We start from the raw sequence: 140,811 nt of genomic DNA, 5'->3' as shown, positions 1-140,811 counted from the left end.
ATCATAGCAGCATTACTCAATACTAACCAAGAAGTAGAAACACACAAATGTCTGTCAACTGACAAGCGGGTAAATAAAATGTGATATAGCTACACAATGGAATATTACTTAGCCACAAAAAGGAATGAAGCACTGATTCATGCTACATGAATGAATTTTGAACATACTATACTAAGTGAAAGAAATCAGTTCAAAAGACTACATATTGTATGACTCCATTTATGTGAAATCCCCAGAAAAGACAAATCCATAGAGACAGAAAGTAAATTAGTGGTTGCCAGGGTCTGGGGAGAAAGTGAATGGGAGTGACTGCTAATAGGTAAGTTTCTTTTTGGGATGATGAGACGTTCCGAAATTAGACAGTGGTAATGGTTATGTGACTGTGAATATATTAAAACCACTGAACTGTATACTTTAGAAGGGTGAATTTTATGGCATGTAAATTATGTATCAATTTTTTAAAATTATATATCGATTTTTTAACATTTTTTATTGATTTATAATCATTTTACAATGTTGTGTCAAATTCCAGTGTTCAGCACAATTTTTCAGTCATTCATGGACATATACACACTCATTGTCACATTTTTTTCTCTGTGAGTTATCATAACATTTTGTGTACATTTCCCTGTGCTATACATATATTGATTTTTTTTAAAAAAGGACTGCCTTCATATTTTGACTGAGAAAATAAACATCCTTTATCCAATTTTAAAACTTGATATCAGAAACACAGTCCACAACATAATTACCTGAATATTAATTACCTGAATAAGAAAGACAGTATCAACAACCTGGAAGTGTCCAAGGTCATCAACGTAAGTCTCCAGGTAGAAGTCCGACACCACCACCAACTGGACCAGAAACACAGTGCTCACCACGGCCATGGTGGCAGCTGAGGTCGTCAATGTCAGGAGGTAGAGGAGGAAGTACCTGGTGTTCCAGGCCCCGATGCAGTTGTTCACCCACACACAGTGATGGTCAAAGCGGTGCACACACCGGTTACACACACCTGCGCAGAAAAGGGGGAGTCACAACCCCGAGTTGATCCTTGATGGGATACTGACACCATGCACACCACTGAGAGTTCCATGACATGACATGAGCAGGATGAGCTGGGGGAAATGGCAGCTGCTATCACCAAGCTTTTAGAACTGCAGTGTCCAGTACGCTACCACCAGCCACATGTGGGGACTGAGCGCTTGAAATGTAGCTACAAGGAAGGATCCTTTGTTGATACTGATACCTTTACAGTTACTTTTCAATTTATGCAGTGCTCCTGTGAGTTCAACATGAACAACAGGTGACTTAACAGTTAGTGAGCTTACTCAACTTGGACAGATATCATTTTAAAGCTGATGCTTTTGCTTTAAAGTCATATCAATTCTTCTGGTAAAGATGAACCACTATCTCAATGTAGATGTGGATATTAAAGGACAATGATATTTTGGTACTGCTTCAGTCACTGAAAAACTTTTAAGAACGTCTGCAATAGCCTGGGTATGTGAATCAGCTCTTCCGACTGCAAATTTTATGAAATCTAAACACAGATCAAGAATGTCCAATAAAAATCTAGGGTCTATCAGTGGGAGGGTATAGCTATATAGCTAAGAGGTAGAGTGTGTGCTTAGCATGCACGAAGTCCTGGGTTCAATCTTCACTACCTCTACTACAAAATAAATAAATAAAAACCTAATTACCTAGCCCCCTCAAAACATTAGTGTCTATTGATTGAGGTATTTCAAGTAATTAGTATGAAAAGAGAATTTAAGCTATCCCATGAGTGGTATTTTTTTTATTGATTACATGTTAAAATGGTATTTTAGATATATTGTTAAATGAAACATATAATTAAAATTAATTTTGCCTATTTCTTTTTCACCTTTGCAATGTGGCTTCTAGAAAATTAAAAAATCACATATGTGGCCCACATTATATTTTTGTTGAACGGCACTCATCTAGAATCTTGGCCATTCCCCAGAAGTGTAGGCTCTGCCTGGACTGAAGTCTGCAAACACAACATCCCACAGAAATGTCTCTCGGACAGCAAGTCCTGCCACGAGGCAAAGGAAGGGCTGTTTTGCCCAGTGCTGAAGGCTGCCCATCTGCAAGACCTCTCCTCCAGGCATCTCAAAGAAACCACTCTCTGGCCCCTACCAGCAGTGGCCACCTCATGCCTGGGGGTCAAACAGCTCTGTTTCCAGATATGTGCAGCATTCTCTTACAGACGAAGTCCGCTTGTCTGCCGTGCGAGGGGAGAGATGGAGCGGTCGGAGTTAGACTTACTGCAGTGCTTGGACCGTGCTGGTTTCCTTAAATCACAAGTAGAGCATCTCATGTTCTTGGGGAACATCACTTCATCGAATTCATAAACTTGAAGCAGCAGCAATTCGTTTGCTTTTGTTATGGTACCTGAAAAAAAGGAGAGACAAGGGTTAGTTTTGAGCTATACAGTGGACCGGATGTTCACACAACTCAACAAAATACAACTACAACTGCTATAATAATTCATTTTTAACTTAACAGTTTTATTGAGATATAATCCATATCCAATTCACCTGTTTAGAGTGTACAATTCAATGGTCTTTATGTTCATGTACAACCATCACCACAATCAATCTTAGAACATTTTCATCACCCCCAAAAGAAACCCTTTAGCCTTCACTCTCCATTTCTCTCTAATCCCACAGCCCCTGGCAACCACTTCTTTACTTTGTGTCTCTATGGATTTGCCTTGCTTGGATACTTCATATAAATACAATCACACAATATGTGGTCTTTTGTATCTGGCTTCTTTCATTGAGCATAATGTTTTCAAGGTTCACCTATGTTATAAGCACCTATAAGTATTTCATTCCTTCTTATTGCTGAATAATATTCCACTGAATAGTTGTATCACATTTTATTTATCTGTTCATCAATTAATGGACATTTGGTCCTTCAAGGATAGAAAAGTTAAAAAGTAAAAGGATGGAACAAATAATACCAAGCAAGTATCAATCAAAAGAGAGTATAATATTAATTTCAGACAAAGGAGACTTGAGAGCAAAGAGCTACTAGTAACATAATAATAATAAAGACTCATTATATTTTGAAAAAAGATTCCAGAAATAATGCCAATTCTAAACTTGAATACATCTAATACGAATATATCTAACTATTACACACACACACACACACACACACAAGTACATAACAGCTTCAAAACATGTGAAAGACAAATCTGTCAAATCTACCATCAGTATGAGTTCACATACCTCTCTCAGTCATAGATCAAACAAAAACGGGTATGAATATAAAAGGTCTGAACATAATCAACATCTTGACTTAGAGGACTTATATGGTTGTCTGTACCCAAGAACTAGGAAATATACACTCTCTTCCAGCACACATGGATCATTCACAGAAACTGACCACATGCCTGGGCATAATGCAAATATCAATAAAAATTTTAAAAGCAATAGTGTCATGCAGACTGTAAGCTCTATATATAACACAATTAAGTATCAAAAAAACTAAAAAAAAATACATGGAAAATTTTAAGTAGTTCTAAATAATCTGTGAAAGAAGAAACAAATAAAATGAGGAACCACTCAAAACTAAAAGATCATGCAAACTCTACATATCAACTCTTTTGAAAAGGCCTTAGAGGGACCACCACCTGTTTGTAGCGCTACCAGTAAGACTGACAGTTGAGCTGTCACTGGTTTTTGTACTAAGAGCCTCAACTTACCAGGGTTAGTCACACAACTCAGGGTGAAAAAAATCAGGTTTATAATCAGCAGCAGATAAGGCAGAAGGAGGTAATACAGGGAGAACTCGAGCTCTCGACAGTAGCCAAGTATTTCCCAAGTGTATTCAGTATAAATCATCCCTTGCAAGATGAGGTGCAGGATAATGAAGGTGTGGTTTCTGAAAGGAAATAGGTACGTGGCTTGTTGACAAGGGCTGTGCCATGAAGAAATCATACCACACTATGGAAGATTAGCCAAGGGACAAGCACATCCTCTGGGCCTGAGAGAACAGGAAGAATTACATAAGAAATTGTGTGAAACATTTCACAAAGTGCCTAGCACGCAGTAAGTACTCGGTAAGTGGTATCTATTATTCTCACCATCCTTGTTGGGAATTGAAGTCTCAGTATCAGTATATATTTCTTCTTACAGAAAGGCACATCAATACCTTCCCATTCTTTACATATTTTTATTTAAAATTAGGAATGTCAAAACCCCAGAGAGGAAATGCAGATTATCTGTGCATAGAGGTTCTGGACCTGGGGCTCTTGATCCCTCCAGCATCTCTCCCTGCACCATGCTGGAAACAAATAAGGAATTTCTTAAAGCTAGAGGACAGCAACAATCATCAATCAAAACAGAGAAGATAATATTCAAACTCTGAAATATAAATACCGTGTATGGAAGAGGTAATGAAGCAATTTTAGCATGGCTCTCTGAAGGCATTCTGGGATTATATAGGAAAATACCTGAAATGAAAGGAAAGAGAAAGATTCAATTTCACTTCTCACTCCCCCTACTCCCAAACAAATCAGATGCTTCACTTTGAGCTGGCAATACTGGTGATGTTCAGGTGTGTTGCTGCATTATGAGCAAAGAGATTTAAGTGAAAATAAAGAGGAGGGCTTCCCTCAGCCAGCCTGGCTTTGATGCCTACTCCTGTTTCCATCCTGACCCCAAACAAGGCACCAAGTCAGGGTCATCAGGCAAAGGGAGGAGAGCAGAGGTGATGAATCTGGTAATGCTAGTGTGAACTGCACCCCTTTCCCTGCCTTGGGTTCAATCCTACGTTCCAGAGTCCACCTCCAGATCACTGGGCATTAGCCCAGGCCCCTCCCAAACCAACCTCTTCCCAAGGCTGCTTGCTCACCCTAATTTTGCTCACTTTGATCCCTGGAGGAGTGCAGGCAGTCCAATGTTCAGCTTTCTGCTCATACCACCCCCAGTCTCACCCATCAGGCCCCTCCAGGCAGACACTGTTCACATTCATGCCCAATTACAGGCATCACATGCAGAGAAAAATAACCAACCTTGAGAATACTATCTTCTCTGAAAGTATTATCAAAGATTACTTTCAACAGTAACAAAAACAGAGAGAATTTCAAATATACCACAACTGCCAAAAATGAAAGAACAAGTGAACAAGTGAATTAAAATGGCACCTTTTTCATTCTGATAGAAAACCGACGAGACTTTCAGACTGGTGGTATTCAAAATCCAAGCCTCAGTGTTACCTGTGTTCCTCTTCCGACCAGGCCTTTCAAGCAATGCGTTTTTGAGCAGATGCAGATCAGAACAACACCAATCAGCACCGAAGCCAGGTAGAACAAGAAGAGAAAGAGGAAGTCCATCCTGGGGCTACAAAGGAACAGAAAGAGTGTGACTACTATAGAGGGATATATTCCAACGCATATTCTCAGACATCAATTCCCCAAATGGCTCCACAAACAGAATTCACCCACTTTCAAGCCCACTGTGCCTCTCAGTGGGGCTTTCCAGCTAGTTCTCCTTCAAGTTTCCTAATCAAACCACGTGGTCTGCTTTGTGGCATCTCCTGCCTGCAAATTCCAAAATAAGCGGGCAAGAATATGCAAAATGCATCTGTCTTCCCTCTCCCAGCGATAAATAATTCTTTTACTTTCCTAAATAAAAATATTCACAAAGACATTGATACAAAATGTACCCAAAAGAATCTGCTGCCAATGCTACCGGAACAAGCATACACTAGAGGCAGTCAGGGGCCCATGGTCGGGATCAGGCAAGGTGTCCTATGAAACATTCCTCCAGGACAGAGACCACAGCGATTAGGGATCACCCAGAGGATCCAGAGGCAACACACAGGCCTGAATTAAGAAACTGGAAATGGGTACTTTTTACCTTAGCAGCTATGATGCTGGGCGGGACTTCCAACTGAGATAACCAAACTAGAAACTCTTCACGAGATAGGACAGAGGAAACAAAGAGCAGCAATTCTCACGAGGTGATTCAGGGTGCCTACATATTTCTTTTGTTTGGATAGTTTTCAGCCGGCAGCTCTGGTATTCCTCCTCCGAACATTCATGGGGAATTTAACGTTATCTCCTCCTCTGCAGCGGCGCGTGCCTGGCACAACAGCTGGCACCCAGAGGTGCAGAAGACATGGTTCCTCTAGGAGGCTGGATCTGGCTGCAGAGACATCAATTCAACACTCACATAAGATGACAGGCTAGGAGTCAGGGGCCAAATACACTGTGGAAAGAAATTTAGAAGTCGGGGGGTGCTGAGACCCGCAGGGTGAACAGGATTATAAGATTATCTGGAGAAAAAGCTAATTGGGAAGAAATAACCCGAGAGCTTTGGATTTAGGTATTTATCCCTCTGCCTGGGGAGCCCATGCTGGGGATCCGACAGAAAGGCATCCCTGAGGCTATTCTGGCGGAAGATCCCAGCGGGCGGGCCTGGCGGGAGCTTTTCCCCGGAGCCGAAACCGAGGTGGGGATGGGGGAGCAGAACGATAGGAGGGGACACTTGGAGGTGCCTGAGTCCCGAGCGGGGTGGAGGTGGGGCTGTATCCACACACAAGAAAGAAGGGCGGGTCACACTGGGAGACGAAAGCCCCGGGGCCAGCCGAGGCGTCTAACAAACCAGCGGAGGCGGACTTACCGCCGGGATGGGCCAACCTCCAGCTGCACCAGGCCTGCGCCTCTAGGACGCGTCCCCAGACTTCCGGCGGACCCGTGACGTCACCGTGCGTCGCGGACAGCCAGGCCGACTTCCGGCGGAAGTGCATAGGACGGCCGCAGGGAATGGGGTCAGGGGCTAAGTTTTTTCGCGCTCGTAGATGTCTGTTGTTTCCCGGCTTGGCTCCTCCGACCGCAGTCAAGTATGACGGCTGGGAGGTCCAGCTTTATAGAGTAGAGAGATTTTGCCAGAAATCTTACAAAAATACCGTCCTAGGCTTGGTGCTGGCGAGGACGCCAGTGTTGTGAAGCGGACTGAGCCGCCCAGCGGCCTGGGTAGAGCCCAGTCAGGGCCGAGCTTCCGGCCGAGCACGGGGGGCTCACACCTCGGGGCTCGTACACTGTGTCTTCGTGGTGGACAGAGTTTGCTTTGCTTTCTGCCAATCACACCGTTGGGACCTGTCTGAACCGTTTTCAGTATCTTTGCTCCTCCTGTCTTGGAGCAGCTCTGAACATCCCGCCCTGGGAGCATGACAGTTGTTTGACTACAAACCTGGAGATAAGAAGGAGGGCTGTGTAATGATAGTTGAACCTGGGGTCAAAAGAGCTGCTTCCAAACTTAACGTTGAGAAGGAAGTGCCCTGTGGAGTGTTCTTTGCTCTGTAAGCCTATGAATCTGCTGAGACCGGTCTATTTTCGATGCCTCTGAAAACCTGTCTGTAACTGAACCAGGCCTGTGCTCCCTTTGAGGGGAAATTTCTGTGATCTCCAAACACTGGCATTAAAGCTGTTCTCTTTCCCTGTCTTTGCCACCTACCACTGCTTCTTAATTCCTTCCCCCGCGTCCCCCGCCGTTTTAAAAAAACTTACCAAGCTGGGCTTCTGAAACATTGTGCAAAAGGCCTTCATGAACTTGTGGACACAGAATTGAATAACAAAAAACCGAAATCGGAAAATGTGATGCCACCAGGGAAGATGGTGGTTATGGATGGAACCTCATCACATATTCAGAGTGGCCTGGATTTCATCAGTATCTCCAGCTGACTCATCCTGCTGGTTAGTTCTGAGCTGGTGGTTAAGTATTTTGATTAGCTTTGTTTGTTCATAAATGCAGATCTTTATTTTTATCCCCATTCATTTTCTCTGGATGGTATCAGTTGAGACTAAACCTTGGTTTGATCCCCTGTGATATTTTGTGCTGGACTGCCTTTCCTTCAGTTTTTTTAAAATTTATGCAAGTGATACAATATTATGTTCTCCTTGTAAAAGAGTCAAACTATAGAAAACAGAAAAAAAACTCCCTTGACCACCACCTCTCCCAAATCTCAGTCCCATGACAGAATTAATCACTTGTTCAGTGTGTATCTTCCAAATTCTTTTATACACTTACCCATATGCATTTATTCAACAGATATGTATTGAGAACCCAATATATGCCATTATATGATTACTGTAGGCACTGGGAACATAGCAATGAAAGAGAGTAAAATCCCTGAACTTCATAGTTTACATCCTAGTGTTTACATACAGATATATAATTTGTTGTTTACCGAAATAGCATTATCTTATACATACTGGTTCTACTCTTGTTTTCTTTTTTTCATTCAACAATATGTCTTGGTGATCCTTCCACACCATTAGTATGTATCTGCTATGTTCTGTTTACTTCATTATATGCATTGCATTATTTAGCTGATCCATAACTCATCTGCCAGAGTCCCAAACTCTAGTGTCTACAGGGGCCATGCGGATAACAAATCAGTAAAGGGACAAAGTGGAGCAGCTGCGTTTTATTTTAAGCGGAAGTAGCTGTTTACACAGACCAAAAGGTTGTGAACTTGAATTCCAGTGTTGGAAGAGTATTTGGAAATCCAGATTTTGATAACGTAAATCTAATTTTTGAGGTTTTATTTACTTTCCTTTTTTCCCCATTTTTTAAAATTAAAGTATAGTTGATTTACAATGCTGTATTAATTTCTGGTGTATAGTATAGTCAGTTATTATATATATACATATATATATATACACACACATATTCTTTTTCATAACAGGTTACTACAAGCCATTATATATAGTTCCCTATGTTCCCTATTCCCATTGAATACAATTTTTAATGTTGGCTACTAATTCAAGATTATAAAACGCTATTCAGGCGAAGCACAACATAGCCCAAGGGCCACAGTTTGCAACCTCTAATGTAGCAGCTTTATTACTAAACATTTGGGCTAATTTCAGTTTTTGCTATCACAAACAGTGCTGCAGTAGAAATACCTTCATGAGCTTCACTGCAAACAAGTAGGTGTATTTTTCTAGGACAGCTACAGGAAGTAGAATTTCTGGACCAAACAATGTACAGACAATTTTAATTTTGATAAATACTACTAAATTGATCTTTAGCTACAAATGTCTGAAAGAGCCACAGGCCAGTTCCTTTAATATTTCCATGCTGATAGGTGAAATGGCATTTTATTTATTTGCCCAACATGCACTTAGTAGCACTTTCTGTGTTCCAGGTACTGTTCTGAGTACTTTAAAACTTTTTCAATATCATTTCATCTTTATAGTAACTCTATGAGGTAAGTATTGTTATTATACCACTTTTATAGATGAGGAAATGGAGGCATAGAGAAGTTAAATAATTTTCCTAGGCTCATAAGTTTAGAAAGTTTTAGAGCCATTGAGCTCCAGAATCAGTGTTCTTAATTACTGTGATGGGCCATCTTAATTACAACTGGCTGGTTTCTAGTGATGTTGAACATCTTGTGTGTTTATAGGCCAATTATCTTCCCTCTACTGTAAATTGCTTACAGTGATCCTTTGCCATTTTATTTGACTTACCATTTTCTTGTTGCTTTGCAGTGGTACTTATTTACATATTTTATATATTTGTTAGGAAACAGGCTAAGCTGCTTCTCTTGTTTAGGTTCCCCAAGAGCAAACTCCAAGACAAGGATTTGGTATAAGTAGTTTGTTTGGAGAAATATTCCCAAGAAACATGGTGAGGGGTTGAGAAAGTAAGAGAAAAGAGTGAAAGTCAGGGAAGCAGATGCTGATGAGCAGAGGTGGGCATGTGGGGCTCAGGCCCACTGGGGATCTTCTAAGAGTCTCCATAGAACATGCCTGAGAATTGTTACACGGAGGAGCAACTGCTCCTGGGGCAGAAACTCCCTAGTCCTTCTGGCCTGCCCACACATAGGCCAGCCCAGCCCCAAGTACATAGAATTCCCTCAGGCAGACACTCAGGAAGCTATCAGCATGTACCATGTAGTGACCTGTCTGCAGGTGATCTCCACCGGGCTGTGGGGATACAGGCAGGACACCTACATTGTCTGCTATGTTGTTATAACAGAGAAACCCCCCAAACACAATATTTTCAATGGGAAAGCTTATTTCTTTCACATGCAATAGGCCAGTAGAGGTAGTGGACAATCCAGGAGTGGTGGGCTATTTTGCCCCAGGAGATTCACAACATCCCACAAGGACCCACATCCTTCCTATCTTGTTGTTCCACCACTAGGTAAAATTTTCCAAACTTTCTCTGATTATGACACCCTTCAGTGACTTAGAGATTTTTTTCACAGAGCTCCTAGGCCAAAGGAAGTATCTAACAATCTCATCTATTAAGTAATGATCTCTGAACAACTTCATAAGTCTGTCTTAACAACTTAGTGCTCCTTACACACTGTGAAATTTATCAAACTTTAAAAAGATTGAAAACCACCATTCTCCTTCCTGATCCACATAGATATTCCAGCAGCACCTGTTTTCTAAATGCATCTTCACAAAGATGCAACATCAGGAATTTATCAATCTAATGTTGAACATGTGAACTAGCTCAAGATGTTGCTTTGTTTTCTTAAATGTTTAAGATATCCCATAGCATCCCCATGAATTTGCTGTGGCAACCCCAGGGCATTCTGGGCAGTTTGGAGTTACAGCACTAGGGTGTTGTCATTACCCCAAGGTCACCAACAAGAGAAAGAAGGAAATGAAAGGCTGCTTCCTTTCAAGAGTGGAACTTGAAAATTGCACTTAGCCCTTCCTGGTCAGAGCCCATTGGCCAGAACTTAGTCACATGGCCATACCTGGCTGCACGGGGAGCAGGGAAATGTAGTCTCTGGCTGTGCTGCCTTGTGTCCCACTAACACTTGGAAAGTTGTTATTACTAAAAGGAAGAAATAGAGGGAAATTATTCTCTGTCACATTCTGGATATTAATCCTTTGATATAAATTTCACGTATTTCCTCCTACAGGTCACATATCTGTTGACTTTGTTTACAGAGTCTGTAATACAGAGATTTTAAATTCTGAAGTACTCACATTTATCAGCCCCCTTTTTTTTAGGCTTTTGTTTTCGCATTGTATTTAGTACAATATTCATTATGCCAATATGACATACACCAAAAAGAAAATAACCACACATGCACACAAATGTATCCTCCAATGTTTTCTTCTAGTTGATTTATACTTTTATTTTTGATTCATCTGGAGTGTCTTCCTCTGATGGCTGAGATCATTTCAGAAGGGAAAGGAGACATTTGGAGTGTGTAGCCAAGGCATTTTGTATCTACATCTCTTCCTCCACGTATGATGGGGTTACCTTCCTATAAATCCATTGTAAGTTGAAAATATTATAAGGCAAAAATGCATTTAATGCACCTAATTTACCAAACATCATCGCTTAGAGTAACCTACCTTAAAGTTGCTCAGAACACTTAACAGTAGCCTACAGTTGAGCAAAATCATCTCACATAAACCCTATTTTATAATAGTATTGAATATTTCATGTAATTTATTGAATAGTGTACTGAAAGTGAAAAGCAGAATGGTTGAATGAGTCCTGTATGGTTGTAAGTGTGTGTATCATTTAACCCTGGAGATTGCATGGCTGGCTGGGAGCTTCGGCTCACTGCCACTGCCCAGCATCACAAGAGAGTGTGGTACTGCCTGTTGCTAGCCCAGGAAAAGGTCAAAATTCAAAATTAGAAGTATGATTTCTATGGAAGGCATATCAGTTTGCACCATCGTAAGTCGAACTGTTTCAAGTCGGGACTGTCTATTAAATTTTCAACTGCCTTCCAACTCACATTCCTACTTTTCATGACAATCTTCTGTACGTACACAGTGCACATTTCCTACCCAATGTGTAAGGCACACACCTCCCTACATGCTCTTTGGGTAGGACTGAACTACCCCTACTCTAGGAGTGGGTCTTATGGTCTCAGCCAATCAAGATAATCCTATCCTCCTTATCACAATAATTTTTTGAAACAAAAGCCAATCTCTGGAATGCATGGCCAGCCTCTGGGATGCGAGTGAACCAATTAATAGAATGAAGCTAGGATTCCTGTTCAGTGGTGCCTCGTCTCCCTTACATTGAGTAAAGATATTAAGGAAGAAGCCTGTAGCTTCACTTCCCTTAACTTGGAATTATGAGGAAAGCCAGCCTGAGTATGAAGCCTACGCACTGGAGAGGGCAGATCCAAGAGAAGCACAGAAAACTGAAGTCAGGCACCTAATCAAGCTGTGCCGGAAGCTTACCCCACATCTAGACCTCCTAGTTAGATGAGCAAAAAGTTTCTTTTACTTTTTTTAAACTCTATTGAGTTTTTTCTATAACTTGCAGTTGAAGACATCCTAATCCTGACAGAAACAGTCACTCAGCTCATAGGTAACCCCATCATAAGTGGAGGAAGAGATGTAGATACAAAATGCCTCCCCCCACCTCATATTTTTCTTTTTCAACTCATTTAAAATTTTATAGAAATGTATAAATAATAGCAAAGAAAAAGGCTGTATTTTACTATCTTAACTGCTACTTTATTATTGTATATTTCTATAAACATGAAAATGTGAACTTTATATTCATTTAAAAGGTTTACATAGCTGTAATTATAGTGTCTAGACAATTTTTGAATTTTGCTTTTTTTAGTTTATCATAAGTGCCTTTCCTCTAGATAGTTATTACTCAGGGATGCAACATAACGAACTTAATATTATCTTATTGTTGGACACGTGTGTTTTCCTGCTTTTTAGTGTTATAGATAGTTTTGGAAGTATATTCATAGCTTTTATTTTTTTTTCAGTTGAATTATTTTCTCAGGACAAATATCTCAGTGGTCAGTCCATTCCTGAAACTCCTGCGTTTCTCTCATTTTTATCTTTTCCCTGTGTATTTCAAAATCTCTAAGTGTGAACCATGACACTTGTGTTTTATAGATAGTGTGGGAGGAAACATATGCATTTAAGCTCCAAACCAAAAACGTAATTCAAGGGTGATAGGAAGGATTGTCTCACCTGTGAAACATGCAGCAAAGACTCCCTCTTTGGAGCATTCCTAAGCCCTCCTGTCCGCCCCTGAAACTGAACCTGTGGTATCAGTTTTTTACCTGCTACAAGATCGGTTGACAGGATCAACCACCTTTTATACCGCCATCTCTTACCCCCAAGGGAATGACTGAGGCAGTACTTTGGGAATGGGATACAGAACTTCATAGCTACCCTTGCGACAGGCAAATATGGCATAGGATGCTTGTTTACAATCAATGATTTATTGGTCAGGAGGGATTTTACAATGGAGAAAAAAATTTTTAAGGAATGTGACAAAAGTATTTTTGTTGGAGGACAAGCATTGGGTCTGGATTTGTTTCCTATGATATCAATAGCAACTATTTTAGTGCCTTGTTCATAGTAGATGCTCAATAAAAAAATGTGTTGAGTGAATGAAAGAAAAAGGATGCATTATACCCAAAGGGAAATCTGTATCCTGGATATCAACCCAAACAAAAATTCTTCTGGCCAGTAGGTGGGGCCATAGTGTGCCATTAAGCAGCTTGAAGCATAATGTAGGTGTGGCCAACTTGCACTTGGTCTTTGCTACCTTGATTTTTGCCTCTTGAGGCAACTATGTTCAGCTACCAAGTCAAAGAGATTCTCAGGGCAGAATCTCCATTTCCTGATCACTTCTGAACTTGTCTTAACACTGTGCTCTGTTCAGCTCTCCTCACCCCAAATGCTCTGTTGCTCTGCTCACCTATACTACAGTTCACCATCAGCGGTGGTATCTCTCGAACAAAAAATGATCTGTTGTTTATCTGAAATTCAAATTTAACTGGGCATCTTGTATTTCTGTTTGTGTAATCTGGAGATCCTATCTCCAGCTACCTATCTTAATGCCTCCCAATGGAAACTCTAGTTTTCTACCCCTGCCGAGACCAAGAAATAGTCTTGCAGTTGGAATCTGGTCATTCCTTGGCTAGCAGGGCTGAGCAAAAGAGCACCCAGCCCTGGACGTTGAGCTGGGGCTGAGCTGTCTCAGGCTGACATCCGACAGGTTTTCAAAGAAGAGAAGCCACCTGACAGCCTAAGGAAAAGGCAGACAAGCAAGAGATTACAGGCTATGCTGGAGGACGGCCCATCCTGTCATGTCAAGTATGTGATTTGTTTTCCACTTGTTTTATTTGTATGTTACACAGAAGGAGGCTGGAGAAGGACCAGGGACGATACTGTGAATGCTGTCTCAGAGCTGTAGGGAAGAAATGAGTGGCACTTCTTGCTTAGGGTCCCAGAGTCATGACTTTCTGATTAATGCTCTCAACACCTAGCAAATCAGCACCAGCACCGGGCTTTGTGAGTGGCGGACATGAATGTCATTCCAGGAAGAGATTCAGAATGAAAACATTGAACGGGAAGTCACGTAGGGGTTACGAATATGGGCTCAGGTGTCAGGCTTCCTGGAGTCCAGTCCAGCATCCATCTCTTCTAGCTGTGTGGTTTTTACTTAAACTCTCTGAATCTCAGTTTCCTCATCAGTAAATTAAGGAGAAGAGACTCCACCTCAGTGGGTTGTTGTGAGGATTAAATAAGATGATGCATGCAAAGCACATTCAGTCAACATTGACCGTTCATATAGATGCAGTCCTCAAAGTTAATAAATGTGATCAATTTGAGAACAGCGTGTGAAATATTTCTGACTCAAGAGGTCTGGCGTATCAGGGTTCTTTATGTTGCAAATAATAATAAGCCCAACTCAAATTGGATTCAACCATGAAGGAGACTTCTTGGCCTCTGCCACTGGAATATCCTGAGACAGGGCAGGCTTCAGGAATGGTTTGAATCAGCTCAATGGCATCATCGAGGACAGAGGTTCTTTTTATCCCTCACTCTGCCACCTGAGTAACAACTTCATCCTCAGACCAGCTTTCCTCCTGGTGGTGGGAAGGCTGCCAGCCACAGCAAATCACATGAGTGGCTCAGGGAAGAGGAAGAATCCAGACGGAGACCTGGGTAACACTAGAAAGGGGCATGGATGCTGCATAGGCACTCAGTAACTGGGCGCCTAATGAGTTGTTATACCTGGAATGATGGGAGAATATGTCAAAGATGTCCCCCCAATCACGAGTGAGCCCAGAAAGTGCAACAGTGAAAACATGGGATGTGTGGGGCGTGACAAGAGCTTGTGGTGGACACCCTTCATCTCCAGACTCAAAGGCAAATCTATTAATAAAATCCTTCCTGGCAAGCTATCTCCTGGTATAGGTTCTAGAAAATGTGTATTGAAAGGAAGAGAAAGGAAATTCTAGCCACAAAGCTGCAGTCTCAGAGGTCTGCAAGGTCACCCAGAACGGATGCGATCCTTAGGAAGAGCAAGAGGGTGTAAGGAGAGAAGAGGCAGAGGCAGGAAAAGAGATGCTGGCAAAGACAGCCAAGTTAGGATGGTCAACCAAGAGGGCTGTCAGCAAAGACAGGAAGTGTTTGCTAATCTCTCCAGGGAGGCTCCAACAGAGGAGGTGAAAGGGAGGAGCCTGGAATGAGCATCCCACAGACTCCATGAGATGTCCCTGGGGAACTGAGGTGCCCCTATCCTGGCAGCAGGTTCTGACAGCTCCTCTGGTCCCACCAGAGCCACCACAGCAACTCCTCTTACTACGGATGGTGCATCACTGGCTAGGAGCTCCAAAATCAGCAGGATTAGCAGCTCACAAGCTCTGCAGCCTGGAGGAGGGGGGCCCAGAGCCTACCATTTCAGAAGTGGTTCTGAACATTAGCCCGAAGTGAAGGGACCAGAGGGAGGCGACTGGGAGATACAGGGTTTGTTGTTTGTCATGCGCACAAACACAGTGAGATTGTTTGTCACAGCAGCTAGCGTTAATCACCCTAACAGTCTCAGTCTGCTGATGCTCCCAGGAACGGAGTACAGCACCGGGAAGGGACGTGCGTGCAGCTGATAGGAGTTCAAATTGCCCCAAAGTCAAGTGCACCACGTGCAGCCTCCTTTGTTTCCCTGTAACTAAGCGGAGCTTGGCTCCTGTAACCCGGGTTCCAATGGGACAGCGAGTCTCCTCCTCCAAGCCTCCTGTCGAGCCTCCCTCCTGGCCAAATGCTCAAACTCTTACTTATTTTGGGTGTGAAATAGGCTGTTAGTCCCCATGCAAGCAGTCCCACTCTCTGGTTTATGGTACAAACCGTAAGCTTTTGCAGTAATTTTTTTCCCTTCCAAAATCCCCAACTTGACACCAAAAAAAAAAAAGTTTGTATTTCAGAACTTGGTCTTTTCAACAGAAACACTAAAGTCTAGTTAGGACAAAAAGGTGGCTCTTTTGAGACTAAATCCACCCCCCACCTCTTCCCCATTACCCATCTAAAGCTATTTTGACACCTGGGGAAAGAGCAATAGGTACAAGAGACATGAGGGGTAACTTTTCAGAACCTCACACCATTTAAAGAAGTCACATTTATTTAAAGACAAGTGCTGTCTTATTCCAGACAGGACTGGAGGTGGTTTACATAGACATACAAAACAAGATAAAGTAACTTTAAAGTGCATAGAGGGGAAACAAGACTAGGGGGAAATGAACATAAGACAAGGTGCGCCAGTGGGCTGATCTCACTTCTGTCATGGAAGTAGGGATGCTGGGAGAAGCTCCCACCAGCACTTGTCCCACAGACCAGCTCTACACGCAACTTCAGGCCCAAGACTTGTGACGGGCTGAGCAGAGTCAGGCCTGCCTGGACCCGGACGTGACAGCTACTCTGTTCTTCACTGTTACATCGCTAACACTTTCCGTGACATCGTGGTGGGATTTACAGTTCCAAATGCTGCTCATCATCATGCCACACTTCTCTCCATACAGCGCCCACAACAAGCCCCGGGCTTAATTCACACCGGGCCCATGGTCAGGTAAGCCCCCGACTTCTGCTTGTTGACTCTTAGCCAACTCTCCTGCTATCTTGTTAGATTGAAACGATTGTTGCCACCAGCACCCCTGTCTCTAGCGGTTGAGTCCCCACCCACCATCTTCCCTAGCACCCCAATATTTGCAGGCTGGGTAGAAAAATGGGTGTCTTTATCTGTGGTAGAGACAATGCCAGGTACTTACCACATGGCTTCCTCTCCCTGGGCACAAGGGACGATGACATCTCCCAGCTTCCCTTGGAGTTTGTTCTGGGCATTGAACAGTGGGTAGGTAACTTCTAGGCCAGGTCCTTAAACCATTCCTGCATAATCTCCTTTTCTACAGTGACCTCTACAGAAGTGACCGTATGTTTAAGACATTGGCATCACAAAATGGAAGGGTCTAGAGCCCTGTGTCCTTTCCTGGAGGTAGCCCCCACCCCCACCTCCAGCCCAAGAAAGCCACCCAACCCACATGATGTAGGCAATAAATAAAACTTTATTATGTTAAGCCACCGAGACTGCAGGTGGTTTGTTATAGCACCTAGCATGAGTCACCCTGACTAATACACTACCCAAGTTGCTGATGGAAGCCTTAGCAAGACCCTATGCCAGTCATCAGGCCTGCCTTCAAAATGCCATTATGTCGCTGGTCACCTTCAGTTCTCATGTCATGGGGGTGGACAGTCATCTGGACCAACCCCTCCATCCCCCCAGCGGGCTGTCACCTACTCTTCTGCCTTTGTCACCCAAGGTCCTAAGGACACAGTTCAGATATACTTGGAGGCTTTGGGTAGGAGTACATGATGTGACTGCAAGGTATTACTGCCCAGTTTGGACTCCGTCTCCTCAGTCCAGACTGGCTGGATGTGTCAGGGCAGACTTGGCATGGGGAGAGGAAGACACCTGCCAATTTTAAACTGAAGACTGAGTCTTCCCAATCAATTCTTGTCTGCCCTCATTTGCTCTCCGTCGCCAAGAACACTTACCAGCTCTCTACCATCCTGAATGAAGAGCTTTTTAACCATATTCCAATGAGATTTCACTATGGCAGTGCATAAATTTGGTAGGGCTGCCATAAAAAATACCACAAACTGGGTGGATTTAACAATAGAAATTTATTTTCACACAGTTGTGAAGGCTGGGAAGTCTTAGATCGAGGTATTGGCAGGATTGGTTTCTCCTGCAGCCTCTGTCCTTGGCTGGCAGACAGCCACATTCTCACTGTGTCCTCACGTGGTCTCGCCTCTGTGTGCGCATCCCTGCAGTCTGTGTCCCAATGTCTTCTTATAAGGACACCAGTCAGGTTGGATTAGAGCCCACCCTAACAGCCTCTTTTTAATTTAATCACATCTGTAAAGACCTTATCTCCAAATACAGTCACATTTTGAGGTACTAGGGGTTAGGAATTCAACATATGAACTTGAGCGGACAAAATTCAGCCCATAACAAATAGGATCTGTTTTGTGGTGTTCACAGTTATATTTCTGTGGATTATTTAGGGAAAAGAAAGGGGCGTCAGGTCAACTACAACATACTCTTAACAGGGCACCAGGGTTGGGCTGGATGTTTTCCAAAGTTTGCTACAAGAAAATAATTAAGAGAAAATCTACACAATCTTGGATTTAGTGATGAGTTTCTAGATATAGCACCAAAAGCATAATCTCCCACAAAATTTAATAAACTGGAGTTTATTCAAATTTAAAACTTTGCTCTGTGAATAACACTGTTTAAAGAATGAAAATACAAATTACCCACTGGAGAAAATATTTGTAAACCATATGACAGATAAAGGGCTTGTATCAAAATATACACGAAAAAACTCTTAAAACTCAACAAATTACTCCCCCCCCAAATTTAAACAGACAAAATATCTGAACAGACACCTCACCAAGAAGATACATAGATGGCAAATAAGCTTAAGAAAAGATGCTCAACATCATTTGACATTAGGAAAAAGCAAATTAAAATGTCAATGAGGTATCACTATTACACCTATTAGGGCTAAAATCCAAAATAACCTTTACAATGCCAATTGTCTATAAGGATGTGGAGCAACAGGAACTCTCATTCACTGGTGGTGAGAATGCAAAATTTCCAAAAACAGGTGAACAAACAAATAAAAAGCTGTCAAGGTACTCGAAACCAAGGAAACTGCCATGGATTGGAGGGGCCTGAAGACACATGACAACTAAGTGTGGCATCTTGGATGGGATCCTGGGATGGAGAAAGCACTTTAGGTGAAAACTGTGGAAATCTGAATTAGCTATGTTCATTGGTTATGACAAATATGCTGTAGTCATGTGAGATATCAGTAACATGGGATATGGATACAGGGTATATGGACGCTGGACTATCTTTGAAATTTTCCTATGAATCTAAAACTACTCTAAAATACAAAGTTAAATTTTTTAATGGTTTGTAACTTTGGGGAACACAACTGAATTGTCAGAAGAACAAAATATTACTGGATATAATAATGATCACAAAATCATGCTCACCATGTGCCACGCTGGGGGCCATCTTTGAGATTCCTTAAGATTACTACGGGCGGCCTTGGGGAGAGAAAGCACTTCCTTCCATTAGAGGGACGGGGCTTCAGTGTAGGGTTTATTGGTGTAGCCATTCATTTCACAAATATTTACTGAGAACCCACTAGCGCTGTTTTAGGTACTGCAGGTGCAGCAATGAACAAAACAGACAGAAACCCCTACTCTCCTGGGGCTTGCATTTTAGTGGGTGGAGGCAGACAATAAAAATTTTAAGTCAATCAGCCACACTGCACATCAGATGGTGAGAGAACTAGACAGAAATAGATAGCAGGAGATGAGAGGAGCACTAGCGCTCATGGAACTGGAGACATCTGAACAGGGGAGGCAGGAGGAGCACGTGCAGACATCTGAAGGAATACAATCTAGGCAGAAGGAAGAGCTAGTGTGAAGGCTCTGTGGTAGGAACATGCCTGGCCCATGCACTGAGGGAGAGAGCGACGGGTAGAGGAGCAGGGAGCGTCAGGGAGGTGCGATGGGCCTGACTGGGTAGGTCCTGCAGGCCAGTGTGAGGACTTAGTGATGGTCTGAGTTCTGAGCAGAGGAGGGACATAATCTGACTTTTGATTCAACAGGTCATTCTGGCTGCTACGTTGACAACAGACTGCAGGGGGCCAGGGAAGACCAGGGAGTGGTCTGGGGAAGCTGTCCAGGAGAGGGATGAGGGCGGTTCAGACCAGGATGGCAGCAGCGGAAGTGGAGAGAAGCAGGTAGGTTCTGGTTATAATTGTAAAGCTGAGGACAGAGTCCACAGGATGTGCTGCTATTTGGATTTGGGATGTAAAATAAAGAGAGGAGTCCAGGGTGCCAGCCCTTCTCAGCAGCACCTGCCAGCGGTCTCCAGAGGTTCCCTTTTCTACACCTGCAGACCCTCCCCTCCCTGAGTCCCAGGAGACCTCCCTCCTTCTAGCTGCTGGCCTCCCCACAGCTTGGCTTGACCTTCTGAGATCAGGGTTGGAAATGCCCAGGACACATTTGGAGCCTATTGGGACATCCTGGGTGAAGCCTTAAAGAGAGCAAGGAGGATGCAGAAAATTTCCAGGCTTTGGGTGCAGAGATGTGCATAGTTCTTTTTTTTTTTTAATTGAATTACAGTCAGTTACAATGTGTCTGTTTCTGGTGTACAGCATAATGTTCCAGTCATATATATATATATATATATATACATATATTCATTTTCATATTTTCATTAAAGGTTATTACAAGATATTGAATATATTCCCTGTGCTATAAAGAAGAAATTTGTCTTTTTATCTATTTTTAAATATAGTGGTTAACATTTGCAAATCTCAAACTCCCAAATTTATCCCTCCCCACCCCCTTTCCTCTGATAACCATAAGATTGTTTACTATGTCTGCGAGTCTGTTTCTGTTTTGTAGATGAATTCATTACTATTCTCTTTTTTCTTTTATTTCTTTTCTTTTTTTCTTTAAATTCTACATATGAGTGATATCATATAATATTTTTCTTTCTCTTTCTGGCTTACTTCACTTAGAATGACAATCTCCATGTCTATTCATGCTGCTACAAATGGCATTATTTTATTCTTTTTATAGCTGAGTGGTATTCCATTGTGTAAAGATACATAACTTGAGATGTGTGTACTTCTGCTTTCAGTTCTGGAGTCCTGGACCATGAGTCTCCCAGAGATGGTCAAACACAGTCTCAGCCACTCATGAGCTTGTGACCCTGGACAAGTCACTTAACTCTTTGAAGCTCTGTCTTCTCCGCTCTAAACTGGAGCTAACAATTCTGACTTTGTTGGGAAAGATGTGACAACAAATGAGACAACAAATTTATGACAAGTGCTAGTGCATGACGAGGTCTGGCTCAGGGCATTACTTTGCCCATCCCATTTAAGTTACAGGGTTTAGGGGTGTACCCCTCAATTCAAGATTCTAAAAATCAACTTTATTGAGGTATAATTTATACACAATAAACTGCATACATTTGAAGTGTACAATTCAATGAGTTTTGACAGGCATATCCCTGTCAAATTACCACCACAAACAAAATATAGAACATTTCCATCATCTCTGGAAGTCTCACACCCCTTTGCACTTCATCCTTGCCTCTACCTCGGCCCCAGAAACCACAGATCTGATTTCTGATGTTACAGGTCAGTTTGTATGTTATAGATTTTAATATAAATGGACTCATAGAGCCTTTTGCTACCAGCTTCTTTCTCCTACCATATGCTTTTGAGGCTATATAGTTGTGTTATATTTCTTTCTGTTACCAAGTAGCATTCCATTATACAGATAGACCACAATGTTTTTCCATTCACCCGCAGGTGGATATTTAGATTGTTTCCAGTTTGGGGCTATTGTGAAGGGTGCTGCTGTAAACATTCACGTCCAAGTCCTCGGGTGATCCTGGGCTTTCATTTCTCTTGGGCAAACACATACCTAAGAGTGGGACGGGTGGGTCTCTTGGTAAGTGTTTAATATGTACAGCTTTTTAAGAAACTGCCAAACAATATTTCGTAATGGTTGTACCATTTTACATTCCCAGCCGCAGTGTCAGGTGACTACTTTTTACCACGTAGAGAAACACCAGTATGTTAGTCAAGAGGACAGAAGAGCAGCCCAAGTCAAGTCGGCCACGTGACTGCTGTGGTTTATGTCCAGTTTACCACGCAGCACACTAATTATGCAGCCTAATTATTCAGAGCTGTGCTCGTAGATGTGTTCAATTACACCGTCAGTCACTCTGGGACACTCTCGTTCACTTGTGGCTTTTTTTTTTCTTTATTCTTTTTTCTTTTCTTTTCTTTCTCTCTCTCTCTCTCTTTTTTTTTTTTTTGATGTTGTGTATAGTTCAAAGTCATTTTTTGTTGCATTTTAGGGGGAGGTAATTTGGTTGGTTTGTTTGTTTGTTTATTTTTAGAAGCAATACTGGGGATTGAACCCAGGACCCTGTGCATGCTAAGCATGCACTCTACCACTGAGCTATAACCCCCCACACACTATTTTTTTTCCAATGAGGATATACTGTAAGCTCCCTAGCAGAGTTTATAATGTACATGAGGCTAGCAAACACATAGACACACATCTAACACACACACACACACTCACACGCTCACAGTAACCTGGAGCACCTCTGGGTAAAGCAAACTCTGGAAAACATCCAGCTCAATCATGGTGACCTATTAAGAGTATCTTCTAATCTATCTGCTCCTCATCCCCCACATCCTGAGAAGAGGATTTAAAAATAAACTTTTAATTTGAGAATAGTTTTAGGTTTGCAGAAAAGTCTCAGAGATAGTACAGAGGTCCCTTTTACCCCACACCCAATGTCCCCTCTTTCTGTAATCTTATATTAACTGTTGTCCATTTGTCACAACTAGTGAACTAATGTTGATCCATCATTATTAACTCATCCAGGTTTCCTTAGTTTTCACCTCATGTGCTTTCTGTGTCCCAGGGCCCCACATTGCACTGGGTCTCCTTAGCCTCCTCCAATCTGTGACAGTTTTTCAGTCTTCCCTTGTTTTTGATGACCTTAATGGTTTCGAAGAGTCAGGTTATTTTCAGAATGTCCCTCAATGTGGGCTTGCCTGAAGTTTTTCTCATAGTCAGACTGGTCATGGGTTTTGTGGAGGAGTCCCCAGAGGCAAAGTGCCAAACCCATCACATCAAATAAAGGGACCATGCTATCAACCTGATTTGCCCCGATGATGACCTTGATCCCAAATGAGGTCGTGTTCATCAGGTTTCTCCACCATAAAGCACTGTCTCCCTGCACCTGCACCTGCACCTGTCCTCCTTGGAAAGACATCCCTACGTGCAGCCCACACTTAAGGGTGGGAGTTCTCCTTAAGGAGAATTAGCTGTATAAATTATTTGGAATTCTTCTGCACAGATTTGTCTCTTTTCCTCATTTATTTCATCAATTGTTTATATCAGTGTAAACTTGTGGCTATTTGTTTTCTACTTTGGGTTATAACCCAACACTATGTTATTTACTTTGTTGCTCAAATTGTTCCACTTTTGGCCATTGGGAGCCCTTTCCTTTGGCTCCTGTGTCCGCTTGACAAGCCCTACCGTGTGTGTGTGTGTGTGTGTAGCCCTTCCTTGTGCTCTGGCACCAGAAGATGGTCCAGGCTCACTGGTATGCTTTCTGCCCCAGCCCTAGAATCAGTCGTTTCTCCCAGGAGCCCGGGCTCCTTCTACTGGGGAGTGATGTTAGGAATCCAGATCTGACACTGACTGTGCTCACTGCCACTGGGATGTCCTTGCTTCTATGCCCTCTCGACTGACAGGGCAAGCAAACACCGTGAAGCTGGTAACCTGTGTGTGTGCATATCTGTAAATATCTCTACATATTAGCCCTCTGCTACGATGGTAAGCTAAGCATGAGTTCATGCTGCTGTCCTCGACTCAAATCCAGTACCACAGATGGATTATTCTGGCTTTCCCCCTTTGCTTGTTGGTAACCTCCCACTCCAACAGCAAGAAAACCTGGCTCCCACGATCCACTGACTTAATTGTTCAATTCCAGTGGGCATGGATAGTGTGATTTCAGAATTGTTAACCCATACCCCTGTACAGGGTTCTTTTGCCTTTTGTTTTACAGACTCTGCTCGTTTCCAGAATTACTTAAGTCAGCATCTTTTTCTTCCATCCAAACCTCTTTTTTCTGGCCTGGGTCTCCCCCTCTCCTGCCAATAAGCCTGGCCTGTGGGGCTCCAGCAGTGATGTTCTTTGTGGGGACTTGATCCCCATGCCCCATGGAGTCTTATCAGTCCCCTCTGCCATCCCTGAACTGAGTGACACCTGCACCCCAGAACAACCCAACTGAATCCCCTCAATCCACCTGCCAAGCTCTGTGACCCTCAGGGGTGGACCTGGCCCCAGGTCCAGCTCTGGTCAGTCTTCACTCCCGTCTGAGGGCCACTGTGCACCCCCCCAGGACCACACAGCAGGGCCAGCCACTCTGGGCCCTGGCCAAGCTGTCCAGCCATCCTGCTGGTCCACCTGGTAACTGGGGCCTTCTCAGGTTACTCAGAGGATCACTTTGCCTTAGAAACTCCAGCTGTCACCGCGGATGCATCAGTAACCGATGCCAAGGCCCTGAGCAGCAGGGGGCTGACAACAAGCAAGTGTCCCCAGGGGTCCCACAAGCGCTGGGCTCTGTCACTGCAGCCATTGCCATCACCAGGAAAGAAGGTGAGCAAACCTGGGGGGGTGGGCAGGGACGGCACCCAATATTCTGGGACAGGCAGCCCTCAGATGCCTCCCTCTTATACTCAGTCAGCCCTGGATTGGGGCTGGATTCCTGTTTCCAGGTGAAGGTGAGGGAGGAGAGAGTGGCCCAGATGGGGAGCTCCTAGGGGGTGAGAGAGAGTTTAGGTCAGTCTGCAGGGCGGGGGACACACCGGAGGGCTGGACACAGCTCAAAAGCCCAAGGGGGTTCCGAATGCTGCCAGCATCTCCCACCCTGTGGGCTCCACAGGCTGAGTGTAGACCTTAGGAGTCATCTGCTGTGGCCTCTGATAGGCAGCCCTGACACAGGGTGCTGATCCAAATAGGTGTGCACATGGTGGGGGAGCAGATGCCCACACCCCCAGCTCCGAGTTTCCAGTCAGCTCCTCTTTGATTGTGGAGGAGCTGACTGCTTCCCTCACGGTACAACAACTGATCTCAGGCCCCTCCAAGACACAGTGATGCCTCCACCCAACCTGGGTCCAGTGGACCCAGGAGTCCAGTGCTGCCACCATGTGACAGAATGAGTGTCCCCAAGGCTCCACTGTCACCTGGCAGAGGACGATGAGGGCCCCTGGGGTGGGCTTGGGAGTGAACCAGCCAGCCTTAGGTGTGGAAGCCTCCACCCCACCCAGTGTGAGGAGCTCGCACACTGTGCCCTCTGGTGGCCAGGTGACACAGGTTCTCATTGGATGTCACTTAAGGACATTTCCTCCCAGCCCATAATGCTGTTGGAAGCTGGGCCTCCTCCTAGCTCCCAACTCCAAGGGCTCTAAGAAGTGTTCCCCAGATATCCTGGGAGAGGCCAGCCTCCAGGAGGAGTCAATGGGAGGGTGACACCAATAGGATGGGTGAGGATGTCTCCAAACATCTGTGGAGGGCTGAGGGGCACTGAGACCAGGGTCTTCAAAATCCAGCCCTCAGAGGTTTTAAGCCAGGGTCAAGAAGTCCTCAGAACTATGGACTCTTCCCCAGAAAATCAAGCCTTTATATCACATATTACCTACAATTTCAGAGGCTACTCATTGGCTCCTGTAAAGAATCCCTGCTCTAAACAGACATGGGAAAACAGACACATAGACTGTTCCATCCAGGACAGTCACCCTTACCTCCCCATGATGTGTTTGTGTCTCCAGGCCACAGAATCCGTCCACTTTTGGAGGATAGAGGCATTTCCCCTCCTCCTGATCCTGTCCTAGAGCCAGGAGCCCAGAGACCCCAGATCAGCCATACCATGCTTCCCCAAGGAGATCAAGAGAGTCTTACAATTCAAAGGGCAAATAACCGTTAAGTCAGTAGGAATTTGTGAGCTCATATCACATGGAAGTTGGTGAATTTCAGGCACAGCTGGATCCAGGAGGTCAGATGATGGCTTATCCACATGGAGGCAGAGAGAAAGTAGAGACCCAGACTGGTACATGCCTTAGGTCTTTGAGCAGCGCGCAGCCCGGCGGGCAAGGCTGCAAGGAATCCCCTGTGCGGTCTCTCTCCCTGTCCAGCTGCACGACCACTGCTGCCATGCCGGCCACCAACCAGGGCTGGCCCGAGGACTTCGGCTTCCGGCTGGGCGGCTCGGGTCCTTGCTTCGTCCTGGAGGTGGCCGAGGGGAGCAGCGCGCACGCCGGGGGTCTGCGGCCCGGGGATCAGATCCTGGAGGTGGAAGGGCTGGCCGTGGGCGGCCTGAGCCGCGAGCGCCTCGTGCGCCTGGCCCGGCGCTGCCCGCGTGTGCCGCCCAGCCTGGGCGTCCTCCCTGGCCCTGTCGGCGGCCCCGACACGGGATCCGATCCCGCGCCCTTGACCACAGCCTTGCGGCCCCCACGCTCCAGCCGCGGCCTCTCTCTGGGCCGCGAGCTGCTGCGCCTGGCGGGCCGCAAGCACCCCGACGCCGTGCACCGAGAGCGCAGGCGCAGGGCCCAGGAGTTCAGCCGCAAGGTAGGGCGCGTAGGGCGGGGCGGGGCGGGGCGGGGCAGGGCAGCAGCGGGTGGGGCTCTAGGGGCGGAGTTCTAGCGGGGCCGTGGGGCTGGGCACGTCAGGGGCGGGGCAGACCCTTAGGCCGGGAGTGGGCCTGGAGCTGAGAAAAGTTCTAGGCACAGGTTTACTGGAAATGTAATAATGCTCAAGCTTGAAAGCCCTCTACCTTATTTTCTAATTTTTGTTCCCTTGTTGTTTGGGAGTTGCTTTTCTTTCTATGGAGGTAATACAGATGTACAGTAAATACATTAATTAACTGTACAGCTCAATAAAATTTACATAGGTTTACACCGTTATAACTATCATCCTGATCAGAATGTACATTAACAGAACATAGATAATAGTAGAATGCAGAACCCGGACTAATTCCTTCACCCTGGAAGGTTCCCGCGTGCCCCTTTCTGTGTCTGTCTGCCCCATCAGGATGTAGCCACTGTTCTGACCTCCATCGTTGCAGGTGACTTTTGTCTGTTTGTGAACTTCATGTAAATGGAATTACAAAGCATGTACTCTCTGATGCTGGGCTTCTTCACTCATCTTTACAGCTGTGACTTTCACCCACGGTGTGGGTAGCAGTGGACCATTCTTTCATTGCCTGTATTAGTAACATAGGGTCTTGCTCTGCTGCAGCTGCTATAAGGTTCTATCAGAGACTGAGCGGCTTATGAACAGCAGGGATTTTTTTCTTACAGCTCTGGAGGCTGGGAAGTGCAAGAGCACAGTGCCAGCAGATTCAGTGTCTGGTGAGGACCCGCTTCCTGGGTCACAGACAGCTGCCTTCTTGTCATGACCTCATGGAGTGGAAGGGGCTGGGGGATCTCCCTTTTATAAGAGCACTAATCCCATTCATGAGCGCTCTACCCTTATCACCTAAGCATCTCCCAGAGGCCCCATCTTTGGGGGTTAGGATTTCAATATATAAATTTTGGGGGGAACACAAACATTCAGACCATTGTACATAATGTTCTTTTTTAACAGAGCCACACCTATTTCAAGCCCCCACAAAACCGAGATGTGGCCCTGACTTGCACAGCAGTCTGGCTGGCAGGTTGGCTACAGGAAGCCCTGGTTTGGGTCCCCCAAACCTCCAAAGGTGTTTCCTGTCAGACTTTGACACAGATAGGCTCTGAGGGGTCTCATGTGGAAAGTTACTGCTTCCCTGAGGACTGAGAGTAAGGAGCCTGGAATGGCCGAGGCCTCCAGCCACAGGAGGAGCCCAAGGCCCGAGTCACCTGCAGGAAATTAGGAGTGACCACCAGGAGAGGTAGGGACCCGGGGCTGGGAAGGAAAGACTGAGGTTGGAATTGGCCTTGGGCCAGAATCCCAAGAAATCTCTAATTTGCAGGTGCGTAGTCCATTACTGGACAAATCCAGGCAAACCCAGGAAGCCTGGATGGGACACACTTATGGAGGATGAGGCTACCCGGTATGGTCATCTCTCCCTCAGGCCACTGGCCAGGTCTCAGTGCAGCAACTGCCTCAAGCCATCCACCCTCGTACACCTCCTCCAGGGCCTTCAGATGTGGTCTGAAGGCCCTCATTTGGCTGAGATGCCAACAGAACAAGGGAGCCAGGAAATCGTCTGGAGCCCAGACATTCCCCTCTCCCTGCCGAGGGCTCAGGCCTGTTAGATGCCAAGCTCAATATCCTGGAAATTCAGTATCTGCTTGGTAGTTGGACGCTTGAATTCAGACACCCTTCCTTGTCCTCCATGGGGGTGGAACTGCTCAGTCTTCCCTTTGGCATGGCTTGGTCATGGGGTTTGGGGGCCGTCGGGGACCTGGAAGCTCTGCTGGAGTTTGGCTATTGTAGGAATGGCTCCCAGTTCTCTGTCCAGGTATCAGATCCCCACCCACCTGGCCTCCTCCAGCACCTAAACTTAGTCCAGTCTTCACTTCTTCTAAACTGACCCCCCCCCCCCAGGAGCCTCACCTCCACCAGGCACCCTGGCATGACCTCTTATCTGGGAAGGACCCCACTGGAGCCTTTCAGCCCCAGGCCCCCAAGCAGGTCAGCCTCTGTAATAACCAGGTTCCCTCTCACACATACACACAGGACTCAGCTCTTGCCTTCCAAGGTCCAGCTCCTCAAAAGGTGTGACTTTCTTCCCATCCCCAGAATAGGCTCTGTTGTTATAACGTCAAACATCTCAGTGCCTTTGCACCCACCACAGTTCACTTTTCACCCGTACCCTGGACCTCTAAGAGTCCAGGTGACTCTCCAAGGTGGCTGACCTCTACATGAGATGCCAGCATTCCAGACTGCTCCATCTCAACGTGAAGTTCCAAGATTCCCCATAGACGCAGAAGTTTTGTGCCTCAACTCAAGGACTTCAGGGAGGAAGTGAACCACTGCACCTTCAGTCGATGCTCATTGGCCAGAACTAGTCACACTGCTGCTCCCAAAGGGTGCTGGGAAATGTAGTCCTCTATGAGTCCAGGAAGGAAGGGAGACCTAGAAATATTGGTGATCACTAATCTGCCTTAATCTATTCCAGCTGCTGTAACAAACTACCACATATTGGGTAGTTTATAAACAACAGGGATTTATATATTTCTCACAGCTCTGGAGGCTGAACATCTGAGAACAGGGTGCCAGCACGGTTGAAAGTGGGCCCCTTTTAGTTGCAGACTGCCGGTTTTGTCTTCACATGGTGAAAGGGGCGAGGAAGCTCTCTGGGGCTCTTTTATAAGGGCACTAATTCCACGCACGGGCCCTCCACCCACATGACTAATCACCTCCCAAAGGCCCGACCTCCTAATACCATCACCTTGGACATTAGGTTTTCAACACATGAATCTGGGGGGAAATACAAACATTCAGACCACAGCAACTAGTAAAGTCTGCTGTGATCCCAGGTGACCTGCCATAGAACCAAAGGTCTGTCCCAGCCTCCATCCAGTCCCTAGAGAGTCGGAAGGGAGCTGGTCAGGCTCCCCAGAAGGGCAGGGTGGACACACAGACTTGGCCAGGAAGCACGACCAGGGTGGTGACCGCTGAGGGAGGAATCAGACCAGCTGCCCAGGTCAGCCGTGGTGCCGTTTCTGGCAAGAGGGAGTGGGGGGCGGTGGATTCTGGTTAGAGCTCACGAAACACCTTGACAAATCCCCAAAACAGGCTGTCTCAGGAAGATCAAGGGCGTCTTTGGGGCCCCCCCATCGGTTTTCAACAATCAGCTCTCGGGTTCTCACCAGTACTCTCCCTGCCCCAGTTTTTCCTTCTTGAAGAATCTGATATTTAATAGAAAATCCATCGGTGCCCCATGATGGTGCCTCACGCTTAGATGTAGGTTGAGAGCATCTGGGTAATAGCTGACACCAAAACCACGCTGTGGCAGCGGCCCCGGGAGGGAGGAACTATTTTTTCCTCTTCCTTACATAAAACGTCTTTCCGGCTAGCCATGTTCTCCTTTGAATTGAGGCTGTGACTGACTTTGATTTCAAAACCACTCACCTTCTTCTGTCTGGTGGGTTCTCGAGAAGGGGTGCCTGGTACTGCACCGAGAGGGAAAGCAAGGTTGGAGGGAAAATTGCAGGAAAATTGCAGGAAATGTAGCTTGAGAACCGCCAGCCACTTGCAACTTTCGGTTCAATTCCATAACCATCCACTCTGTTCACTGAGCCCTACTGTGCATCATGCGCTGTGCTTAGGGCTGGACAGGAGTTGGACCTCAGATCTGGGTCTCAGGCCATCATGTCTGGTGAAAGAGACCATAACACAGACTTACGATGTGCGTGACTAGGACTCAGGCTTGCCCAGAAAGTGGCCTCTGGCTGGATGCCCTCGGAGCCCCAGCTAATCATCTCTATAGTGTCACTATGTCTGGAAAGCCTTCCTTAATCTCTTGTGTTACCATGTAGGAAGCAGTTGGATATACAGTTCTGAAGTTCAGGAGCAAGTTCTGGGCTGAAGATCAAGTTCTAGGAATCACCATCTGGGGCCCTTGGCCAGAGCAGCGTCATGGAGTGCTTGTGGCAAGTGGGGTGGCGGGGAGGGATTGCAGTGGGTAAGGCCAGCTGTACGCAAATAGCAAGTGTAGGCAGAAGAAAGAAGAGGATGATAGGGTTATAGGGTCAGGGGAGGACTTCACTTGTTCATAGGTTGGGAGAGGTGTGAACTGAAGGGAGGAGGCGATAGAGACACTGAAATCCATGCATGTGGAGTTATTGACGATTGCTCTCTGATGGGAAGGGCTGGGGAAACATCTGCGAGCAGGACCTGTGGGGAGCCTGCTCTCCTGTGTGGACATGCCCATGGGGAATGGGACAATGTGCAGGTGGCCAAATCCACCCCCTTTTCCCCCTGGTAACCATAAGTTTGTTTTGTATATCTGGGAGTCTGTTTATGGTTTGTAAATAAGTTCATTTGTGGTTTTTTTCCTTTAGATTCCACATATGAGTGATATTACATGGTTTTTTTCTTTCTCTTTCGCTTACTTCACTTAGAATGATGATCTCCATGTCCATCTATGTTGCTGCAAATGGTATTACTTTATTCTTTTTATGGCTGAGTAGTATTCCATTGTATAAATATACCACAATTTCTTTAACCAGTCATCTGTTGATGGACATTTAGGCTGTTTCCATGTCTTGGCTATTGTAAATAGTGCTGCTCTGAACATTGGGCTGCATAAGTCTTCGAATTATTTTTCTCCGGATAGATGCTCAGGAGTGGGATTGCTAAATCGTATGGTAAGTTTATTTTTAGTTTTTTAGGGAACCTCCATGTTGTCCTTCATGGTGGCTGCACCAATTTACATTCCCACCAACCCTGTAGAAGGGTTTCTTTCTCTCTCCAGCATTTATTGTTTGTGGACTTTTTAATGATGGCCATTCTGACTAGTGTGAGGTGATACCTCATTGTACTTTTGATGTGCATTTCTCTAACAATTAGCCATATTGAGCATCTTTTCGTGTGCTTGTTGGCCATCTGGATGTCTCCTTTGGAGAGATGTCTATTTAGATCTTCTGCCCATTCTTTGATTGGGTTGTATTTATTATTATAATTTTTAATGGAGGTACTAGGGATTGAACCCAGACCTTGTTCATGCTAAGCACACACTCTACTACTGAGCTATACCCTCCCCCATCATGGTTTTTAAACAAGGACCTACGGCATCAATCTCTCTGGCCAAATAGTACCATATTGCATCAAATCTGAAACACAATCAATCACAAGATGCACTGTTTTATTTACCGCTAAGAAAGAAAAATCCCTGCAACTCATCGAGGATATGTACTTCTTTATCTTCTCATCACTTAATTTGTAGTAAGTGAAAGAGGACTTTTAGACTTACTTGGACTTATTTAGTACCAGTGAAGCACATAACTTGGTGGAAGTAACAACATGAACACCTATGACCAAATTCACACATGCACAGGAATGACAACTAGCCGTAAGACACGACCTGATCTCAGAGATGTTAAAATTTAAAACACACAAAAAAAATGCTCACCCTAGCATCAGTGGTATCTAATATTGCAGAGTATGGAGTGAACCTGGCTATAAAACAACAGAAGTTGACTCCACTAACTTAGAAAAGGAATTTATGGGAGGAACAGTTTGCAGAATCAACACTGGAGATCTAGGCGTAGGACCGAGAAAGGATGGGCAACCCGGAGCACAGCTGTCCTAAACATCATTCAGGATGAGTCTGCTCAGGGGTGCGCTACAGGGCTCTGCCACTGCCCTGACAAGCTTTGTGTCCCCACATCTCTACATCATTCCTTCAGGAGCCAGTGCCCTAGGAAAGGGCCTCTGATTGCCTGAGGCTGCAACATAAGGACCAGGGTCTTGCCTCCCACCTGGTGTGTGGTTTCCTCCCTTCTTGGCTGGATAGCCAAGGAAATTCAAATATCCCCTTAATGGATGTGCTACAAGTATTTAGCCCATGATGCCTCCAACGTCTCAGTATTATAAACCACACATAGGTGAACCTCTTCACCTGTATAGCGTTGTGCACTTGTCTTGTCAAGGATACGTTCCCAGATGCAAGATCATTGGGAAAACGCTGGGTACATTTGAAGGCTTTGGACACTCTTACCAGGCTACTTGTGTCCAGCGGTTGCACGGGCTCCTATGAGTAGATGTGCTTTCAGCAGCTGGTTTGTACACAAAGGAGAAGAAAACAAAAGTCCAGAAGGAGCACTGAGGAAGAATTCGGGCTTTTTTGCGGAGCCAGAATGCTCTCTGTGGGATCTCTCAGGGAACAGTGTGGTGGAAGGGAGTATTTTATTATAATAATAGCAACTAGCAATTACTGAGTGCCTAGTGCATGTTTAAGCTCTTGTATTGATTCCTCCGATCCTTACAATATTCAGTAGAAAGGCTGTCTCTGAGTTTGAATCCTGACCCGATGGCCTTTGGCAAATCACCTCACTTCCAGAAGCCTCTGTGTCCTTAAACATAAAGTGAAGATACTGGCCACGCCCACCTGGTAGAGCTGCTGTAAGGTTGAAATAACGTGATCTGGGTGAGGAGCTCATAACAGGACCCAGGTGGCACTCCCACATCAGCTGTTTTGTAGAAGTGAGCGATTCCCTGGTGTTCTGCCCCGGGACCCTTGCGGCCATTCATCAGACCCTCCCCTGCAGGTGGACGAAATCTTGTGGGACCAGCCATCAGCTAAGGAGCAAGTGTGCGCTGCACTGAAGCAGTTTGCAGCCGAGCAGCGGGTGGACAACCTGGTGCGGGCGCTCACCCTGGTGCTGCCCCTTGAGGCCCGTGGGCCACTCCTGGAGAATCTCAGGTAACTCATTTGGGGGCTGGATGGGCAGGCAGGGTGTGTCTGATCAGGGGTGTCCCCTCTCCCATCACCGCTGCAGATGCTGCTGCTGCTGTGTGGCCCACTCCTCACTAGACCCCAACACCTCTTCAGCCCCAGAGCAAAGGTGGGCCAGTGGCCCTGAAGGCTGACCCCAGGAGGGGCAGCTGTTGGCTCTACTGGATGCCAGGGCATCACTTGGACTTGGAGTGAGAAGGGAAGGCCTGCTGACCGTTGGGCTGGGATAGGCTGCAGAGAGGACCCACCTCCTAACCTGAAGTCACAGTCTGCCGAGCTCTGTCCCAAAACTGGATCACAGAAATCTCCAACGTGACACCAAGATACTCCTAGCTCTTCCATGAGAGGGAGTAATGACAATGTGAAGGCAAGGAAGCCTGGGGCTGTGCTGTGTCAGTCCTCCTGTCCTACAAACAGTGTGTTCTCTTTGCACTTTGATAGACAATGCCAGCTGTGTGCCAAGAACCTCATCAGGGCCCTAGAGGAACACTCTCTCGCTGAATCCCACCAGCACTATTATTATCCCCATTTCACGGAGGGAGACTGAGGCTCAGAGAGGTTAAGGGGCTGGTCCAAAGTCACACAGCAAATGAGTAGCAGCCACAAGAACATGAACCAGCTGTCAGTTCAGTTCTGGACCCTCTAGATTTATCCTTCAAGGGAAAAAAAAATCTGATACGTCCACACCTGGAGTGGCCTGGGAATCTCGAAAACCCTCCCACCCCCACCCCTATCTTGCCAGAGCCATGCCCTGTACTACACAGCTTGGATCAGGCCCCCCTTGGGGGTGGGGATGCATTCCCTGCCAGGATCCTGCCAGGCTGGTTCTCCACCTCCTGCCACCAGGGCCCCCGATTGCTCCCCCACCCAGCCCCTCCCCCTTCCTGGGCTCAGCCCACCCCCTCCCCTCGCTGCCATTCACCCCGCAGCCTGTCCCTCCCTCTGGGCCTGGCCAATGTCAGGGACTGGGCTGGCCACCCCCACGCCCCAAGACCGGGCGGAGCACCAGGCGCAGCATCTCAGCTCTGCAGCGGAGCACCAAAGGCCACCGAAAGAGGCCACCATGAGCTGCCTGGGGTGAGTTAGGGGCCTACCCCTTGCTGGGAGAATCTGGAGAGAGAGGAAAAAAAGTTATTTCTAGCGCCGAATTTGCAGTGGAGATGATGCTGGCGCTGAAGGCTCCCTGGGGAGGTGATGGATGGGCAGCCCCCAACCCCGCCCCTCCCAACCAGAGCTGGGCCAGGGGTCGGGCGGCCAGGCTGCCCCCTGGGAAGTTGGCCTGCGTGTCTCAAGGCTGCTAGCAGCCAGACTCAGCTGGAGGCCCTCTCGGTCCCCCTCATCCCCCTTCTGCGCTGCCCGGACTTCCATCCCTGCCGCCTCTGCCGGGCCAGCCTGCCTCCCGGGACAGCCCCCACGCCTGCCTTTCCCGTCTGCAGCTCATCCCCAGGCGACCAGCAGTGGGTCAGGAAGAGCCAGGGTGGAGGAGGCCCCCCCTCCTTGGGTGTGCTCGACTGAGAGCCCGGGAAGCGGGAACCCTGGACACCCGGGGATGCCCGGTCCCCGCAGCATCCCCAGGGCGCTACTGGGAGAATGAACAGCAGCCTCTGCTGTCAGCGCGTGTCAAGTGTGACAGGAAAATTGGGGAGGCTGCTGGAGGAGGGGGCGGTGCCCAGCTGGGCTGTGCAGGGAGAGGGGTGCCCTGGCAGCGTGGCTTCAGCCACCCATCCCCCACTTCCCCACCCCCACCCCCAAGCTCCAGTGGCCCAAGGACAGAGTTTCAGGGATGCAGTGGTGATCCCCATGCAGCATCTTCCAAAGAGAGCTCAGAGAAGGCATGAAGGAACCTCAGACACAGTGTTCTGTGATTCTGAGGGCTAAGCACCAGCCGAGGGGCAGCTGAGGGCAAACTCAACACTGGGCAATCAGGGCAGGCTCCTCGGAGGAGGCAGCAGGTTCCAGTGCTGTGGCTCAGGCAGTGACCAGTGGGGTTTGGCAGTGTGTCCTGTGGAGGTGGGAAGATACTTCATCAGGGCCAGGCAGCTAGCCACAGAGGTGGACCCCAGAGTGTCAAGGTGAGGGTGATGCCATACAGCTCCCAGCCCCAGGTACCCAAAAGTGGCTAGCTGTGAACCACCCTGCCTTGTGGTTCACAAATCACAATTTGGCCTCTGAGAGGTGCCCTCTGTGGCCAAAGCAGAAGGCTTGGGGAGAAAAGTGAAGGAGTAGTGCGACCGTGAAGCTGGGCCACACAGCTCGGCAGCCACTAGCCACACATCGCTATTTAAAATTAAATATAATGAATATAAAATGCAATTTAGTATTCAGCTTCACAGTCTCACCAGCCACATTTCCAGTTCTCAGTGGCCACATATGGCTAGTGGCTGCCGTATAGGAAGCACACATATAGGACGTGTCCATCATCATCTTGGGCAGCGTGGCCTCATCCTCTCAGCGTGACTGTGAAGGTGAGATTTGGGTCAGGGGCAATAATGCAAGTACAGGGTCTCATCTTTCCTTATAACCGCAGTTAATCCTGTGGCTCAGAGCCTAATTTGGGTCTGTCCCCAAAGGGATCCCAATTTGACGAAGTGATAAAATGACTTTCTAATTAGGACAGGCCAGGCTGTTTGGAAAACGTGACGCGGTTGGGAGGGAACAGGAAAGCAAAGTCAGTTTTGCTCACTGCTAGTGTTTCAGGAAATATACAGAAAGGGGGAGGGACTGCAGAGGAAGCAAATGAGGTGATGGAGGGAGCTGGAATTCTGAATCCTGGAAGACCTAGCTTCACTCACTGGCTGGGCAACCTTGAGCAGGTTAACCAACCTCTACAGTTTATTAACAAAAATGGGGTTAGTCATTACTAGGTGTCCACAGCAGGGTTCTTGGTAGGAACGTGTATAAAGGAACTCCACCAACTGCAAGCAGAAAAGAGATTAGTTGAGGATCTGGGGATAGAGTATGAGTACCTCCTTCACCCTCTTGTGCTTTAATGATAAGTGTCAGAGACACCATCATTCAAAGTTATTGGGAGAATTCTGTGACACTCTGTGGGAGGAAGTGCTGGGCTGCTAGCATGTGCTCAGTTAGCATTGTTTTTCCCTAGGGAAGGTCTCTTTCTCCCTAGAGAGGTTTCTCAACCACGGCACTATTGACGTTTGGGGCCTGATGATTCTCCATTGTTGGGGGCTGTCCTCTACATTGTAGGATATTTAAGAGCATCCCTGGCCTCGACTCAGATGCCAGTAGCACACCGCCTTCCCATTTGTCATTTTGTGACAACCAAAACTGTCTCCAGACAGTGCCAAACGTCCTCTAGAGGGCGAAGTCACCCCTGACTGAGAAACACTGGCCTAACATGATCTGCCTTTGGTACTCTCTTGCTGAGGCAAACATTTCAGCAAAGGCCAGCCTGGCCCACCCCGTGCTGCTTTGGGTCATCTGGTCAGATGCACCAGCTGTTGGCCCCTTGGTGCCTTCACTGTGCTGGGGTAGTGGAGGGGGGAGCCTGGCCCCAAGGCAGCATGTGCACTGCTGGCTGGGTCTGGATTCAAGCAGGAGCATCTACTATGTGCTCATGTCTCCAGTGCCCGCAGTCCACACAGGCTTCGGTCAGGCCTGGTTCTGGATGCTGGGCCATCACATCTGCTATGAAACAACCAGAAATGCTCTACTGTGATGGGATGGCTGTGGGCCTGTGGATGTCAGGGAGCTGTGCTCACTGTGAGGGTTTTTCAGACATTTCTCTTCCCGGCCAGGCTGAGTCCAGGCCTGGGGAGGACACAGAATGAGGACTTGCTCTGGCTTCCTGCTGCTACAGGGGAGAAATGCAGCCCTGAGAGGCCATGCCAGGGTGGTGGCCTTGCTGGGGCCAGGCATGGGGGGCTGGAGTGTGTTGGGTGGCATGGCCTGGACAGGCACAGAGACTGACTGTCAGGTGTGCAGGGGCCTCCCTGTGACAGGCTGCAGGAACCCACAGGCAGGACCCTGTAAGATCTTCCTGCTAAAGACTAAGATGGAGGCAAAGTCCCAGGGGTTTCCTGCCTCTGCCATTCCAGCCTGTCTGGATGGCGGCCGCCTCCTGGTGGGAGAGAGCCTCATGTGGATGTCCTCACTGATGCCCTGTTCTGGCTCCCTGGCATCTGTCCTTTGGTCCTCAGAACTCAGATTCTCACCCTTTCCGACCTGAAGCCAGGACTTGGATCCGTGAAAAATGACAATGCAGTGGTGTCCCTGGGGTCTGCTCCTGCTCTGATTTCCAGGGAGTGGCAGGTCCAGAGTCAGAGGAAGAGTCCAGACTGCCTTTCCTGTTATATCTCCATCTCCTCCTCTAGGTGGTCCTCCCCTCTCCTCTCTGGGTAGGACATACTCATCTCAGGGAGGCCCTTTATTCCCCACCACCCCCCTCACCTGGGACCTGCCCCAGCCTGGCTGTCCACTCCTCACTCACCAGGTCTCATTAACTCTACTGCCTGTGTTTTAGAATCTGGCCACTTGTCCCATCCCAACATCCTTCCCTGTTCCCCTCCCAGCCTCAACCCTCCGCTGGTGCACCAAAACCTTTGGGGTCCCTCCCCGTCCTCTTAAATCCTTAGACCCTCCCGTGGCTCCTCACTGTTCTCAGAGTGCCAGCTGAGTGGCTGATAATGGCATTAAAGGCCTCCCTCTCTAGCCCCTTCTCCACTGGAGCTTCTCCCTGGGTGGGTAGAGAGGGTTTCCTCTCTCTGGCCCACATCTGCTGACTCCTTGAGTCCCAGTGCACAGGCCACCTCCTCCAGAAAGCCTTCCCAGGCTCTACAGCAGGCAGCTGGAGCTTCTATACTGCCGAGTTCAGTCTTGCTGCAGCCGGGTTTAGAGACGCACCTGGGTGCAACGGCCCGAGAGGTGGGAGGCGAGGCCAAGCGTATGGGGAGGGACTGATGGAGGGGGTCCAAGAGGAGGCAGTCTGACGGCCTGGAACAGCCCCAGCTCCAGAGAGCAAGCTAAAAGGTCCCCCGGAGGGGCGGGGCGGGGCGGGGCCAACCGGGAGGGGGCGGGCTCCGGGCCGCAGGCCCAGCCTGCTCGGGAGGGGCCGAGCGCGCTTGCCCCGCAGAGGCGCGTGGAATCGCGGCGCCCTTGCTCTGCTCGCGGGCTTCGCCACCCTCTGCCCATCCGCACCGGCCGCGCCGCCGTCGCCGGCTCCAGATGGGGAAGGACCAGAGCTTCTCTCGGCACTTTCGGTAGTTTTTCCCGACCGCGCTCCGAGCCCCCGGGAACCGTGCACCCTGGTGCGACGAACCTGCCTCTGGCTGACCTGAAAAGGGGTGGGGCAGGGGCACTGAGGGGCTTCACGACCCCGGGTGGGCACCTACCGAGCCTGGCTGGGGGCTTGGGCTTGGGAGGGTGGACATAAACCAGAAGGGTATAAAGGGGCAAATTCCTCCCGTTGGGCATCCAAAACTCAACTGCGGCCCTAGGGGTCGGGATTCGGGTCTGGGACCAAGGGCTGGATTGAAAAGCCCTCTTTCCTTCCTACGACTGGACTGATGGAGGGAAGTGGATAGAGAACGTGGCAGAGAATGTGGTGGAGAGAGAGAACCCTATGGGAGCCCCTGGTAGGAATCTGGAGTTGGATTTAGACTTGACCCCCGAGAGAGAAAAGGACTGACTCTGAGTGCAAGGTCATTGTGTGGCCCCGGAAAGAAGCCTGTGGGCTCAGAGAATCCTATAGACACAGCAGGGACCTGAGAGTCCTGGGGTAGCCATGGCCAGGCTGTCAGGTAAAAGGGGCATTGATTGATGGATCGGCCACAGTGGTCCATGAGGCCCCACTACGCCTGGATATGCTGGGTCAGTCATTTCAGAGCAGACCCAGGGCTGGGGTGCATGGGCCAGACTGAGCCGCCTGGAGGGCCCACATCAACCTGGAAGGGCATCTGGCACACCAGGCAGCCTTGGCCTCCATCTCAGCCCCAAGGACCCCGAGGAGGGAATAGGCCACTCAACCTTCTCCTACCTGTGCAGTTGGTGACTCATCCTGGTTCCCACGGGAGAGGGAGGAGGAGGCCTTTTCTCATTGCTCCTAGAGGGTGGTGGGTTGGACCTAGAGGCTGGAGGTGTTGGGCTGATACCTTCTGGAGCCTGGAGTTGGAGCCCAAAGTGTAAGACAGACAGTTTCCAGCTTGTGATCTCTGCTTTGCCTGGGTGTGAGGCATGTGGGCAATGTGCAGACCAGGCAGCTGGAGATGTCAGGTTCTGGAGACCTTGAGTGACCATCTGGGGAATGGGGCTGAGGCTCTAGACTTTCGGGAATTGCTGGGGGTGGGTAAGGACGAGTGTATCGGGTGATGACTCTCCTGGCAGTCGAACAGGCCATCATTCTAGCCTCCTGGTTTCCTGGAACATCCAGATCTGAAGCAAAGCTCACTGTGGGGTGGGAGGCCGGCCCTGATGCACCCTCCTCCGCAAGGACCCACATCCCTGCCCTCCCACCTGGCAGCTTAGTCTGCCCACTTGGCCTTATTAAACCTACCCACAGAGGTCTAGGGAACTGAGTTGGGGGCCACTGGGTGACATCAGAAGGGTTGTATTCCAGATGGCTTCAAAACCACTGCTCCCCCCTCCCCCCACCATGCCCTTGGCACTGGCTTCTGGTACAAAGAACAGGGCAAGGAGTATTGGGATGCAGCCAGGGAGGCCTTGCTAGCAACCAGACCTTCAGGGGCCCCAGAGAGAGACCTGCCACTGTGCTGAGGCCCAGAGGCTGGCCTTCCATCTCAGTGGTGCCAAGGGTCAGCTGTGTAACCTGGGAAAGCTCCAGATCCTCTCTGAGCCTCAGAATCCCCTACCATGGGCCAGGGAGTCCACCATGATGTTAACTGCTGCCATTACTAAGAGCTGTGGGTGGGCCACTGGTGGACCTCCTGTTTACTGAATCATTGAGCCCCGCCCATGTGCCAAGCCCTGGCTAGTTCCTGTGGCTCACAGCCAAGCTACAGGCCCAGCCCTAAGAAGCTTCCAGCCTTGTAGAGGAGACCTATAGGCACCAAAGAAACATTCCAGGATGTGGACCCTGACAGGGGACTTTGGGATCTCTCCTGTGCCTCTCATCACTTCCAGGGTGAGTGCTTTAAGAGCAGGAACCACAGCACCTTCAGCTTTGAAATCCAGCACCTGGAGCAAGGCCAGTGTTGGAGGTTGAAGGGCGAACCCAGTTCAGCTACCAGAGCGGAGATAGTGTACTGGGCAGGGCTGGCAGCCTGGGCAGCAGCCTATGAAACAGGACTGGACGTGGTGGTCCTGGAGCATTCAGAGGAGGCAGCTGTAGAGAGGGCTGGCGGGAGAAGCAAGCTAGGAGCCTGAGAGTTTGATGAGGGTCTAGGGGAAGCGTGACCCCCACAGCGGATTGTGGCTTCATTTTTCTCCAGTAGTGTTGCCCGGAATGAGGCCGGGAGAAAGCGGATGGTGGGGATCCCTGGCTGGGACTTGGCCTGGGTGGTCCAAGGGCATGAGTTGAGGGAGTCCGGGAAAGTCCAGGGATGAGAAGACAGAGGCAAGAGGAGGAACGGGTCCCGGAATCCATGAACGGGTTTTCGGGGCATTGAAGTCCCTGAGGCCAGAGTAATGGGGACAGTGGGAGCGTGACTTTCCCGAAGTAGAGCGATCAGGGCACTGTGGTCCTCGTGTGGCCCAGGCCCGTTGGGGCGCAAGTCCGGGCCCAGAGGGAGGGCATTGGGGTGCAGACTGCTGATTCCCCCGCCACCCCTGGGTGCAGAGGAGAGGCCAAGGGTGGCGCTCACGAAGAGGCGCCTCTGGGAGGAGGTTTGCCGAGTTAGGGGTGCTGTCCCGGGGCGTGCTCCGACTCTGCGGTCCTCCCCGGCAGGATCTTCATCCCCAAGAAGCACCGGGCGCGCTTCGACGAGGTGGTGTCGCAGGGCCTCCTGGGCAAGCTGTGCCGCGCCCGGCGGGCGCAGGGCGCGCAGCGGTTGCGCCGGAGCCGCAGCGAGGAGCGGCCGGAGCGCCTCCTGGTGTCCACGCGCGCCAGCGCCGCCCCGCGCCGCCCCGACGAACCGCCCCCGCGCAAGGCAGCCTCTCTGCTGGGCGGCCGCGCCGGCCCCGGGGGCGCGCGCAGGTACCCGGGACGCGCGGCACGCGCTGCGGACATCTCGGTCGGTGGGCTCGGGATGGACACCTGGGCAGGGGGTGCGGGGGCGAAACTAGGACACCTGGGGGTCGGGGACCAGGGGAGGTTCAGGGGAGCAGGACACGGGATATCTTCATCCCCTGCACCCTCCGCCTCCTCTCCCCAGGGAAAGGCACGCTGCCCGCCCTCCACCCCTCCCCTTCTTTCTCCCCAGGACCGTCCGAGTCTACAAGGGCAACAAGAGCTTCGGCTTCACGCTGCGCGGCCACGGGCCTGTCTGGATCGAGTCTGTCCTGCCTGGTGAGGGGTGGGTGGGTTGTTCAGGATGGGGTAAAGGACTCTGTGAGGCCGGTGCTCAGCAACCCCTCCTCCGTTCAGGTGCCAACCTCAAGTAGCTGTGTCCTCTGAGTGTCCCAGAGCAGCAGATCCAAATCATCCATCTTCCCAAGTCAGGGCAAACCCCCTCCAAGTTCAGCTCTCCATGGAGACCTTCCTATATCCATAGGGAGGACTAGGGGCGGTGCCTGGGACCTGGGGCAGCAAGGACAGAGCTGATGCCTGCCCAGGCTGCTCCCAAGACAACATTCCCTGTGCCGGCTGCGCACTGGGAACTTGCTGGGCAGACCAGACTCAGAGAGGCAGCAGGGCTTCAGAGCCTCTTCCCACCGTCCAGCCCCCAGTCCCCAGAATCTCGACTCCCCTCCTCCCACCTGGCCTGCCTCTTCTTTCTCCCAGAATGGTGATATCTCGAAGAAGACTGAGGCTTCTCATTGAAGAGATCCCACTTTCCTGCCCCTCCAATGGGAGGGAAGAAACATTTCTTGCCAAGGCAGCCCATTCCATTGTGGAAGGTCTCCATGGGGCAGAAATATCTCCTGGCACTGAACTGAAGTCTCCCTCCCTATAACCACCCCGCAGGCTGAGTTACCTGCTCAGTCCTGCACCCATCCCCTCCCAGCACCTGAACGTGATGCTCCTAGTCGCACAACCCCATCAGTGCCCCTGCTGCTGCTGAGTTCTTCTACCCTTCTGCACCTCACATCTTCAGTGCACAGATTTGTGAGAAGGGCTCTTCTGATCCCCAGGAAAGTGCCTCAGTGCCTTTGTATCACTGTTGCAGCCGTCAGATCATTCTGAGACCCAGTCCTGATGACTGACATGTTCCAGTCCTTCTTGAATCTGTGCATCACTAAGTCATTGACACACTGTTGTAGAGAAAATGCCCAAGGCTGCTCTCTGGGGAGCTTACTCTAGATATGATTAATCTCTCCTCTTTGGATCTGTCTCTTCCAACTGTGCCACCCCCCACTCCCTGCCTCTCCCATATGTGTAGCCAGAGATGCTTGGCCTGGGGCCATGTTAAAATCCAGGTGTGTGTTCTCCCCAACCCAACCTCCAGGCTGATAACCCTTTCTTTGTCATAAGAAACAAAAAGGATAGTTCGGTGGAAGCTTTTATGGATGCAGGAGCTGAGGTCTAGAGAGACTCTGGCAAATCAAGGACTAGAACCTGAGGTCTCCTGACTCCTGATCCAGTGATCTTCAGTCCCCTGCTTCTACCCCTCAGGGCCTCCCACCCCAGCCTGGTCCAAGCTTCCAGGTGGCCACGTTGGCTTCATCACCATCACCCTCTCCCCACTTTCAGTTCCAGGAAGTGGCTTTCCCCCAAGCCCCCCTCTCCCAGGAACTTTTCTCTGATCATTCTGCTTCCACTCCTGACAATCCTTGCAGCCTCAAGAGAGAACCAACTGCTCACAATCTGAAAGTATATTTCATTTAGGCATGTATCCTTTACCCCCTACTTGCTTCCAAATTAAATGTAGAATTACGACTAACAGCAGAGGCAGAAGGGAAAAAAAATCTATGTCCACGGGAGCCAACTCCCCAGCCCCACTTCTCCAGGTGTTAGGTGCTGGGTGAGGTCTGATCTCCGGGGCCATTAAAGCAAAGAGTGAGAATTATCTGTTTGTGTGCTGAAAATGTCGGTTTTATTATAATTCAGGCCTGGTGAGGCCAACAGGAGCCATCAGGGGTGACTGCCATTAGCAAAGATAGTGTGTTACTCACAGTTCCAAGAGGAGCAGGCACGCCACGCCCTGCAGCAAGCCTGCTCTTCTCGCTTCCAGGGAGCCCGGCTGACAATGCTTCCCTCAAGTCTGGTGACCGGATCCTCTTCCTCAACGGGCTGGACATGAGGTCAGAGGCTACAGGGAACAACAGAGCTTGGTGACAAACAGTCCCCAGGACTCCTGATTCTTGGGACACCCAGGCTATAGGCTTCTGACCAGTTGGTCCCCAGAGTCTGTGCCTCTTCCTAGGGGAGGTCCCAAACCCACCCCTCCCCCCGTCTAGGGTGTCTGTTCTTCCAAACAAGAAACACCCCAGCTCCACTCAGGGGACACAGAGTTGAAAGGATCATGTGTGTCTTGCTCTTAAGAGGGAGCCCTGGTGACATGAGCATGACATCTTCTGTACCCAGCAGTGTCCAGTTGGCCCTGGGCCTGGAGCTTCTCCTGCAGAAGACATTAACAAGCAGGAGAGGCAGGGCCCTGGCTTCTGGTCCTGGCCCAGCTGTGGACTTGCCGTGTGGCCTCTACCCGCAGGAGAGGATGGTTTGGCAGGTGGCCGTGGGCAGGGCTCATCCTGGTCAGGCCCTCCTGGGCCATCTCTGCTTGGCAGGAACTGCTCCCACGACAAGGTGGTGTCCATGCTGCAGGGCAGTGGTGCAATGCCCACGCTGGTGGTGGAGGAGGGGCTCGTCCCGTTCACCAGTGGTGAGACCCCCCACTGCCCCTTGGCTGCCTCGGCCCACAGAGACCCTGCTGGGGTTGCTATGTGTGGGATTTGTGAGTCTACAGAAGCCTCTGCTTTCCCCCAAACCTGCAGCTTCCCTCCCCAGGTGGTGCCGTAAAACTCAGTGGGGCAGCCTCAGGGACGCTGCCCAGGGCTCTTCCTCCATCCCCGTCCTCAGCTGCGGGCAGCAGGTGTACCTCCAATGCATGGCACTCACCCCCCACTCCAGAAGTTCCCCTGGCCCCAGCTGCCAGGGAAACCGCACCTGTCCTAGGGACCCTGGGTCATTTTTGCCCCTCCTTCCTGTGGTCCCTGCAGACTCTGATTCTATGGATTCCCCCAACCCGTCCTCGGCGCTCACCTCCCTGCAGTGGGTGGCGGAGATCCTGCCATCCAGCATCCGGGTGCAGGGGAGGACTTTCAGCCAACAGCTGGAGCACCTGCTCACGCCTCCGGAGCGCTATGGGGTCTGCAGAGCCCTTGAGAGCTTCTTCCAGCACAGGTGGCCGGGCCAGAGTGGTGGTGGGGACCTGCCCTGGGTGGACCCTAAATCCTGCTCAGACTCAGCATCCGGATCCCCCTGCCTGAGCTTCCTAAGCCCCCTTCTCCTGAGGGAGGCTCAAGGAAGGCAGCAACAGGGCCCTGGGATGGGGCAGTCAGGCTGCCCCAGAACAAACCAGGCTCTGAAACCTCCCAGCCATGTGACCTGGGCACGTCCCAGCCTCCTGTGGGAAGTGAGGCACTTGTTGTTGGGGGGACCCTCACAACACCCCACAGGGGCGCTCACCACCAGCCGGGCCCTGCTGGGGCTGGGTTTTGCCTTTCTTTTTGCACCTCAGCAGCAACAAGAGTGTTTTATCTCACTCCTCAGCCCAGAGAGTCGTTGTCATGGTCCATGCAAAGTCGACCACATGTCCTATCCCTTCCCTTCCCTTCTCTTTCTTTTTTCCTTTCTTTTTTCCTTCCTTCCTTCCTTCCTTCCTTTCTTTTTTGCTTGCTTTCTTTCTTGTTTAAACAAAAAGATACTTGTTAAAATATATTTCACACACCATACAATTCCCCACTTGAGTGGCAACACACTGGTTTTTAGTACATTCACAAATACATGTAACCATTGTCACACTTCACTTTAGAACATTTCCATCCCCTCAGAAAGAAGCCCGAATCCTTTCACTGTCACCCCCGGACCTTGCTCCCCCCTCACCTTGAACGGCACTAATTTACTTTCTGTTTCTGTAAAGTTCCTGTTCTGGGCATTTCACTTGAATGGAATCACACACTATATGGACTTTCACATCTGGCTTCTTCTATTCAGCATGTTTTTGACGTCCATCCACGTTATAACATCTGTAGTCAGCCCTCTGTATCTGTGGGCTCTGCGTGCACAGATTCAGCCAGCCACAGATGAAATAGGTTTGGAAAAAACCCAGACAGTTCCAAAAAGCAAAACTTGAATTTGCTAGAGTTCCCTCTATCTTTTAGATACTGACTCCTCATTGATTTTAGACACTGTAAACATCTTCTCCCGTCTGTTACTCTGTTATTACTTTTGTTATATCTAATATTAACGGGTCCAAGCTGTACTGCTTTGAACAGGTATTCTTGATTTTGTATAATCAAATTCAATACATTTGGGGCCTTACAGCTTTGGCTTTTGAAATTTTGTTTAAAAGGTCCTTCCCTCCCCCTTGGTCAAAAGATATCTCCTGCCTTATCGTCTCTTAATTTTATAATTGTACCATCCACACTTTGGTCTTTGATCCACTTGAGTTCATCCTTATGTGTGGTGTTATGTGAGGTCAGTTTTATTTTTTCTGTATAATGCAGGGATCAGCAAATTATTTTGGGGGGTGGGGAAGGTAATTAGGCTTATGTATGTATTTTTTTTTTAATGGAGGTACTGGGGATTGAACCCAGGACCTCGTGCGTGCTGAGAACACACGGTACCACTCAGCTACATCCTCCCTCAGCAAACGCTTGTTATAAGGGGCCAGATAGCAAATATTTCAGGCTTTGTAGGCCATACAGTCGAGACCCTTCAGCTTGCTGTTGTACCTTGAAAACAGCCGTAGACAAGATATAAGCCAATAGGCGTGGCCACGTTCCAATAAAACTTTCTTTACTGAAGCAGGTGGCTGGCCAGATTTTGGCCCTTGGGCCACGGTTGGCCAGCCCCTGACAGAGTGAGGCTTTAACCTTCACAGCGGCTCTGTGCAGTAGGTGCTATTTTTATCTCCCATTTTGCAGAGGAGGAAACTGAGACAGCGAAATTAGTAACTTGAGAAAGGTCTCTTGGCTGGTATGAAGCAGAGCTAGGATCTGAATCTGGGCAGCCTGTCTGCAGAGCCTGCCTGCCTGCCTGCTTCTCTGTCTTGGGGAGGAGGGGAAGGGCGTGAGGCTGAGTTCTGTGGCCTGGAAGTGGGCCCCTGGTCCCCCACCCTGTGCCCTCTGGCAGGCCCCTGAGCCATGAACCCCTTGCTCCTGTGCCCCCACCCCCACCAGGAACATCGACACCCTCATCGTTGACGTCTACCCGGTGCTGGACACGCCCGCCAAGCAGGTCCTTTGGCAGTTCATCTACCAGCTGTTGACTTACGAGGAGCAGGAGCTCTGCCAGGAGAAAATCGCCTGCTTCCTGGGCTACACAGCCATGACCGGTAAGCAGGCCCACCCCCTGCCCCGCCCAGCGGGTGAGGAGCCAGATGCCTGTTCTCACCTGCGAGCTGTTACAGCTGAGCTGGGCCCCTTCCACACGCAGACGCACCCATGGCCCTGCCAATACCTGCCGACAGCCCGACAGCCCAGGCTGGGCCCACAGGTGCGCCTGCCCAGCCTGGCCCTTAAAGCAGCATGCGTAGAGGACCCTTAGACTGCAGACCGCCTGCCTCACACTGGGGTCTCAGATTTCTCGTCCACAAAATGGGGGTGACCACAGAGGTTGTGCTTGGCTTCCCGGGAAGTGTGGCACAGATTAAGAAGTCTGTGTAGTCACTGTCTCCTGGATGGTGAGCACACAGTGAGCCTGGTGGGCTCTGGTTACTGAACTCACGTTCGGCTGCTTGCAGCTCAAAAGCCAATAATTCGAAAGAGTTTGTAGAAGGGAAAGTTTCTTCAATCGAAAAAGCCGGCAGTCTGGGGAAATGGTAGACTTATGTCCAGAGACCAACCCCAAAGGCAAGATAGTTTTTAAAGGGGAAAATGGGGGAAGAATTTCAGTGAATCGTGGAGGCAGGAGGTTGGCCTTGGCATCATTCTCCACTGTGAGCAGACCGCCTGACTCACTCTTCAGAGTTACCTTGTCCCAGTGCTCTGCCTGCAGGATCACTAAGGGGACTGTTGTGGGTAGAGAGCTAATCATTCTTCAAGTACTTCATTTTTCATTCTTCCTTCTTTTTATCGAGGAAAAGAATCAACAGGTTAGGCATGGCATGGTGTGCATTCAGGGGAGCAGAATCAGGAGCTGGTTTCAATGGCTTAGTGATTCATTCCTAAAATTAGCTTCTTCTGAGGTTAGAGGGGGACAGAAATGGGCAAACAGGAAAGGGGCAAAGGTGCTGCTTTCCCTCTGCTGTGCGCAGACTCATCCAAGGTCCTGCTGGGCCACGTTCTGCCGCAGCTCCGCGCTGCTGTCCCCTGTTCCAGGGTGTATGTCCCATTTGCCCACAACCACGGGCTTCATCATATAGGATGGGGGCCTTGAAAATGGGCCAGACCCTGGGCACCTGTCCTGGGCACTGCACATGCTCTTCACAGCCTGCAGAGCTCCTACATGCTGGCCCCTGTGCTCCCACTAACCCTAGTCCTGGGGACCCATGGTTTGTTGGGGGAGGGCTGAGGGTTTGGGCTCAGGGTACAGGCTGGGCAGCAGATGTCCCACCACCCATCTCCCTAGACCCGGAATCTTCACCCCACACGCCCCTGTGGTGTCGAGACCTTGGAAGCATGGGTCCTAGGCTCCTGTCATGAGAAGAGGCCCGGCCTTTGTCCTCAGGCTGACCCCTCCCCGTGTTCATCCTCTGCCCGGCGCCCAGCTTCTCACCCCAGGGGTTCCCCTGGACAGCGGTCCTAAAGCCCAGCAGAGCAGGGGCTCACAGATCAGTGCAGACGGCTGCTGCCCTCACCCTCCCAGTGTTTGGAGGCTCCTTGTCTGGCTGAGAAGACAAGGGGCCCATCTCCCCTTTGCGTCTCACAGCAGAGCCCGAGCCCGCCCTGGACCTGGAGCCCGAACTGGAGCCTGAGCCGGAGCCGGTGCCGGAGCCCCAGCCGCGGAGCTCGCTGAGGGCCTCCTCCATGTCCCGCCGCAGCCTCCGGTCCCAGGGCCTGGAGGCCGGCCTTGGGTGTGGTAAGTCCCTGAACCGAAAGGCTGGAGTGGGTGGGAGGGTGCGACCAGGGCTCAGTTTTCCCACCTGCAAAATGGGCTTGGCGAGATGAGAAGTTCCCGGAAATGGGCTGAGTGGCCACCCCTCCTGCCACCCTGGTCTGGAGGGCTCGGCAGTCCTTTTCTGTGGCCCCCTGCTGGGTCTGGCCTGGGGCCTGAGTCCTAGAACTCAGAGGCTGTCACTATACAACCCTCCCACCTGCTGTGGACTTGGCCCTCCTTGTTCCTCGACAGGGCCCAGTGAGTGCCTGGAGATGCCTCTTCCTCTGATCCCAGGCGAGCGCCAGGCGGGCGATGGCACATCCCTCCCCGAGACCCCCAACCCCAAGATGGTGAGACCTTCTCTCTGCCTTGCTTTTGGAGTCAGTGGGGAGCTGGGAATGGGTGGCCCATGGAGCTGGGGCAGACCCTTGCCTCCCAGACCACGTAGGCCTGGCCTCTGAGGCCATATTAGGGCCACATGGGGGAGGTAAGAGCAGGCTGGACTCATCCCCACCTCCTCCCCACAAAGATGTCAGCCGTCTACGCAGAGCTTGAGTCCCGACTGAGCAGCAGCTTCAAAGGGAAGATGGGGACCACCTCCAGATCCCGTGCCTCCCCACCAGTGCCCAGCGCAGCCCGCACAGCAGGTAGGGGCTCTCCAGCCCTGGCTCCTGAGGGCAGCACTGGCCTCTGTCCTCCTGGCTGGCTGTTTAGGTGTGGCCCCCACCTCCAGACATTCTCCTAGACAGCCCTCTTTGCTCCATGGCCGTAGGGTTGAATGTGTGGAACCCCAGCAGCCTCTGAGGCTAGCTGCCATCAAGGTTAGGGTTGTCCCGGCCCCTTCCATGTCCCCTCTGATCCTCACCCCTGCTGTGGATGTAGAAGAGCAAAAGGCTGCCCCCATAGGAGTCCCCAAGTTAGCAGGTAGCTGTTGGGTAAACTATTAAGTGCATGAATGCATTGCTCTATGAATGGCACAGCTGGGAAGATGGTTGCTCACAGACACACATAATGGTTTCTCTGCAGTTTAGAAGGCTGGACCCCTGGGTGATGTTCCTGTGAGCCAAGGGGCTGCTGGGTGTGGGGGGTGCCTCATGACCCTTGGTCTGGGGTTTGGAAACCCCACACCCTTAACTTGTGGTCAGTGGGTCCCGGGTGGGACCCTGGTATCCCTTCCAAGATGAGCTGGGGTCCACCAGTCCTGGGCTAAGCAGTGCTCCCCCTGCCCACTCAGGCCTTTGATCATCCTCAGGGAAGAGCCAAGGGAGGCAGAGTCACACAGGGTCTTCCTGCACTGTGTCCAGAGAGGGAAAGGAAGGTGCCCAGGGACACAGAGCCAATCAGCCCTGGGCCCCTCCCCTCCAGGCTGTACCTGGAACCCCGGTACCCCCACTGAAGAGGGGTCCTTATGCTCCATCCCACACCCCAGGGCCCAGGACCCTGTCCAGCGACTCATGGCCCAGTGAGCGGCTCCTGCCCTCCCCCTGCTACTACCCGCTGTGCTCAGAGGGCCTGGCCTCCCCCAGCAGCTCCGAGTCCCACCCCTACGCCAGCCTGGACAGCAGCAGGGCGCCCTCCCCACAGCCAGGCGCCGGGCCCACCCACTCTGACAGCCCCCCCAGCCCAGACCCCGGCCGCCCGCCCAGCCGCAGGAAGCTCTTCACCTTCTCCCGTCCGGCGCGAAGCCGGGATACTGACCGCTTCCTGGATGCGCTGAGTGAGCAGCTGGGCCCCAGGGTCACCATCGTGGATGACTTCCTGAGCCCTGAGAATGACTATGAAGAGGTGAGCGTGCAGGCAGATGTGGAGGGCACAGGGTCCAGGGTGATCTGGGGGTCTGTAAGGGACAGTGGCCCCAGTCTCCTGCAAGAGGCCTGTTGCCCTGGATACTTGCCCCATGCTCCCCTCCGCCTGCCCCAGTCCATCCTAGGCTGTCCCAGGGTACCCCACCCTGGGCTTAAACTGTAACACTCCTTACCCGAGGGTGCCCCGTTCCTTGTCCCAGGCTATGCCACACACTGTCAGGCCATCCTATCCGCTGCCCCAGGCTATCCCACTCTCCCACTCCTTGCCCCGTCCTCCAGTCTCCCTGGGCCCAGCCTTGCTCTCCCACACCTTGCTCTGTCCCCATTAGATGAGCTTCCATGACGACCAGGGCAGCTTTGTCACCAACGAGAGGAGCAGCGCCAGCGAGTGCATCAGCAGCAGTGAGGAGGGCAGCTCCCTGACCTACTCCTCCATCTCTGACCACATCCCCCCACCCCCGCTCAGCCCTCCACCACCGCCACCCCTGCCCTTCCATGATCCCAAGCCCAGCTCCCGCACCCCTGATGGTCCCCGGGGCCCCACTCAGACGCTGGCCAAGCCTCTCGCCCAACTCAGCCACCCAGTTCCGCCACCACCCCCACCGCCCCTGCCCCCACCTGTCCCCTGTGCACCCCCCATGCTGTCCCGGGGCCTGGGCCACCGCCGCAGTGAGACCAGCCACATGAGTGTCAAGCGCCTGCGGTGGGAGCAGGTGGAGAACTCAGAAGGCACCATCTGGGGACAGGTAGGTGACCTGGAGACCAGGAGAGCTCTATACCAGGGGAGGGGCTTGGGCAGCAGCTGTGAAGGCGAGACTCATTTCTGGGCCTCTTCAACATCAGCTGAACATCCCCTGGTCCTCTTGTCCCTGAGGCATCTGTGTCCCTGAGCCAATGACACACTGGGGACACCCAGAAATGGCACCTTGAAACCTATCACTCTTGAGATTTGAATAGCTCCCTTAGGCTCTTAGAGCCAAGAGAAGGACATCTGGTTAGGGAATCACTGGCCTTCAGACTGTCTGACTTTCTACCATGAGTAGTTTGTTTGCAGGAGCCAAGACTGAAGGATTCTTAGAAGGACAGCTGGTCCAAATCCCTGACAACAGCCTCCACCCTTTCACTTTGATGCTTGAATTTCCTCCCAAACAATACTGCCAGTGTATACATGAATACCTCCAGTGATGGGGAACTCACTACCTGTCAAGGAATCTCTTTCCTCACTGGATAGTTTTCACCATCCATCCTTGTATTGCTCTGAAATTATGTCTCTCCAAAATTCTCAAGCCCTGCTGTCTGTCCTGCCCTTTGAAATCAGGCAGAGCAAGTATATGTCCTCTTCCACAGACAACCAGCCTGTTAGATGAGCAAGTTTCATCCCCTCCCTGTTCTTCAGGTCATCCCCCTAGAAAGTATTTTCTAGCCTCACAGTCTGTCAAAGGGCAGACCCCCAATGGAACCCCCAGTGGGGCTTAACCAGCCCAGAGGAGAAAACAGAGTTTTCATCTCCTGTGACCTGGACATCATACTCCTTTTAATATGGCCTGAGAACCCTCCAGCTTCTGGGGCTGCTCCATCCCAATGCTCATTCCCACCATCATCCTCAACCCTATGCTTTCTCTTCTTGAGACCAATAGTGTGCCCTCACCTGTAGCCACACTCTGTTGGGGTGTGCCTGTCACATTTTCCCACTGCCATCTCCTGAGTCCCCTTTCTGGCTCCTGCTTTCCCAGCCGAGTTGGCATCAGCCCACGTCTCCAGGGAACCTTTCCCTGCTGCTGCTAAGGATTCTCAGGAGGACAAAGTCACAAACAGGGACTTACTGGGCCCCCTAGAGACCTCACTCCTACCAGCCTCAGATGGGCCTTCAAGCCTTGTTCTGCAGAATGGTCCTTCAGCTGGTTACTGAAGGTGGACACAGGGATACAGGTCATGCATCTGACCAAGCCCAAATCTGTACCAGGTGTCCCTGCCCTGCAGCCATGTTGTGACACTTTGTTTTTCTGCCTGTCCTCCCTTCAGGATCTCCTTGTGGCAAGCACCCCATCCTCACCCTCTGTCAAGCTCCATATGGCCCTCTTAGATTGTCACCTCTCATCCAGACCATTCATCACAGCCACCTGCCCAGCTCCTAGCCCCTGGCACTTCCCTGCTTCGGTTTCCCCAGCATTGGGAACCCTCCTCCCACCACTAGGTTTATCCCAGGGCTTGATGGAGGCTCTCCCCCAACCCCACCAGTGCTCGGAGGGCGGCCCTTAGAGGGTGGGGGTGGCAGGGGATGGCAATCCCGTTGCCTGTGTTCTTTCTCACTCTGAAACTCCCACTCCCTTGCAGCTCGGGGAAGACTCTGACTATGATAAGCTGAGCGACATGGTGAAATACCTTGACCTGGAGCTCCACTTTGGCACCCAGAAACCTGCTAGTAAGTGGCCGGAGGGCCCTAGGGGACCCCGGAAACCAGGTGCCCTGTGGCAGCCCACCCACTGCCTTCTGTGACGTCTTGGGGCTTAGAGTCCCTGAGGTCTGCACAGACTGCCCTTTTCTTACGTGTCCCTGAGTTACTTAACTTCTTGGAGCCTCAGTCTTCCCACCTCAAAATGGAGATAATAATAGTTGTCATTCATTGCATGCTTACCAAATGCCAGACACTCTTGTTTCTAAATTAACCCTGTGTCAACTGTATAAGATAGGGACTATAATTGCCCCAACCTCCTGATGAGGAAGCACAGAGAGGCCAGTTAATTTACTTAAAGTCACACAGCCAGAATAAGGTGGACAGATATCCCTCCCAGTCTCTCTCTCTCTCTCTCCCCTTACCCCTTTAGTTGTTGGGTGGGGCTCCAGGCAGTCAGAGATATTGTATGTGAAAGGTGGACCCTGGTTGGAAGAGAAAGGTCATTTTCTATCCAGGAAGTATCTGCAAGGTCGAGAGATGATTGGTTCCCCTTGTAGGGCCAGCTCTGTCCCAAGGGCCCAGGGGAGGGACACACACACACAAGCCACACATTCTGAGTGTGTGACTGGACCCCAGAGTCCATAAGTAGGAGGCTGAGGAATGAGGAAGGTGTGGACACCTGCATCTGACTCAGGCAAGTCCATGGTCAGGAGCATCTGGGCTGTTGGGTGTGGCCACATCCCTCCTCCTGGGCCCTTGCACAGCAGCCTCGGCCTAGCCTCCCCTCATTAAACCATCAGTTTCCCTTCCAGAGCCGGTACCCGGGCCTGAGCCCTTCAGGAAGAAGGAGGTGGTGGAGATCCTGTCCCACAAGAAGGCCTACAACACCTGTGAGGGGCTGGGGACGCCCAAGGGTTGTTGGGGGCAGGACAAGACGCGTCCTGTGGGCCGCGGAGCCTCGGACCCACCCCGGTGAATGATAGAGATTAGGCCGTGAGAGTCCCCACACCTGCTAGGCGAAAGCCCCTCCCAGGACCCACCGGGCGCAGGTACAGGCCTTGGCGCCCCTCATCGGCCCCGCCCTCATTCTGTAATTGGCTCCCCAGTTCTGTCCCTGCCTCCAGCCGCTTCCTCTACCCTCCCTTCTCAGGACCCTCCGTAGTTCTCTGGCCGCCCTACCTCCACAGGCCCCACTCAATTTCTGGTCTCCTCGAGAACCCCACCCTCGTCCTTTAATCAGTCGCAGGAAGGACCTTCTCCATCTCCTAGTCGGCTCCTGCCCCACCCCGTTTCCTTGCCACGCCCCCAGGCTTCACCCAGTAGCCCGGGTGACTCGAAGCCCTGCCCTCTCTCCGCCCCGGCCCCGCCCCGGCTCACGCTCGCGGCCCCGCCCACAGCCATCCTGCTGGCGCACCTGAAGCTGAGCCCGGCGGAGCTGCGGCAGGTGCTCATGAGCATGGAGCCCCGGCGCCTGGAGCCCGCGCACCTGGCGCAACTGCTGCTCTTCGCGCCCGATGCCGACGAGGAGCAGCGCTACCAGGCCTTCCTCGAGGCGCCCGGCCGCCTCAGCGAGCCCGACCAGTTCGTCCTGCAGGTGCTGCGGCCTAGACCCCCACCCAGGGGTAGGGGCTGCTGCCCAGCGGCCTTGGCCTCCGCCTCCTCCCTGGGGTCTCTCGTGCGCGTGGGTCCCTCTCCCCTCCCGCCACTGCGCTCACACCTGAGTCCCGGTTTGACACTTTAACAGCCAGCCAGTTCTCTCTTAGAATCTAAGGTAGATGGGATGAGAGTGCCCCCAGAGGCGTGCTTACTTTTCCTAAGGGGATACCGCGCAGCCCGCTGACCCCCACCGTAGGCTGGCCTGGGGCAGTGGGTCTTCCGTGGGCGGGACAGATGAATCCTGGCCCTGACTCCGCGGCAGATGCTATCAGTTCCTGAATACAAGACCCGCCTGCGCAGCCTCCACTTCCAGGCCACCCTTCAGGAGAAGACAGAAGAGATCCGAGGCAGCCTGGAGTGCTTGCGCCAGGCCTCCCTCGAGCTCAAGAACAGCCGGAAGCTCGCCAAGATCCTGGAGGTCAGGGTCCACCCCCTCTCATATCACTCCACCTGCCCCTCTGCCCCCTGGGGCTTCCAGCCTGAGAGGGGCCAGGGAGCGGGTAGGGCCTGGGCAGGACCTGCCCGCCTTTCTCTCCACAGTTTGTGTTGGCCATGGGCAACTATCTCAACGATGGACAGCCCAAAACCAACAAGACCACAGGCTTCAAAATCAACTTCCTGACGGAGGTGAGGGGGCCAGACGGGCAGTCATCCATGAGTCTGCTCTACCATTGAGGCTCTTCCCCCAGGAGGAAGAGCTGGCTGCCCACAGGCCAGGATGTGACAGAAGCAAAGGGTGGGGGTTGAGGGGGTTGTAAAGTGACTTCTCCAAGCCAAGTCTCAAGAGCTGGAAGAATGGAGTGGTGGGAGAGGGGAGGGTGGGGAGGGAAGTTTCCAGGAGGAAGGGGAGAGTCCCATCCTGTAGGTTCTGTGCCCTTGACACCACCACCCCAGAAAGATCTAGGATCAGAGAAAGGACAGCTCAAATACCCAGCTTTCCCCCGGTGTTTCTGGGAGTTTTCTCCACGACGCCTTTGGTTGTTTAAAAAAAAAAAAAAGAGGAAGAAAAGCTCTGTTTGTAGATACGAATGATTTAGGATGTCTGAGGTTCAGAGGGGCCACAGATGGTTCCAGAAAATCGCAAAAGGGAAGAAGTCTGAGTGATGCTCCCCACTTTCCCTGGGGTTAGAGAATCTTGGGCTCTATCTGCAGACAAGGGCAAACTCACAAGGACTGTAAAACCTGGGGGGCTCCCTTAGCTGGGGGCTGTGGGCCTGGTTCCTGGGGTCTCAAAGGTCTGGGCGAGGGAATAGGACTGTGGCATCCCAGCAGATAAAAGCTTCTGAGTGAGGAATGCCAGCCAGCGGTTTATGAGCTTCGGAGTTGGAGAGAGTCGTGGGCCAGGAATTGATGCCAGTCTGGGAAAAGCAGGGCTGAGAGTACCTGAGCCCACGGGACTGGGAATCTGATGGGGTCCTTGAGGAGGATGTATGTTGGGGGTCACTTGCAGCTAAACTCCACCAAGACGGTGGACGGGAAGTCCACCTTCCTGCACATCCTTGCCAAATCGCTGAGCCAGCACTTCCCTGAACTCCTGGGCTTTGCTCAGGACCTGCCCACCGTGCCCCTGGCTGCCAAAGGTAGGTTGGGTGCATGGATGGGGAGGCAGAGGCACTGCCATTCTGGGTTGGGAGGGTGGCCCATCAGGCCCTGTCCCCTTCCCTACAGTGAACCAACGAGCCCTGACCAGTGACCTGGCTGACCTCCATGGCACCATCAGTGAGATACAGGCTGCCTGCCAGAGCATGTCCCCCTCGAGTGAGGACAAGTTTGCTGTGGTCATGTCAGTATCCTGTAAGCAGCCTGTCCCAGTGCCACAGGGGACCCCAGGGTAGTGCGGCAGAGCTGGCTATAGCTCCAGTGGCCACTGTCGACCTCATATCGTGTCCCAGCAGAGATTCTGGGCAGAGGCTGTTGTGAGTCCGGGGGTTCTGGAAGAGGGTCCCATCTTGGGTTATTTAGAATCCAAGCACTTATGCCAACCTGTGTGTAGCTGAGGAGCTCTTTTGATGGGCTAAAGCCACCACCTTGCCCCAGACTTAAGTCACAAGATACAAGGTGAGGCTTGTGGGGCCTGGCCAAGCCAAAGGCAGTCAGGAGAGAATATTCCCACTGAGTGTGACAAGTGCTATAGAAAAAGAGAGACAGAAAAAGGGAAAGGCCTTCCTCACTCTCTAGTGATGAGGGCGCTATACATGGATGGTTCAGAAGAGAAGGTGGTAGCATCTGAGCAGAGCCGGCAGGGAAGAGAGCTGCCTGGTGAAAGGCCTGAAGCTAGCCTGGATGTGGCAGGTTTCACAATGAGCTTGGAGGGCAGTGGGCGCAGGGACTAGAGCCTCTGAACAGGGCATGGTTCCCACGTGAGCAAAAGGCCTGGGGCAGACCGGAGTTGGGCAGCAAGGCCGCTGGCTTGTGTCGTTGCGGGGGTATCTGGGGCAGTTTCCTTAACAAAGGCCCATCAGTCCTTCCTGGAGACAGCCCAGCCAGTGCTGCGGGCCCTGGACGGGCTGCAGCGCGAGGCCATGGAGGAACTGGGCAAGGCACTGGCCTTCTTTGGTGAGGATTCCAGAGCCACCACTTCTGAGGCTTTTTTCGGCATCTTTTCGGAGTTCATGAGCAAGTTCGAGGTGAGCCAGGGTGGGGGGCCAAAGGGACCCCTGAGAAGGCAGGGCCAGATGTCAAACGAGGGGGGTCCTCTGTGAAGCCCTGGGTGAGAAAGTCCCCGGCCCCCTCCACCCCCGTGAGAGATACGCCCCCCTACCTGGGCAGGTCCCGCTGGTCTCTACCCCCGCGATCTGGGGTGGGGAGACGAGGCGGGGAAGTGGGTGCGGCTTCGGGGACCGCTGACCGAGCCGCTCCCCACGTGCTCCTCCCTCCCCAGCGGGCGCTCAGCGACCTGCAGGCTGGGGAGGGCACGCGCAGCTCGGGGATGGTTTCGCCCCTGGCCTGGTGACGGTGGCGGCCTCGCTTCCTCTTCGGCCCGAGCGCGGAGACGGACGCCGGAGGCTGCGCGGGAGAGGGTGGCCCGGACGCCGCCTGCGTGGCCCGGAGCGGGAGTGGGACCCAGTCACCCGCGCGACTCCAGCTACCTCAGTCGTCGAGCTCCGGCCGCCCGCGAAGGTGCGGGGCTCGGCCGGGGCCCCCTTCTCAGGGCCGAACCCTCGGCTCCGAGCGTTGGGGGCGCGGGGCGGGAGCCAGGGTGCCGACTCCCCGGGAAGTGTGGACCGCCCGCCGCCACGCCCTGCCGGCTTCCTGCTCCTTGCCCCCGCCTCCAAGCCAGGGCTGGCGGTGCGCGCCCTCAGGACATCGGGGTCCCGGGGAGGGGGCGCTGCCACCGGCAGGTGGATTGCGAAGTGGCCGCGGCAGTAGGGCAGCGTCTTGATTGGAGTGTGCCCGGCCCCAAGGAAGGATGTCTGAACCTTTTCTGAACCGAGTGGGCATAGGGGTTGCCCTCGGAGCACGGACCTCACAGACCTCTAACCCTGGAGGAAACAGATGCCCCTGAACACACCACACCAGTGGGCACGATAAGGCCTGGAGGTCCATCACACAGCCAGGGTCTCCTGGGGCTGCTTGGAAGAAGGCAGGCCGGAAGGAAGAAGAGCCCCAAGTACGGGGCCTGGGAGTGTGTGCACCCAGCCTGGGTTTTGGAGGCCGGAAGAAACTTCAGTAGGCTGCAGCCCAGAGCCAAGGCAGGCTGGAGAGAAGCTGGGCAGAGATGTAGGAAAGGATTAGAAGACCCTGTGTGTTAGACTACAGAGTCGAGGTTTTTATCCAGCAGACAACTTTAATCCAGTTTAGAAGGGGTCACTTGGAAGTGGGAGTCTGGGAGGGGCATGGGGGCGTCAAGGTATGGGGCAGAGAACAGGGAGGTATACAGGTGACGAATGGGAAGGATTTGGTGGCTGATTGCCAGGTTTCTCACCTGAGTGGGTGGCAATGATGTTCCCTGGAACATGTCATGTGAACAGAGCAGCCTCAGGGGCAGTAACACAACCTGGGACATATTTGGGATCCCGGAGGCTGTTTTGCATGTGTGTCTGGAGCCCCTGGTGAGGACTGGGTTAGAGGAGGGAGTTACCGGCATACCTACAGGGAGCAGGGGGGTGCTGGGGGCAACTTGCCTTTCTTTGTTTCTTCCTTTCCATTCTCCAGTTGGCAAATTCTGGCATCAGGCAGCATCCTGTTACCTTCCCTTCCCGTTCTATCAGAGAAGCCTGAAACGGGCTTTAGGTTTTGGCTTTTTCTCTCTCACTGTGATTGAATGGCTGGTGTTGCTCCTGGTTGGTTTGGGACCCATGCAGTTCTCCCCAGTCTCCCGCAGGCCCTTCTCTGAGGTCATGTATGTTCTGTGTTCGTTCCCCACTCACAGCTACCATATAAAAGTGTCGAGTCCAAAGTGTGTGATTCAGATGGGAAAACATACCCAGATGTGGCTGGTTGTGGGCATTTTTCTCCAGTAGCTCAAGCTGGATAATTTCCATAAGTTCCCAAAATCTTTGTCTCTGAGAAACATGTCAGAAGGTCAGTTAAAATCCCCATGTGAGATCTGTAGATTCTAGACTCCACCAGCCTAGGAACAGACATGAGCCTCTAGCCCCAGGTGGCCCAAATGGCATTTTCTGCAAATTAGAAGCACACTCCCTCTCCAGGTGGCACCAGCCCTGGGCCAGGGGACGCAGGTTGGCAAGCCAATCACTAGCTGGGATTTCTCCCTATCATGTCTTGTAAACATTACCTATTTGCCACACAATGCTGTGTCACCAACTGTCCCCAAACTCAGTGACTTCAAATGGCAGCCACTACTGCTCTTGAGTCTGTTGGTCACCTGGGCAGTTCTGCTCTGAGCAGGGCTCACTTGTGTGTCTCTAGTCATCTGTGGGTCAGTTGGGCGGCTTTGCTCATAATGCAGGGCTCCCTCCACATCTGGGGCCTTGGCTGGGGCAGTTGGGATGGCTTCCTGTGGTTGCTCATCCTCCAGCCAGGACGGTTCACATGGTGGAGGCAGGAGCCCAAGAGAACAAGCAAGGGCACAGAAGATTCCTCGGAACTCTCACCCGATCCCTTCTGCCACATTCTACTGTCAAAGCAAGCGACAATGCCAGCCCCATGTCTAGGGGAGGGGAAATAGGCTGCCCTCTTGATGAGAGATGCTGGAAAACCACATGGCAGAGGGTGTGGATTCAGGCTTAGCTAGGACCATTTTTGCCATCAGTCCACCACATGCTTCCTTGGCCAGGCACCCTGGTGCACATCCCAGCCTCTTTAAAATCCTCAGTGGCCCCAGTCCTCCCTGGACCCAGCACAGCTCTGGTCACCCATCCTCACGTGTCCTTCAGGTGCCATGTTTTTCATTCTTACCTAGTCACCCACAAGTCACCCGACTCCTCTCCAGATACACTCAGCACAGGGGGCAGCAGTGGTGTGTGTCTGTGCCTATCTAGCAGCCTCTTCTGCTGGAGGAAGCTCCCTGTTCTCCCTCTGGGAAATCATCCCTCCCCTGCTCTGCCTGCTTGGAGTGGTGCTGATTGGATAACTATCGTCTTGTGGCTCTGGCTGGGTAACTCAGAGTCAATTCAAGACTCAAGTTAGAACTGTTCGGAGAAGGAGGCACCTTTCTTCTGGATGAATCGTTGGGTGTATAGAGGGTGGAATCCTGCAGAGAGCTGCCAGGACCACCATGTGGAGGGCACCTGCCTGGGTATAAAACCAATGGAGAAGAAAAGAAGAGAGGACAACGCCATCTCTTTGTCCCTGGATCCAACTGTGCCTGAAGCAGACATCCTGTCTTTTCAGTTTTGAAGCCAACAAAGTCCCCCCACCATTCGTACATTTAAAAAATTTCTTCTTATTTTTTGGCTTAGGCTGCTTTGAATGGGTTTCTGTCACTTGCAGTACTAAGAGGCTTTACTAATACACCCATCAAGTGATGGTTATAGACATTCAGTCTTTTCACATTGTCACTGCATTCTCTTCGTTCATAAATACATTTGCCGATATTTTTTGACTGCCTACTGTGTGCCAGGCACAATGCTGGGTGCAGATATCTTATGGGTCAGTCTCTCTGTGCGTGGTTTCCTAGGGTTGTATTTCATGGTAGTTCTACACCCGAGTGAGTACAAAGCCCTTTATGGGAGCCGATATGTGCACCATCCCTCCGACCCCGACACCTCACCAAATGACGAGGTGTGAATGCAAGCACTTTGCCCCAGGAATGTATTTCTCTCTCAATGACACTAACAGAATAACATAGCCCAATTACATACCGCCTTTCCTAATAACACTAGTGAATGTTTACTAGGTAGTGTGCTCCATGTTTTCACACATTTCATTTCATGTTACTTTCACAGCGACCCCTTGAAGTGGGTTTTTGTTATCTCCTTTTTACAAATAAGTCTGAAATTCAGGAAGGTTATGTGACTTGCTGGATGGAAAATTAAGTCTTTCTAAATCCAAAGCCCATCCTCTGAATGGAATATCTTCTTTGCTTTATTTAGCATGATCTTTTTTGGGGAGGGGGTTAGGTTTATTTGTTTATTATTTGTTTATTTTTTTGTAATGGCGGTACTAGGGATTGAGCCAAGGACCTCGTGCATGCTAAGCACATGCTCTACCACTGAACTCTACCCTCCCCTCTGCTTAGCATGATCTTTTAAAAAATGTATACCAGCATTCCAAGGGCCACAGATACTGGTGACTTCAACATAAAGCCTTTACCTCTTTTCTTACCCCTTCCTGTCCATCCCTGCTAATCTGCTCAGGCTTTCATAACAAAATACTGTAGACTGAGTGACTGAAACAAGAGGAGTCCATTCTCTTATAGCCCTGGAAGCTGGAAGTCCAAGGTCAATGTGTCAGCAAGTTGGGTTACTCGTGAGGCTGCTCTCCTTGGCTTGCAGATGACTCCCTTCCCGCTGTGTCCTCACATGGCCTTCTCTCTGTGCATCTCCGGTGTCTCTCCTTTTGTTGTTGTTGTTGTTGTTGTTAATGGAGATGCTGGATATTGAACCTGGGACCACATACATGCTGAGCATGTATTCTACCACTGAGCATGCGCTCTACCACTGAGCTACATCCCCCTCCTCACCAGGGTCTCTTCTTATAGTGATACCGGCCCTATTGAATTAGAGCACCATCCTTATAATCTCATTTTACCTTAAATACCTCCTTAAAGACCTTGTCTCCAAATGTAGTCACCCTCTGAGGTATTGGGGTCTAGGAATTCCACAGATGAATTTGGGGAGGGGGACACATTTCAGCCCATATCAGATCCAAAGTTGTAACAGTGCTAGTTCCAAGGAGGCCTCAGAGATCTCTGAATTCAGCTGATGCTCCAAAGAGAAAGGAGTCCATCAGGCAGGATTTTCTCACCTCCCCCATCTGCGAACTTCTATGGATCTTCCCTCATCTTCATCCTATGGTGCTCAGGCCTTGCTCTCAACTCTAATTCAGGGCTTATTCTCTGTGCCATATTCCCACCTCCCCAAGCTCCCAGGGGCCCCAATGCATCAGTGACCACAAATCATTCTCCACTGGCTCTTCCTCTCCACCTATAAACATCCCTCCACCTGCAGCCCTGTAAGAACAGTCTAGACCCCAGTGGCTGGTGCCCTTTCATACCCTCCTTCAGATCAAATCTCTCAGAGCTGTTGTCTATACTCGCTGCCTCTGCGTCCTCACCACCCATTCATCTCTTGACACGTGGCAGTCCGGCTTTCTCTCCCATCATTCCCCTGTACCTGCTATCAGCCCTGACAGGAAGCCACGAGAAGAACTAGTTATCCTTATTTTAATTGGCTTTATTTAAGCAGCACAGTGCACTGTTTATCCTCCCTTGGCAAATTCTCACACACCCAAGCTTCAGCTAGCAGGTGTCTGCTCACTGCTAACTGTCATCAGCCTGATTGCCTGTTGGCCCAGCTGCTCCTTGCCTTTGCATACAGCAAGGGCTCAATAATTGCCCATTACATCAAGCCAAAATAACATCAAGGTAGGGGGCTCCCAAGTTGCTCAAGAAAATGAGTGGCTCCTTTCTATAAAACAGTTTGGCCACATGGATCCAAAGCCCGAAGACAAGGGTTGCAAACAAAAGGTCCACAGAGGCCAGTCAAGGAATGCAAACTTATGAAGCAGATGGTGTAAGAAAACAATGATGCAAGGTCAGGGATAAGGCTCAAAATATTGTCATCTCAGATTTTCACACTCAATACCTGGTAGAAATATGTGCAGTTTTAGGGGGAGGGTATAGCTCAGTGGTAGAGTGCATGCTTAGCATACACAAGGTCCTGGGTTCAATCCCCAGTCCCTCCATTAAATAAATAAATAAACCTAATTAACCCCCTCAAAAGAGAAATATTTGCAGTTTTGATAATTTACATATTAGTTACCAAAAACCATCTTTAGAGTCCCAAAAATAAATTAGAAGATTTACACCTGTATCAAGAATATAGAGCCATTTCTCATTTGTTTAAGAAATTCACCCCAAAACCTTGATTAGCCTTTCCTAATACTAAGTACCAAGTGGTATTTCTGAAAAGTGCTGCAGAAATGGACACTAATAAAGCTGATTCTGGAGCTGAATTACTGCATTGTAAGAGATCACTGGCATAGGAGACTCTTTTTTTTTTTTTTTTTTGTCAGTTTCTTTTCATGCTTCGTGGAAAGCTCCACCCTGGGAGACAATCAGGCCCATTGTCCCTGAGGTGCAGAGCTTCTGTCTAACGAAAGGCTGGCAGCTGAGTGCATGTGGCTTCCTGGGGCTCCCGAAGTCTCCACCCGTGCAGACTTCTTATCTTCACTCCTTCTGAATTGTCATTCCTTCTTGTTTCTCATGCCCTCCTTCTGGGATCATTTTCATTTTCCTTGAGTACACTTTTTAAATCGAAGTATAGTTGATTTACAATGTTGTGTTAGTTTCAGGTGTACAGTAGATTCAGTTATATATGTATATTTATATATACACACTGTATATTTTTTTTTCATTATAGATTATTACAAGACATTGAATTTAGTTTCCTGCGCTATACAGTAGGTCCTTGTTGCTTATCTATTTTATTTATAGTAGTTTGTATCTGCTAATCCCAAACTCCTAATTTATCCCTCCCTCTCATCTTTCTCCCTTGCTAATCATAATTTATTTTCTATGTCTGTGAGTCTATTTCTGGTTTGTAAATAAGTTTGTATGACATTTTTTAGATTCCACATATAAGTGATATCATATGATATTTGTCTTTGTCTGACTTATTTCACTTAATATGATAATCTCTAGTTCCATTCATGTTGCTGCAAGTGGCATTGTTTCATTCTTTTTTATGATGGAGTAATATTCCATTGTATAAATATACCACATCTTCTTTATCCAGTCATCTGTTGATGGACATTTGGGTTGCCTCCATGTCTTGGCTATTGTAAACAGTGCTGCTGTGAACACCGGGGTGCGTGCATCTTCTCAAATTAGAGTTTTCTCTGGTTGTATGCCCAGGAGTGGAATTGCTGGATTTTATAGAAACTCTCTTTTTACTTTTTTGAGGAACCTCCATACTGTTCACCACAGTGGCTGCACCAATTAACATTCCCACCAACAGTGTAGGAAGGTTCTGTTTTCTCCACACCCTCTCCAGCATTTGTTAATTGCAAAGTTTTTTTATGATGGCCATTCTGACAGGTGCGAGGTGATACCTCATTGTGGTTTTGATTTGCATTTCCCTGATGATTAGTGACGTTGAGCATCTTTTCACTGCCTGTTGGCCATCTGCATTTCCTCTTTGGGAAATGTCTGTTTAGTTCTTCTGCCCATTTTTTAACTGGGTTTTTTGTTTTTTTAATGTTGAGTTGTATGAGCTGTTTATACGTGCTGGATACTAATCCCTTATTGGTCATATCATTCACAAATACTTTCTCCCACTCTCCAGGGTGTGTTTTCGTTTTGTTGATGGGTTCCTTTGCTCTGCAAAAGCTTTTAAGCTGAATTAGTTCCTATTTGTTTGTTTTTTCCATATATTTGTTTTTGCTTTTATTTCCTTTACTTTCGGAGACAGAGCCAAAAAAATAGTGCTGCAATAGATGTCAAAGAGTGTTCTGCCTATGTTTTCCTCTAGGAGTTTTACAGTATCCAGTCTGACATTTAGGTCTTTAATCCATTTTGAGTTCATTTTTGTATATGGTGTTAGAGAATGTTCTAATGTCATTCTTTTACATGTAGCTGTCCAGTTTCCCCAGCACCACTTATTGAAGACTGTCTTTTCTCCACTGTAGAGTCTTTCCTCCTTTGTCAGAAATTAATTTGCCATAAGTGTGTGGGTTTATTTCTATGCTCTCTGTCCTGTTCCATTGATCTACGTGTCTGTTTTTATTCCAGTACTGTAGTGTTTTGTAGCTTTGTAGGATAGTCTGAAGTCAGGGAGCGTGATTCCTCAAGCTCTGTTCTTTCTCAAGATTGGGGTCATCTGTGTTTCCATACAGATTTTAAAAGTATTTGTTCTAGTTCTGTGATAAATGGCATTAGTATTTTGATAGGGATTGCACTGAGGGTTTTCACTTTCTTTGTCTCACTTGAAATACACTGGGGTTCCTGCATTGGAAAATTGAGATATTTTATCAGTTTTGGAAAATTTGCAGTCATTATCTTCTTGAATATTGCTTCTCTCCCTTTCTCTTCATTTTTCCCTTCCTTCTGAAACTCCAATTAGACATATTTCTTTCTTACTTACTCTATTCTCTATATCTCTTAACCCTCTCTTTCAAACCCTGTCTTTTGGGTTTTCTATCTCTTTCTCATGGTGCCAAATTTATTTAATTTCTCCATATCTAACTTCAAGTCCACTAATTTTCTCTTTAGCTGCATTTAATCTCTGTTCAATTCACCTATTAAATTTCTAGTGTCAGTTATCATGATTTTCATTTACAAAAGTTCTATTTGGTTCTTTTTCAAATATGCCTGATCGTTTTCGAAAGCCCCTTGCTTGGCATTCCTATTTCTTCTCTCTTTTTATCTATTTAAACATGCTACACACATTATTTTATATTCTGTGGCTGACAATTTCAATAAATGAAGTTTTGCAGGTGCAATAGTGCACTTTCTTATTTTTGCTGTTTCTTTTTCACAGTAGCTTTTCCTTTTTTTTTTTTTTTTGTTTTTTTGGTAATGTTTTACTGGGAACTCTTATTCTTGAAACCTTACTTGTGGCAATTCTTTAAAGTCTGGGTTTAAAGTGCATTTCTCTTGACAGGTATTTGGAGGCCACATGGGTACTATGAATTCCAGCCATAAACTCATGTTCATATGAGGATGGGGTTTGCTAAGAATTCTCAGGGGAGATTTTTTCTTTTTGTGCCTTCCACCCAGGTCCAAGGCTAAGACAAGTCCCTCTCTATGTGATTTCCCCCCTAGTTTTCTTACTGAGGGTGTCACCTCTGGAGGGTCCTACTTTATGTGCAAGTCTCCAACACTATACCTCTCCCATCTTGCACAGAGTTTCCCCCTGTGTCCTTTTAAACCACAAGTCATCAACAGAAGCCCCCAGGGTTGACTCTGGATCCAGGGCTCTTTTCCTCTCCAGATACCTGCCCTCTTGTCATTCCTGGCTTTTGAGAATATCCTCCCTTTCTTCCCTATATGTCAGTGCTGTTACATAGGTCTTTCCCCATATGCCTTCCTCCCCAGCAGGGAGCCAGATTCCTCCTGGGATGTTTCAGGCTCTCCAAAGCACATTTCTAAAAAGAAAAGGAGCAGAAACTTTCAATCCTCTTAAAGACCAGGCCCCAAGCCAGCACAGCATCACTTCTGCTTCATTCAGTGGGTTAAAGTGAGTCACAGGCCCAGCCCAGACTCAGAGCAGGGGAGGACTACACCAGCAAGTGCAGAACAGGTGGTGGGGCTCGTGGGGGCGACCTCACATGGACACCCTCCTTGGCAGTCTATTTGAAGGAAAGAGGTGGAGATTTTCTTTCTTCACCCCTTCCCCAGCTTTTGCGCCTTCAAAGCAACCCCAGAGCCAGATGTCTAGAACCCCAATTACAGACTACAGTGGTGCAGCTGTCCCAGGCCCTCAGCCCAGCCCTTCCAGCACAATAACCAGGGACAGGCTGTTCGAGTCCCAGCCACTCCGTCCTCACTCTCCACGTACAGGGGGTCCCCTCATGGGCTCACAGGACTGTCTGGAGCTGGGCTTCCATTGCTTCCCCTCCAGACTCCCCAGACAAGTCTGTATTTGCTGATACCCCAATTCAGACATTGTTCAAATCCTCCTCCATCTTGCCCCGTAATCAGCAAGACCCTGCAACTCCAGATCTCCCCTTGGGGAATCATGGTGGGGAAGCCCCACATCTGCTCTGATTTTCAGCGCTAGAGTTTGGACTCATGGGTGACTTTACCCCCCCTTATTTTTACCTTTTTATATTTTCATATTTCCTACAATGAGCATGGGTTCTTTTTTACTGTAAAAAGGATATTTTTAAAAGTTTAAGAAATACCATGGAAAGGATGGATGATGGTGTTTAGAAAGAATTAGTGATGAGGAAAAATTGTTATAATTTTTTTTAATTTGGAGGGAGGAAGGTGATTAGGTTTTTGTTTGTTTGTTTGTTTATTTATTTATTTATTTAATGGCAGTACTGAGGATTGAACCCAGGACTTTGAGCATGCTAAGCACACAATCTACCACTAAGCTATAATTTTTTAATTATTTAAAAATAAGGTGTAATTTTACATTGTTTTATACTATATATGTGTGTATATATATATATGATACATATATTTAAATGATGGTTCAAAGTACACCCTAGCAGTCTATTTATCATGAAGTGAATGAATCTTAAGCTCCAAGGCCCCTCACTTGCACGAGCTACTTCCAAGGCCCTGATAAGGGCTCCTACAATGCATTCCCAGGGTCATGTGCTATTGCAAATTTTGAACCACGTTGGTTAAGATCACTGACTCCACTCTACTTCTCCCTCATTCTCATTCTAAGTGTTAATGGAGAGGCCATGGGCATTTTTGTGGGCTAGCTAAGAGGCAGTTGCATTGAGGATAGGATTCGATTTAGGTTTAGGTTTAGTGGGATATGTTATTAGGGTTCACAATCTTGTCCACGTACAGTTACGTGAAGGCTCACTGTCCCAATGTACGAATGGCTTCCAGGAAGACCTGTGCCAGCTCATCTGGGGCAGGTGCAAGGCCAGATGTCAGATCATGACACAGACATGTCCTGCAGCAGCCTGTACTGGAGGTGTCAAAGGTTGCTAAGACAGTAGATCTTAAAAGTTCTCATCACAAGAAAAAATAGTGTAACTATGTGTGGTGAGGGGTGTTAACTAGACTTGTTGTGGTGATCATTTTGCAATACACATAAATATTAAATCATTACATTGTACACATGAAACTAATACAATGTTATATGTCAATTATATCTCAATAAAAATAGAAAAAAGATGAGGTTCTGCGTTATTAAAGTTGTTAATCCCAACACACAGACACACAAAAAAATCATTGTCATATGAAGAGGTGACCAAAGAGTGTACAGTGAAAAAAATGTAGGGAAAAGAGTTTTACAGAAGTGTGCGAGGTAGTTCATTAATGAAAACATTTTGTCACTTTCAGAATTTTGTGTGGTTTGTGGTATCTGTCAGCAAGGCTGATGTCACGCATTTTCACAGGGACGGAAGACCACATAATCAAGGTGTAATGCTCTACTGCCGCCTTCTTCAAACTTAATAATTTTTCTTTGAATTTCTGTTTTGCAAGTGAGGTCCAGTGAGACAATGGAGTGTGCAACGGAGACTTCCAGTCTTGGCTCAAGCGTGGTTCCACTCTTACTGCCTCCTTGCTTCCTTAGGAGGGATTCTCTGCTGTCTGCTCCCCTGTGCTCTGGCAGCCTGACTTCCTTCTCTCTGCTCCTGCCCCATGACCACTGCATCCTCTGCTTACATGGGAGTCTGGGTGCAGGTGCAGGTGTTGTGTAGGTCAGAGTGGGTGGAGTTGAACTCGTGTGCTCTGTGGTGTCTCTAAGCAAGACATGGTGATGGTCATCCCACCATATAGTGGTCAACCTGGCAGGGGCATGCCTCTCAGTCACCCCGATCGAGGTACCTTGTGTGTCCTGGCACCAAGGTTCCAATATCCTTGAGGGTTGCCCTCTACTGTGGGTTACTGCTGTGGGAGAGCATGCAGAGGAAAGGTGCCTGGTTTGACTTCCCTACCCTAGCAGGGTCAGCTGGAGAGAGAGGGAATCAGCAGCCACCAGGTCCATGTTGGTACTCCAGCCAAGTCCAGGGTGGATCCTGGCTCACTGGAGCGATATCACTGGTCCATCCGTCATCCCATGCCTAAAGGTGTGCTCCCTTGGCCTGCACTGTTCCTGAAGTACCCCTTCTTCCTCCTTCCTAATTTACTGGATCTGGCCTCTGTTCATCTCTTCTGGCCAACTCCAGGCACCCTCCACGGACAAGCCATGAAATACAAATTACACTTTCAGCAATTTTGCATCCATGTTAAACGCTCTGATATTTGCATTCAACAGTAACATTGCCCAATATAAAGACAAATGGTAAAATTCATAACTTAAAATTTTATTTTTTCTTTACCTAGAAAGACATTATATAGTAAACAGGAAACAAGTTGAGAGAGACTGCCAAGTGAAGAGAAAAGCTTTATATTTCAGTACCTTTAGTAGAACTTTTCCCCCTGTTTTTGAACAAAAGATCTCACACTTTTATTTGGCGCCGGGCCCCGCAAATTATGCCGCATATCCTGTCTGTCAGGTTCATTCCGTTAGTAATTTGTGATTTGTTTTCACATCCTACAGAAATGTTCGTTTTCTAATTTTGCATTCTTTCCCAAAGAGAGTCCCCAGACTGGTAAAATCTTCAGACCCTCGCATAAGCTGCACCCTCCCTTACGCCCCCAATTATCCACCTTATCTTGAGTGATGCAATCACGGATTAAATTTCCCCCCCTCCTACTTTTTCATACAGTAAGACTATACGGCTCATAAGATCAGTGGGAGGGGGAGAATCCCCCACGAGGGAGTGTCATTTTAAAAATTAAAGGAACTCGCTGGCACCCGAGGGGAAGCCGGAAACCGGTAGGGGGAAGTTGGCAAGGAGTCGGGGTCCTGGGGAGGCAGCCCCGGAAACTGCGCTCCCGCCCGGCCTTCGCTCCGGCGCGTCCCCTTTAAGGGGCGGGGCCGGGGCGGGGCCAGGCGAGTGCCCGCTCTCCCAAGCTGCCCCGCGCGCGCGCCGGCAGTTCGGCCACGTCCCTGGCCACGTCGCGCCCGCTCTCGCCATCTTCGCCGCTTCTTCTCAGGGGCCGCCGCAGCTGCCTGAGCCGCCGAGCGTGGGGCCGCCGCGCCGACCGCCGCCGCCATGAACATCTTCCGGCTGACGGGGGACCTGTCCCACCTGGCGGCCATCGTCATCCTGCTGCTGAAGATCTGGAAGACGCGCTCCTGCGCTGGTGAGCGGCGGGCGAGGCCCGGGCGAGGCCCGGGCGCGGGGCCGGGTCGCTGGGAGGACCCGGCGACCTCGGCCGCCCTGCGGCCCGCCGGCCTGCGCCGGCCCGACACACCCCCTCGGCCGGCCTGGCGGGCGGCCGCACTCGTGGGGAGCCTAGGCCGGGGCGAGGTGTCACTGCTCTGGGCCCCGCTCAGCACTTGGTCGGCCCCCGAACTTGAGCGGTCGGGGCGGGGAGGCGCCAACTGGACAGCGCGGGGCCTTGTTCTATCTGAAAAGTTTGCATGGGGGCGGGGGCCCGGCAGGCGCGCCCCCCGCCCTCGGCTTCTGTGGGCGCTTCCCTGCGCGCCTGGGCGGGGGGTCCCGAGGTGCGGGGAGCCCGGGAATCAGTGGGATGCGCCGGAGGATGGGCAGGATCGCGGCGGCTTGGCCTGACGTGGCAGCCTACCCAGCCCGGGAGGTGGGGCGCGGGCGGGGAGAGGTCACCCCGCTCCCCACCCCGCCCCTTCGAGGACTGGCCTCTAGGTTAGGGTGTCGGGGCAGGCCTGTTCCTAGAGTCCTGTGGGCTTCACCGCAGCTCTCGGGACCAGGATCACACCCACCACAGGAGGGGGTATGGGGAGGTCTCTAAGCGAATTTCTTGGGGGCAGTTAATGCTGCTTTGAGGAACAAACTAGTTTGTCAGACTCTGAGTGCCTCCATCTAATAACGGGTTCTCAAACCTGCGGCGCGGCGCCGGGTACCGCCGAGGTCTCATGTGGCCTCCTGTAATTCCTCCCTCCACGTCACCAGTGAGTTGGCGACTCCCTCCTCGGGAGTGCACATTTCATGCACACATTGCTGGGAGGCAGTGAGACAAATCTTTCCCAGACAGTAGTTGTAGAGTTATACATTTCATCAACCCTAAAAGCTTAAGAATGGCGAATTTTGAAATGATTTCTCAAAATACAATGTCTTCCTTACACATGTATTTTTGATAGTGTGGCCTCAGTGTGACAACGTTTGATGAATTAAAGAACTTTAATTTTTGCAGAGACAGTAAAAGGTGGAGTCCCAAAGGACGTACGTGGCAGAGATTCTACTTACCTGATTGATTTCCAAAAAAAATTTCACCTCTAAAAGTCACACCACATCTTTGGCTGCTGTCTTCAGGCCTCACCTATCTCCCTGGAATGTAGCTGAGATCCAGGAAGTAAGCAAAACCAAAAAGACCTTTGAGCAGTCAAAATGGATGTTACAAAGTCCATGTACTGAAACCAGTGTGTTTGGCTTGGAGGTGATCTCTCAATTTATACATAGTTCTGAGAGGTTCAGTTGTATGACTTCCAGTGACAGCAAAGTGATTTCAGCGATTGTGATAGCTGACATTTAAGCGCTTGCTGTGTACCAGGTAGTGAGCTAAGTGCCTTAAATGGCTCATCCCATGTAGTCCTTAAAATAACCCTGGGAGATGAGTGCTCTTGTCCCCATGCTGTGGGTACAGGAACCGAGGCTCGGGGAGGTGAGAACATTATTGGTGGAGCCAGGATTGGAATACAGGCAGTTCTGGAACTCACATTTAAGGATTTGAATAAGTATCTATTTGGCCTAAGTAATTTTGGTTTAAACAGTGGATGCCAGGCCAGTAGTTTAGGTCATTTTTTGTTGCACTCAGAAAAAAAATTTCCCCCTGCTTTATTGAGATATAACTGACATATAACATTGTATTAGTTTTAGGTGTACAATGTAAAAATTTGTTATATGTATGTATTGCAAAATGATTGCCACAATAACTTAAGTTAACACCCAACACCACCCATATTTACATTTTTTTTCCTTACTGTGAGAACTTTTAAAGTCTATTCCCTAGCAACTTTCAAATATCAGTACAGTATTATTAACTACAGCCACCATGCTTTACATTACATCCCCAGGATTTGTCTTCTAACTGGAAGTTTGCACCTTTTGATTACCTTCACCCATTTTGCCCACCCCTCACCAGAAAATGTTACTTTTAATCTTCATTTTTGCTCCAAAAGCTTTATATGAGTCTCTTCATCTTTTTTCATAGGTTTCTCAGAATCCCCTCTGTCAAGTCATTAAACATTGAAGGATGCTAGCTCCTAAACGTGTATCTAAATTAAGATGTTGGGGAGAAGGTAGTGCCGTGCTGGATATAGAATTCTTAAAGGACCCTTGGGTAACAGGAGAAAGTGAGAAGATTTGGTACTGTTTCTTTGTTTTTAAATACTCATTACTTTTATGTGGGAGATTTAGGAAAATACAAAATACTTCAGCCAAAATAATAAGACAAATAGGTGAGTTAAGTTTGTCTGTGTTTGCAGGTATTCCAACAGTTATTAAACTGTTCTGGTTATCAGACTTAGGATCATTTTATGTACGATTTCCTAGCCTTTTCAAAATCAGAATCACCAAGATCATCATTCAGAATTAAATTTAGAATTTGACTAGCTACTTTGTTTTTCCACCCTAAATTATAAAGTTGTCTAGAGACTTTTGAAAGAGTAAGAATTTGATATGAGATTCTCAAATAACTAGATTTGGAGACATGTACATTCAGGTTGTGTTTCTCACTTTGAAAATACTGGTGCTGGGGTTCATTTTAGGGTTTTGGCACTTGTTTTGAACATGCGTGCAGCTGCAGAACCAGGGCTTTCTCATGTTGAGGTGTGGGGTGAGACAGGTTAGTAAAGAAGATTCTGTTTTCTTGACCATCTAATTCAAGAGCAACTGCCTTAAAGGACTTATTTTAAAGTAGGATCAGGGGAGTTGATCTTGGTTTAGTCTGACTTGGTGTTCTCTTCTGTCTGCCATTGTCATTACAGAGGGGTGCCCAAATGAAATGTGAGTTTCTCATCTTCCTGAGCTGTGACTGGCAGCTGGATCCACAGGATGCGCAAGTTATCACTTTATCGCCCTAAACACTGACCTGGGTAGTGTTGGGAGAATAGGCGTTGGTGTATTGATGAAAAATTTCCTGTCTACATTTTCCTGTAGGCTGACAGTTGTTATTAGTACTGTGTATATTGTGCTTAAACTACCAGAGGAGTTTTTCTGAGACCCAAGGCTCCCAGCCGTCCTCCCCTAGTCCTTCCCTTCCCTCCTCCACCTGGTGCTTAGATTGTTGTTAGCTATTGTCATGTAAGTTGCAGATTTTTCATCCTGCCAAACATCCTACCAAACTGCTGTGTCCCTGTAGTTCTCGTAATTGGACAGTTTGATTTTTTTTTTTTGGATAGCTTGTATTTTTGAAGGACTTGGAAAATACCTCATCTTCGGTTGTCATCAGGTACTTCAGGAAGCTTTTGCCTCACATTCTGCGTTCTCTCTGTAGCAGCTGTCGCCTATGCTCTTTTGAGTGCCAGTCTCCTGAGTAATCATTTTTCCCACTTACTGACCACTCACTATGTGCAGGACACTCGGGACACAGCTCAGAGCAGCATCTTGTAGCTGTCAAAGTTTGTGCTCTCAGGAAAGCTGTAATTTAGTTGAAATAATAAGCCATATATAAAAAAGATTAAAATATAGGGTATCAGACCATATAGGCAGTAAATTCAATATGTGATGTGGCAAGAAAGATCTCAGGAAGGCTTTCCTGATTTCCCAACAAGGAGAGTATGAGACCTCAATGAAGAAAATGTGTAATTTTGCTGATGGACATAAAAGATGACCTGAATGTATGTTCAGACCATGGTCCTGGAGAGGACCGGGCAGGCTGGCGAGGAAGCAAGATAGTACATCTCTCCAAATTAACTTAATTATTCAGAGAATCATCAAAGTTAGGAGACAATAAACTGAGAGAAATAATCTGCAGTATATCTAAGTGACAAGAGGTTAATAATCTGTAATAAAATACTCCTACAAATTAAAAAAACTAACCTGATAAAAAATGGGGAAAGTTGGCAGTTCACGGAAGAATGACAGAAGGCCAGTTATGCATGAAAGAATGCCCAGCCTCACTAGTGTTTAGGAACTTGGGTATTAAAACAGCAGTGCATCCCATCATTTGCCTGCTGGGTGGGAAGAAGGCAGAGGTTTACAACAACTAATGTAGGCAAAGGGGTGAAGTAAAGGGTATTTTCTCGTCTGGTGTTAGTGAATATGTAAATTGGCACAGCCTATGTAGGGGAAGTTTGACAATATTTCAAAACTTAAAGTGTTCATATAGTTTACTTCTAGGGGGTTTGAACTACAGAAATTGTCACATATGTGAATAAGTGATATTGAGGTTTAAGGATACTTGTTGTACTTAAATACAAAACACTTTATAGATACAGAGATGTTCATGCAGTATTTATAAGAGCAAATACTGTACACGACTCAAATGTCCATTAAGAGAGATATCGCACAAATGTTGGCACATTCACACTGGAGCACTATGCAGCCATTAAAAAGAAGGAGCTAGAAGTACTAACAGAAGCTACCTCTGAGATATTAAGTTAAAGAAGCAAATTGTAAAGCAGGAGTTATGGCCCCATTAAGTTGCACTTAAAATGGAGTTGGGAGGGGTGTTAACAAGATTCTTCTGATTTTTATTCCGTATATTTTAGCACATTGGTATTTTTAATAAAATAGCATGGATTTCTCTGAAAACAGGAAAAAATAGTAAAGAAATACATAGAGCTATCATTTACCAAGCACCTGCAGTGGGGCAGGTTTAGTAAAAATCATTTTTTTCAACAGTCCCACAATTCGGCATAATTTGTCCCCATTTGACAGATGCAGAAAGTGAGGTATAGGGGGACCAAGTATGTAATGGGCCCTAGTTTGCTTGGTGCCTTCAGGGACTGAGCTTGCATCCAGACCTGCTGACTCCAAAGCCTCTCTTTCCCCGAGGCACAAAGCTGTGTTCTGAGTCAGTTCCTGACTTTTGAGCTGCTGGTTCGAGGGTAAGTTAATGACCTCGAATCATGACCTCTGATAGTCTCCTAAAGGCGAGTACCTGGATCCTTCGAGACAGCAGGTCAGAGCATGGTGTGCAGGAGCCTTGTCGAAGGCTGCCATGCCCTTTACCCTGGCGGTCTGACCTGCAGTGCTTGGTTGTATCCCAGCTGTCGCCAGCACAAAAATAATTTATGGAAGGCTTTTCTGTTTGGTTGAGGGCTCTGTTCTGTAAACCAATGGGAATATGAGAAATGCAACTTTTGACTTGAAGCTTAAATTAACATACACTGGACTATTTAGTTGTAGCTTTTTATTAAACTTGGCCCAGTGGGAAAAGACAGGAATGGGATTCAGTTTAATGATTGGTTTCCATTTAACAAGTTATACTCCATAGTACGGATATTTGGTGCATTTAGAGTTGAGATGGCTGTTTCAGAAACATTGAGCACTTGTTACCTGATGGCCTCCGCCTGCTTTGGTCTCAACCCAGGGAGAAACTGACTGTGAGAGCCCCTCTGGCTTCATGGCAAGTATTCCCACTTGAAGGAGATTCCTGCCCCTACCCCTTCTGTCTTCAGCTGGGACCTCTGCCTTCTTGGGAAGACAGAACAGTTTTTCTGTTTTAAAGGGAAAATGTTGCCACCTGCTAATCGGGATCCCAGGCCAGGAAGCATAGGGCAGAACTGTGTGAGCATCCTCAGATTTCCAGCATGGCAGCTCCTGCACCACGGGACAGGCTGCTGGCCACACGCTGCCTGCCCCTTTCTGCTCTGCCCCACCCTCTGCCTGGCGGTGAATTAGGGCAGAGCCCAGAGCACATTGCCTATTTACAATCGTAGAGACACAGTATGACTTGGAGAGTCTTTGGAAGTGTTATCCCCAAAATACCATAAAATGGGAATATACCCCCATGACATGTAACTAAAATGAATCAGATTTTCTTTTGTCCACTTGCTCATTCATTCAGCACATATTTTCTGGGCCCTGCTGGGTGTCAGGCCCAGTGCTCAGCACAGCGAATACAAAATGGAATAAGGCATGACCCGGGCCTTTGGACATCTCCAGTGTGATGGGGGTTGGGGGAGAGGAAGCCAGGCAACCAGATGACCGCAGTGTGTTTTATAAGTGCTGTAACAGGAGCTAGGGCAGCAGCTGGCGTGAAGTACTTCCCATTGTGCACTTGCTGAATGAATAAACAGCACCAGGGGAGGGTGTCTTCAAAGATGAGGTCCCAGAGGAAGTGAAACGTGAATTGGGTCGCAAAGGGGAGTGGTAAAAGTGACATGATAGTCCCTGCTTTTTGATAATAAAAATGCTGAAAATGAGGACAGACTTCAAATCTGCATGGCTTCCAAAGTTCCATTAGAATAAACTCTTTACAACAAGATTTGCCCATATGTATCCTATAATTTTTTTATTTAAAATATTGGAAAGAACCATATAGGAAATGAACTGGAAATTTCTCTCTCAAGTCTTCAACAAACATCAAATGTGACCCACATGCTCCTTGTCCTTTTTCCCCATTTTGTCTTCTCTCTCCCATGTTCTCTATGTCAATGGCAGCCTCGTGTTTTCTCCTTTGGAATATTGATCTTTCATAAGAAAAAAAGTTCCCCTTTACTGGGGAAAAGACTAAAAGGAGATGGCTTACTGTCTGTATCTCTACCTTTGGTCCTTGAAATTGGTTACTGTTGATGGATCTAGAAGGATAGAGTCGACTTTTTCTTCAGTTTCTATTTAGCTATTTTTGTGACTAGGCTGGAACTGTAAATACTCATACATAGAAAGTAACATTCTTAGGTCCAGGCCTTTCAACAAGCTATAAAATTGTTTTGTAAAACAGTGTAAAAATATCATGTAAAGCAATGTGATTTTCACCTTCTGGGGAAATACTGCTAATGATTTGGGTGCAGTGACATTTCTGCTAAATCCAAGCTTGCTTAAATGTCTAATGGTGTGAAGTTTGCCATGTAGATGAAGGTGGGCGGGTTCTGACATCTAGTAAGTTTCAGTTTCTTTAATGAATTCGCTCTTTCTCCAACATCTGAAACCCATAATTTACGTCTTTTGTCACATAAATATTTGGCCAAATGCAGATGTCAGGTGCACTCTATGTGACCTTCTAGACTTCCCCAGCTGAGGCTCCATGTGCCATGACAGTGCTCAGAAGGTGGGCTGCTGATTGGGGGTAGAAGCAGTTTTAAGATGTTAAAACAGTAAAAGACAGACTGCTGCTTTGGAAGACAAGCAGGTTCCCACCCTCTTGTTGCCATAGCATCCAGGAGCATTTTTATGTGAGTCTGAGGTTGGTTGTGTGATGAATCTAAGAGGTAGAATTGTAAAAAATTTTAACATACCCAAGTAAACGCTTCTCTCACAAAAGAAGTCACCCTGGGAGGCCACACTGCTGTTCCTGGAGGATTACTGTTCAGACTCTCCCCTGAAGCAGTGCTCTCCACTTGGTCCCTCATCTCCTTAATCCAGTTAGATTCCAGCTCCACCCTCAAAAGATTTGTCACCATGAGATACTGTTTTTTAAAATGGGTAGATGCTAAAGGTAACAGACAAGTTACAACACTGAATAACAGCAGGATTTTTATTTAAAAAAATATGTTCTCTATGTCTAGAGGGACATATTTGAGAAATTTAATATTCATTTGAACAATACACATCCTGGCATGTTGGTGCTGACATCGTCATAGTGAGACAGAAAAGCTGTTAGAACCTCCCCAGGCGGTCATGTTCAAGACTGTCGAGGGAAAGAACAACAGAAACTGCTCTCATGCACCCAGAGTCGTCCTGGACATCAGCCTCGGCCCCTGGTCCCACGTCCCTGCACTCCCTGCACCGTGTTGTCCTCAAGAATCACAGAGCTCTCCGAGCATTTCTAATACTTTGCTTTTGTTTCTGTAGGTATTTCTGGGAAAAGCCAGCTTCTGTTTGCACTGGTCTTCACAACTCGTTACCTGGATCTTTTTACTTCATTTATTTCATTATATAACACATCTATGAAGGTATGGTATGGCATCCAATGGAACGTATTTTATCCATAATCCACAGACCTATGGAAACTGTTAAATTTATGTCACCTGTGCACTTAATTAAACATCTTCAAGAATAATGTCTAAATATGCTGTTCTTGACTTAAGCACTTTTAGACCACCTAGTACATGTAACTGAGAATAAATAGTTATCATTAAGCATATTTTTTCTGTTTCAAAGCAGTATCTGTTAAAGTTATTTGCGCCTAGAGATTTCTTAATCTTAAGTTCTTCGACTATGGTAAACTTCTAAAGCTCTTGAAAACCCTATGAGACGGAGGGGTGACTATTATGTTTTCATGCAGTGGGAAATTATAGAGTCTGGGAAACCCAGCGAGTCGGTTCAGAACAAAGAACAGAAGCCAGGGCCCCCCACTGCACCACACATCCTGCTTCTGTCGTGCTTTAGCAGTGTCTGCACAGAATTTACATCATGTGCTCTTTAAACCTTTTAACTTGGTCTAAGCTTTAGTATCCATAATACCTTTGGTGTCATATTTCTCCTAATTGACATGAAAACAAATGTCTGATTGTCAAAATGCAAAATGTCACGTTCCAGCCAGCATCTTGTGTACCACTGGCGGCGCACGCTCCCCGCTTATGGCAACCTCAGTTCTTCCCCGCAATCATTGAACTCAGACTTGGTGAACACCACGGGGCCCGCTGGGGTGGGGTGAGCAGCGAGCAGCACTCGGGGCATGGGGAGGAGCTGCAGTTTGCAATAGGTGCTGTGAAGGGAAAGTACAGGCTCTCGGGGTGTATAAAGGGTGTCTGACTTGATTCGTTCCTCAGATGCTTAGCGAGCACCTGTATGCGGGATACTGTGGTAGGCACTTGGTTTTTGGCACCCAATGATGTAATGTTTAAGCTAAAGCCATTGGTGTGGTATTTAAAACAACTCCCACAGCGCTTTGTGTTCGAAAGCATTTTTATAAGCACAGGTCAAAGTAGACAAAGCAATATTTGAGCCCACGGTCTTTACTAAGAAGCAGATTTGAGTTACCTATAATCATTCCATTCTTCCTTACTAAGTGATGGGAGCCTAGTAATCAGGAAATAATTAGCTTACTTAAAAATGGTTTTAGGTCTGTGCTTGTTGTCCAGGCAAGTTGAGCCTGCAGGTATTAGACGTGTGTAAGCAAGAGTCCCCTCCTGTCCCCCTCGGGATACCCAGCTTTTAGAGGAATCCTTGCTTGCTTAATTGTAGCTTCCAAACATAATGTCCCTAAAATCAGGGGAATGAGAGCCAAGGCCTATGTGCTCATAGTTTTTACTTTAAATGCCAATCACTGGTGAGAGGAGAAAGTAGCTGCTTTCCCCAGTGGCTGCTGCAGCCTTTATGGAAAATCCAGGCTGGCTGGAGGAGGGGGCTGGGGAGGGACCTGTTCGTAGATGTATGTGTATTTTGTCTGTAGTGTAGATGACATGTTACTTTGTTCATGTACGTGTATGCATATATTTGAATGTGTAGAGAACTCCTCTCACAGTATGTTAATCTTCCTTGATTTTGCGTGGAGAGTGTGTGTGTGTTACTTCTTCGGTCTATGGGTATGACCAGCAATTTTCATACTTTGTTGACTATTTATTTGCAAATATAACTTTATGATAAGATGCCAGGGACAGTTTAGTATCCTTGTTTTGTTTTGTTTTCAAGCATATGAGGACTTGGTGATTGCCCTCATTTTCCTGTTAAGTTGTTTTGCCCAAATATTTTCCCAGTTAAGTTTTGCAAGTTGGCTTTTCTAAAAAGTCAGTGCAGCTGATACCCCAGTTGTCTGTTTACTAGAACCAAACTACTATTTGGTTCTTGAGCCTAAAATTCTGCAGTCTGAAAATTGGTGTAATTTCAGACTATCAGACTTTTCCTTAGGTTTGGATGAAAATATTTTTAGTGTTTTACCTTTTGAATGTGAAAGAACATACAACTTAATTGTACGCCCTTGAACAGCTATACTGCTGTGCAAACACATAGGCAGCAATGTTTTACAAATTATCACTAACTTTTGATTTTGCTTTTATGTTACCAGACAATTTCATAGCAACAGTCTGAATGCTGAGTGTTCAAGTAACACCGTATAAGTTAAAACCATCATTGCAAAGTTTAACATAAGTTACATCGTTTATCTTAAGAAAAGCACTAGCTGGGAAATATCGTGCTGCTGTAAGGAAGTGCATTGGTTTTGAACTGCATTGAAGTTCGTGTTTGCTTTTTTTCTAAACATACTATCTAATAGTTTAGAATAAGATTAAAAATACATTCTTTGGCAGTTTCTTATAAAGTTAAACATATACTTAACATACGATCCAGGTATTTACCTGAGAGAAGTAACACTTATACTCACACAAAAGCCTGCACACAGATGTCCCCCGCAGCTCTATCCAACCGTCCCCCAAGCTGGAAACAACCCACCTGTCCTCTAATTGGTGGATGGATCAACAACTGTGGCACCCAGACATGGGCTGCTGCTTCGAAATACGAGGGGAGTGGTTCTTAATCCACACAACAATACGGTTGGATCTCAGGTCGTTCTGCTAACTGAAAGAGGCTGGTATTAAAGGTGACATAGTGTATAATTCCGTTTGTGGAATGGAATTCTAGAAAAGGCAAAAACTTCAGGGACCAAGAACACATCAGTGATTGCCAGCAGTTAGGCCTGGAGGAAAGCCTTGACCATGTAGGCGCAGCATGAGGGAGTTTGGGGGGGGTGATAGGACTGGTCTGCATCTGGATTGTGTTGGTGGTTATGTGACTTACAGAACTGTATACCCCTGTAAAAGTGAATTTTACTATATTTAAATTTATAATTTAAAAATATTTATAATATGGATGATGTAGAAAGCTACAAAGAGTTGGAACAACTGTTAAAATACTGATGACCCAATGTTTTTTCTTTTTTTAGCTCATCTACATTGCCTGCTCCTATGCCACAGTGTACCTGATCTACATGAAATTTAAGGCAACCTATGATGGAAATCATGATACCTTTCGAGTGGAATTTCTGGTGGTCCCTGTGGGAGGCCTCTCATTTCTAGTCAATCATGACTTCTCTCCTCTTGAGGTTAGTTCAGAGGTTTTTTAGTGGTCATGTCTGGTTCCCTAGGGAAATAGACCTGGTTGCAGATAACTTACGGTGGTTCTGTTTTGTTTGTTTTGGTTCAACAAGCTTCTGGTGCAACATAAACTATTTGGTGTAAATAAATCGTGGGAAGGAATTAAGCACCCAGGTTAGACACCCATTTGGGTGTCTGCTGACTCTCCTTTAGAATAAACTTGGGTCCTGTGATACTGAACGCAGCACTGTGCCTGTCCCGAGTGTCTGAACACATGGTCTTCTGCCCACTCCCACTCAGCTTGTGTTTCCTCTTCCTGTACGGGTGTAGCTCATTGATGCTGTGTCTGTGAACCCCTTAAGCAGGACTCCTCATCCTCAGGAAGAGTGGACTGCATGGTGCCCTGGCCTGCTCCTCAGCACTCTGTCCAGCCCTCAACGTCCTGGGGTTGACTTGAGTTACCACACTGATGGTGGTCTTCTGAAGGTGCGGGGAGTACCCGCGTTTAAAACACTCCAGGGGGCTACTTACATATCCTCCTTCCATCAGCGAGAATCAAGTACTGTGTTGGGCAGAGAGTTTGTGTAATTACAATTCTGACTTCCTACGCCTTTGACTTACCACACCAAAAAAGCCTAAAGAATAAGAATAATAGTGAGACAGTTTAGATAGTCTGGAAAGGAAACCAGTTGGTGAGGAAAAACAGCAGTGACGGAGTGGAAGGACCCAGCCATCAGTACTGTCAACCCTGGCAGAAAACAGAGTTGATGAGGGGCCCTGGATTCAGAGTGGGGTGAGTTTGCCCAGGAGAGACATCACACAGGTAGGGTCACAGAAAATTAGAGAAGAAGGCGACGTTAGGGAGACATGGTAGTGAAAATTCAGAGGTACACATGCCCAGGTTCCCCAGCTGGTCACTGGGAGTGTCTGTGCCTCTACACGTAGCTTAAGTTTCTGTGATTTATTAAATTGCAAAGCTACTCTGTTGTGGGCTTGGATGCCTAGACTGCTTCACAGTAAAGCCAGAGTATTTCCCATGAACCCAGGGCAGGCCCTGGATGCTGACCAGACCTGCTGTTTCTCTGGCAGATTCTGTGGACCTTCTCCATCTACCTGGAGTCGGTGGCTATCCTGCCACAGCTCTTCATGATCAGCAAGACCGGGGAGGCGGAGACCATCACCACCCACTACCTGTTCTTCCTGGGCCTCTACCGCGCCCTGTACCTCGTCAACTGGATCTGGCGCTTCTACTTCGAGGGCTTCTTCGACCTCATTGCTGTGGTGGCCGGCGTTGTCCAGACCATCCTGTACTGCGACTTCTTCTACTTGTACATCACGAAAGGTACGTTGGGCTGCGCCCTGCCGGCCTCGTTCTTCTAGGAGCCCCCTCGCCCAGTGTGCTCCTAATCTGACACGGGCTCATAAAGAAGAACTGGCTTCAGAAGAACATTCTAGTGACTGTCAAGTAAACTTCTGGATCCGGGTTTGCAGGTTTTTTTTCTTCTGCTGTAGCTTTATTGTATTTCTACAATGACACATTTTCATTGTAAAATTAGTTAGAACTGATAATTCTGAAAACAATCACCCAAAATCCTACCACTTGGAGATAATCATTGTTAATGTTTCAGTAAATGTAATGATTTAATGATACATGACTTGAACTATATGTGCTTTCCTATAATCTGCTTTTCTCCCTAGACATCTACATAATTTTTAATAGCAGAAGAGTATTTCATTATGTGTATTACCATAATTAACTTACTCAGCCCCTTTTTTAATGGGTATTTGGGCTGTTACTGGTTTGCTGCTCTTAAACTCTAGTGCTTAAATCAGCATCCTTGCATTTATATGAACACAGGACATATGAATTTCACAAAAAATCTGACAAAAAAAGCCATAGTCCTTCCTTAGGGAAAAAAATGCACACTTACGCATACACACACAAACATATGCATACAGTTTTAGAGAATTCAGGAGGCCCTGAAACCCATCCACAGATCCCAGGCTAAGGATGCTTGCTATACAGTAAAATTCCTCGTGGTGGAATTGCGAGGTATAAGGGCATTTGTATCTTACCTCTTTAACATCCAAAATTTCATAACAGTATATGTTGATTAGAGGAGAAAGTCATAACAAAAAGCTGAATTAGGTGACGATTTCAACCGAATTAGTATTTTTAAATTCAATTGCTGTGATGTCCAAATACATGAAGAAGATTCCAGTCCATGTGTGCATGACATTTTCACAGTTCAGAGGGCTTTGTTTATTGACACCAAAGTCAGGTGACTGTTGGTTGTCAAGAGCTTGTTTCCTCGAACCTCACTCGTAATATCTTGTGTGACAGACTTCTAGGAATGGGAAGAAGGAAACTGTAAGGTTGTCAGGATCAGTAACCTTTTGTTTTCTCTTCCTCTCTTTAAAATTCCAGTACTCAAGGGAAAGAAGCTCAGTCTGCCAGCGTAAGTGCCAAAGACCATCAGCAGCCTCTGTCCTTCAGGGTGCTCGGACGGAATTCTTACCACAGCAAAGGCACAAGATGCTTGAGACGGAAAACCAGAAACTTAACTCTTTTGTTGCAGATAGTCATCAGTGGCTCTGTAAGAACCCAGAGGGAAAGAACCAGAAGGTTTCTGTTTAATGCATCTTGCCTTATCTTTTTTTATTACTATGTACAAAGATTTTTTTACACAAAGAAACAATGCTGTATTAATAAATTCAGTGTGTAGCTTCAATTGGGGTAGTTCTAAAAGTGAAGATTTTGTGAGGAATAAGTGCAAACTTTTTTTTTTTTAATTCTTTGAAATTGTTGATTCCTTGTATCTGCAATGAAATTGTGCTCCTTGACAGCTGGAAGGTTATGTATCTTCCATCTCTCAAACTGCATTCCACTATATTTATTTTTTTGCCAAAAGATGAATTATCTTTGTTTGAAATCTGAGATAGTATGTCCGATTTGGTACATCTGTTCAAATTTCTTCTCACCTGACGTGGAAATCCTTCTTTGGATGTCACAACACTACATTTAAGGCTGGTAAGGATGACTTGCAAGTCTTAGGTTTTTCATTACCGAAATTTTAAGATTCTGAATGTAGATGGAGTCTCAGTTAAGAGTCACCAAAGGTGCCTGCCCTCCTCCCCTACTGAGAAGTGTCAGTTTGAGACTGTCCCAGTGGTGTCAAAGAACTCGGTGGGCAGGGGCTTTGGGCTGCTTGCCATCTCAGTGTGTGTGTGGGAGACACTGATGATTATTTTGGATCTAGGACTCCTCTGAGGAATGGAACGTTACCTGTCATTTTAACTTAAAATTCCAGAAGATTACTACAAGCATGTCCATGCTCAGATTCAGGCTGTTTTCCATATTACTCTTGGACAGTAAAATGATTTCCTTTATTTTAATTGGCAGCACCAATTGCCATTCCTTTTATTCTTACTTTTTTAATTTTTTGTTGTTTTTATTGAGCTCTTGCATGATTTATCTTGTGTTACCATCCTAAATAAACATTTTATTAAACGTAGAATAAATTGTCTTTTTTTAACGAATTAGGCTTTTGGAACATCCTACATCAGGATGGGTTTTTCTTCAGTTGGCAACAAGAGCTCTGTATAGGGCTGCAGACATTTGTCCTCCACATAGTAATCTAAAACTTTCTGCGTTTTGTGGAAAATTGGAATTTTCCTCCTGATTTTGCCATTAAATTAATTTGCAGTGTTTTTTTGATTTATGCAAAAGCATATGACTTTGTTTTTATGTGATGCACCATTGTTAAAGTGTTGAATACTAACAGTGCTTACTACAAGAAGGATGTAGTATTTTTGCTTGCTACATTAAAATATCTTGTGGAGGAAGGGCGCTGGATGGGTTTTATTTTTATCTTAACATCTTTCTAAATAGGCAGTGTAGTTTAACCTCCCATCTTTCTCTCGTTTTGCTTCCCCTGCATTGCCTCATGTCTTTGCTTTTGTGTATCAGAGTCTCTTTCTGGCATCCTAGTCTCAGTTTAGTTTCTGTTTTTATCCTCCTTGGAAAATTCTGATAGCGTGCAGGAAGGGTGGGAAATCCTGTCATAAGTGAAGGAGACTCCTTGCTGCCCAAACTGGGCGTGGGTGGGGGGCTCACACATGATTTTGTGCATGTAACTCAAACACAAGCTGGGATCATTCATTGGAGAGCACCCTGCATAGGGTAAGGATCTGGACCTCGGCACACCACCTGATCTATGAAGTAGCAATGCCTCCAGTCATTCTGCCCAAGTGAAGACAGAGTTGGTTGAGATGTTGCCACCACCTGTGGCCCACCACAGTGACATCTTAGCAGGCGCCTGAGGCGGGGGCGCAGGGCTGGGGCAGAGTCCTTGCCACGTTGGAAACAAAGGCGTTGTATCACAAAGCACTGTTTCAGAATTACTTCACTTCCTGAATAAAGGTTATCAGGTAATTCATATTTTTCACCAAGCTGATTTATTTGTGTGTGTTTTTTGAATGTAAGCATAAAGAGAAATAAAGCAAAGTGAACAAATTTGCCCACTAAAAAACTGCGAAAAGCTACTGGCTGTTGACTTGCTTACAGACACCAATCCATTCTTCGTCCGGATCAGTTACAGAATTTGAAGAACATTTACTGCTTCCTCACAGTCTGGCCAAAGAGAAATGGGTGAAGGAAACAAAGTGGCAGCTAGAAGGCCTTGCTGGGGAAGATCCAGCCCAGCCTTTCTGAAGATGCCAGCAGGTTAAACAATTTCCTGGAAAGGTCAAGCAAAGATTCTATTTCAGTAGAAATCTTAAGTGGTTTGTGGGACAGACTTGTGTTAGGGGTCTTGGCTCCCCACACTGTAGCTCTGACCATGAGTTTAGTGTGAGCCTTGCTCCCGCTCTGTGATGAGCAGGGACTCCCACCACAGGATTTGGGAGGTGCAGCTTGGTGCACAGAAGGTGCTCAGCGCCTTGGGCACCCTCTTCCCCCTCCCTTTGTGCTTAGCTTGGGACAGCAGCCTTGAAAGCTGGCCAGAACCCGTTCTGGCTGGAGTTCCTCTGGCCCACGTGATGACATTGGTAGTTTTGCCCTTGTTGGGAGAGAATGCCTCTAGAAACAGACCCCCAAGAACCTTACAAAACCACGCATCTGAGTGAGAGCTAATGAAGGCTGGTTGGACTGGGGCTCACGTGGGTTTTTCTCCGTGTGCTTCGCCCTCTAGTGGCTGGATGTAGACTTTCCAAGGAACCTGTGCTGTCCTCTCCCCACCAAGCTGATCTGGCTTAGCCTTTGGAGTGGAGTATTATGCAGGTGCTAGGGGTGTTTCTCCTCCAGTTCTGAAACAATTCCCTCTCGTATCCCTGCAGTTTAGAAGCTACTTGTGGCATGATATAGCACTAATCCTTTTAAACAATGACAAAGATATTTCTTATACTACTGGAACATAATACTCCAGATTTCTGACCTAGTTTGGACTTGGGCACTTACGAAGTGAGTCTTCAAGCAAACGTTACACTACACTTGACTCCATTACCAAAACAGAATGGAAATATAGAACCTATTTATTCATAAGATTTCTAGTTCTAGGGGGAAAGTTACAGCTTGGTAGAAAGTGTGCTTAGCATGCACAAGGTCCTGGATTCAACCCCCAGTACCTCTATTACAATAAATAAATAAACCTAATTACATCCCCCCAAAAACATTTTTTTAAATTAAAAAAAAGTAATTGTCAAAATATACAGGTTACCAAAAAAAAAAAAAAAAGATTTCTAGTTCTGTAATAGGAAAACATGTGCCCTGGAACTAAGAAAGTGATTTGTTCCAAGTTCTGAGAACTGAAAAATCTCAGGACTTTAAGAGTGCTTGGAGAAACAACTGTCCAACTGACTGAAAGATCACCTGGCTAAAGCCCCTACCCACTTGTGACATAGACAACAGCAGAAACAATGAGTGCAAAGATACTAATCTTACTCAGAACAGAAGGATTTGCTCAAATCAAAGAAGATCAAGTCCTAAAGGGAGAAAGGAAGATATGAATCAGTTTGGAAAAACAAAGAATAAAGATCAGCTTCTCCAAGTTAATATGAAGATAAAATTAGATGCTGAGAAATCTCTGAAGAATATCTACTATTATTTGCAAATAGTGAAATTAACCTGAAAGAACAAGCAGAGGGGAATATCAAGGATCTTTTTTCCCCCAAAATTCAAGATGGAGCAAATACGGCAGGATGTGACCCCTTGTTAAATCTGGATGGTGGGTCTTCAGTTATAGACATCTCTGTATCTGAAGTTTTTCATCATTTAAAAGTCATTATAGGTCATTCACCCTTTCAAGAGCTATGCTTTGACTTGGATGTTTCATTTTGGAAGTAACAAAAATAGTTATTTTAAATTGATATTTTAAAAACTACTTAAAATAGTTTTTTAAAAACTAATCAACTTATTCATTCTCTAGGAGGAAATAATGTCCATTTTTATAAACTGAAAACTTAGACACAGAAAGGGACGCTTTTTAGTTCATTCCTTACAGTATGAAAACTGATTTCTCCATTTCTCTATGTGTCAGAAATAAACTTGAAAATGGATGAAGTCCTTTTTAAAAATAGCTATTTTTCACAGCAGAAAATTGAAAAAGAATCTGTGTCTAAAATAAGGGGACACATTTGCTTTGTATGACATACCCAAATAATGGCATAATACAGTTTTAAAATAGGTCTAATTCAACCAATGGAATAATGTTACATGGAAATGGTAGAATATACTTGCAGTGATTAGAACTATACAAAATACATTTATCTTTAAAAAATTTATATACCACCTCTTTGAAATTACATAGTTTTATGGTTTGTTATCATTTGTAACATTAAGTTCACAGTATCTTTTTTACTAACAAGTTTACTGGAAGCATTATCTTATTGCTAAGCCTTATCCTGTTTTCAAAAAGAAACTTACATTTAAGAATATATGTGATCCCAGGCACAACCTTCTAACTTCTGAGTCACCCCCTTTCACCTTAATTCCTACTCTCTCTCCAGATCTCATTTTAGTATCTTCTTCAGGGACATCTTCCCGGACCTCTCTGATTAAGTCATTTCTAGTCGCACAAATGACCCATAAATATTTATTTTATGAATGATTGAATGGTTCTCTTTTCTATAAAATCCTCATAACTTCCCTACTTACAATTCTCTATCATTTTCACAACCATCAATACAATTTATTATTTTTAACTCAAATTCTGCCCTTTAGAAAACGCTTCAAACTTGAAAAGTTTTGACATTTAATGAGTTCGTTCATTCTTCAAGTATTTAGTAAGGGCCTACAATGTGCTCTATTGTGTGCGTTGAGGTGAACAAGACGGACAAGCTTCCCAAGTTCATGCGACTTACACGCTCTAGGTGGGAGAAGAGGTAATAAACACATGAAATAATGTCAGGCATTGATTAAGTGCTATGAAGAAAACGAAAGCTGGCATGGGACTGGGATCTGATGGGTGGGCTCTCTTAGGTCAAGTGGCCAAGGAAGGCTCTTAAGGCGGTTAAACTTGACCTGAGGCCTGAATGAAGTGAGAGAATGATGTGGAAATACCGGCGTGAGGACAATCCCTGGCAGAGGAAACGGAAATTGTAAAATCTCTGGGGCAAGAGTAAGCTTGATGTATATCAGGGGAGAAAATAAGGCGACAAGCAGTGACGAGAAGGGAGAAAGTAGTAGCTTAACCCAGGGAGCAGATAACCACATATTTACATACCTGTGTTGTGTGACAACCAGAGACAGGATCCTGCAAGGGGATGGGGTCTATTTTATACACGAAGTGCAGCCTTGCAAGACTAAGCTGATGGGCCTGGTCTGGGGGTTCAGCAAAGTCATCCCAGCTGCTATAGGGGGAACGCACAGTAGAGGGGGAGGCAGGGCAGAATGGGGGAGGCCTGGCATGGGATAAACGGGGCTCGGACCGGGTGGAGGGGAGTGGAGGGGCTGAGAAGTGGTCAGAAGCATGGCACTAAGCAAAGGCCTGTTTGGTAGGAAAGACTGTAGATCAGGCTATTCCCTACTCCCCAGCCCCAAGCTGAGTGTGGCTTCAGGCCAGAACCTGGGAAGTGTCCTAATGCAGCCCTGCTGACCGAGGCGGGGCGGCGGGGACAACTTCGTCACAGGCTTGCAGTCCCAGAGACCTGGGTGGCCCCAGAGCCGCCATGAACTACCGGGGGTTTCTGGCCTGGCTAACCCCTCCGTCAAGAAGAGTCCTTATATATAAAATGAAAATAGTAGAATAGATACCACACGTGCGAAGACCCTGAGAAGTCCGCCAGCATCTTTCGGTTCAGCGCGTCTGCGCAGGCGCAGCGGCCGCGTGGTGATCAGTGCGCCTGCGCCTGCGCAGTGTCTCTGTCTGGAGGCGGAGACCCGAGGGCTTGGAGCTCCCAGGGGCCACAAGGGCCAGTCTGGCCGGCTGGTTCCAGGCTTGGCGGTGGGGTCTTCGTCATGCCGGGGATGGTGCTGTTCGGCCGGCGCTGGGCCATCGCCAGCGACGACTTGGTCTTCCCGGGGATCTTCGAGCTGTTCCTGCGAGTGCTGTGGTGAGGCGCGGGCTCTGCGGGCGGGCGGCCGGGGCGGAGGGGGGAGCTGCGCCGAGGAGGGAGCGCGGCCGAGGAGGGAGCGGGGCCGAGGAAGGAGCGCGGCCGAGGAGGGAGCGCGGCCGAGGAGGGAGCGCGGCCGAGGAGGGAGCGCACCGAGACGGGAGCGCACCGAGGTCAGTGACTGCGTCGCCAGCCAGTGCGGGGCCTGGAGCCTGCCCTGCGTCCTCCGAGCTCGCCAGCCACCTCCAACGCCCGAGGAGGTCGGTGCGGTTCCTCTCCCCACTTTACAGTCGGCACCCTGAGGCCCAGAGTTGAGGGGCCGTGCCCGTGGTCACACAGGTGGGCCCACTACCCGGACGTCTGAGCTGAGGGGCACGGGGCCCCCAGCGTTTGGCGCCGGGACCTGGACCAGGAGCCACCAGGACTGCACTGCTGCCCACAAGCCATGGCGTCAAGATCTCCTTCCTGGAGCCTGGAGCTGCCACCTGCATCACTTCAGCGGTCTGCCTGGAAACGCACAGCATCTTGTACCTGCCAAATGATAGACTGCCGATAATAGCCCTTCTGTGCGGTTCTTTAACTGGTTGTGGCCAAATTCCCTGGTGAGCACCAGGGCTGGCATTTACGCTTTTGTCTTTCACAGCGTGGCAACCGTGGGAAGTGGAATTGAGAGCCTGAACTCTGTCCCCAGAGGGGCCGAGCAGGGAATAATACCATTTTTTTTAAGGATTCTTGAGGGGAAGGAACTATCAACAAATGAGCTGCTTCTCAGTAGTTTCACAGTTGTCAGAGCCAAGCCTTTCTGAGGTCATTTCCTGCTATTATTTCTAGACACAGGATCATAATATCACAAAAGTGACAAAAATGTAAAAAGTTATCTAGTCCAATTCCCCTTATGGCCTTGAATCCTTAGTACCACATTCTTGCTGCATTTGCTCTGCGCACCTCTGAAATAACTCTAGTGACGAGTCACTCTCATGTTGCATTGTTTGGTGCTGCCTTTCATTGTTTTGCACTGAATTACAGAATATATTTATAAGTCCTCAGTACTTGTCCTTTCACGTTTATCTGTGTGCACTGTGGAACATCTTTGTGTAACTGGCTTCCCACCCCCTTGTTTTTGTACAACGCCCAGCAGAGTACCATGTGTGTTTATCAACTTGTTAAGCCACAGAAGTAAAACTTCTCTGGTTGACAGCTAAACAAGCATCTACTCTGTTGGTTTACCAGTTCTGTATCTCAGAGTCATGGTGGGGCTGTTTTCGGGCAGTTCACATTATATTTGCTTGCTTATGACTTTAAATGTGTGACAGCAGGCATAGACTAAGAGCAGTGATGTAAGTGTATGAAGTATAAAGCTCATTAAAAGTTAAAAAAAAAAGCCGTACTCTTTAGTTGATGGACTAAATCTTTTGTTGATGAAAATGAAATTCTAAAGTGAGCCTCATATTGTTTTGGAAAGTATTAACTCCTTTTTTATTTTTTTTTTTTACTGAAGTCTAATCAGTTTACAATGTGGTATCAATTTCTAGTGTACAGCATAATGTTTCAGTCATAGATACACACACATATATTCGTTTTCATATTCTTTTTTCATAATAGGTTGCTACAAGATATTGAAAATAGTTCCCTGTGCTATACTTTTTGCTTATCTGTTGTATATATAGTGGTTCATATCTGCAAATCGCAGACTCCCAATGTATCCCTTCCCAACTTCTTCCTCCCTCTGGTAACCATAAGTTTGTTTTCTATGTCTGTGAGTCTGTTTCTGTTTTATAAATAAGTTTGTTTGTCTTCTTTTTTTTTAGATTCCACACATAAGTGATATCATATGGGATTTTTCCTTCTCTTTCTGGCTTACTTCACTTTGAACAACTGGGGAGGGTATAGTTCGGAGGGTATAGTTCAATGGTAGAGGGCGTGCTTAACATGCACGAGGTCCTGGGTTCAATCCCCAGTACCTCCGCTTAAAAAATAAAAATAAACCTAATTACCTCCTCCCATACCCACCCCCCCCCAAAATTAGCTCCGCTTATTTTTTTCCATCATGTTTGACAGAGCAGCTCCTTGGCTTCCATCCCTGACCATCGCTGTTTCTCGGCAGGTGGATCGGCATTCTGAGCCTGTACCTCCTGCACAGAGGGAAGCTGGACTGTGCTGGCGGAGTCCTGCTCAGCAGTTACCTGATCGTCCTCATGGTTCTCCTGGCAGTGATTATATGCACCGTCTCAGCCATCGTGTGTGTCAGCATGAAAGGTAGACAGTGGTCCTTCCTATCTGACGCCTGTTCTTCGTTAACAGCTTTATTGAGCTATAACCCACACAGCATACGGTTTCCCTATTTAAAGCACACAGTTCAGTGATTTTCTGTACAGTTGCGCCACCCTCCCCGCAATGGATTTTAGAAACATTTCACCACCCCAGACAGAAATCTTGTCCTCGTTAGTAAGTTACTTCTCATTTTTCCCCGCCTCCCTCAGCCCTCGGCGTCCACTGCTCTTCTTTCTGTCTTTAGATTTGCCTCTTTTGGACGTCAGCCAGGTGGAATCATCCACGAGGTGGCCTTTTGGTCTTGCTTCTTAAACGTGGGATAACGTTTTCAAGGTTCACCCGTGTTAGAGTCCATATCAGTACTTCATTCCTTTTTATGGCTGAATAATACTGCACTGGGTGGATAGACCACATTCTGCTTATCTGCTATCAGTTGGTGGGCGTCTGGGTTGTTTCCACTTTTTGGCAGTTACAGGTACTGCTGCTGTGAGCATTCACATATGTGGTTTTGTATAGCCCCACGTTTTCCACTCCAGTTCACAGTGGAACTGCTAGATCATATGGTGACTTGAGGTTTGACTTCACCTGTTTTCCAAGGAGCTGCACCATTCTCCTTTCCCACCAGGAGTTTATAAGGGTTCCAGTGTCTCCACGTCCTCACTGATGCTTATTATCTGATTTTTTGATCATAGCCATTCCAATGGATGTGAAATAGTGTCTTCTTCTGGTTTTGATTTGCATTTGCATGATGACTAATGATACTGAGCATCTTTTCATGTGCCCAGTGGCCTTTTGTGTGTCACTTTTAGAGAAATGTCTATTCAGATCCTTTGCCGAATTTTAAATTGGGTTATTTGTCCTTTTGTGAATGAGTTGTAAGGGTTACATTCTTTTTTTATTATTTTTTTAATTGAAGTACTGTCATTTACAGTATGTCAGTTTCTGGGGTACAGCATAATATCCCAGTCATGCATATATATACATATATTCGTTTTCACATTTCTTCTTAATGATGATTTTTTTCTATATGATACCATTTTCTGCAGACAGTCACTTAGCTGAGAATATCTGAAAATGGAGAACTTCCCTGTCCATTAGTGTGGTTTGTGCGATGAGCTGAGCACTCTGGTGGCTCACAAAGAAATGCATTAGTAAATAAAAACTCATCCAGTCAAAGGTGGGGCTGCATGGCGGCTGCCATCCAGCCTGTTTCAGCTCTTTATCACTGCTTGAGTCGGGATGGAGGAGGCCTGCTTCCAGCATGTAGGTGATGATGACGAGGAAGCTGGGAAGGAGGAGCACTACACTGGGTGACAGAGTCAAGATCTTGACAGTCCAGACTGATAGACTGAAACTTAAAAGATGGCAGTTTGTGTGGAGAAATACGGACAGAAATGTTAGTGGCAAAGTAATGTGTAGAAAATAGAGCTGTGTATTTCAGTTTACCTCCGAAAACATGAATGCCTGGGGTCTGTGTCAGAGAGGGTCCCAGTTCTGCGGTCTGTGCGGGTCCCCAGGTCTGGATTGTCATTGGTCCTGATGCTGAAGGGGAGGAAGGGGCTGAAATATGTACCATGTGGCTTTAGCACTGAAGTTTTTAGTGAAATCAGAATTCCTGAAAGATGAAATGTTTAGGTTGCTGTCACTTCAGGTACAGCGTCATCTGATTTATTTGCCCTTTCTGTGCACGTCACATTCTGTTTATTACACCAGGTTTGCAACTAAAATAGTGGGTTCACATTTGAAACAGTTAAGTATATAAGCTTTTTTTTCCCCTTAAATGTTTTTCTTCAGATATTTTTGGTGGTATCAGGGCATGTTCACACCCATGTAATGGGTGAATAGGGGACAGTCACACTGCTGTGGTGGGTCAGTAGGGCACAGTCAACCCCTGTGGTGTGTGGATGGCCATAATCAAGCAGGCTCCTCCTCCCAGGCATCAGCCCAGTGCCTGAGACATCACACATCGCACGTCAGACCCTGGCAAACATCTCCCAGTTGTGCGGGGTGTTCCCGGTGGGTTGTTCATCCAGCAGCCTCCTCCAGGCAGAACCAGTTTTATTCAGCACGTGTCTGTTGGTGTTGCGCTATTTTGTACACATACACACCGTATGCGGAGAGAGGTGATGGCTACTCTAAAGCTTTATTAAGTTACATAGTCTTATATAGCAAAGAAGAATGATAAGGGAAATGGTTAATAGGCAGTGTCTGGCTCAAGGTCAGAAGACCCTTTATGTTTTGGTAAATCATGTTCGTGTTGGCACCAGCGAGCCTTACAGCTTATCAGGGCAGAATGTGTGAGAAACAGCTGCTTAACGACATTCTTCTTGGACACAGGCGCTGTGCCTGTCTTAGGTCGCCCCCTTTGGGGACCTTACCCGTCATTGGCTAACCAGCCTTCTCACATCTGAGTCTGCCGCTTTTTAGAACTTGTTTACGATTCCGGCCCAAGGCTCGTTCCTTTGTTCCCACAGTCGGGGGGCTACATGTGTCCTCACTCTGCACATACAAGCGAGTGTGGTAGAAAAGCCAGGCCTCTGCCCAGCTCAGGAGTGTTCCTCGTGTGACGCCGGTTGGTTCAGGAGTGGACATGTGGCCTGATTTGGACCACTGGAATTCGGGAAGTCCTTCCTGGCTCCTCTAGGGAAGAGCCAGAAGTAGCATCTTGTCTTCCCTCTGGATGATGCTGGGCGTGAACCGCTGACTGAGTTCCTGCTGAGGCTCAGCCCAGAAGGAGCTGAACATGGAGGGCAGGGCTGTGAGAAGCAGAGGGGCCCTGGTGCCCCTCCTGGCCCTGCATTTCCAGTCCCTTGAGTCAGTACAGGTCCTTCTTGTTTTCAAACCGGTTTGAGTTAGATTTTCTGACACTTGTAGCTGAAGACATCATGGCTAAACTGAAAACAGTACTTTATGAAAAAAATGTTAATTTAATTGCCAGCTTGTTATAAATGATTAACATCATATGCCTTATTTTAAATATTACATACATTTCAGTGAAGTATACAGTAAAGAAAGTTTAAAAAAAAGACATGGGAAAACATACTGTATCAGAAGAGACTCAGAGCCAGCCAGTCTCCTTAAAATAGAAGGGCTTCTACAATAAATAAGAAACAAACCAAGAGTCAGTAGAAAAATGAGCAAAGATCATGAACAGTAAAATAAATGCAAAAGATTTTTACATATATGAAGAAATGTTCGGGGGAGGGTATAGCTCAAGCTGTGGAGTGCATGCTTAGCTTACATGAGGTCCTGGGTTCGATCCCCAGTACTTCCTCTAAAATAAATAGATAGATAAACCTAATTACCTCCCTCCCTACTCTTCCCCACCAACAGCAAAAAAAAAAAAAAAAAAAGAAAAGAAAAGGGAAAAAAAAGAAGAAATGTTCGGCCTCAGTTACAATGGGGTGATTCCCCTAGGTTATACCTCGGGGTGGTGAGGCTGTCCAGTTGTGGGACTGCTGCTGGATCTTTCCTAGAGGAGCCAGGAGGGCCTTCCCCAGAACTTCCCTTCTGCTGTGAAGAAACAGGCAGCTCATTCTGTTGGTGGGGATGTAAATTGGTTGAATCTCTTGGAGGCCCAACTGGTTGTGTGTGTGTGTAGCAATCAGCTGTTTCCCTTAATATTTGCACGTACGCAGAATGCTTGAAGTTCATGGCAGTGTCATTTTAGGTGCAACAGATGGGAACAAACTCGGTGCCTGTCAGAGGCCCCAGCTCTGTTTAAGTGTCACTCATTCATCTGATGGTCTGCTGTGCACCTGTTAAAAAGAATGAGAAGTGCTTTGTGGATGGATAAGGAGTGATGTCCAGTATACTGAGGTTCAGAACACTGTATGTAGTTCCCTCCCTTTTTCTCAAGGGATATACGTACCTGTTCTGTTTACGTCCAGACTCTGGGGGCTACATGAGTGACTAGTTTACTTTGAGGGAAGGCGTCTGAAAGACGAGTTCAGCAGCAGGAGGAAGGCTTAACATTTACTTTATACCTGCTTGAACTATTTGACCTTTTTACCCCTTACATTCATTACCTGCACAAAATCAGAGTTGTTTTTTTTTAAACAAATTGTAAACTTTAGGCATGTCTTTTAATAGCTCTTAACGCATTGATAAACTTTATTACTGGTACAGGGGTAACTTCCATTGCCCCTTTTGTAAGTCACCCCAGTGATCAGTCTGTCATTTGAGACGCTGTTTATTGAGCGCTGGGCTGATACCTCTCTCTGAAAGAAGTGCAAGTTTTGCAGGGGTGCGCCTGGAGCAAAGAGAACTCAGACGTCTTTATCCAGACCTGATGCTTGTGTGCTCGCCTCTCTTTCTTGGTCATCACTGTGGAACCTTGATGTTGCTGTGGTGGTTTCTAGTTTTGACTTGAGAACCTCCCTGAGGAAATCCTGCTGTTTGTACCGTGTGGGAGGTTTAATTGGGGAGGATCCACCCTCAAGACTAGCGCGTTTTGACAGAACACCTTCGGCGTCCAAGGTCTGCCCTTTGCCGTGTTTGGCTTGGATTCTGGGACGTCTTGCGTCTCCTCTGAGTTTGGGTCTGGAGCTCAGCTCACCGGGGAAGGCTGCTGCAGTGGCTTAAGGTGTCGAGTCCCCAGGCCCTGTGACGTAGGCCTTCCCTTGATGCGCTCGCCTAAAGGGCTCTGCCTGACACAGGCCTGGGGGGCCCCTTCCCAGGGCCGCGCGCGGAGGACCCCTGGTCGGGGTGCGCCCGGGCTGGGTAATCACAGAGCATTGACTTCGCCACCCATGTGCCCCCGCAGCCAGGTCTTCACCTCAAGGAGAGAATACATTTCTAAATAAAATAAAAACGTTTTCCTAGGCAGGCATAACTGTGTAAAGGAGACTTTTTCGGTGCCTCACTTCTTTTTGGAACCTTAACAAAGAACTCCCTTCCCGCTTCCTTATCTCCATAGTCGCTTCATTCCTGCAGTGTCCCGGCGGGGGTCTTTTTCAGTTTCTTGTCTAAAATTCACTCAAAGATAGTTAGAAATGGGACCTTTTTGAGTAAATCATAAGCATGGAGAGGCACTAGTTCACCCATGAGAGAAACTTCGTCTCCTATTGTGTGTTTACCGATAAGGTTCCTCTCCTGTCGCGCTGCGGTGGAGTCCAGGCCTCGGGCAGCGGCCTGTGAGTAGCTGCTCCCTGCTTCCCTCCGCGCCTGGCTGTCGTTAGGCAATACCAAGCTCCACATGCGGGGCTTTTACAGATTTTTGGCACGCCTGGACTCCTTGTCCCACAGGAGGAGGAAGAGTGCCGTTTCAGTAACCTTAGAGCGTTTTGTCTTTGTGCCAAGAATGAGGCCGGAAAACGTCTCATGTTTTAAAATGTGACTTTAAATAATTCATTCTAACGGCAGGTGATTTTTGGAATTTGAAAGCTATTTCCTTACCAAGTTATTTTTTTACCTCTCAGATATTTTTCAATCATTGTTTTTGTTTTAATCGTGTGGCATTTTTATGTTGCTTAAATTGGTGTTTATCAACTTTTTCCCAAAGGGAGAGAGTTGATGCTTTACATCAAGAAGGAAAGCAGGCAGGCCTCTATGGATACTTGGATTTGTCTTACAAACACAGTTTTAAACATCACGTCGAAATGGCAGGCTTCTTCAAGTGGTCTCCCACGTCAGAGTTGTTCATTTCCCAAAAGTGAGGCCCATGGGGGCCTGAGTCCTGCAGACCTGGGTGATGTTTTAGAAATTAGTTACTGAGCTCTCTGAGCCTCAGTCTCCTCGTTTGTAAAACGGGATGGTGACCGTGTCGCCGTCTTTGTGAGCACTGAAGAGGAGCGGGCGCTCCGGGTGGGGTCTGGAATGCACGGCGGAGCCTGTTTGCCCAGCTGTGAGGACTGGGTGACTGTGAGTCTGATGCCTGGGACTCTCTGCTGTATGTTGATTGTCCCAGCATAATTATTAATAGCACCTCCTTTTGCTTTCAAGAGGGTTCCAATATGGACGATGAGTTTACGGTTACTCTAGTTAGAACCCAGGAGTGTTTTTAAAACCCTGGTCAGTCTAAGAAATGAATCTGAGGCTTTTTGTCATGTTTCCTGTCAAACCTAGGGGTTGATTCCCAATTACAAGTAGAAGTCAGATGGCAGGTGTCACACGGTGCAGATGTGCTGTGACAGCTGCATTTCTGTCGAAAGGAGGACCCCTCCCCCCCTGCCGTGCAGGCCGCTGACCAGTTTGAATACTCTCTGCGCTGCAGGAACCATTTGTAATCCTGGACCACGGAAGTCTATGTCGAAGCTGCTTTACGTCCGCCTGGCGCTCTTCCTGCCGGAGCTGGTGTGGGCATCTCTGGGGGCCGCTTGGATCGCAGATGGTGTGCAGTGCGACCAGGCAGTTGTGAATGGCATCATCGCCACCGTCGTGGTCAGGTGAGGGCTTCCGTCTCCTTCAGTTTCTTGTCAACATGCACTCGACGTGGAGGTAAACTAATACTTCCCTGAGTAACTGCAGGTGGCCCAGTGTCGTGCAAGCTTCCTAAAGTAGTTAGAAATTGGGTCTTTTGGAGTAAATCATAAAAATGGAGAGGGGCTTGTGTATCTTTGAGGAGAAGCCCGTCTTCTGTTGTGTCTATTGATGCAGTTTTCTTTCTCACCGGTTCTCATTTTTCTGCATTTGCTCCCTGCTGTGTCTCTCTCTCTTTTTTTTCAATGGAGGTGCTGGGGCTTGAACCCAGGACCTTGTGCACGCTAAGCACGCGCTCTAATACTGAGCTGGACCCTCGCTCTCCCTTCTCTTACGAGAAGGAGGAAAAAAACCTGAGGACCAAAAACAAGGGCAAAATTAAAAGTAGGATGAGAAGAAATACAGTGTCTGGAATTGCTACAGAGAATAATCCGCTAGAATAAGGTTTTGGCCTTTTCCAGTCACATCCCCTTGTGCCAGAAATAGGGAAACAGAGCCTCCTGCCGCCGGTGCCCATCCTGAGTCTCAGCGCAGGGGCCGTGGCGCCCCTCCCGGGGCCCTCTTCCAGGGCGCGCGCTCCCACCTGCTGGCGCCATGCGCGTCGTGGGCGGTCTAGCAGTGTTGAGACGTGTGAGTGAAAGACCTGCCAGAGTGTCCCTGTCCCGCAGCGTGGCAGGCTTCTCTCGGCTTCTCGTGGCTTCCCTGCGAGGAGTCTGGGGCGCTGGGGGCAGGCCCAGGTCGTGGGCGGGGCCTGGTGCCCGGCCGGCTCTGCTGCAGCCTAGTCTGTCTTTTGTGGTCTCTCCTGCCAGGGCTCTGATCTTTGTAGGGCCCAGGTTAGCTGTGGGCTCCTAAGGAACTTTCTAGAAGAAACAAGTTGCTCAGGTTAGCTGGGTTTTGGGGTCCCCGTCTTCCTTGGTTAGCAGAGCCCCAGCTGTACAGATGCGGGACTGACCCAGAGGAGGGGCCTCTGGCTCGGGCTGTGGGGCCCGCGGTCACCGGCCTCACCTTCCCCTGTCTCGCAGCTGGGTCATCATCGCCTCCACAGTGGTCACCATCGTCATCGTCTTCGACCCCCTGGGGGGCAAGACGCCTCCGTATCCCTCAGCTGGTCCTGGCCACCGGGACAGTCTCGAGTCCAGCCAGCTACCGAGTGGCCTCAAGGCGGCAGCCACGGGCGTGTGGGAGACCAGAGTCAAGGTCCTGTGCTGCTGCGCGGGGAACGACGACCACGCTCGGGCCGCTTTTTCGAGTTCGGCAGAGCTTTTCTCAGCCTACTTTTCAGTAAGCCGGCGGGGTCCGCCTTGGCCTCTCCCCTGCTTGAGTAAATGCTGCCTGTGTCACGATGAGCCCTCTGCTCTGCCTTTGGAACCAACGCCCCGCTCACACAAAACAGCTCTTGAGAACTTGTGATCTGTGTGTACGTGTGTCTGTGTGGCGGGGCTGGGGGTGCTCCCTGGGGTGCGTGGAGTGCCTGTGTCCCTTAGGGAGCACGAGCGCAGGGCTCTGGCCGGCGCGTCCTTGTGCTGATGTCTGCGTGTCACACTGTCAGGGTTTCACACTGGTGTTTAAGGAACTGCCTGGTGGAGCCTGTACATTCAGGGACCGGTTTGCCAGCTGTTCTTTTATACGTCCTGCATCCAGCTGGTACTCGGCAGTGCCAGGTCCAGGCAGTGTCACACATCCACAGTAGTAACCACACCCTGATTTCTCACTGTTTCGTGGCATGGTAGAAATGATAAGTTCTTCACTTTTTAGGGTTATTGCAACGCAGAAAGCTACCATCTTTCTAGAGCATTTTCTTCAGTGATTTGGAAACATTTGTTTTTCTTTCACATCTAATGTGGTCTTACAGTGTTCTCTGATAAACAGCTGTTATGTTCAGTATTGTGACCAAGCTTGAGAGAGTTCTCTTAACACCCTGCATGCCCGCTGGTCTTTTTCTCGCCTCTCTGGGCTGTCCAGGCCTGCCCCGCCCGGGCGGGCTCTGCAGCCAGCACCAGGCGGCAGAAGCACCTCCATGTAGCGGCTAGAGAAGCAGGTCCCCCTAAACTATGTTAAAGGAGTGCTTCAGCCTAGTCTTAAGATTTTAGAAGGAGGAGGAAGAGAATCTGGCTATTCTTAGGGGATGTCCTAACCTGCGTTGTGGGCAGAACCGATGGCTCTAGCGGCCAGGTCCTTTCTTGTGGACCGATGTGCCAGGGGTGTTGAGGATTCCTGCCTGCTCCATGTCCCTTCTGAAGGACAAGGGTCAAGTCAGGCTCTGGAGACCCACTCTGTCACTTTCCTCATTTGAGGTCCTTTGTGAGGCTTGCTCTGCCAGAGAGTGGAAGTCCAGTCTAAGAAACCTCTGCCGTGGACTCGTTGCAGCAAAGCCCCTCGGTGTCTGGGGCAGTGCGAGCGTACACCTGGGCTAGACCAGACCTGACCGCCGAGGCGGTGAGTGCACCCACTTGCTCCCCCGCTTACAAAAGGGGTGAAACCGATTAAAAATAGCTGAGTCACGTGAAGTGAAATGTGAGAATAGAGACCAATAAGTTGTTCCTATTCGCGAGAGGATTTGTCTGAGGGCAGGATAGGAAGAAACACGAAGCTCACATGTACAAGTCCTGAAAGGGAAATATTTTTAAAAACACCTCTTTATATGTAACTGTGTGTGTGCGCACGTGTGTGTGGGCGCGTGCGTGATCTCTGTGGAGCTGGGCTTGGGGCCTGTGGGCCTCCCCTGTGAGCTGTGTGCTAAAGGGCCATGGTTCCCCTCCAGGACACAGACCTGGTGCCCAGCGACATTGCTGCGGGCCTCGCCCTCCTCCATCAGCAACAGGACAATATCGGGAACAGCCAGGGGCCTGACCAGGTGATCAGCCATCCCCCAGGGCCCTCCCAGGTAAGCCCATGGTTCTGCTGGGGGCACGGTTTTGACATTTACACCCATTTGTAAATTAAAACAAAACAGAAACGGCAACAGCAGCAGTGGCAGAGCGGCTGGTTGGGGTCTGAGCTCGGCTTTGTTAGTTGTGGTTGGTCGCCGGTCGGGCAAGGCATCTCCTCACCACTTGGAGTCAGGTGGAGGGAGCCTGCTCCTGGCCAGCACACCAGCCATTGCTTTTTTTTTCTCCAAAGCATTGTCTTTGGGGAAATTGGTTGTAGAGTCTGCGTACGGAAAATTCCCCCTGGGGTGCGACCTGGTTCTCCCAGAGTGTGCTGCTCTCTTCTCTGAGCCGGGGGAACAGTTTGACTTGGCTGGGTGATAGCTTTCCTGCCACAGATGTTTGTGCTTTTGAGAGAGAATCGCACACAGCCTGTAGTCTGTCTCCATACCCCGTTAAGCACCGCGTTCTTGGCGGCCCGTTTGTGGCGTGGAAGACGGCTGGTCCTCACGTGCGTCCAGCAGGCAGTCACCGGCTGATTTCACCGGGAGCTGGAGGAGTCCTGAGGGTTTTTTGCTGCTAACTTCTGCATGTTTCTAGAACGAGGGGTCTGTCTGTATTTAAGGACCAGTTTTCATAATGGAGGTCCTCTGAGAGGTCTATTCAGTGAAGAAAGAAAGGAAAGAATCAGGAGTTTGAGTTCAGGTTTAAGGTCACAGTGGGTTGATCTTCCCCGTGGCGGGTCTCCTAAACAGAGAGCTTTTTCCTTCCCTTGCAGGAAGCTGATCTGGACGCAGAATTAGAAAACTGCCATCACTACATGCAGTTTGCTGCTGCCGCCTACGGCTGGCCTCTCTACGTTTACAGAAACCCGTTCACAGGGCTGTGCAGGGTCGGTGGTGACTGGTAGGTGGGCGCCGTCTGGGCCTCCCTATTCCCTCCAGATGGCGCTTGCTCTGGTGTCTGTACTTTATTTTCTAAAAATAATCACGTTTTCCTTTTTTAAAAAAAACTTCCTATTTTGAATTATTCAAAACTGCAGGAGCGGTACTCAGAACCCCCGTATATCCTTTATCCGGAGTCACCAGTGTGACTCGTTTTTTGTCACATGTGCCGTGTCATCTATATATACATCTTTCCCCCCGGACCATTGGAGATGCAGTTACAGTCATCATGCACCTTTATCTCCAGTAACATCAGCTTGTGTTTCATAAGAACAAGGACTTTCTTGTATATAACTTACAGAGAAGCTACAAAATTTAGGACATTTATCGTTAATCACTAGCTAGTCCAGCCTTTCCATGTGTCCCCATAATATCCTGGGTAGCACCTTTTCTTCCAGTCCAGGAGCGTGTGTTGGCGTTTAGTTGTCACGTGTCCTGGCTCTCCTCCAGTCTGGAACAGTTCCTTAGTCATTTTTCTGTCTTTCTTGATATTGACCTTTGGAAAAGGACGGTCTAGCTATCCTGCAGGACAGCCTTCAGTTTGCATTTGTCTGGTGGTTCCTTCCTGGTCGGGTTCAAATTGCCCCATGAGGAGGGCCGCGTCCTTCTCAGTGCCTTGTATCAGGGGGCCCGTGATGCCGGTATGTCCCACTGCTGGTGGTTTTAGAGCGTCTCCCATCTTTGTTGGTTTTTGTTTGCATGTGGAAAGCATTAACATGACTCCAGAAGTCGAACCCTCGTGAGAAGTATACACAGAAGTATGTTTATCTTTTAAAAGCCATTACATGTTAGCCAGACTGAGTCCTGAAAATTGTCACCGGGAGTCCTCATGTTGCCAGGAAATGGGACAGTGGGGTGGGTCTTCTTCGGTCTGTGGCTCCGGTTGGCACAGTAACGCCTTTGCCCCCTTTTTAGTTGCAGAAACAGGGCACCTGAATATGATTTGGTTGGAGGTGATCAGTTCAACTGTCACTTTGGCTCCATCCTGCACACCACAGGGCTCCAGTACCGGGACTTCATTCATGTCAGCTTTCACGACAAGGTGGGGTATAACCGTGCTTCCCAGCATCTTTTGTGTCCTGGAGTCCTTTGAGATTCCAGTGGAACTTATAAATTATTCCCCCAGATAAAGGTGCATAGACACATACATAGAGATACACTCACCCCCAGATTTAGTGTACTGTTTCAGGGGTTCACAGACCCCCTTGAGGCCCACCCATGTTCAACATAAGGTGGAAAGCCTTCATCAGAGACACTGTACTGTGTTTCTCATGAGCCCATTTTTGTTAAAGGACAGTGGGTGGCACTTGGCATTCACCCTACACAGGTGTCTGGGGTTAACTAACCCTCGTCTCCGGGTCTCAGCTGCATCCTTCAGTGCAGAGCGGTCGGTCTCACACTTGGGGGTGTCAGAATCGCCGGGCAGGTCAGTGAACCTGCAGGAGCCCATCTGTCTGGCATCAGGGCCCCGTCCTGGGCTGCCTTGCCATCCCCACGTGATCCTCGTAGGCACCAAAAGTGAAGCCCCCTACCCTGCTAGCACAGTGGCCCTCAGACCTGCACCTGATAGTGCCTCCTGGGGAGCCTTAAAACCCAGAGGCCCGGCCACACCCCAGGTCTGTTAAGTCAGAGTCTGCAGCGGCAGGGCCCCGCTCAGGAGCCCTGCGATCCCAGTGTCCACACTGCTGGGAGCCGCAGGTGTCTGCTCTTCAGCCCACTGCCTCCCAAACTCCTGTGTCTTAGCACCGCACGGGGAGGTTAAAGGTCACCCACCATCCCACCGAGATCAGGGCGTCTGGGGTGTTAATGCCCATGGTGAATCCAGTGCACAGTGACGTGCAGGAGTCCCTGAGCCTCCAAGTGGCCCTTTCAGTGAGTAGAAACGGCAGAGAGAGAGCTGGTGCGTTTTAGAGAGGCTGACTTCCACCGGAGGCCTGCCCCTGCCCTGTGAGCTATTTCAGGGAGCCCCACGCGACCTCGACTCGTCACGTGCAAGCTCCTGTCCCGTGGGAAGCAGGGAGATGAAGTCGGCCGTCTTGTCTTAACTCCTCGCTCCAAACAGCACCATTCCCGCCGACGCAGGGCCCGCACCGAGACAGAGCAGGGCTCCCCACCCCTGGGTGACAGGGCGGCTGCGACCTGAACAGGGCCTTCAGCGAACAGCACCTGTCGGTCCCTGTCCAGAGGGAGGTCCTGGTCACCACGGGGCTGGGTTCACCCATGGGCTCCCCGGTGATGCGAGGACAAAGATGAAAACGAGGGCGGTTAAGTTAGGCTGTATCCATGTGCAGTAGTGTAGTAGGCATGATTCACAGGGATGGAAAGCTGCTTTCTCATACACGTGAACACGTGTTTTATGGAACATTTCATTCAGAGTCACATAGTCGCGCTTGGTGGGGGGGTGCAGCGGTGACCGGGCGCCCCTGCCTGCACTGGGGTCCAGGGCCCGCCCAGCTCTGCATCAGGGGTGCTCCCTCCTCTCTCCCCCAGGTGTACGAGCTTCCCTTCCTGGTGGCTCTGGACCACAGGAAGGAGTCAGTGGTGGTCGCCGTGAGAGGAACCATGTCTCTCCAGGTACAGAGCCCAACACACAGCCCAGGGGCTCGAGGGGCTTGGGGGCGGGGGCCGCAGCTCAGAAGTGAGACCCTGCTTTCCTGGGACCAAGGGGCCCACCTTTGTCAGCAGCAGCTCGACATAGAGGGAAACACCGGGGGTGGAATATAGGGAAGCGAATCTAGGATTGTGAAATAGTCCCCATGAAAAAGCAGATGAGTCGTTTCCTTCTGGGCAGTGTTGGCAACGCAGACGCCAGCAGACAGGGCTCCCCGGCTCCCAGGGGGGTGCCCCCCGCCTCCCTCTGTGCCTGCCTGGCCAGGCCTCCAACCTGGCTAACCCTCCCCTTGAATGTTCTGCACCCAAAGCCAGAACGGGTGGTAGGTCGCGTAGTGCAGTCAGAAGTCCCACTGCTGCGAGCCCCTCCCCAAGTCCCCGTGCCAGGTCTCAACCACCCTGCACGCCTGCTGGCCAGCAGCCCCATCGGCTTTCACTGCCTGTCCCCGTCCCTGTCCCATGGGGCCCCTCCTCCCCAGATGCCATGGGAGCCACCACCCAGCCGTCCCCACCCCAGCGGTCCCCTCCCGGCCACCTCGTGCTCAGCCCCACAGACATGCCCAGCGACCTTCCCTCCTGTGTCGTGCATCTTGGTCTCTTCTTGGCCGTTCCTCCCTCTCATTTCCTGGCTCTCACTTCTCTGCTGCTCCAGAAAAAACACGACCCCACAGCTTGAGCGCCTGACCCTCTTGGCTCTCCCCACCTGTGTGGACGCCCCCCACCCCCCTTTCAGGAGCGTCTGGGTCGGCCTGGCCCTGAGGCACCAGAAAAACAGACGCCCCTCCTCCCAGGTCTGCACTTGCCACCCCACCTCTGGCTGACTTCCCTCTGTTCCAAGCACCGCGGCCCCAGTTCTGGCCCCGGGCCTCTCCTTCCGGGGCCAGTGAAAGAGTTCTCTGCCCTGGCCGCTTTCTGCTCTCTCACATTCCCAGTCTGTGCGCGGCGTACGCTGTCTGGAACGTGGGTCAGACCTCCCCCTCCTCAGGGACCGCCAGTGGGCCTGCTGCTCCCTGGGTGAGGATGCCTGCCTCTCCCCTCCGCTTCCTGAAAGCCAGCTTTTCCTTCGGGCTCTGGCTCCAGGGCCTCCTCCTCCGGGAGGCCTCCCTGCCCGGCAGTGCTCGCCCCTCCTCCGCTCCATGTGGTGCTTCTCTTACCCTCCCTCAGGTTTCAGCCGGCCGTTGACCAGGCCCTTGAGGACAGGAACCACGCTTTGTTCAAAACCCCAGTGCAGGGCTTTGTGCCTCGTGGCTGCTCAGATGATGTGTGCAGGGAGGGAGGGCGGAGGGTGTCTTAGACAGGTCCCATGTCCCCTCCCCCAGTGTTCACGACCAGCCCAGAGCTGATCATGTCGTGGGTCCCACAGGAGCCTCCCAGCCGTCTGAGTTTCTCTCCCGAGTCTCCCAAGTTCAGGCCCTCGGGGTTCCATTCTCAACCGTCTGACCTGGGAGACTGTCCTGTCCCCGCTGTCCCTCAGCCTTCTACAGCGCTCAGCTCAGTCCCACTGACTCTTCCGACGCACTTTTTATAGGACATCCTTACGGACCTGTCAGCAGAGAGCGAGACCCTCATCTTAGAGTGTGAGGTGCAGGACTGTTCAGCACACAAGGTAGGCGCCATGGGGTGTGTGGTCTGGAGTGTTCCGTTAGGGAGAAACTCAGGGGTCAGAGTGTGTTCAGCTCTGGGCCTCTGGTTAACGCGGTGCGTGTGACACATGGCTCCTGTCTGCCATGTGCGCCAGGAGTAAACACTTTTTATTCTTGGAGCACAAATTCTTAAGACAGCCCTGTGACTGTGAGGTTATTTTTGTTTTTTTAAGAGAAAGAAGCAGGTTCAGCATGATCAGTGACTTGCCAGCAGCCACACGGTTACTGGAGTAAGTGTCAGAGTTGGCATTTGAACCCCGGGTAAACCCTTTTCTTCCTTGTCCTCCTTTTGCATGGTGGGCAGAGCCTTCAGTGCAGCGTGGTGCAGAGCGGTGCCCTCCCCGCCTGTCACTCTGCAAGTTATCTCTGCGGGTGTCACAGGGCCAGGTTCCGCTTTCAGTGTTACTGGGCTGGGGTTGTGTGCACAAGGTCCTCCTGAAGCAGCGAGCACTTGTTCTTTTTAAACAGTTTAAACATACATAACGTAGTATTTATCATTTTAACCATTTCTAAGTGAACCATTCGTGGCGTCTAACACACTGGGAATGCTGTGTGCCCATCACCACTGTCTCTACCCAAAACTTGTTCACCATCCCAGCCGTCAGGTCTGTCCCCACTAGGCAGTAACCACCCTCTGCTCCCAGCCTCCGGCAACCACCGTTTCACTGTCTCAGTCTGCTTCTGCTAGGTACCTCATGTACACAGGATTATACAACATTTGTTCTTTCGTAACTGGCTTACTTCATTAGCATAATGGCCTCAAGTTTCATCCATGTTGCATGTAGCGTGTGTCAGAACTTCCTTCCTGTTTATGGCCGAATACTGCTCTGTTGTATACACACCACCTTTGGTTTTTCCATTTGCCCATTGATGGACATTCGGGTTATGTCCATGTTTTGGCTGTTGTGAGTAATACTGCTGTGAACGTGGGTGTACAGATAACTGAGTCCCTGCTCTCAGTTCTTTTGGGAATATATCCAGAGTGGGAGTGCCAGGTCTTATGTTATTTTTCTTGTTAACTTTTTGAGGAACCACCAAACTGTTTTCAGCAGTTGCGCCATTTTACATTTCCCCCAGCAAAGTACGCGGGTTCCCCTTTCCCCACACCCTCCTCAGCGCTCACCTTGCGTGTGCTGAATGCAGCCGTCCCGGTGGGCATGAGGCAGCGTCTCACTGCGGCCTCCATCTGCTTCTCCCTGACGACTAGCCAGGCTGCGGAGCCGAGGGTTTTAACCTCTGAGGGCAGGTCTGGAACGAGTCCCTCCTGGAGGTTTCAGTGGCTGCTTCTGGGCGAAGGGTGTCGGGGGTGGAGGGCAGCAGGCTTGTGCTGGTTTATACACCTCGTGTATATTTTAACCGAAACACGTATTACCGCTGTAAAAATACGTGTTACAGGCAGAGTGCAACTGCCAGTGACCGGACCCCGGCGTCCTGCCCGGACTTCTCGTGCGCGGACACCCTCCAGTCAGGAGCCAGGGTGGAGGCTCTGGGCTTCTGTTCTGCTGCTGGGTGGGAGCCTGCCCGTCCTAGGAACGGGGGTTTCCCTTTAACCCTTAGCTGTCTTTTTCTGCCTCAGTTCACAGAAGAGCTCAGCTTTAACTATTACTGGGTGTGTGTGAGAAAACAAGTGGTGTTAAGCGTATAGCCAGCTAGCCAGCCACAAAGTCCCCTCAGCGTCCGGTGGGCCTGGTGTGGTTCTGCTCTGTCCCTGCAAGGCTTTGCGCCTTCACACGCCGCCACACCTCCCGGCTGGCTGTCAGCTGAGGCCTCCTCCAGTGACAGCTCACCCTCAGGCGGGAAGGCAGCGGCCCGGGCCCGAGGCGGGAACTGTTCTCCACTCTCGGCCCCGGTCCGAGCATCGGGGCTCTAAGCTGTGCAGCGAAAACAGTCTAGGCGTTTGCTCTGTAGCGCACGTGCCAGGGAGACCCCCAGCCGGCGGAGCGGTGCTCGAGTGCCTGTGCCCTGTGCCTCTGGCTGCCCAGAGCCAAGCACGGTGGTGCCGAACTAGGGCTGGAGGAGGCTGAGTGCATCACGTGTGAACGTGGAGGGGGGGTGCAGGGAGATCTGGTGGTTTGTCCGAAAGTGCCGTCAGACTGCACGGAACGTGACCCTTCAGACCTCTTGGTTTCCCGTGTGTGAGGCCAGGTCTGCGTTCTGCTCACAGAAGTAGAGCATCGTCAGGTCGGGAGTCTGCGCGAGATCTGGAGAGGGTCAGAACAGCCTCCCATCTTCCGTGGAATTTCTCCTGCTTCATCTTGCTGGGGGTGAGGCCGCCGGGGACAGCGGCTAGGCTCATCCCGTCCCGTCCTGGCCTGTCGTGTAGGAAGCGCCCTGAAGATTGTTTTGACTGACAGGGTATCTCTCCTCTATTGGAACTGCTTAATTTTCAAGAAGTTTGTTTCCTGGGACAGCTCTATTTGTTAGCAAGTTTTACATTTATTTCTTGAAGTTAAACCCAAGCCTGCCCTCCCTGGAGCTCACTTCTGATGGGCTTACTTCTGCCTTTTGCAGGAACACTGGCTGCCTAGTCACCGTCACGGATTCAGACCTTTATGTTTTAATGTCATTTTAAAACTCGGTTATTTAGTATTGCCGCCCAGCGGCAGAGCACATGCCGTGCCTCCGTTAAGGGGCGGTGGGGACAGTCATTTATAAGGTAAATCTGACCGACCATAGAGACTTGGTTGAAGCAAGTTGTGGGATGTCCTTACAGCAAAATATTGTGCAGCTACAGGAAAAGCCGTGGAAACAGCCACTGACAGAGAAAGATGTCCCTGCTGTCACCTTTCGTTCGTGGAAGCATTTCTCGAGCACCTGCTTCACGCCCAGCTCTGCACCAGGTGCCAGGAGCACAGCAGTGAGCAGGAGACCCTGCCACTCGCCCTGCCCGATGGTCACCAGCGCCCCTCTGTCTGCGCTTGCAGGGCATCGCTCAAGCCGCCAGATACGTGTACGGACGACTCGTCAACCACGGGATTTTGAGCCAGGCGTTCAGCATCGCTCCTGTGAGATTTTAATTCTTCCTTTGTTTTCCCTGCCGTTGGCTGTTCGCTTTTGTTAACCTCTGCTGGTCTGCTTTTTGTCCCCTAGGAATACCGGCTGGTCATCGTGGGGCACAGCCTGGGGGCGGGCGCTGCGGCCCTGCTGGCCATCATGCTCAGAAACTCGTACCCGCAAGTCAGGTGTTACGCCTTTTCCCCGCCCAGGGGGCTGCTGAGGTACTTCTTGGGGTTTGGTTTGGGTTTTCTGTTTTTGTTCTTTCCCTAAACGCAGGCGCTGGGGGCTGAACCCAGGACCTCGTGCATGCCAAGCCTGTGCTCCCGCCACCGAGTTTATCCACCTCCGCCCTCCCCCTTTTTCCCCTTGTTTTCTTTCCTGTAACAAAGTGCTACTTATAAACTTACAAGTCATGGTCAAGACTGATCTTTTATCTGCAATTTAGTTGCAACTTCTCATTCTCAGAAGTTTGCTTTGAAGCACTATTTGGTTGAAGAAAGACAGAATAGCCTTTCCTAGGTCAGTCTGACCATAGCTTTGATTTCCTAAATGATACAATGCTAAGGTCCGTTTTTTAAAATTCAGGTATAATCGACATACGTTATATTAGTTTCAGGTGTACAACGTGATTCAATATTTGTATGTGCTGTAAATGATCACAGTATGTCTAGTTAACATCTGTCCCCATGAACAGTTACAGAATTTTTTTCCTTGTGATAAGAACTTTTAAGATGTACTTTAACAGCTTTCAAATATGCAGTTCAGTGTTACTGACTGTGGTCACCATGCAGCAGTACCTTACATCCCCATGACATTTATGACTGGAAGTTCGTACCTTTTGACTCTTTTCACCCATTTCAGTCACTTCGCACCTCCACCTCTGGCAGCCACCAGTCTGTCCTCTGTAGCTGTGAGCTTGGTTTGTTTGTTTAGTTTTCACATGTAAGTGATACCATATGGTATTTGTCTTTCTCTGATGTACTTCACTTAGCATAATGCCCTCAAGGTCCATCCATGTTGCCACAAATGGCAAGGTTTCATTGTTTTCATAGCTGAATAATATTCCATTGCATCGTCCTCACCCACTCATCCATCAACGGACACTTAGGCCGTCCTCATGTCTTAGCTGTTACAAGTGATGGTGCAGATACCTAAGTTAGTGTTTTCGTCTTCCGTGGGTAAATACCAGAAGTGGTGTTAGATGCTGGGTCACATGCCAGCTCTATTTTTAACTTTTCAAGGGATCTCCATATTGTTTTAATCTCCACATAGTGGTTGTGCCAGTTGACATCTCTGCCAGTAGTGCATGATTGTTCCCTTTTCTCCAGATCCTGGCCAGGACTTATTTTGTGGTTTTTTAGATAATAGCCATTCTGACAGGTGTGAGGTGCCATCTGGTGCTTTGCATGTGATTTGCATTTCCCTGACCGTTAGTGACACTGAGCAGCTTTTCACGTGCCTGTTGGCCATCTGTATGTCTCCTTTGGAAAAATGTATGTTTAGATTCTCTGCCCATTTTTTAAGTGGATTGTCTTTTTACTGTTGAGTTGTATGAATTCTGTATATATTTTTGGTATTACCTTCTCGTCCATTAACATGATTTGCAGATACTTCTCCCATTCAGCAAGTTGCCTTTTCATTTGGTCAATGGTTTCTGTTGCGAAGGGACACAGGGAGCTCTAGGGGTGATGGAAATGCTCAACATATCTTGATTGTGGTGATTATTAACAATCACATACCTTTGTCAAGACTCAACAAATTGTACACTTACAATGGGTGATTTTTACTGTGTGTAAAATCAGTAAAGCGGATTTAAAGATAGACACAGGCCTCCGTACCCACCCAAGTGAAGAAATAAAGGCACTGCTAGTGCCTTCGAGGTTTCCACTGCGTCCTCTACTTTCCTGTTCATGGGTAATCGCTGTCCTGATCTTTGTGAAGTTTCTTTATAAAGTTTTACCGCCTGTATACACCTCCACATAATATGGCGTGGATTTGCTTGATTTGGAAATTTATAGAAATGGAATTGCACTTTTTTTTTTCTGTGACTTCTTTTTTGTCCCACATTATGTTTGGAGCCTGTAAATTGCTGTTGTATAAATTCTCATTATATTTCATCATGTATCTATCACAAATTACTGATCTGTTTTACTGGAGATAGACAAGGAGTTGCTTCCAGTATAGGGCTGTTAGGAACAGTGCGGTGGGGGACCTGCCGCGGTGCAGCTCCAGCCGGGAAGTCCTGGACCCCGGTGCCTGCCCACACTCAGCCTCCGCATGCTTCGCTGGGGTCTGTTTACCATGTGGCTGCCCGCCTCCTCACCGCAGTGCACGCATGTTCACACCTCCCATTCTCACGCACTTAACAGTGTCAGATTTAAACATTTTTACCAGTCTGATGGGTGTATAGCAATGTTTCATTGTTTAACTTGCATTTGCTTGATGACTAATGACGTGGAGTCTCTTTGTATGTTACTGTCCCACTCTCGTGAAGTTCCTTTTGCTCGCGTTTCTGCTGGGTCATCTGTTTTTTTCTCATTGATTCGTGTGCATATTCGGTACATCCATTCTTTGTTGGTTGCAAGTACGTGTTATAACTGTGCTCTCTCTCTCCTTGATGTGTCTTTTTACTTTGAGTCCAGTCTTCAGCTTGTCAGTTCTTAATTTTAACATTGACTATAATTTGTCATTCTTTTGATTTGTGATTTTTGGGTCTTTGTTTCTCATTTAAGAAATCTTTTCTGTGTCCTAAGGGTGTGGAGCTAGTCTCCTATCTTCTAAAAGCTTTTTAGTCTGTCCTTTCAGCTTTATTTAGGTCTCTCTGATTGATGTTTAATTTGTCTCCTTGTGTCTAGCGTGAGGGGTAGGACTCAGTTTCACTTTCCCGTCACACAGCGCGTGCACGCGCTCAGGCCACTTAGTGGGCAGCCCTCCCCTGCTCTGCGGACGCTCAGCCCCCCTCCTGCCACTAAGTGTCCCCGCCCAGTCCTCCCCTGGCTTCGTCCGGCTCCGCTCTGACGCCACTGCGTTAATCACCCAGTTCTCTACCAAGTGCTGACATCTGGTGAGGCGGATCCCGTGCCTTTTACTTTTTCAAGAGCCTCCTGGCTATTCTTGGCCCCCTGCACCTCCATGTAAGTTTCAGAGTCAGTTTTGCAAGTCCCATCGACAAACCAACAAAAAGCTCGGGATTGGGATTTCTGCTGCCCTTATGGTCAAGTTCAATTCGGAGGGATCTGACATCTTTGCATTATTGAGCTTCCCAGTCTCTAAACAGTAGCGCTCTCCAGATATTTAGGTTTTCTTTAATGTCTTTCAGCAAAGTTTTATCTTCTCCATCAAGTCTTGTACGTCTTTTGTTAAGATTTATCTGGGGGCACATGTTGCTATTTCTTTGTTGCTGACATACAGAAATCCCACAGAACTACAAAACTTCGATTTTCTTTCCAACAACCTTGTTAAATTTTCCTATTAACCATAAAAATTCATCTGCAAATGCTTTTGGATTTTTCAACATACGGGGTGATTTCCTGTGGGAATGACGGGTTTACTTTCCTTCTGTCTTTGCCTTTTGGTGCTGACGGGACCGGCAGTGGAAACGCCCCCACGCGCCTTGGCGTTCCGTCCCTTCCTCCCTCCCCCGGGCAACACTGGTTTGCTTTCTGTCGCCACAGACTCTTCTAGAACATCATGTCAGTGCCGTCATAGGGCGTGCAGCCTTTTGTGTCAGGCGGCTTTTGCGCAGCAAGAGGCATCCAGGGCTCCTGGCTGGGGGTTCCCTTTACTGTTTCGGAGTGTGTACGGTCTCCTTTTCAATGCGTCTTGCTTGAAATGGGCTGGGCTGCGCTGCTCTGAAGCCCCCGTCGCTGGCCTCTTACACCTTCCTCTGCTCTGCTCTCTTCTGACTCTGGTCGGGCGCACTGCGCCTCCCACCCTGGTGCCCAGCTCTGGCGCCTCATTCACGTCTTGTGCACATGCTTCCTGAGCCACTTCCAAATATTTTCTCCAGATCTGTTTTTTGTTCACAAATTCTCTCTTCAGCTGCTTATAACAATCTGTTAAAATTGTTGTTTTATTATGGAATTTTCATACAAAAATTAAGAAGTCAAGCAAGTAGGGAGAATAGTGTAAGGAGCCCCATGTAATCAGCGTCAGTAACTTACCGACGTGGCTGGTCTCCCGTCACACGCTCCACCCTCCTCCCCCGAGGCCACCAGGGCTGGGTTACTTTGAAGCACATCTGAGACACGGCACCGCATCTGTAAATACTTTCATTTATTTCATTTGGCTTTTGATTTTAGGGATTGCTTTTGTTGTTTTATTTAATTTTGTTTTATAATTCTACAAAACAGGCATGGTTCTAAAGAAAGCTCCACAAAGCAGGGTACACGCAGAGAAATCCACGTCCATCCTTGTTCCCTCAGGGACAGTGTCCTTTCTCTCCCCCGGGGCAGGCTGGCTACGTTTTGGGCTTATCTACTCATTATCCTCACGTGTATCTGTACATGGAAACATGTGTGTCTGTAGTCCTCCCCTCTCCTTAGGAGGTGGCACCCTACCCGCCATCCTGTGTCTTGTCGTGTTTGTCCTGAGGTCACCCCACGGTGGCGGGTAACCCTCCCTCTCACACAGCCACGAAGGACTCAGTATTTGGTGGACGTGCCTAGTCCGCAGGCTGGACACGGCTCTGTGTGGGTGGTCACTTAGGCTGCTCCCAGCCTCTGCCATCACAAGCAGCAGGAGCGGCAGAGGTGGCCTCCTGCATCTGGCTTTTCTGTCCTGCCAGGCGTCTTGCTGGGTCAGAGGTCACACATGTGCGTGTCGGTCTGCTGTCTCTGCCTGGTTTGAAATTTTAGCAGTGGGTCATCTCTTGATAGATGTCATGGCTTCATTAGAATCTGGCCAGTGAGTTGCTCTAAGTAGAGTTTCTTCTATTTCTCTTCTTTAGGGAATAGAGAACAGGGTTGAATTCTATGAAAACTGACCTCTCTCTGATCTGGCAAAGTGACTTGATTTCCCCTGGAAGCCTTCCACAGGCAATACGATCATAAACTGTCACTAAATTTTTTTTTTTGAAATTTCAGCAAATCCCTTTATGAATACTCTAAGAGCTTCATCGTGTCTCTCGTCCTGGGCAAGGACGTGATCCCCAGGTGAGTCTGCCGAGTGCCTCGCTGGGCTTGGGCTGGTACGCAAGACTGAGGCCCGAGCCACACTCTCCTCTTTTGCTAAACAGGTTAAGTGTGACCAACTTGGAAGATTTGAAGAAGAGAATCTTGCGAGTGATCGCTCACTGCAATAAGCCCAAGGTAACCTGGGGTGCCCTGTAAGCGGATCTGCGGGAGCTGGGGCCGCCCCACAAGGCTGTCCAGGGCGTTGAGAGGATGTTTGTAAATTCAGAGCCTCATAGCCCAGGGCGTTTGACGCCATGCTGGACTTCTGTCCCTGTTCCCTGGAGGTCACCTAAGAAAGCAAATGGCTGAATCAAGCGCATACAGTGCCACAGTCAGGAGCCCCAGCAGAGCTGTCCCTGCTGGTTAAGCGATCTGCTTTCTGTCACGTTTCTTAGTCCCGCTGTGTGACTGGCAGTGTTTTGATGCCTCTGGTCCAAAAGTTTAGAAAGTAAGGCTGCCAGATACAGAGTTTAAGCAGCGACGGTATCCTGTTCTGTGGAATAAAATGCAGTCATTAAAAATGACGACCTGGATTTCTGTTTACCAGCAGAGAAAGAGCCACGGTGTAGTGAAGAGTTGAGGGGGCGGGGGCAGGATTAAAAATGATTCTTAGGACATAATCTAAGGCAGGGGGAGGTGATGAGATAGTTTGATAAAAAATACACCAAAATGTGGTGTTATGTAGGTGATGAAATTAGAGATCAGTTTCACTTTTTTTTAAACCTTGTTTTGTGACATTGTTTGTTGCTAGTCAGAAGAAAAAAAAAACTTTATCCTTATCAGCAATACTCCCTCCAAATTAAAAGAAAAAAGAAATTTGTATGTAAGGTCTCTAAGGAAAGAGCAAAACTGCTTTACAGAATTGCTTAAAAATAAGGTCATTTTCTTCCTGCCTCAATTTGGTTTTTAAATGTTGCTACTAGCGTGATGGCTTCATTGCCCACGAGACACCTGAGTTCAGGCCCAGTGACCTCCACACTCATGAGATTTGTGTTGACAGACGGCCCGCGGGTCCGGGAGGTCTCCGTAGCGGTGGAGGCCTCGCAGTAACGGGCCTGCTGCCCTCGGCTCTCCCTTCAGTACAGGATCCTGCTGCGCGGCTGCTGGTATGAGCTGTTCGGCGGGAGCCCGGAGAACTTCCCCACGGAGTTGGACGGGGGCGACCTGACACAGCCGCTTCTCGGGGAGCAAAGTCTGCGGACGCACGGGTCCCCGGCATACAGCTTCTCCAGCGACTCCCCACTGGAGTCCCCCACCAAGTACCCGCCCCTCTACCCGCCAGGCAGAATCATCCACCTGGAGGAAGAGGGCAGCTCCGGGAGGTGAGTGCGGGCAGGGCGCGGTGTGTCACCCCCAGGAAGGGGTTAACCTGGAAGTGAGGCTTTGCTAGTTTTTTTTTTCCAGGTTTTCCTGCTATCCTGCTGCTCATTATAGCGCGAAGTGGTCCCATGAATCGGAATTCAGCCGAATCCTCATTGGCCCAAAGATGCTAACGGACCACATGCCAGACATCCTGATGAGAGCCTTGGACAGGGTGGTGTCCGACAGGGCCGCCTGCCTCTCCTGCCCAGCCCGCGGGGGCGCGGACGTGGGCGTGGCCTAACCAGGGCTCCCGGGGGTGCGGACATGGGCGTGGCCTAACCAGGGCGCCCAGAAACTGCTGCGGGATGGTCGACTCTTCGCTGTTGCTCTGAAAGTGACTTACCGCCCGAGCGATTCCCATGATGCCAGCACCTGAATGCCCATCGACTGGATTTTGATAGTCTCCTAAATGACTGAATAATTTGAGAAATACTTTTGATCACAGTATTAGAATCAGGGGTAAGGCGAGGGCACCGGGAGTGGACACGTGGGAAGCTGCGGGAGTCCTCCTGCCATCTGGCTCATTCCGTGGGAATCCAGCCCCTGGGTTTAAGGCCCTGATGGATGTGTAGGCTCCTGCCCCCAGGCCGCCTTTGCAGTGCAGGGTCCTGTCTTGTGACTGCTTAGACTGGTCTGAATTGGCACATAAGCATGCAAGCTTTTTTCTTTTGCAGACTGGATTTTCCTAGCTACACAAACTCAGTATTGGTTGAGGGTACAGACTGGAGTTTTCTCCTGGGTGGCCTAAGTAAGGGTCAGCCTGCGCTCTGACTGGGAATCAAGACAAAACCAGGTCTGGGAAGCGCATCGAGACCACGCTCCTGCCTCCGAGCTCCAGGATCACGCTGTCTGGCTGATCAACATCGAGTAGGTGGTTCAGTTCTCATGTGATGTTCGGGCTCTTGGAGGTCGGCCAGTGGATTCAGAGGGAGTTAAAAAATAAAGCATTTACACGTCACTAGTGTCTGCACAGCGAAGAACTCTTCACCTGGATGTTTCTGGGAAGGTCTACTTACTGGGTACTTCTACAGCAATAGTGTTTTAAACAGTTTTTTTTCTATCCACTGTAAACAACAAAATGAAGTGTTAAGTTCTCTTGGAGCTCTGGCTGAGGACTGAAGATTGCCCCGGCATCTGATTTCACCACACCCCCTATCCAAACCCCATAAAAAGCCGGTAGAGGGATTCCTTCAGAAAGCACAAGGCCACAAGGGTGGGGGAGAAGAGGCGAGGGCCATCAGGCAGCCTGAGACAAAGTGGGGAGGACGGCCAAGAACGAGTCTGGTCCACAAACCAGCCCCTGCCCCGCACCCGCCATGGGGTGAAGCAGGTGGCGGGGGAGCCAACCCGTGGGGTGGGCCGTGTGACAGCGGGGAGACTCCTGGCCCTTCGTTTGCTTCCAGTTAGAAGCCGGACACCAGTGCAGCTGAAGGCCCAAGACTGAGACTCCCCAACTCCTCCCACTTGGCTCCTGGAACCTTCAAGAAGATTCTCCAGGAAGATCAGACTCTAGAGACACCCCCCTCAGGGCCTCCACAGCTGTCACAGACACACCACCTTAGCTTCTGAAAACCTGCAAAGACCATGTTAAAAACCTCAACTGAAACGCCATGGTCACGTCCACCTGCTACAAGTTTCGTTTCTGAACAATTCCTATACATTCCTAGCGGCAGAAAGGCGAGTGGTCTCGGGCACTCAGCACCACCGCCCCGGCCTGCCCCACCTGTGTGCTGTCTGCGCTTTAGGTTTTCAGTGCTTAAGCCTGAGCCAGGGACTGCCAGGCACTGCAGGAACAAGGGAACCAAAGACCCAGGAGCAGCCTCAAACCCACAGCTACAGCCTGGGACCAGAACGAGTGCTGTGGCCACAAAACCGGGCCACGAGGCTGGAAAACAGTACTGAGAGAAGAACGAACACCTGAAAACTAAAAGCAGCAGGGAAACGGATACCTGACTCACAGGAGACAGAAGCTTCCAGGTGGAACCAGCCCACCATGCACAGGGGTGAAGATACACCCAGGAGGCGGGAGTCGGAGGCAGACCCCCGGAGGCCTGGAGACGAAAGGCCGTCCCGGCCCCAGTCCCCCAACAAAGGAAACGGCCGAGAAGACAGTGGGAGCTGCGGCGATGCCCTCCAAAAGTTCAAGGGGTGTTTTCCACCTGAGATTTTAGACCCAGCCAAGAAGTATTAGGGAAAAAAGAAGTTATTTTCAAAGACACAAGGGCTCAAAAACATAGGTGACCCACGTATTCCTCAGGAAGTCCTTGGAGAACCTGTCCATCAAGATGAGAAAGAAAATTAAAAAACGAGTCAAGATGTAGGGAATAAAAGATCAACACATAAGAGAAATGGTGGTCAGAGGATTCTGAGACTTCAGGAAAATGAAAATTGACAAAACACGTAACACATCTGAACATCTTGAGATTCAGACAACAGGTGGAAAGTTCACAGTTCAAGTACTAAGTACACAGGGGAAAAAGCAAATAAAGTATTAATTCTCCCAAAAGAAACCAAAAAAGTTGTGCAGGAAGGGCAGATTCTTGCTGTATGGCTCATCCTTGAGTATCCACTTGGCAGTAATGAGGAGACACCAAAGAGTGAGCGCCAACCAAAGCCATTACACTGAAGGGACGGGACAGGTGTGCTGGGGCCGGGCCTGCACTTGGGAGGGAGCTACCCCACATCTACCAGGTGGGGATGTCGGGGATAGGGGGTAAACCTGAAAAACCCAACCAGCGTTGAAAGCACCCGGCGTAGCCTGAGCTCCGGGGAGGGGAGGGAGGCTGAAGGGAGACTCAGTCACCGACGGCCAGGGGTTTAGATGATCATACCTATGCAAGGAAGCCTCCACAAAACCCAAAGGGGCCAGGTTTGGAGAGCTTCCAGGTTAGTGAACACGTGGTGACTTGGGGAGGGTGGCGCTCGGAGAGGCGTAGGCGCTGCGAGCCCTTTCCCCAGACCTCGCCCTGAGCATCTCTTCCATCTGGCTGTTCCAGTTACATCCTTTTATGATAAACTAGCGATCCAGGAAGTAAAACAAGCAAGCAAGCATATGTTTTAGACATGTGGAGACAAGTATCAAGAATTGGTTAAAAGAAAAAATAGTTGCCTCTGGGGAGGGTGTGAAGGGGGAAGATTGCTGTTTTTGTAGGAAACCTTTAGATTCGGTCTTTAAACTGCGTATTTATCTTTGGTTAAAAAACAGACGATTCAAGAGTAAAATAATCTTCAAAGCAATAAAAATTTAAAAAATCGAACTATCGTATAAGTTGTCTCCAGAAAGTATCTTAAAGCCACACAGTCAGCCTCCACCCCACCAAGCTGCCAACTCCAGTTCTAACATCTGCATTTCCACCCAGAGCTCTGGCCTGAGATGCCCCCACCCCCCACCCAACGTGCACATCACTCACGTGAGTCTCGCCAAATTCAACAGATCCGAAACCAATCGCCCAGCACCCCACCGTCACTTGACTCATCCGTCTTCTGCCCGCAGAGGGGCCAGCCTATCCCCCAAGCATGAAAACACGCACTGAAAATGAGCGTCTCCCAAAACCCAACATCCTACAGCGAGGCAGGGGAGCACATACACCAGAAGGCTGTTCTCCAAGCTCAAGAACTCAAGTATTACCAGTCATGATTCAAGGATTTATTAAGTCATACATGCAAAACATACTGCTAATCGCATTAGCAAAAGATCAATGTAAAAACACTCCACAATTCTGCAACTGTCGATTTAAAAACTTTTGTTCTAGTGGTTGAAAGGTCCAAGCTCGCATTCTTGCCAGTGGGTAAGTGGTACAGAACTTGGTTAGCACGGGTGTACAGAACCTCACAGACCCAGGGAACACTGTCAGGGCTGGGCCAGGCGGCGTGCGTGCACGCGGGAGGCGGGGTCAGTGCTGTTAGTCGAGGTGCGGTGTCGGTGATCTGGTGGGACAGCGATGGTAAGAACGCCTGTAGTTCAACAACAGTATCTTAAGAACTGTAAAGCTGCAGCACATGATTTTCACACCTCGTTACTAGAAAACTAAGGAAAGCACTTAGTAGCTCTGAGTAAAAGAACATGAAAACAGGAATGCACTTCTACTAACCTACCAAAAAGTTCTGATGCACATTCAGAAAGATGTTACACTACACGGAGGCGTACTGCTCGTGAAGAAAGGGTTCTTCTGTGAGAAGAGCACTAAGTTAGCAACTATGAGAACCACCAGGTCAAAGCTGAATTAAATGCCCAGTTTCAGGAGGGATGGGCAGGTTTAGAAAAAAGAAAAGCTTAGGAAAACACCTACTGGTAATACCGACCTTTCTTCATCATCTACCGCATTAGAAATTAACCTTCAAAAATTTTCACCCGTGACACTTTTAATAGGTGATTATGTGTACAATGTAGTGTAAGTTAATCTCCATATTTTGTCAAAATACTGTCTTCATCCTTTGATCACAAGTGTTCCACACACTCCACCCCAGGGCACCGCGGCCAGAGCAGAATACTTCATCGGAGGGAACACGTGAGGGAGGGTTCTGTTCAAAATCTCACAAAGGCTAATACACTAATTTAAAAAAAATTCACTACGAAATCAAAGACTGATCCAGAGAGCTGAGCTGTTACACTCAGTCGCTGTGACCTACAGTACGATGTTTGGTAGTGGACGTGGGCTGAGAAACTGATGCGCTCGGGCCAACACCTCGTGGAGGAGGCGCTCGGCTCCCAGCATCTGAACTAGGGAGAGCGCGCGAGCACCTCCTCACCTGGAGGCCCCGTCTTCTCCGAGACAAAGGTCTTTAAACGGTTTAGTGCTTAGTATTCTTAGCACAACAATGCAACTTAGCTCACAAGGTATTTTGGCAACTCTTAGTCTGAGCAAGAATAGGGGCTTTTGAAAAATAAGGCTTTAAGAAAGCTTGTCATTTTAGGGCTAAACTTTAATAGAATGTGAAAGTTTGAACTCTTACACTTTTAAACAAACAAAACCTAAAAATTACTGATTGGTTCAAAATGGTTTTATGGAAAAACTAATCTGTAACAAAAACTTGGCATTGAGTGCGAAGGCTCCACCATTTGAGCAAAGCGTACAAAGGTTCCCGGGGGGGGGGGGGGGGGGGGGCAGGAGAGGCTGGACGTTTACAACAGCAGGCATTTTCTCTTCCTCTTCTTGACGGGGGGCGGGCAGAGAACCGCTCGGATGGCTTCATCAAACACTGTCTTGAGGCCTCGCTGCGTGAGCGCTGAGCACTCCAGGTACTTCACAGCACCTGCCAGGAAACAGTGCACTGACCACCGGGATCAGAGCAGGGTGGAGCAGCTCCCCAGGGCCCCCAACCTGCGGACCCCATCACCCCACCCCAGCCCTGAGGGCCCTGCTCAGCTGGGTCCCCAAAGGCCAACCCCCAGAGTTCACTTCCCCAGACGCGACTCCAGCCTGTCGCAAAAATAAAAACACATGCAAAGCCAACAAGAGCAATGCAGGGGTCATACCGATCTCCTTGGCCATGGCTAAGCCCTGTGGGTAGGTGATTGGGGTCAGCTTCTTCTCCTTCAGTTTCTCAATCGTGTCCTTATCATCCCTAAGATCAAGCTTCGTCCCCACCAGGATGATAGGGGTGTTGGGACAATGGTGTCGCACCTCTGGATACCACTACACAGAGAGGAGTAAAGTCAGGCCCCTCCTCCAGGAACTGCCTTCACCTAAATTACACCCTCATGGGTGTCAACCTGTGTCAACCACCCACGTGGTCACTGAGTCCCCATGGAAGCTTCATGCAGGCACTGGGATGTCGCGCTCCACCTCGAGCACACCCTCCAGAACCACAGGCCACCTGCGGTGTGTGGTCCGCAAGCCCAGACGCCCAAGATTCACATCCCTGCAGAGCGGCCCTACCTGTCAGAAAGAGAGGGGAGAGCCCCCCCCCGCGCCGAAACACTTCGTTTTTGGTAAAACGGGTTAAGTTAGGTCATTTAAAAAATCCCTCGCGTATTCAGGGGCGAGAACAAAACCACCTGACCCTGGTCTCGGGTCGGCCACCAGCACCCCCACGGGCATGCCCCTATTCACCACAACCGAAGGGCCTCTCATGCCTGTCATTTTGACCAAGTTCATGAAAAATGCCAGAGCAGAAAGGAATAGTCATTATTTTCACTAGAGCAACTCCAAAATGCTTCATTATTTTAACAGGGAACACAGCACTCTGAATCAGACCCTAAACTTCACAGAACTCTGCAAACTAAAGTCATATACCTAGAAAGCTGATTACTTACTACTTAAGTAAAAAACTAAGCAGTAGAAGTACTAAAACCAACTTAAATAATCCAGTTTCTATCAGTAAATGATTTTTTATTTTTTAATGTTTCTTTCTAGGAGCGACAAAGTATTTTTCTAAAAAATCCCACTTACCTTTGCACGAACATTTTCAAATGATGCAGGACTCACAAGAGAAAAGCAAATTAAGAATACATCCTATAAAAAGAAAACACAGTGAGGCACTGAGAAAACGGTCTTACAGTGACAATCGCACTTTGCTCCCTAAACGCTGCTGGGAGTGGATGTTTGGACCGGCGGGGACACGGCGCACCCACAGCTCCGGCGGAAGCCTGCTCCCTGACCTGTTCTGTGTCGCCATCCCTCCCAGACCAGCACTAGCATGTGAAGCACCAGTTACTTGTGAGATGGGAGCCCAGTATGAAGTATACTACAAAGTTACTTGAGGCTAAGAGGTATCAAATTCAGACCCCAGGAGGCCTCTTTCCCGCCATTCCCACTCCCACTGGGAACTCAGCGGTCCGATCCTACACAGGGGTGAGATCAAATATCAAGCAAAGTACTACACCAATATTTCTATAAAACTTGGTCTTGGTTTCTAAAAAGCAGCGTCAATTTTAAAAACATAATCTACAAATGGTTTGCTTTTCATTAAGCTCCCCAGCTCTCCATCAGAATGTGAACTACAAACATTTTTAGATGATCATCGGGTTCCGAGACAGCTCCTTAAAGAACTGCCGTCAGAGGCCTGGGCACAGGGTCTCAGGCATTTGGGACACCGGCGCGTCCCTCCAGGAGGGAGGGCAGTCTGCTGTGTAAGTGGCAGCCGGCCAGCTGTCAGAGCTTCTCAGACCCAAGTAAGGCCTCTGGAGAACTTGCACCACATTGTGTAAAAAGTCAAATTTAAATATTTATCTGTATTTAAAATGCCCAAGACAGGAGGGTAGAGCTCAGTGGTAGAGCATGTGTGCTTATTAGCACACATGGGTCCTGGGCTCAACCCCCAGGACCTCCATTAAAAACAAACCAACAAGCCTACCTACCCCAAACAAAAACAAAAGAAAAAGTAAGTTACAGAAAACTACCCAAAAAAGTCCCAAGAATTTCTAAAGTGCTAGGCCTGTATTATACATTCTCCTGGAAAAAGGCAATTATGCTCCTTTGTGAAAGGTGCAATTCCCAAGCCAACTTCATCGCCCAGCAGGCACCTTGTACCTGAAAGGGAAGAGGCACCCCACACAACAGCCTTAAATAAATGACATTTAAAACGCCAGCGCATGCACAAGCTGGTCCAAGAATCACCGCAGCACTCGGGCCCTGAGCTGATCACACGTTGCGAGCAGGGTGGGGTTAGCGCACCAGCACCACGCAGCCGCGCCCCGACACCAAAGCCGGAGAAAGAAGGGCCCGGCAGCCGTGGTTAGTCCCACTCCGGCCAAGCACGACCCCGCCTGAGCTTCCAGTTGGAGCCTCTGCATCTCCCCCAACCAGCCTGGGGGGGTCCTTTACACAAGTCCCTCCTGTCCCTTGGGAGTAGGGAAGACAGCAGTTCACAGACTGCTTTAATTCAAGCCACTAGGGAACCTGTCACGCTCTAAGCAGGTTTTATCAAGTAAAACCCCAACCTTGAGTGAATTAAATATAAAACACTCAAGGAACCGTGAGGCTCAATAGGAAATCCTAGGAAAACTCAGTGAAATGAGAGAACAGATAAAGCTTGAAACTGAAGTCGACGGAAAGGTTTACATACAGCGATCGGCTTGTCTTTGCCCCTGGAGGGTATATCCTTACCATACGCTTCTCCAACCTAGTAATGCAGGAGAACGTGGTTTGAGTTTGGCAAAAACCAGAGAGAAGAGAAATCAGTACCACCCATTACTCATTCTTCTTAACTGTGCCTCGACCCTCCCAAGGGATCTAAGAGCAGATGGCAACTAATAGGTCTACAATGCCAAGGGCTCCTGAACAGCTCCATCAGCCTGGCCACCAGGGGCACAAGGAGGTGCCCTGTCAAGGTCAAGGACGATGGAGACAGAGGTCTAGGCAAACCCTGGGGAGGGGACAGAGGCGCTCCTTCGCCCGTGGCAGCACAGATGGTTCTTCTTCTAGCAGAATTTACAACGTGCCCAAGAAGCCCATGGCTTCTGCTCAGGGAGGACGTGTTAGAAGAGTGTCCTTCCCTCAACAGGGGCCTCCGTTAGTACCAGCACAACTTCAGAGCTCTCTGGCCAAGTCTCAGACACAAGCCCAGCTGAAGCCAACAGAAAAAGCACGTGTGAACATGACTCTGGGACGAAAGGCTCTCCAGGAACATGGCCAGGTCTGAGAGCTGCGACCGTGACCGTCACCCGTGCAGCACCTCCTTCCCCGGTGCTGGGAGTTTGGTTTCAATTCAGGGACCTGCTCCACTGAAGCGACAGCCTTACTGCTCTGAGACCCGCAATCCACCCCCGCACCCCCGACGTGTTTGAAGGCCACCCGGAAGTGACAGCATCTCCAGTGTTTACCACAATGCTTTCAATTCACTTCTTTGTTCCAATAAAAACTGAAAGACTTTGCTCTTCCAGCAACAAAGAACCCTGGAATTCTAGAATTATGAGAAAGACAGGCAAGACAACTATTTTAATTTCATCTCACTCAAGCTTCTCCGATTTCCAATTCAAAGCAAATATTAAAAGTTTTTGTCACTATCCTGGCTTAGTCTATAGGCTATTTTTGAAGCTTCGTCCTCCCAGAGACTTGACATGATGCCACAGCTTTACTGTGATGCCGGGGCTCATGGGGATCGGCCACAAAAATGCAGCTTCAAGATGCCTTCTAACCACATCTGTTCTACCCTCTTCCATTTTTAAGAACATTTTTTGATGGAGAAACATGCTTTCCATCCTACGTTAACATCTCGCCATCTGCCTGCTCCTTCCTCCTTCCGTGTTCCTCTCTGGGCTCAAACATGGCTTCAAGAAAACTCTTCTGGGGGAGGGAGCGGCTCAGTGGTAGAGAGTGAGTGCTTAGCATGCACCACGTCCTGGGTTCAATCCCCAGTACCTCCATTAAAAATAAATCTAATTACTGCCCCCGCCAAAACCAAAACCACTCTTGCAGGGCCTCTGCTTAGCTGATCCTCAAGCACCCACTCATCCTGATCTTTCCCCTTAGACCCAAAGCCCCTCAGCGTCCAAGCTGCTCCACCCCGGCTGGGAGCCTCCCAGCACCGCCAGGCTCAGGCTCATCCTGTCGCCTGGGCGGTCAGTCGTCCTGGGTCCCGGGCCGTCCTCCCTCTGGGTCTGAACGCTGCTTTCCTCAGGGCCGCAGGACACTCCCCCACACCAGACCCCACCCTGCCTTCGATGGCCCCACTGCTCCCGCGCACAGCCTGTTCTCCCTCCCTGGTCAAGATCACAGCCTGGACCCGGCCGCTGCCCCACCGCCTCTCCGTCAGCGGTACAACCCACAAAAAGAGAGTCCGCCTGGGGCCGAATGAGGGTGGCTAGGCCCTCGCTCCTCCCAAAGCACTATCATTTCTCTTTCATTTTGTTCTCCAAACGCTTTCCGCCTGGTTTTTACTTTCAGGCTTGGAATACTTTCTCCTTCAGGCATTCTGTGCACTGAGAAAGGACCAGGATGCATAAATCCTTCAGGCATTCTGTGCACTGAGAAAGGACCAGGATGCATAAACTCAGCTGAGAGAAGCAGCGGCAGATGTGTCCCCACTGTGGGGCTGCTGAGAGAACAAGCCTGGCAAAGAGGAAAGCAGACCCCGACGCGGGGAGCCAGCCTGGCGCTCCCGGCTCCTCCAGGGTGCGTTCCGGAGGGCAGCCCCCCAACACGGACCCCAGGCGAGAGCCGAGCTGGGCTGAACATGCGGAAATGAGGCCTAAAGTAAGGAACAGAAACCACTTCACAGTCTTGTTCCAGCCAGACAAATACGCAGTCACCGTGCCAACTACAAAACACCAGCCGGCCTCCTGGCCCACCCAGATCTCCTGACTGCTGTGCCCCAATCACAGCCTGGCCTCGCTTCATCCCGTCTTCTAGGTAGGATTTACTAAAATGTCCACAGAACTACCCTGTTTCCCACCAGCATCTGACCCAAAGCAGATCCTCGATTCCTCCGCATCTCACCCCTCGGCCCCCGGGGTATCTCCCAGCATGGAGTCACTGAGCCAGTCCTGCTGAACTGCCCGTGCGTCCCAGCGAGCTCCGGCTGGAGGACACCGGTGCTCCGCCAGCCAACCCACAACAAAGCCTGGCGCCTTTTGAAAATCAAAACAGCCAAGCTCAACTTTTTCCTATCTAAGGGTATGGCCGCCTGCCCAGCACTTCACCACCCTTCTCAAGCCAGAGCACACACAGAAAATGATGGTGCTGGTGGACTCGGATCCCGGCTGCCCGCAGACACAGCCCATCACACACGTCCCCACACACACTGTGGTGTTCCGGGACAAGCAGGCCAACAGGCTGGGTGCACGAGGCTGGGCCTGAGCACCTAACCGAAGACGAGCACGCAGAACTTCCCAAGGTTCCCAAAAGAGAAGAGAAAGATAGTTTCTTAAAGGATAGAAACCCCTAAGAATTACTTAGTTCAGAAAATTAAAAACCTGAAGGGCAAGTTATACCAGAAGCTGCCCACTGTCTTCTGGAGAACAAAGTGGAACTAATGGTTTAAACAGTTTAAACTCAGCTACACAGAAGATGCCAGCAGGAAATGACCATAGGAAACACACGTCTCTTTTTAGGTCACAAAGACCTAAAAAGTAGGGAGATCTGGGTAAAAAACCACCCAGCTGGCCCTTCAGGAGTGGCCAGGGCACCGTCATGGATGAGTCACATAAACAGGCCTGCAGAGACCGGGTTAGTACGAAGTTTAGAGGTTTCCCTTTGCCAAGAAGGAATCAAGGTGCCAGCCTGTAACTTCCAGGGCTGCTCCTCTTGGTAGGACAGCGTGGCTCAAAGGAAGGAGAACTTTAGGGTCCAGTACCTCAGCACTCACCCCCCACACTCCCCAACACCCTCAGTAGCCAAGATAACCTTCTCATCTCCAAAGGAGTCCAGGCAGGCACATCTGCTAGTGGGCTGCTCCCCTCTCCTTGCTCCTCAGCACCCTCACACCCCTGTAGCTGGGACATGGTGTGTTACGCGCCGAAGTTCAGGTATCTGACAGGAAATGGTCTGCTGCCTTCCCCGGATGGACAAGTTTAAGTCCTAGCCCAGAAGGGCAGTGCCCACTTGGATTTCAGGCCTCACACAGCGCAGCCTGGTACCTCGGTGGTGTTCTTTAGCGTACAAACTGGGAATCCTGCCAAGTCACCTTTGACTTACAGTGAGTAACTGCCTCAGAGAAGAGGCCGCACCCGCCCTGGACCCTGAGTCACAGGAGGTGGTTCCCTTTCCCAGAAGTGCCACACCACCCTTCCAGACCTCTCCAGCTGGCTGGAGACTCCTACCGTACCGATCAGTACCAAGCTCTTTGAGCTCTGGAATCACCAAGCACCCATCGTATAGAAGGGTCTCCTAAACGTACTGAAGAATTCAAACCATTTGGTGATTAGGGGCTGATTTTTAACACATAATCAGTTACTTTTTTACAGGAGAGTAAGGGCAGCCAGCCAATCCAAGCCTTCCATTTCATGGTTTTGGTCTTTGTTTAGCACTCTGATCAGAACTCAGCTGAAGAACAATCAGCAAAAAGAGCTACAGCTCAAAGGAACCGTATCTGGCAATTACTCCAGCAGAAAGTAAGCAGAAAAGACAATGACTGTGGCTTGGAAGGAGCTGTAATAAAAAGTTTAAAACTATCATTACTTAGCAGGAAGTTCATTTAAAAATAAAAACAAAAAACAAGATTTGGGAAGACTTGGGTAACTTAACTAACTATTCTCACTCACAATACCACCCAAAATGGAGGGTTCAATCTGTCCAAGGGTCAACGCCTGTCTTCTCCAGGATGTTTCCCTGATCCTGACCCCGGCCCACCAGGCTTGCTGAGGGCGAGTCCTGCAGCTTCCACTCATCTGGACCCAGCTCTGAACCGAGGCTCTCCAGACCTACCAATACAGTGACACACAAGCGGAGGAAGCCTCGGACTGTTCTATGTGCCGCACATATACAGATTCACGTGACCCTAAGACCAGAGGTGAAGAAACCTGCCCAGGTTGCAGACCCACAGACCCAGCGAGAAAGAGGGAGGGCAGGATTTGAACCCAAGGAATTTGCTCAACTGCCTCCAAACTCCCCTGGCCAGTGAAGTCACCAAGTCTCCGAAGTTGTTTTATTATTTAAAGAAAAGTGGCTCCCAGTCAAGTTTTCACCGGCTACTGCTCTAATGAGCTTTGGTCAACAGAACATTTAGTCATCTGATGTAGAAGCAAATCCAATCTGTAAATTTTTCTGACTAGATACAATGGACAACACATTTTTACAAAACTGGAACCTCAGTCGACACTGAGAAGACCTGGGTACTAAAACTGTAAAAAATAAACATGTATTTTATAGAAAAACAGTACTAAACCTTTAAGATTAGTTACTAACTTGATTTAAAGAAACCTTACTCTTAACTGCTTAATTTGATTCCACAGAATCAAAAGTGTGACAAAGCAAACTAATCTGCAAACTAACTGCTGTTAAAACTGTTTGGCAGAAACAATACAGCACCTATTTCACACAGCTCTCCTAAAACTACACGGAAGAATGCAAAATGCACAGCACTGCAGTCAGTAACTGGTCATGCTCAGAAGCTAAAGGCGAACAAAACCCTCGTCTGCATCTATTCACTGCTGTATTTAACATTCTTTGTTACTACCTGACGTACCCAAAAGACGGCAATACAGGCAAACCCCCAGGTGATATGGAATTAACTAAACAATCAGGAATTATGTATTTTAAAGGACACACTGAGCATCAGTCACGCTCCTTACTGTCTGCGGGTAGGAGAGGGGACGCAATCGGTCATAGTCTTCTTGTCCAGCTGTGTCCCATAAGCCCAGGTTCACTGGCTTCCCATCCACCATAACATTGGCAGAGTAGTTGTCAAAGCTGTAGGACAGAGTAAAAATGGTTAGTCTTTGGCCCTGGAGCGCAAGGCACAGATCCAGGACCAGAGGCCTGTGAGCTGAGAAGGCGGGAGTAGACCTGCAGGCGGCCAGGCCAGCGAACCCCCACCCCAGCATGCAGGCCTGAGAAGAGGCCCCCTGAGAGCCAAGAAGCGGAGGGAAAACGGGGACTGGGGGCTGGAGTGAACAGAAACAAATACACACCTAGACAGAAACAAGACCGAGCTACTGAACTTAATCAAAGACAAGTCACTGTCACCCATAAAAACCTGCTTGCTGTTAATGAAGAAAAAATTAAGATCTTTCTCCCCAGGAAGAAACACAGTATCAGACGCCACCACCGCAGCACCGGTAGCGCCTCCAGACGCACGGGGAGGGAGGTCAGTGGTCAGGTCCTGCTGCTCACCTGCGCCTGCAGCCAAAGTGCAGTGGCCACACAAGACAAGCCGCATCTGAGAAGCCACTGGGTAACCGAGAAGCTCCAAAGTGAGTCCACCAAATCACATGTGTATTTAAATTAATTTGAGGCTGCTACGCACAAATGAGTTAACCCTAAGAGGAAGCCCAGAAAGCCTACAGGCTGACAGGGGAAAATAAGGCCGACATTAAAAAATGACTGTAAATACCATGGAGTAGTTTTTTTTTTTAATATTTGAAAATTAATTAATTAATTTTATTTGGGCGGGGGAGGTAATTAGTTTACTTTTAGAGGAGGTACTGGGGATTGAACCCAGGACCTTGTGTGTGCTAAGTATGTACTCTACCATTTGAGCTATATACCCTCCCCCTTCATGGAGTAGTTTATTAAAAAGAAAACCTGGCATCACAATTTAAACCAGGGTAAGTACCACCCAGAACACAATACATCAGCCTTCAAAATAAAACTCCAGAATTAATTTTTACATACTTAAGACTGAAAAACTTCAGATGTGACACTGGAGTCATGGTCTGAATATCAGGTTCCAATGTGGTTTATAAAAGTGAATGACCAAACAAGCTTTCATAAAGAAAAGGTCTCCTGTTCTGTATGTCCGATTCAGTGAGAAAAGGCTATTTAGTAAATGGTACTGTGGCGTTTTTTCAGTCTGTGAAAAAGAATCAGGTGTCTGCCTCATCCTATACTAAGAAATAAATTCAAAACGAATTAAAAATAAAATCTTTAGGTACAAAAATCCTAGAAAAAATACTAGAGAACATTTTTAATAAGACATAAAACTCAGGAAAGAAAAATGGCATATTTACCTAAAAACGCAGAAGACACAACGAAGTTCAAAGACAAATGAGACAGGGATAAATATTTCCCACATACAGAAGCTTCATCGGTAAGAAAAATTTTCAGTGGAAAAATAAGCAAAGGATTTCAACAGGCAATTCACAGAAGACTGGGCAGACAGTAAACATTCGAAAGATTTAACCTCACCAGTGATCAGAAATGCAAATGATGAGGTAACCTTTTTCAACCCAAGCTAACCACAGTAGTACTAAGGGGCTGATTCGGTCACAGCTGGTCAAAGTGACACCCCTTTGGACAGCAACTGTGTAGTATCTATTCAAATTTAAAACGCCCATTCCCTTTTGATTTGGCACAGTTCTAAAAACTGAACATGTGTGCACAAAGACACGTGCAGTGATATTTAACACAGTACTGTTTGTAATGATCAGGGGCTAAGTCAGCTACAGTACTTCAAAGTCATTAACAGCTGTCAATGGTTTAGCTCTACCCACATGTATAGATTAGGAAAGTCCCCACCATAAATTCAGGACAACGTGAACAGTATGGCTGCACTTTTACTGAAACATGCACAGGACTCCTAAAAGCGCGGGCTGTGTTCGAGGAGAACACAGTGGGGACTGAGCAGTTTCCTCTCTACCAGCAGGGCGGCCCCAGGACACAGTGCCCCCGGCCGCAGGGCAGTGCCTTCTGAGGGTCCAAGACATAAGGCTCCTTGGTAACCCCATCATCCAAAAAGCACTTTTCCATCCCCACCCAATTCTGCTGCCAACAGGGAATAAGCAGCTCTGCAGCCAGCTGCCCCTCCCGTACACCACCCACCTCCCCACCCCCTACGTACACGCCCAGGTTTCATTCCAAAGTCCAGTAACTCAACAGTGACCGTGTAACCACTGGATTACTTGCCAGAAAAGGCCAATTTAAACATAATGGAGTATTTTGTTCCAGTTCCTTGACCCTTCACACCAAGAGCCCAGGAAGCCAAATTTATCTGAAACTCTTAACATTATCCTGTCTCTGTTCTTCATAGTTAATTAAACTTTCATTTCCTGAATATCTAAGAATCAATTAAGAAAGCTGTGTTTCATCACTATGCAGAATCTTTACATTAAATATTTTGCAAAAGCCCAAACACCTTATAATTAGACTTCAATGGGTGAGATACGATTACAGATATTTAATCTTATCTGTTCATATAAGGATTAAAAAAGGCACAGCAAAACAAAGCTTAATGTACTCCAAAAAGCACATCACAGACAAGTTAGTTTAACTCAAGGTACTTACACAGTGGGGATATATTCTCCAGGAAATGCATTGGTCGTGTAACTGATCAGTAGGCAAGTTTTACCTACAGCTCTAGAGAGAGAGAAAAAAATGGTGTTAAGTTGCTTAGCCAACAAGAATGCATACTAACTTACATTATTCGGTTAAAATAATTCATAGGAAAATCAAGTGGTATACACCAAGTATTGAGCATTAAACAGTTTCTAAACCATTTATTTAACACTATACTTGTTTTTATTCTGAAATTTAAAATCAACAAATTGGAACTACCCAGAAAGGCAGAGTCTGGAGAATTCACATTGTTTTGGGATGAGGTATCAGCTCTAGTGGTTGAGAAGTAGTTAATAAGTACAAGGTTCAAGAGGAAAAATATTCTCAAATTGAAAGTCTCTTCTTTAAACATCTCTAGAAAGCTTTCATGCAAGAATCTTCAATTCTATCCTCAAATTATTTTGATGAATACTAATATGCAAACGGAGCTTTCCTCTCCAACTTCCACTTTGTTGCTAAGTAATCTATTTTGCCCACTGAGTGGCAACTCAAATCCCACCACCTGCCCACAGCCTCCCTCTGGCATCAGTTATGACGGAGTCACTACCCACCATAGAACTGCTCTCACTCTGATCGTCCGTATTCACATGCCCCCTCCCTACTCCCATCCTCACACATCACTTTTAGGGTAACTAACTTATTATGTTCCAGTGTTAATTAATGGCTCAGGGATGCTGGAGTAATTTCCCTAACAGTTGCAAAGAGAAGAAAGCAGCAAAGAGGAGTGGAGAAATAAGCCCGAGACAGGAGGGCCTCCTACACAACTGGTAATGGGGACAGTGTGCCAGGTGGTGGCTGAAAGTCTTCCAACCACTTGAAAATTTTTTCAATGTAAAAACTGAGATGATCACTGCACCATTAGCCAAAACACAGTCTCCAAATTTTACAACATTCACAGGGTGACTTCAGGGGCTTCTGAGGGTCCCTAGATTCCCAAGGGTTTACCAAATGCTCCTCACCAGAGCCCATCTCCCTGCTGTCCTCCGCGGGCTCACCAAGGGATACACTGGAGTTGAGTTGCAAGATTCTGTTCAATCTCAACTACAATAAATTAGGATTCACTATAAAGAAATTAAGTGCTTCTCTAGTTTCCTTGCACTCTTAGTTAAGGCAAAAACCTCTCAACCAGAGCAGATTACAAGCCCACGCAGTCTTGCCAATACTTGTTTCACTCATAACATTATTAAGAGCTTAACAAAAGTTGGAACTCCCCCACCCCAAAGACCTCACAGTCAAACATTACATCATCAGGAGGCAGCTTCCAACTCCTAAAGGCTTTCTAAACAGAAATGACTCATTGGCCATACATTTAGTTAAAAGCTTAGAATGTTTAAAAAAAGAATAAAAACACACACACACAACCTGTTTGAGTAAGAGTTTAAGATTTGAAGTCATTACCCTGGCTGTGCAAACCATAGCCAACTCGCCACCTTTATCAGTTAGTGGCTAAAATTTCTACTTAAGTTTCAACTTCCTTACGCCTCAGTTTTCTTAACCGTAAAATGAATGCAAAACTATCAATCCTTTACAAAACTGTGAGCATTAATTCAATTTCAATCTATACCAACAAACTGGGTGTTATACCAGGAAGTACACCAGGTACTAAAGATACTGCAATGAATAAGACCTCATGGAACTTACACAATTATTAAACTGAAAAATGAAGAATGCAATTACATAAAATTATAGGTGTGATAACTGTTATTAAAGATGTTCTGCAAACGCACAGCAAAGGGATCTAACCTAGTCTTGAGAGTAGAGGAGGCTGCATGTCACTGAGACTTATGAGGCGTGGGGACACAGCAGGGAGGGACGCTCTAGGCAAAACCATCAGCACACAGGGAGCCCCAGACCACAGGAAGCCAAGCAGCTCAGTACAGCTGAGGAACACAGAAAAAAGGGGGGAAGCTGCAGAGGAAAATCTGGAGAGGTTGTCATCTATTTTGGTTAGGGACATGGAACTTGATCTTATTTGGGAAGTAACCGAAGATTTTTAGTTGCCAAGAAGCCATTAGATTTGCATTTTTAGAAGAAGCCTCAGCAACAGTGTGGAAAGAGGACTGAAGAAGCTGAGACCGGGAAGCAAGGAAGCAGCTGTCGCCGCATCCCAGGAACCAGTCCCAGCTGCCCGGACCCCAGAGGAGCTTTAGGGCGCAGAGAAGGGGGCCATTCCCAGAGCCACCTATACGTGAGTAGAAGCAGACAAGCCTGGCTCAGCAGCCGCAGGGTGGATGTGGTAGCTGAGAAAGAGTGGATTCTGAGACCAGGACAAATGAATCTCTTTTCAAAATAAAAATGTTAATAGTTGCTGCCTCTTAATGTCAGACATAACCAGCTAGAAAGGCTTTAACTGTTATGTTAAAATGTCACAGTACTTCAAGATCCCATCTCAAGTCTCTCCTATACGTATGAGCAACAAAGCCATTACTATAAACACCGAGGGGGGTGTGTATATCTCAGCTGTAGAGCACCCTAAGTCCTGGGTTCAATCCCATGCCTCTGTTAAGAGGGGGAAAAAAATTAAAAACAAAACAAAAAAAACGCCACCAAGTGTTTTAAATGCTCTAAAATTTTCTTTTCCTTCAGCTGAGGCGTCATCTTTTAAAAGGATCAACGGCAAAGAAATTCAAGGTACTGGCATAACCTGAAAGTAGCTGAAATTTTACTACCAATCATCATTTGCCATAAACTTGTGTTCTACAAGAAAATTTTTAAAATATAAAATTCTGACTTTTTTAAACAAGTAAATGTCCAATCTTTGATTTAAATATTTACTTTTTAGAAACAGATAAAAGAAAAAAGGGTTATTTACCCCCAATTAGTGTATTTATTCACTCCTTTTTAACACACTCCACAAATAAATGCCACAGGCCAAAGTCAACACTGGGTGTAGGCAGTCACAGCATTTCCCACAGGAAGGTGAATGCAAGCATTTAGTCACAGCCTTGACGACGCTGCTGCAGTTTCTGGAAGTTACTGTTTGCCTTGGGATTTCCAATTTTATATATTTAACTGTTCGGTTCAATTTAACTGCTGTTAAGTCTCGAAAGTGATAAGGAGTCTACTGGAATAAAGTTCCCGCTTTGTCTTGTAGAAATAATCAGGACCAAAGCCAATAACATCTGTTCCTATTATGTTCTTTATCTTCCTATTACGAGAACCTTAAGGAAACTGTTTTTCCTTTGAAATTTTTTGGTTAAGCGTCAGTGTTACTCCCTGAAATCTGTAAGCCAAAACTTTAAAAGCACATACAATCAATAAATCTGGAAACACTGGCAATTTCCTCACATTTAAAAAGACATCAAGGAAAGTCAAAAATAAGAACATTCTGCATTGCCTTAAAAAAAAAATTTAAGAGAGGGGAGGGTTAGCTCAGCAGTTAGAGTACACGCTTAGCATACAAAGTCCTGGCTTCAATTCCCACTACCTCCAAATAACTAACTAAATAAATAAACCTAATTACCACCGCCCCCCCAAAAAAAAACCCCAAAAAGGCAAAAGCAAAAAAAAAAAAAACTCCAATAAATAAAATAAATATTTTAAAAATTAAACTTAGGACAGAAAAACCAGATTTCTCCAGTGACTATTTTAACCAAAAAACCCTACATTTCTGTCTGAAAGTACCTAGATCTCTTCCCCGTTAGTTTTATTAAGGTATAACTGACACACAGCACTGTTTAAGTTTAAGGTGTACAACATAATGATTCAACTTACATACATGACCGAATGATTACAATAGGTTTCGTGAACATCCAAATCTCATATACATACAACAGTAAACAAACAGAATAAGATGATTTTCCTTGTGATGAGAACTCTTAGGATTTATTCTCTTAACTTTCATCTATAACACAGAGCAGTATTAAGTATCTTTACCATGCTATACATTACATTATATCCATCTTATAACTTGAAGTCTGTTCCTTTCGGCTACCTCCTAATTCCTCCTCTCCGGACTCTAAAAGTCCCTAGGATCCTAGGGACAAATTAATAGAATGTGGTGGAACATAAACTGTAAGAATCAAATATATATTCATGCTTACTGCATTAATGAAAGACCTGGAATGAATGTTCTCAATTTACAAGGAGAAATGGGGTTTGGGGTCTCTTTAACACTCGGTCTTCAGTAAATGCTTAACTACGCAGAGAGTAAGTTCAGAAAATGTATGAATTAATAGAGAAGTTTAGTGCCACAAAAACACAAAACCCTATCTGATGTTCTGCCACTAACAAGGGACATCACAATCACCTTACAGAAAGCCAGTCATTACCACCACTGGAGGCTTCAGAAAATTCAGATTCTGCAGTTACTAGAACACGCAAGGCTGAAGATGACAGCTGGTACCTGTGACAAGAGTCCGAATCTGAAGAAGCCATTACTCTCACTGCCCTTCTAGAACCATGAAGCCTACCCCTAGGGTTGGCGAAAGAAAACAGAGTTCAAAACCAAGAATGTATACCTAGCTGCATATCACCCCCATTCTCCTTCACAATCAACTCCTCTACAAATCCTCTTAAAATATTCCCCAATAATGGGAAGATGTGTGATAAAGTAAATAGAGCAGCCTGTTGATTACAGAATCTAAGTGGTAGGTATATGAGTGTTCACCAGACAATTCTTGCAACTCCTCCATGTTTAAAATTTTTCATATTAAGATGTTGGGGGGAAAAAATCCATCTGACGACATGTGGCCCAGTAGCAGGATTCCTGATAAAACATCTTTCTAGGAAGACTACACTGACATATTAGAACTATCAGGTGACGCAGAGAAGAGAAAGTAGGAAGTACTAAGCCATTACATGACTGTCGCAAAAGATTCAACATTACAGAAGGCAGCTTTGAGGTTTCTAAAACAGACTCCTGATACTCCTCCACTGAACCCAACCCCAAACTTTTAGCTGGAATTATCATCTGAAATTAAAATTTAAATAAAGCTTTATGTATAATTTTACCAACCAAGATCAAATACTAAACCTAATCTGGAAGCCAGTGCAGAATTCAATCACCTTTACAAGTCAAAAACGTGGAAGCCCCTGTCTTGAGACAAAAACATACAAAAACAACTGATGAAGAGCTTAAACTCATGGATTTTGCCATCACTGACTGCTCAAAGAAAGAAAGCAGGAACTGGTGTACATTCCTATAAAGATGACATCATGGAAGGCATTTATCATGCTCAACTAAAAAAATTCCTAGACAGCAATGTCTAAATTAGACACTGGGCTGGAGAGACTCCTAGAGCCATTTGGAGTGAAATGAGGGGGGCTTCAAGTCACTCACCCCCAGCCTTCCAGTCAAGCAATGCCAAAACAACACAACTGAAAATGGCTATTCATAAATATTTGAATGAGAGATGCTGTCTTACCTAAGTAAAGCTGAGAGAAAATCTTGGGGCAGAGGTCTCCCAAGTAAAAGTGACAGACTCTGTGTTCAGGAAGGACTAACAGAATCAGGATCAGCAGAAGGACTAACAATTAAAAATATCAAAATTTATCTCATATTTTCTTCTCAACACCAACTGAATTGTTGTATAGGAAAGAATACATTAGAAGAATATAGGCAAATTGGTGCTAGTTATAAATACAGTTATGACCCAGCTTTGAACCATAATTCCCAAGAATGTCTTTAAAATAAGGAAGCCTGCAATTTGTGGAACCTCAATCAGTTTTCCTTTGCTGCTTAAACTGACCCTAATTGCCTGAAATTCTACATTAAGTAACCTCTTCACCCCACAAAATTTAGACTCACACTTACCGCTTTAACAATTTTTAAATAAAACATTCTAACTAGGAATCTATTTTATTCAAATAATAGTAGAAGCATTTTTGGTAGAAAAATTATGTATGCTGACTTTTCACTGAAGCAATGTTTGCTACATATCGTCCCTTATTTAAAGTAATATGGCTCAAATTTTTTCATGAAGGTACATTTCATTCCTAATATGGCTTAGCTGTAGTCAGTATCAATGTCAAATGTAGTATTTAGAAACTGAGCTCAAGCGGTAGAGCACATGCTTAGCATGCACAAGGTCCTGGGTTCAATCCCCAGTACCTCCTCTAAAAATGAATAAATCAATCCAATTACCTCCCCCCAAAAAATTATTTTAAAAAACCCTGAAAACTCAAGGCCATTGTCTTTTATGCCTAATACTCCCTTCACAGAGCCTAGCAGTGCCTCAAAGTAATAGAAACAGCAATTCTAATACTGGCAGCTGGCAATTAATATCCAGCATCCTGTTTAACCCTCAATTTCCCCTTGAAGCACCTCTCTTGGGGGATGAGTGATCTGCTCAGGGTTGCCCTGCAAGTGGTGAGGTGGTGATCTGAAGGAAGGATCCAGATCCCACAGTAGGCATTCAACAAGTATTTGACTAGAAAAACAAGGCAATACAAACAGCAGAGGTCCGTATTTTTATATCTGCTGTGTTTACGTTGTAGTTTTAGACCATTTTCAAATAAGATTATTACCTTCTATGATTAGATAATTTAACTTATAAAAAACTAGTATGTATTATTTCATATCTGAGCATTACTGATTCAGCATTTTTAATTTTGAAAGGAAGTTCAGATCATTTTAAATGTTCCCAAGACAAAATGACATGTTTAATTCAGTAGCAGAAAGATCAAAACTTCATTTAAACGAATTTACTGACTTCACTACTAAACCTATTAACTGAGCATTTCCCCCCCAAATTAAAGCTTTCTTTCAAAGGGTTAAAAAAAAAAACCACATTGTAAGTCACCTATAATTCAGTAAAAATTTTAAAAAGTATCATATGTATTCTTAAATAGGTGAAACGTACAATTTCTAATTATACAGATATAGCCTCGAAGTGTTAATAATCCTTCACATCTCCGAGTCTGACAAATCATACTGACAAATCATAAAAAATCAGTTGTCTAACTGTCCCTCATGGATCTGAATTAGTTTTAAAACAACTTCGAATGTCTAATTTGCAAAGATCTAAATAAACAGAGAACGCCTAAATTCACTGAGACGTATAAGCAACATGAATCCTATTGACGAGTTTGGGGGTACAGGGATGCCAGAACTCTTCCTTCAACTTTCTAAGACCCGAAAAATGTACTAGTTGCATTCTGAGGTTGCTCAAACTGGTAGTAGTTCTCGGAGCTTCCTTGTTCACGCAATGCTTAGACACACAATTTTGCTCGGATTACACTGAGATTCTTGTTTCCAGGGGAGGAAAAAAACGGCATAAGACAAGTCTTGTCTTCCTCGAGGGCCTGTAACCACCACGGACAGTAATGAAAAGAGACGCCTCGAGTCCCAGGGCAGCTCTGCTCAGGAAGCCTGTTCTGCTACAGTATCCCATTCCTAACGCAAGAAGCGAGGCCAGCTGCTTCTTTTTTTTTAATGACCACACCAAGTTCAGAGAAAGGAACAGTCTTAATCACACCCAGCTCTTCGCAGCTAGCAACCAGAAAAGTTTCTCCGCGGAAGAAGCAGAGTCACTTAAAAAAAAAAAAATCACGAAAGTGGCTAAGTACCCTCTAGGAAATCAGTTTAGAGTCACCAAACCAGCCTGTGCACTTATTCCGCAAATACGACCGACTTGTGACCGCCAGGACCCACGGAAGCTTTCAGTGCGGCTCGAGAGGTTCATGTAAAAACCAAGAACGGGTCCTTTTTTTAAGAAAGGCGAGCCCCTAAGCCTCCCTCACCCACAGGCGAACGGGGAGGGTGGCGGAGCGGCGCTGGGCGAGTTCGGCCGGGCGGTCAGCCGGCCGGGGAGAAAGCGGGAGGGTGGAGTTCACTTTTCACTCAGGCCGCCGATCGCCCATTCCCTCCCTCCCTCCCCCACCAAAAAAGCCGGAACCAGGCCCGCGCCGCCCGGTCCCGGGGAGGGTGGCGGCCCGCGCCCCTCGCCCGACCCCCGCGAGGCCCGGCCAGGACCCGCGAGCTCGCGCCGCCCGCCCCCGGCCCCCAGGCCGCGCACTCACCCGTCTCCCACCACCACACACTTGATGGCCTGCATCTGGGCCGCTCGCTGGGCCGCGGCGGCGGCGGCGGCCGGGCGCTGAGGCGAGAAGCGACGAGCTCGGGGAGCGGCAGGCGGGCGGGCGGGCGCGCGGCTGCGGGCGGCAGGGCGCGGGGTGCCGGGGCCGCGGTCCACGCCGCCTCGCCCTCCGCCGACGGGAAGCCGGAGCCCAGCTGCAGCCACCACCCAAGACTGGGGAAAACTGCAGAGAAACAGGAAATGGCCGCTCCACTCACATCCGGCCTCCCCTCCCCCGCGCCGGCGCCGCCGCTCCCAGGCTCCGGGGCGGGGCCGCTCCCGCTCGCGCAGCTCCCGGGGTTTCTCTCGGCTTCGGAGACGCTCGGGCGCGCTCGGCTCCGGCCGCGGGGCGGGGGGCGGGGGGCGGGCCGGCCGCCATCTTTGTGCGCCCCGCCCGGCCAGCCCGGGTTCGGCCTCGAGCCGCGCCTTCGCTTCCAGGAGCCTTGGTTTCCGGGAGCGGGTTCCCAGCGCCTCTCTACCAGCTCCCGTCCGAGGCCGTCCGAGGCCGTCCGAAGGGCGGTGGTCTGTCCGTTTCATGTGAGACCCGTAATTTAGGCGACGACAAGGTTTTTCTAGAAAATTCGGAACCTAAAACCATGAAGAAAAGACCATACTCGTACCATTATTCAGAGCTAACCATGTTCATTCAGCCTAGAATGTGTTGCACTTTCCTCCCTTGCGTATACATTTTCTAATTGCTCTTAATTAACTTTTTTTTAATGCCTTGAGCCTTCAGTGTCCTGTTTTGCACGAAGTTCTGGGGATCGTGCTCTGTTAGACCATTAAAGGGCGAGTATTTTGGTGTATTTCCTCTTAGTCACGTCTTTATATACATGATGAACATATTTAAAACAAAATTGGGAAATCATGCTGAACCATTGTTAGAACATTTTTCTTAGCTAGTCACTATTATGCACATGTACCTTGATTTAACCAATTCCTCTATTATCAGACAGTTGGCTTGTCTCTATTTGAGAAACAATGCTGGGTTGAACATGTTTGTGCAAGAATCTTTGTAGCCTGATTTCTTTAGGCTGCATTCCCCAAAATGGAGTTACTGGGTTCATAGGGGTGAATTTGTTTTAAAGCTTTGTGCGTGTCGCTGCGCTGCTCTCCTACAAGGTAGTAACCAGTTCATACTCCCTTCAACCCTTCTTGAGAGTGGACCTTCCCGGAG

General features: G+C 48.4%; 5 protein-coding genes across 13 annotated transcripts in view; 3 read left to right on the top strand and 2 right to left on the bottom strand.

Annotated features, from left to right (window-relative positions):
* ZDHHC4 (zDHHC palmitoyltransferase 4) overlaps positions 1–6,724 on the bottom strand; it is an 11,745-nt gene extending 5,021 nt beyond the window's left edge. Inside the window, exons 1-7 of one of the 3 annotated variants that reach the window (XM_015244516.3) lie at positions 6,657–6,724; positions 6,013–6,179; positions 5,249–5,372; positions 4,410–4,483; positions 3,734–3,912; positions 2,287–2,412; positions 768–1,012 (exon numbers count right to left, since the gene is read on the bottom strand). In XM_015244516.3, coding sequence (XP_015100002.1) covers positions 768–1,012; positions 2,287–2,412; positions 3,734–3,912; positions 4,410–4,483; positions 5,249–5,372; positions 6,013–6,071 — 807 coding nt within the window. In that variant the 5' untranslated portion in view covers positions 6,072–6,179; positions 6,657–6,724. Of the gene's footprint in view, positions 1–767; positions 1,013–2,286; positions 2,413–3,733; positions 3,913–4,409; positions 4,484–5,176; positions 5,373–5,891; positions 6,243–6,656 lie in introns of those variants that run through there. The other 2 variants (XM_072943358.1, XM_072943359.1) reach the window with 2 other exon arrangements.
* Positions 6,725–26,122: 19,398 nt separating this feature from the next.
* GRID2IP (Grid2 interacting protein) lies at positions 26,123–60,514 on the top strand. Of its 3 annotated transcripts, none has more exons than XM_072943343.1 (22): positions 26,123–26,536; positions 33,169–33,323; positions 41,215–41,463; positions 41,690–41,775; positions 43,601–43,670; positions 44,154–44,248; positions 44,586–44,769; positions 46,770–46,924; positions 48,463–48,609; positions 48,880–48,977; positions 49,157–49,274; positions 50,057–50,412; positions 50,762–51,178; positions 52,767–52,854; positions 53,640–53,717; positions 54,225–54,421; positions 54,746–54,901; positions 55,024–55,110; positions 55,934–56,063; positions 56,152–56,270; positions 56,946–57,110; positions 57,365–60,514. In XM_072943343.1, the coding sequence occupies exons 1-22, from the start codon at positions 26,123–26,125 to the stop codon at positions 57,434–57,436; spliced, it is 3,636 nt and encodes a 1,211-aa protein (XP_072799444.1). In that variant the 3' UTR covers positions 57,437–60,514. The 3 variants fall into 3 exon arrangements, with proteins under 3 accessions (XP_072799444.1, XP_072799443.1, XP_072799445.1); XM_072943342.1 differs by having other exon boundaries at positions 48,460–48,609; XM_072943344.1 differs by lacking the exons at positions 26,123–26,536; positions 33,169–33,323 and adding an exon at positions 38,453–38,572 and having other exon boundaries at positions 48,460–48,609.
* Positions 60,515–69,705: 9,191 nt separating this feature from the next.
* Positions 69,706–83,638, top strand: KDELR2 (KDEL endoplasmic reticulum protein retention receptor 2). 2 transcript variants are annotated; one of them, XM_031676814.2, is made up of 5 exons: positions 69,708–69,934; positions 77,728–77,828; positions 80,756–80,914; positions 81,996–82,248; positions 83,335–83,638. In XM_031676814.2, exons 1-5 carry the CDS (start codon positions 69,844–69,846, stop codon positions 83,367–83,369), a joined length of 639 nt encoding a protein of 212 aa, XP_031532674.1. In that variant the 5' UTR covers positions 69,708–69,843; the 3' UTR covers positions 83,370–83,638. The 2 variants fall into 2 exon arrangements, with proteins under 2 accessions (XP_031532675.1, XP_031532674.1); XM_031676815.2 differs by lacking the exon at positions 81,996–82,248 and having other exon boundaries at positions 69,706–69,934.
* A 5,638-nt stretch (positions 83,639–89,276) lies between these two features.
* DAGLB (diacylglycerol lipase beta) lies at positions 89,277–119,001 on the top strand. 3 transcript variants are annotated; one of them, XM_072943353.1, is made up of 15 exons: positions 89,277–89,456; positions 91,561–91,712; positions 97,942–98,113; positions 99,170–99,428; positions 100,909–101,031; positions 101,793–101,920; positions 102,874–103,000; positions 104,449–104,532; positions 106,097–106,174; positions 109,136–109,216; positions 109,302–109,429; positions 114,293–114,361; positions 114,445–114,517; positions 115,463–115,704; positions 115,787–119,001. In XM_072943353.1, exons 1-15 carry the CDS (start codon positions 89,362–89,364, stop codon positions 115,983–115,985), a joined length of 2,010 nt encoding a protein of 669 aa, XP_072799454.1. In that variant the 5' UTR covers positions 89,277–89,361; the 3' UTR covers positions 115,986–119,001. The 3 variants fall into 3 exon arrangements, with proteins under 3 accessions (XP_072799454.1, XP_031532661.1, XP_072799455.1); XM_072943354.1 differs by lacking the exon at positions 89,277–89,456 and adding an exon at positions 89,497–90,058; XM_031676801.2 differs by lacking the exon at positions 115,787–119,001 and having other exon boundaries at positions 115,468–115,628.
* A 374-nt stretch (positions 119,002–119,375) lies between these two features.
* RAC1 (Rac family small GTPase 1) lies at positions 119,376–139,869 on the bottom strand. 2 transcript variants are annotated; one of them, XM_072943360.1, is made up of 7 exons: positions 139,579–139,869; positions 131,566–131,637; positions 128,916–129,033; positions 123,752–123,808; positions 122,137–122,199; positions 121,221–121,380; positions 119,376–120,997 (listed from the first exon to the last, which is right to left on the bottom strand). In XM_072943360.1, exons 1-7 carry the CDS (start codon positions 139,611–139,613, stop codon positions 120,867–120,869), a joined length of 636 nt encoding a protein of 211 aa, XP_072799461.1. In that variant the 5' UTR covers positions 139,614–139,869; the 3' UTR covers positions 119,376–120,866. The 2 variants fall into 2 exon arrangements, with proteins under 2 accessions (XP_072799461.1, XP_072799462.1); XM_072943361.1 differs by lacking the exon at positions 123,752–123,808 and having other exon boundaries at positions 139,579–139,864.
* Between the last annotated feature and the right edge of the window lie 942 nt (positions 139,870–140,811).

This window comes from Vicugna pacos, chromosome 18, assembly GCF_048564905.1.
Source record: "Vicugna pacos chromosome 18, VicPac4, whole genome shotgun sequence".
Taxonomy (NCBI): domain Eukaryota; kingdom Metazoa; phylum Chordata; class Mammalia; order Artiodactyla; family Camelidae; genus Vicugna; species Vicugna pacos.
This window is presented reverse-complemented; position numbering and strand designations above follow the sequence as displayed.

Coding starts and splice junctions, on each gene's coding strand:
- GRID2IP (XM_072943342.1), top strand. CDS start 26,123: ATGCCGGCCACCAACCAGGGCTGGCCCGAGGACTTCGGCTTCCGGCTG. Junction 44,249..44,585: donor GCTCGTCCCGTTCACCAGTG/GTGAGACCCCCC, acceptor TGGTCCCTGCAG/ACTCTGATTCTATGGATTCC. Junction 56,064..56,151: donor CGTGCCCCTGGCTGCCAAAG/GTAGGTTGGGTG, acceptor CCTTCCCTACAG/TGAACCAACGAGCCCTGACC.
- KDELR2 (XM_031676814.2), top strand. CDS start 69,844: ATGAACATCTTCCGGCTGACGGGGGACCTGTCCCACCTGGCGGCCATC. Junction 69,935..77,727: donor GAAGACGCGCTCCTGCGCTG/GTGAGCGGCGGG, acceptor TTGTTTCTGTAG/GTATTTCTGGGAAAAGCCAG. Junction 80,915..81,995: donor ATGACTTCTCTCCTCTTGAG/GTTAGTTCAGAG, acceptor TTTCTCTGGCAG/ATTCTGTGGACCTTCTCCAT.
- DAGLB (XM_072943353.1), top strand. CDS start 89,362: ATGCCGGGGATGGTGCTGTTCGGCCGGCGCTGGGCCATCGCCAGCGAC. Junction 91,713..97,941: donor CGTGTGTGTCAGCATGAAAG/GTAGACAGTGGT, acceptor TCTGCGCTGCAG/GAACCATTTGTAATCCTGGA. Junction 101,032..101,792: donor ATCCCCCAGGGCCCTCCCAG/GTAAGCCCATGG, acceptor CTTCCCTTGCAG/GAAGCTGATCTGGACGCAGA.
- RAC1 (XM_072943360.1), bottom strand. CDS start 139,613: ATGCAGGCCATCAAGTGTGTGGTGGTGGGAGACGG. Junction 129,034..131,565: donor GGAGAATATATCCCCACTGT/GTAAGTACCTTG, acceptor TCTGTCCTACAG/CTTTGACAACTACTCTGCCA. Junction 122,200..123,751: donor GCAAAGACAAGCCGATCGCT/GTATGTAAACCT, acceptor TTCTTTTTATAG/GATGTATTCTTAATTTGCTT.